The sequence below is a fragment of the Perca flavescens genome, chromosome 16 (assembly GCF_004354835.1).
Source record: "Perca flavescens isolate YP-PL-M2 chromosome 16, PFLA_1.0, whole genome shotgun sequence".
NCBI classification, from domain to species: domain Eukaryota; kingdom Metazoa; phylum Chordata; class Actinopteri; order Perciformes; family Percidae; genus Perca; species Perca flavescens.
Window position 1 is genome coordinate 6542356 of NC_041346.1, and position 131710 is coordinate 6674065.

Genomic DNA, 131710 nt, shown 5'->3' on the forward strand with positions numbered 1-131710 from the left:
TATGTAAAAGTTATATTTTTACATGTAGACTGTTGTTATTTTGTGTTTTAGAAATATGTTGTATCGGTTTTTTTGTTAAAATATGAAAAAGTAAAATTCAGTGTGTGTTGAAAAAAAAATGTGTCACATTGAAAATGTAGTGAGGTCAAAAGTTCAGAATCATTTTATTTTAAATTTTTCAACCTTGTGTTTATATCTGTAGGGGAAAATTTTTAAGGGTTTGTGGGAGGAATCAGAAATCATAAAAGATATATAATATTTGTTTAATCCTCCATGCCTCATGACATTACCATTTTTAAATGTATTTTTTATTTTTTTTGCAGAGAAATGTGTAAATAGTCATAAAACATTTTCTGTGGGGTTTCTGTAGGGTGAGGATTGCCAATGAGAGTCAATGATGAACTTGTTTGGATTTTTAGTGAGGTTGTATTTGTACGGTTACAGTAGCCAGGTGCCAACTTTTAGTTTGGGTCAGTGGTGCTCAGTACTGTATGTGGTTTTGGTTGCTGACCATCTCAAGTGTAAGTCAAACCATTGTCTTTGCTTGCAACAAGAATCACTTGTGTCAGAGCCAGAGTGAGGCCTTTTTTGCGGCATTTCATTTTGATTTACAAGGAGGGAAACAAGCTGGTAAAACTGGCAAAAAAAACAATACATGTTCTGTAAATTGCTATTCTTAGGGGAAGTTTGAATGTAAATTCATAAAAAAACAGGGTGTCATAATTCAAAAGTACACTACCTGATTTTGTTATGTACCTGAAAATTTAAAAATGCATAGCATATTTTTTAATTACATAAATGTGACATGATATGACAAAAACTTAACTTAACGAGTGTTCACAAATTCTATTCACTTTGGTTCTACCTGGTGGCTTTGGGCCCGGCTCTGACTCCAGTGCATTTATTCTCTTAAAGATGGGTTGTAAATGTTGATTAAAGGAAACACCCTCAGCACCTGATTCAAGATTAATATATGAGAATTTTGTAAAAGATTGGAATGTCACTAATATAAAAAAGCAGATCGTCAGCAAACAATCGTATCAGCTATTTTCCCAAAAAGATATCAGATAATGTGCTAGGCAGTTTCAGTCGTTTGTTTTTTAGTGTTTGCCGTTAAAATTGAGCTTTTTGTCAAAAGGAAAAAAGCTACTTTGAATCGGACCTATAGGTTAAACACTAGGATTGAATCTGTCAGTGTAAGTGCTAAATGTGTTTTTTACGTAATGTTATTTTTCAATGCTTCATTTCGTATTTTCTCTTAGTTGTATAATCAAGTCATCTCCCGAATTACAGTATCTTCATTTTTATGTTACCTCCTGATGTGTCTATTAGCCAAAATGTTAACTTCTTTTTGTTTCCCTTCTTGTTGTACATACAGTACACACCTCATTTCTCTTTTTCAGTGACTGTGCCATGAGCTTTGTAATCTGTTACTCTGTACCAGTTTTACTGCAATAATGAGTTGAATTCAAAATGGCCACTGCTGTCCTTTGTTTTCCCAGCAATGTTAGAAACAGAAAGCATTTCTCTCATTTCTCATGTACAATTTGGGTATACTCCAGACACGAGCGTGATCCTACATCAGCAGCACAACAAATCTGCAATTTGGTGCATTTACATAATACAAAATTAAATTATTTTTTTTTCGACACAAGATAACTTGAAAAGCTTTTAAAGATTTTATAAACGAATGACCAGTATGGAAGTTAACATGGCACTTGCTTTGCAGATTAGTACTATAATTCCAGTGAAAGAAAGAAATAACAAAATCAACAATCAAAGGAGCTGTTTTAATGTCTTTAAAGGTGCAGTAGGTAAGACTTATAGAACTAACTTTCTGTCATATTTGCTGAAACTGACCCTATGTTCAAGTAGAACTACATGAAACAGGTAATTTAAAAAACAATCTGGCACCTCTGGCACCACCTACAGCCTGTAGTGCAATTTCCAAAAATCCACTGCTCCCTGTTCAGATGCACCAATCAGGGCCAGGGGGGGTGTCTAACTGCGTGTCAGTCAGTGTTCATGCACACGCATTAATTCTCTCTTATGGGGGGAGGGGCTTAGGAGACTGTTTTGGGCTTCAGCAGAAAGGGGGAAGGGACTGAGAAGTTGTTGATATTCAATTTTTTTGTCAAAGTCCTGGATCTTCCCAATCCTACCTACAGCACCTTTAACCTCAACATAACAAAGATTAAATTATACAAATGTCCACTGCCAGAGCCAAAACCCTGCCAATATTTCAAATTTCTTGCCAAAAAAACTTAGCTTAGCTTAACTTGTTAAACTCACCAGTATTTTACTAAATAAGTTCAGTTAAGGAAAATCTCAAAGGAACCTCGGAACTGAGGACCATGAGAAGAAATAGATTAATAACGATGTTATCATTTTTGAGATAATCCTTTTTTTAGGGTCTTAATTAGCTCTGTTTTATGAAGTAATATTTCCAATGTATTAAATGATGTGCTCTTAGTGCTCAGTATACCACAGTCAATACTAGCAGCAGCAAAATCAATAAATATTTGACATTTTACTTTTCAGTAAATTCTGGATAATGTTCATGGTTTTTCAGTTGGTTTTCCTCTCCAGTCAGATTAGAAGATGTATATCAGTTTAATATCTGTGCATCCATTACAGAGGTATATGTCCAAGATTTGTGTAGCTTAGCTTAGGACAAAGACTGCAAGCAGGGAGAAACTGCTAGCCTAACTCCAAGAAAAGAGAAAAAATACACTTTCCAACAACTCCAAAGTTTTTGTATCTTTTGGCTAGCAAGCTATACACTGATCCATCCGAGAGTCAGCCGGGTTTTGTTTGAGTGCCAGTTGAGCTCAAACCTGGCAAATCAACACATATGCTAACTGCTGCTAAAACCACCGTGTCTCCTTTTATATTATTTCCACAGCTATTGCAATAATCATGTAAACCAGACAGATTTCCAGCAACACAAGCAAATCACTAGAAATATGTAGGGGCCGGGGGGAACTGGCCGTTTGAGATTAGCGGAGGATGGATGGCTACTGTACAGTTTTGTTGAAAAGTTACGCATTTTATTACATCTGACTTGGTGATATATGTCAATTTAAACGTTGTAGTTCCAATCTGCACAGCTCTATCCATCTTATCCGAGCTTATCGCCATTTTTGTGGCAATTTCTCTAGACAATAACATCTGTATTGTAAATCCCTCCTACAAATTGTTTCTCCAACTGGCTAAAACTGCCCTCAGTAACAACAACAGCAGACATGTTTGAATCGGTGAATAAACCCAACCATTCTCACTCCCAACTCGTAAAAATACCGACGCTTGGTCAGTGTCTCTCAGCATTAGATACCAACGCAAAAATCACCCTTTAGCGTCTGTATGGAACAAACCGAGCAGAGCATCAGCTCGACCGTGGCGCTGTTAAATGACAAAGTGGATGGGTCAAACAACACAGGACTTTCACCGAGGAGACCGGGGGTTCATGTCCCGTGCTGTTTCCCGTGTGTCATTGAAACGTACATTTTGTAACCCCACCCACGATCTTTTTCTAAACCTGTCCCGTTCTTGTGCCGCATGTCAGTTAAACGTACGTACTGACATAGTCTCGCATTGCCAGACCTTCCTTGGGTCTGGCTAGTCTACACAGCATTACTGGATGGGAGAAAAACGTGCTCTGGTTTATTGGCATTTCTTTAAACCAATCACAATCGTCTAAGCCCCGATAAAACAATGATGGCGCCACTGCAAAATGGCTTTGGGAAGGAACTTGTTTTGATGGAACATGTGTACGTTCAAAAGTTGTTTTAATCGTGCAACAGAAAACTCAGATTGGACAGATAGTCTAGCTAGCTGTCTGGATTTACCCTGCAGAGATCTGAGGAGCAGTTAAACATAGTCCTCACAAATCCACCGAGTTGGAAATTCCAACACAATGAAAGCGGAAGGTGACGGACGTCCGGCCTAAAAAGAGCGACAATTTCCGGCAGCACCTGAACAATCCCGTAAGTGGAACATGCCAAACGTCCCAAAGGAGGTAAAGGAGACTTTTTGCATCAGTAACAAACGCCAAAGGGAAGCTAACCAAGAATTGCTTTTTGTCACGTTGGGAATGAGAATGTGTTGATAAATCAGATGTTGGCATGGATCCAGAGGTCAGGAACAGGCCCTGAATTTCTAAAAGTAAAATAGTAATTTAAGCACAATTAGTAATACCAGGGAACAGTTTTTTGAAACGTTGATAAATCCCCATGGCATACAGTAAAATGGACTCAGTATGAACAACAAGCGCACATAGACAGTCGATCGAGGCGATGTCGACTCATCCACTTATTCAGTTCATCTTGTTCTCTCTGTAAGTATGATTTGAGATTTGCTTCATTTTTCAGTATGATAATCATTCTGTGAAGGTAAAAATATATGAACTGTGGCCTTTTTTCTTTCTTGTTATCCCTCGTGATGCAATTCAGTAAAGAGATGGAAAAGAAGAATAAAAATACACATAGCAGACTTATTACTCTGTTATCAGTGCCTCTGCTTTTTGTTAAAGCTTCCTTTGTCTAGTGCTCTTTTGCTATTGAGTAGACTTAGTGCACCCTATTTTAGAAGTGAAATTTAAAGTTTCATCAATCATAAATTAAAATATATTTGGCTTATTTTTTGCAGGGGCAATCCTTTTGTACCATGAATACCGAAATGAATAGGTAAAGAAAAAAAAAAGAAAAGAATTGTCAGATGACTGTTTGAAAACAGAATAACTACAATAATATGTTACACTTTGTAATTTTCTTTGGAAATGTATAAAAGTGAATGACAAAAAAACGAATTTGTTACTTTATTTTATTATATTTTTAGTTTGAACCACTTGTTACAGAAGGCGAGCCCGTGAGGTGTCCCGTGTGAAGGGTCGAAGGTCCCATCCCAGCCGGCAACAGATGACGATACAAAATATCAGAAAAAAAATATAGAAATAAAAAAAAAAACACAGCAATCACACTTTCCCTAGTGTGTGGCCGAGTGCCTCCAATCTTTATTTCATTGTATTTTTCTACACTTCCATTTTCTTCATTATTTCCTGGTCAATGTTGTGTTCTTTTACCTAGTTTTTTATGTTATATAATTATTATTGTCCTTATGGTTGCTGTTATTGTTGATGTTGTTATTATTATTACACTCTGTTTTTTATTCCAGATCAGTGGAGGTATTGGGGAAACGGGTTCTTTTTGATTTCTGTGCTGAGGGTTTTATTCTTCCTCGTACCAGCCCAACAGATTGCCCTTCATTGCCTGTTGGTTCTCATCTATTAGTGGTTCAATGAGGTTCATGTTCATGACCGTTCTGTAGCAATAAATGTGCCATTTTTATAATGCAGCGCTTTGAACGCCTCGTTCTTTTCATTCTTTACAGAGTGCAGGGAAATGACATGCACTGGTTGATGTTTGGGGAAACCTTAAATATTGCTCAGATCAACAAAAACAAAGGGAAAAAAATGTGACACAGTTAAAGGAATATTTTTTGGGAAATATGGTTATTTTACTATGGAAGTTTAAGTATGGAAGCATTCAAAGCTAACCGTCCTCGGGGAAAGTTCACTTTCTACATGAACTAGTTCAAAGTTCAGTTCACAAATTTTAAAATGAACTAGTTCAGTTCATAGTTCATACTTCAAAATTTTGAACTACATTCACAGTTCCAAAAATGAACTAGTTCATAGTTCTTTTTTTCCATATGTTGCTGCGAGCTATGATTTTTCTAAATGATTGCCACAGCCCATATAGAACCACAGACAGCCATTATTCTATCAGTTTTAACACTGAAACTATGCGTCAGATTTCATCTTCATATCCAATCAGTTCAATGTGCCGTTTCAGGTTTGCTGTGGATGTGACTGAAGTGTGGATTTTCTTTTTAAAAGCTGGCAGGCAAAGTTTGCACAGAAATGTCAGATTTTTCTCATCCTAACCGACCTTGTCATAAAACTCGTTTAAATGATCATACGACGCCTCCTCGCTGCTTCGTTGCCTCCACGCTGCTTTTTGTTCTGATGCCGCATGCGGCAGTGCAACACTGGTGGCTGGTTTTGCCAGATTGGGTGTTTTTTAAGGTCTGTTTATGGTGTGTTTTCGCCTGGAAGGCTCTATAGAAATCTGGCACCCTATTGAACTAAGTTAAACTGAGAAAGCGTGCCGTTCACAGACACCAGAATGAACCAGTTCACAGTAACGTTCATCAGGCAGTAATACGGTACGTGCAGTTCACGTTCGGCCAAAATATGTTTTCGTTCAATGAACGCGTTCAGGCACAACACTGGAAATACGAGCTTTGAGACGGCCTTCACCGAGGAGGGACAGAACAACTTCCGGTTCAGCCGAGGACCGAGGAGTTGAGGAGCATCAAATAAGGGCCATGGGATATACCCCATCGTTGTTCACTCGCTCCCCCAGCTCTCCGACAGTTGATATCACCAAGTTCACTTCAGTTTTTCAGACAATTTTAACGACACTTAAGATGGTGGCAGGGATTCCCCCGAGGGCAAGTGCATAGGGGAGATGAATGAGGGCATTTTGAACCACTATTGAAACGAAGCCTTTGCTTTCCTGGCACAGACACTCGGGACACCTCCAAACGCACCTGAGGCGCATCTCTTAATCAAGGCAGAGGATTGCGATTGGCACGAGGACACTCTCTACCACTCCTGATGCACCTCTCCTAATCAGGGGAGAGAGGTGAGATGGGAGCTACTAATATGTGTTCTGGGGTTGAGTGCATTGTTCTTATTGAAAAAGGCAGAATCAAAATTGTCAGGTAGAGAAGAAGGGAAACAGTAGAACACGTGTTAATTAGGTGTAAAAAGGTTGATGTAGAAAGGAAAGGATTGAAAGACAAAGTGGTAGAAATAGGGAGGGAATGTTGGAAATAGGAGAAAATCAAACTGAAATGAAAAGATCTAGCTAAAATGTTTACATGAAACAAGATAATGAACAGAATGAGTAGTTTTTTTTTAAAATCATTATTATTTTGCTCTCTCCATTATAATGTCAACTTAACAGGATCATGTTGTTGCATTCTCCAGATACAGTAGTTAGCGGCTGCATGCACCTAAAAAGTTGGTTTGTAGCCCGCCATTAAATAAAGAAGAGAGCAAAGGAGATTCAGATTCAGGGGAAGTGACCTAAGGTGGTGCAAGACTAGATGGTGGTCAGGAACTGCTGAGACACCCTTTGGGGGTGCAGGACGACGCGTGCAGTGAGACGTGCGAAGGACCGCGGAGCTGAACCCAGGATAAAGGAGCAGGCTGTGGGACAGCGAGGAGTAACCTACGCCTGGCCACCAGCACTGCACGGACGTACCTACCAGGTACCACCGATCCCCCTTCCCCGCATGACCAGGTAAAGACTCAGTCCCTTCTAAAAAAAAAACACTGTTTTAAAGCTTTTTTTTAAACCATCTAATACAGGGGTGTCAAACGCAACTTCACTGAGGGCCACACTGGAAAATGAGAATCACATTAAGCACCAAACAATTTTATTATAGTTTAGTTTAATATACAGTTTATTGACATTGTTTTATTTAATCGAAAAGTCAAATATGTTTGACTATATTGTTGCATGTCCCATATAGTCCTCTTACATTCAGTTTGTGTTTACATAAAGCCCCAAAAATGTCAGCAAAAACTTTCTTAGCTATCGTAGAGTTTAGCAAATCAAGCAAAACAAGGATAACATTTTTAAAAGCAGGCCACACAGCCTGAATATGCTAACTGACGAAGTTGAAGTTGGCAAATCTATCAAATTCTGCTTTGAGTGTCGCGGAATTATAGTTTGACGCACAACTAGGCGGGCCAAAATTTGTTGTGATCCCAAATTGATATGCGGGTCGGATTTGCAAGGGGCTGGATTTGGCCCGCGGGCCTTGAGTATTGACATATTTGGTCTAATAAAATAAACTGTACTTTTGTTGCTGCTTTTTTTTACCCATATGAAGACCATTTTAAAATCTAACCAAACATTTGTGGGATTTAAAGGCAAGGCAAGGCAGCTTTATTTGTATAGCACATTTCAGCAACAAGGCAATTCAAAGTGCTTTACATGAAACATGAAACATTAAAAACAGAAAACAATTAAAAACAATTTCAAAGCATTAAAACAATTAACAATTTAAGATCATTAAAAGACAAGAATAAAATGTACAGTGCAGTATAAGAATTTTAAAGAAAGAGCAGTTAAAAATAGGTTATTTAAAGAAAGGCAACATTAAAAAGATATGTCTTCAGCCTGGATTTAAAAGAACAGAGTTGCAGCGGACCTACAATTTTCTGGGAGTTTGTTCCAGATATGTGGAGCATAAAAACTGAACGCTGCTTCCCCCTGTTTAGTTCTGACTCTGGGGACAACAAGTAGACCGGTCCCAGACGACCTGAGAGGTCTGGGTGGGTCATAGTGTAGTAGCAGATCAGAAATGTATTTTGGCCCTAAACCGTTTAGTGATTTATAAACCAGTAAAAGTATTTTGAAATCAATTCTTTGAGGCACTGGAAGCCAGTGTAGAGACTTCAGTACTGGAGTGATGTGATCCACTTTCTTGGTTTTAGTGAGGACTCGAGCAGCAACGTTTTGAATCAGCTGCAACTGTCTGATTGATAAATGATGAAAGGATGAAAATGTCTACTTTGTGACATATGTACTTCATATTTGTGGTTGTGGTCGTGTATGATTAGCTAGCTACAGTGATTTAACTCTACTCCTCTATTTCATAACCCAGAAATAAGCAAGACCTTCCTCCACAGCGCTGCGGAGGAGGGCATTGACATGCTCTGGTTCATTGACATTTCTTTAAACCAATCACAATCTTCTTGGGTGGCACTAAACCCTGGACGCAGCATTGGGAAGGAACTTGTATACGTTCAAAAGTTGTTTTAGTCGTGCAACAGAAAACGATTGGACAGATAGTCTAGCTAGCTGTCTGGATTTACCCTGCAGAGATCTGAGGAGCGGTTAACCTAGTCCTCATAAAACGACCAGAGTTTAAAATGCCAACACAAAGAAAGAGGAAGGTGACGGACATCCGGCCAAAAGAGAGGGACATCTGGCGGAACCTTCAGCGGCACCGGAACAATCCCCTAAATCAGGGGTGTTCAACGTTTTTTAGGTTAAGGATTCATTCCCTGAAAAAGAGACGGAGCAGGGACCCCCAACTAATATTGCATAAAATTGTGTTGCAAATTAAACTGGGCCTACAATAACATGTAGGGCGGCCTTAAAGGTCCCATGACATGGTGCTCTTTGGATGCTTTAATATAGACCTTTGTGGTCCACTAATACTGTATCTGAAGTCTCTTTTATATAGACCTTAGTGGTCCCCTAATACTGTATCTGAAGTCTCTTTTATATAGACCTTAGTGGTCCCCTAATACTGTATCTGAAGTCTCTTTTATAGAGGCCTTAGTGGTCCCCTAATACTGTATCTGAAGTCTCTTTTATATAGACCTTAGTGGTCCCCTAATACTGTATCTGAAGTCTCTTTTATATAGACCTTAGTGGTCCCCTAATACTGTATCTGAAGTCTCTTTTATATAGACCTTAGTGGTCCCCTAATACTGTATCTGAAGTCTCTTTTATATAGACCTTAGTGGTCCCCTAATACTGTATCTGAAGTCTCTTTTTATATAGACCTTAGTGGTCCCCTACTGTATCTGAAGTCTCTTTTATATAGACCTTAGTGGTCCCCTACTGTATCTGAAGTCTCTTTTATATAGACCTTAGTGGTCCCCTACTGTATCTGAAGTCTCTTTTATATAGACCTTAGTGGTCCCCTAATAATGTATCTGAAGTCTCTTTCCCGAAATTCAGGCTTGGTGCAGAATAACAGCCGCTAGAGCCAGTCCCACAATGAGCTTTCCTTAGGATGTGCCATTACTGTGTCTGTAGCTATTGAGGAGGAGAGAGGGGGGGGCAAGTTGGAGGGTGGGGTGTGGCCTTGACCAACTGCCACTTTGCTCATTTGAAAGCCATGATGTCTCTCTCTCTCATGGGTGGGTGTCAGTACCCGATCCGTTCCACCGGCACAATCCGTTCTGCGCATGCACAAGATGTTCACGCATGCGCTGTGGTACAAGGATTTACGACACTACCCAATCTGTTCCCACACTAGCCTCCAGCTAACGTTAGTTTAGCTAATAGCTTATTCGGCGGACCGCTAGGTGATTATAGCGGTCTGCCGTTAGCCTCCACCAGGAAGCTAAGGTTAGTTTAGCTAACGGTTAATTTGGCTAACCACTAGCTGACTGTAGTGGTCTGCCATTAGCCTCCACAGTTAAGCTAACGTTAGTTTAGCTAACAGCTAATTCGGCTAACCACTAGCTGAGACAGCATGTAAACTTTAAAGGACCCTCAAAATAAAGGTTGAAAATAAACGTTAACATATATAACAACTGTTACATCAGTTCTACTTTACTTGTGCTCATTTAAAATACAATCATTCAATACTTGTCTTTATTGTTATTACTGTAAAGTCTTAATTTAGCTGTAGCCTGCTTTTCCCATTATGTTTGACTTAACTTTATTTTTAATCAAGCTGTCGGCTAGCGGTTAGCCGAATTAGCTGTTAGCTATCCCGGTGGATGCTAGCGTGGAACAGATCGGGCAGGTCGTAAAAGAGTATTATCATCTGTGCATATGTCATGGCATACGTGAACATCTTGCACATGTGCAGAACGGATCGTGCCGGTGGAACGGATCGGGTACTGACAGTGGGCCAAAACTTCTGGGCGGGCAAAGCAGAGAAAGGGGAGGTAACCTTGCTCCTTATGACCTCATAAGGAGAAGATTCCAGATCGGCCCATCTGAGCTTTCATTTTGTCAAAGGCAGAGCAGGATACCCAGGGCTCGGTTTACACCTATCACCATTTCTAGCCACTGGGGGACCATAGGCAGGCTGGGGGAACGCATATTAATGTTAAAAAACCTCAAGTGAAATTTTCATGCCATGGGACCTTTTAAGCCTTTACACGTATCTTTTTTTTTGGTGCATACAATACTAAGGTATTAAAATATATCCAATATACATATTCATATATTTATACATCATGTTTGTATGTTAAACATACATGTAGCACAGTGAATCCTTAAGTTTAACTGCGGATGGCTATGTCATCAATGTTGTGTGTATAAAATAAAATCACAAATAGGCCGATTTGTCTTTGCTATCAATATGTTGGTGGCCCCTCTGCAGTAACGCTGAGGACCCCCTAAGGGTCCCTGACCCCCTGTTGAAGATCCCTGCCGTAAATGAAACGTCGTCGATCTAGACTGGAACAACAGCAGAAGAGACTTTTGTTGAGTTGAAACATTCCTCCCCAACCAGGGCCGTACACGCCCTAGAAGGAAGCACTGCCTTAAGACAGTCATGCTCTGCTATTGTTAGCTGGCTTTACAGTGAAATAATCTACCCAGAGGTGGATTCACAGTATGTCAGACACCTGTGTATACACACCATTGTGTCTCTGGTAGCACCTGCTGAAACCACAAAAATGTGCCTATAGGTTTGCTTTAGCGGTGCTGGTAGGCATATTTTATCACTTTGGACAGGGCTAGGCGAGCTGTTTCCCCATGCTTTCAGTCTTTATGCTAAGCTAGGCTATACCATGTGCATACAAGATGACCGTTTCAGAGTACAAAGTTTAAAAAAACAACAATTCTGTCAGAACTTTGGGGCTACATAACGCATTGATCATCGGTGTAAATGCTTGTCTATATGTATCAACCCTGTGATGGACTGAAAACTTGCCCAGGGTGTATCACTGAATGCAATTCACCAAATGCATGCTGGGATGGATTGCAGGTCTTTTGTGACACTGAACGGGATAAGCATATTTCAAACTGTGCAAATTAATTAAGACCCTTACATCTGTTTCAATGGATGCATATTAGCTGGGGATTTACACAGATTTGAAATAACTGCAGTGAAAGTCTTCATCTTCTTCCATCCATCTTCTTTTTCATTATCAATCTCCTTCAATTTTGCAACATCTACATAGCACAGTTAAACCTGGACTTTATACAGCTTTTCTGTTGCTCTGGGGATTTCTGTTAACCTCAGAGTGAAACGAAGTCCTTGTTTCTCACCACCCTGCTGTAACATGCCTGGACAGGTTACACATCACATCATTTTTTTTGTTTGGAGGATCTGGTTCTTCAGTTGAAGGGATTGCCTCCTGATCTGATGATGCCTCTGCAGTAACCTGTGCCATTCAGTTTAGGATGACTTCATTTTGACTCATCAAGGTAGTTTCATCTCTCTCTCTGCCTGCAGGCTACAGGGAGTGACGTCAGTTTAACAATATTTATATGATCCATTTTTATGAGCTGAGGGGTATTGCACAAAACCAGGATAAGGGATTAAGCCGGGATATTCAGGTTATCCTGGATGAATTTAGCTTTGACTTGGTTGCACAAAAGCAGGTTGAATTAAACCCAGCCAAGTAACCATGGCGATTTATTCTTTGCAGCTAGCCTGGTCCAGAGCAGGCTAACAGGCAGGCTAAGATTAATCCTGGAGTCTGATGTGTTAAATCAGCTGACACTCTGATCCGAAATAAACGAGTTTTAACAGTTATTCCGTTGTCTTCTGAATGTGTTCTGCTTCATTTTATTAACATGCATTACTTGTCACTATTGCTGTCACGAGTTTGATTTAAATCCTACTACTGCAGTTGTTGAGATGGTAATGGTAAAAAGTGGGACGAGGAAATGGGCTTTTCCTCAGCTGCTGTCCCCGTGAAATGTGCCCCTGCCCATGCAACGCGGGGAGAGGCGGGGGGATCCTCCCACACCGTGCAGCGGACTCTAAAAGGGGACTTTTAGCGTGAATAACGACAACAATGGCACCTGATCAAGCGTCCTTTTTTACCAAATGGGAGTGAGAATGTGGTGGAATGTCACAAAGCTTCTTAATAATTTTATTTTGGGGCTGTCATTGTCATCTTGGGTGTGAGAAAAAAAAACATGAATAATAACAGGCTACATTGTTTTACAGATATGCTTACAGTGTGTATTGAAGTCACTTCTTTTTCTAGTTTTTGTCCAGTCAAGCTTGTTCTGTATGAACATTAATTGTAGAAGGATATTTAGAATTAGACATAGCTTATGGAGATCTGTGCATATGGTTGTGAAACATATTGTCGCATTATGAATAAGCTTTGAAATTAAAGCCTAGTCCTTATAAATTTCCCAGGAACAAGAATTATTTTTTATTTATTTATATAGTGCTTTACAGGCTACTCAAAGACACTTTACACTAAAACCAGCACATTTAGCACATAAAAACAGATACAGCAATAAAACCAACACATAAAACAAGCATATTAAAGCAATTAAAACGTGGAGTGACTAATAGGCCTAGATTTTTTTTTAAATCCATACGTATTCAGTCGGTCCGCTATTGTCTGTCGGGCTTTTTTTCCGTTTGATAACAGCCGTATTTCCCTTTTTGCATATTATATGTTTTACCTCCTCGTAAATTTCCATTAGAAGCTGCTGCTCAGCGGGTGAAACATATGCTGCACACGTCTTTTCCATTTCTGTATCAGTAAATCTGTGATCGATACCGTGGTCTATTTAAGAAATCCGTGAACGTGCACTTATCCCAGCTATGTACACCTGGCTTGACATAGCTTCACCTACTTATCCTGGCTCGGCAAACGTGCAACCGATTAAGCCGCGATGAGTGGATCACACTAAGTCAAGCTGCGCTTTTTTCATTTATCCTGGATTTCTTTATTCTACTTTTGTGCAATAGGCCCCTGGTGTCACTTCCACAAACCAGATGTCAGTCTTGCAGTTGCCATCACCTCCAAGTAAGACTTTTTTTTTTTTTTTTTTTTTTCTCCGCTGATGATCGAATGTCTAAGTCTACAGAAGACGATCAAATCCACTTAAAAACCCTTAAGTCCGGAACATGCAGGACACGTATGACGCATGTCGATAACCACACCTTTTTTGTTTCCTATGTAAACCAATGCACCACCAGCGGTTTGGCACATGATAACACTCAAATGTGTCGACACAAGCAGAAATTATTTTCAGATATACTCCCAGATCCTGACTGTTGTAACTTCATCCAATACAAATCTTAAAAAAAAAAACAGGTTATTACTCATAACACTTACTTGTGTTGAAATATTATTTTATTGTTTATTTTCTTGCTTCATCTTGTTTTAGTTTTTGTTATTTCTTTTCTTTTCTCGTTCTATATTGCTGCTGGGCACTGGAAGTTACCAACCGTAATTTGGATTTATGCCTACAATGACAAAGTGTCTTATCTTTGGATGAGGCCCTGGCTCCAGAAGTATTTTAATCTAGTTCTAGTATCTAGTATATTTTTAGCTGATAGTGGCAGAAGCTTTCTGTTTCATTGCTTTGGGATCTTATTGCAGCTTTTTGATATATTTCTATGCAGATGACTCGCAGATCTATCTAAGTTAGTGTCTTATCCATTAATCACATGTCCCCCACATGTTCTCGGTCCTCCTGCATTAAATCCCATAGAAATCTATATGTAATCTTTGACAGCAAGCTTAATTTTGACCATCATGCAAAGTCTCTTGTTCAATCTTGCTTCCTGCACCTTCGCAACATTTAAAAAATATTTATCATTTTCATCTGCCATGAAGATTACTGCAACTTGCTATATTCCTGTCTGAGTCTGTACAATCTATCCAAGCTTTTACTGGTCAAGAATGCCACAGGTTGCTATGAAGAAGAAGCCAGTCAGACATAAGAATCAGAGATGTTGCAAATTCAAAATCCTTAATCATTGCAGTTGGGAATAAACCATGTTCCTCAATTCATAAAAAATGTATCCAGAATCTTAAAGTGAACTGATTTAAAATTGATCAATGTTTTATGCGGTTCATCTGTTTTATTGATGATTTAACCAGAGTTCCATGTCCATCCTAGCCATGAGGATTTGTCAGTCACCTAATGAGTATGAGAAAATGAACAAGACTTTTACTTCTGGAACCAGGGATGCCTGAAATAACCCTTCCCACTTCACTACTCTCTTGTCTGGTGATCGCATATCTTCTTCTGTGATGCTGACGAGGAGAAATGTATCATTGAGGTATCACAATACCGGAAGTGAACTGAAGGTGCCAGGAACCTATTGTTTTTGAAAAGGTTATTTTTCACATTTTTGATGGACTTGGGATAATAGAAAATTCAAGAACCTGTTAGACCTGTTTTTTGACTACTTGGGTTTGATGTATTCATTTTCATTTTATAATCACGTGTTTAAGGGCTTTAGGATGCATAAAAACGTTCTCTCAAAACTTAGAACACATTTTGATGACTTTTTAATATACTCAAACTCACGTTTGCTCAAGTTGCTCCAATATTCACAAAATTTGGTACCCACATTACGCTCATTTTCATATTTCCAAGTTACTTTCATTAGATCTGCCCAACCATTCGACCATTATGCAGTTTTTTCTTCAACTCCTCCGAAGGGGTTTATCGGATTAGTTTCATATGATGCTACATTTTAGTTACCAAACCAACCAAGTTGGCAGCTTGCTAGCTATGATTGGTTAAGGTTACGTTAAAAGACATGGTTTAGGTTAGGTTAAATATATGTATTATAAATATAATCCTATATGATATGTAATATAAAACATATGTATTCACCTCAATGTTGCATTGTAGAATGGTTCAAATAACCGTCCGTGTGTTGGCGCTTGTGCAGTACACGAGTTACGTTTGGAAACCACATTCGGTACCTACAATCTAGCACCTATCCTTTTGCACGGAGCCTGCGAATGTTGAACAGCCATGTTTCACCAGTAGTCCAGAACAGCTCTAGAGAGGCCCTTGCACATTTTTGTTACCTGAAGGCCACCGTAGGTTCTACTACTGTACATGCTTGGAAAGGGAGGGGTGAGGTGAAGGGTACGGAGTATGTTGCAGCCCCAACCTCTCCACTAGATGCCACCTAATCCTGCACATACTTTGATTTTATAAGGATCCCCATTAGCTGATGCAGAACCTCAGCTACTCTTCCTGTGGTCCTTTCACTTGGTTTTGAGGGATTTCAAGTCCTTATTACTTGAGAGCTAGAAGTGTACATTTTTTACTAAGGCAGGGCACACCCCTTCTGTTTTTAAAGAGGAAAATCCCAATAAATCCCTAAGGGTGGAAGTCTGACCTCGTCTCACTTATAAACACTGATCAGAGCTCTGCTGCTTTTCATCTGACAGATGTTTTTTTTTTTTTTTTCCAGGAATGTTGGAACATTTTTTAAACCTGTTCAGTCAGAGATTAATTGTTTTACCCGGTTGGTTTACATAGTTTGCTGCCAAAAGTCATCAGGTGTGGCTGGTGGATAACTGTTGTCATCACAGATCATCTTTCCATCATTTTTTTGGTTGTCTTGATATTGTTTGGGCTAAATGTATGTTATCAGCCATATAAAACATTACATTTCCGGAATTACATCATTTTGACAATAACACAAGTGTGCTCTTTTGTAAAAAAATGCCCATTATTAAATTTCAAACTCAAAATGCTTAATAAAATCTTGATCTCGGGCGAATCAGAGAAAGCTCTTATTATGTTCAGTGGCAATGTTTTCAAATGATTTATTCCTACAATAACTGCACAGGACAACTGCATTACGGTTAAATGTTAGGAAAATAACTATTTAACGCTAAAACAAAAAGACACGACCCACATGAGGCTTCTGGTGATCTGGCGCAAGGACACTCCAGCAGCAGTTTACTAGCCTATGTGAGTAGTAAAGCTATATGGATGGCACTGTTAGTCATTTGGTCTGTCCACCACTGAAATATTTATCTATTAGATGGATTGCCATGAAATGTACTACAGACATTCTTGTCGCCTTCAGGATGAACTGTAATCACTTTGCTGATCTATTCAATTGTTTTATCTAGCACCATCATCAGGTCAACATTTTCACATGTCCAATACTTACCCATGACCAAACACCTACAAAATTAACAATATTCCCATCAGCCTCAACTGTACTTGTGTTTAGTGCTAACATGCCTAAACTGATATGATGATCTTGATAAAAATGATTATTGATTAGATGACCTGCTAAGTTGACGTTTAAAGTTAAGGGAAACCAGCTTTGCATTAAGTGTCCATGATATGTGCGATATGGCAGATTAGGCACACATGCATGTATGAGTTGCTTTGGAATCGGCACTGACAAATGACCTGGGTTATTGTCCCAGTTATATTTGTTATTTAGATGTAAGGACTACAGTTTAAGTTCTGTTTATAGAATGTTACTGTAAAGGGATAGTTCAGATTTTTTTAATCTTATGAGCTACTGATCCATTGTTCTGTCCTCTGCCTGGAATCATGTGAAGTTATGCCACCTATTGGACTTTTCTATGCAGGGCTACGTTCAGCCCCGACAAAACATATAAAAAAAGTTGGATTAAACTGAAATGGGCGTTGAACACTCTGTGTGCGCAAGCACTCTGGCTTTTTATTACTAAGTTAACCTACACGTCTCTGCTGATTGGGTATCACCTGTGACACAGCCAATAAACGAGAGACGCACCCACTGATTATAGGGCGTTTTTCCCTCTCCACTGTTGCACCAAATGCTTGCTCGTGGAAATGGTTGATTCTTTGTAAATTGAGAGAGAGTGTGGTATAGACAAACTCTATCTGTGAAGTAAAAGTGTCTAAAGTGTCTTGAGCTAACTCTTGTTATGATTTGATACTATAAATAAAATTTGAATTGAAATTGAATATCTCAAAGCCGTTGCACACCGTTCCGAGGAAACCGTAGCAAACCGGTGCACGCGGTTTTGAGATTGAACGTGCCCCAGGTGTGTTACACACAGGAAGCAGGAAACAGGAAGTAGGAAATAGAGTTTGAGGTTTATAAAGTTTTTTTTTTTTTTTTTTTTTTTTTTTTTTTTAGTTTTTAAAAGCCTCCCATCCTCATGCTTCTGTTTGCCAGCAATGCACCAGCACCAGAAGCAATCGCTTTCCAACCTCAGCTGTAATGCTTAAGAAAGCAATGGCTGTTTACAATTGTATAGAAGCCTGTGTTGAAGGGTGTTTGTGACAGGTGATGCCTAACACTATTGTTTTTGGGAATGTTTAGTTGAGCACATGCAGTTAAGCACTTGAATGTTGCTGTGTAGATAACACACAGTGTATCCGACGTGAAGGGACACTGAGCGGCTCAGCTAGTGTTACATGATCAACATGCTTAGGCTCAGAGCCTAAGCATGTTGTTTTTACATCATGCCATTTACATTTCAATGTACCAGAGAATTGGGTTATTGCTCTGCATGTATTTGTTCGTAGCCTCGATCATTGTAATGCTAGCAGATTAGCTCCATACATGATTGTGTAAAACGCTGTAATTTCCAGAGGCGTCAAAAGTATTCACATTCATTACTCAAGCAGAAGTGCAGATACTAGGGTTTGAAAAGACTTCTGTAGAAGTTGAAGTTTCAACTCAAGCTTTTTACTCAAGTCAAAGTGTAAAAGTACTGGTTTCAAAACTACTTAAAGTATAAAAGTAAAAGTAATGTAAGGGGGAAAAAATGCCATTAAGGACAAAAGCTTAGCCCGCCCCACAGGGGCCTAATAGTGCACTACCCCACCTCCACAAAAAACATTTTTCTAAAGGCCATAATGACTAATGTTAAATTAAAATCATACCTGCAAACTCAGAAGGGCTGAAAAAGGTGACACATCTCTGAGTCTGTGTTTTTCAGACAAAGGCAGCAACAGTCAGTGTTAGAATCCTCTCCAGTGAAATACAGACACACTTTTACACCGTTTAGCTGTCAGCATTTTAACCGTGTTTACTCCAGCTGCTAGGTAACAGTAGGCTAACGTTACCTGCTGTCGAGTGTAGTGTTGACTAGCTAACGGTAGGCTAACGTTACCTGCTGTCGAGTGTAGTGTTAACTAGCGTCCCGTGCGGCGATGTTTCAGATCCCTCTAACATCCGTTTTCGGAGCATCAGAGAGAAGCGCAGGCATTTAAGTGGCACCTAAATAAGGCACCGCGTTGTTGTCCGGTAGATAACGGTCGTTAAGGCACCTGTGCCGTATTAGCACCGGGTCTGTGCAGGTGCGATGGATCACGTACAAATCAATAGGGTGTCGGAATGGTATATGTTTATACTTCTCATCCAACCACAATCAAATTCACTCTATCCGGATGGCGCGATTTATCTGGATAGGTTTTCTTTTTTTTGTGTGTTTTTTAACGATGACAAGCCGGAATGAAAACAAGCCGAACTGAAATAGGAGTAACGAGGCTATTTTTAAAATGTAAGGAGTAGAAGTAAAAAGTCTGCTGTAAAATAATTACTCCAGTAAAGTATAGATACCCAAAATTTCTACTTAAGTAAGGTAACAAAGTATTTGTACTTCGTTACTTGACACCTCTGGTAATTTCTTTCACTTCTTTTCAATGAGATCAATGTGTTGCCAACATGAAAGACATTGAAGGTCAAGAGCTCAGACGCTAACTTCCTGATTCACATGTCATTATTGAATGGAGTTTGGCTGGCTCTCAATCTACGTACCATAGACCTTTTTCATGTTGACATGTCATAGTAGGAAAAGCACAGGCGTATTCGAAACCATTACTGATGGCTGCATTCCACTTAGGAGAGGCCCTGGTATTGTGCATGCTGACTCACTGAAATGGCTTACTGGGACCCTTGATGGAACTGAGCCATCGTTAAAGGTTATCAATTACAGCTGTGCTTTTCCTACTATGACAAGTCAAAATGTCTGCCGTGAAAAAGGTCCATTATCCATAAACCCGTAGGGAGGACATTTACATCCGTAATCATACCCCTTTCACACTGATGGCTCAACCAGGGTTATACCCAGGTCGACTGCCGATCTGAATGGGGTAACCCTCCTCAATCTACCGGATCCGGGTCGACTAGGGTCAATTTCTAGTGTGAATTGGCCACGACCAGGGTCACTAACAGACGGGGCGGGACACAGTACTAAGAGACTGGGGCGGGACAAATTATATGATTGGTGGGAAATGACAGTGGGGCACACCACCGCACACTTTGATTATAACAACACAGAACAAGCATGATGCAGAGCGCTATGCGGAGCGCTAGCTGAGTTTTTCAGGCAAAACTGCCTCCAAAATCCCAGCATGAGAACGTCAACATATGAAAATAAGTTTAGTTAAATTCTCTCTGCACCGCCGACACATACGCGTCTGCAGACTGGAGTTCAGTGCAGATGCTGCGTAGCGCGAATCTTTTTTTTTTTTTTTTTGTCTATTTTAAAATGAGTTGTGAAGACAACAGCAAAGCCCAACTTTACTTTTAATGGAATCAAACAATGACAAATGTTTTCTCTTTGTCCTAAAATAGTCAAGAATGGATACTAGAGTAACCTACTTTTTTGTCCAGCTGCTGCAATAAATATGCAGAGGAAGAGAAATCAGAACGTAATCACTGCGAAACAATCAAATAAGCTTTATTTCTCTCTCTCTCTCTCTCTCTCTCTCTCTCTCTCTCTCTCTCTCTCTCTCTCTCTCTCTCTCTCTCGCCACTGTACAATGACCATTTGAAGTAGCTACAAAACATTAGTTCTGCTGGTATGGACTGGAGTATGTGATGTTAGCTGTTCACTGACTATGACGTGAAAGCCCCAACCATTTCTATGCATTGTTCCCGGGTTGACCCTGGTCATCTCTGAATTGTTGTGATGATATCCCTTTAAGTGTACGCTATATTTAGAATATTTTCAGCGCTTCACTATGCCGTCAGACAGCCCTTTCCTACAGGGAACTCAAGCTGTTACCCATGCTTTCTTCAGAGCCACAAAACTCCTTTGACAAAAACTGTAACTTTACTTTGCAGAACACAGGACATACTGGTCTACCGCTGCCTCCATTGGTTAGTTTGCTTGTGTTATTGTGTAAAAACCAGAATATTACGTGCATGTAAATGGTCAGTGTCTTTACTGTGATACTGAGAGTTAGCTGTCAACTCACCTGCAGATAAGAATAAACCCAGAGCAAATCATCTCTCTGACCATGCTGGCTTACAGTCACACTTCCCTTTTATTTGCTTATGATAGTGTTTTTGTCCTCAAACACTGCTGAATGGAGTATGTTTTTAGTTAGTTTTAGGATTATGATTTTTTTCATCATTCCTGAAAAATGTCTTTTCATCCAAGCCACCTGGTTAAATAAAGACTGAGGACCGAAAATCCCTCCACAGAGAGGTCAGTTTCAGGTTAATTGCTCGGGGGGATGGCAATGTCAGCCTGTCGGTTGGTCCTCCACTTTAGTACAGAGTGAAATATCTCGATAATATTGGATGGATTGCAGAACTTTGTACAGACATCCCCATGGGGATACATCCCGCTGGCTTTGGTGATCCCCCTGACTTTTCCTCTAGCGCAACCATGAGGTTGACATTTGTGGTTCAGAGTGAAATATCTTGACAATTAGATGTCATGGACGGTCCTGCTCTATGGCCAGCGGGCTTTGGACTTTAAGTTTTATATAACTTTAGACCATACGAGTTTTCTGTGCTTGCGTGTGTCCCTCATGTGCCTCTGTAGTCCTGTCCTGCGCGTCATGTCAGTTAGTTTCCTGTTTTATTTTGTAATCTATGTTTCTCCTGTGTCATCTCGTGTTTTACTTCCTGACTTGTGTGTTTTCCCGCCTTTGTGATTGTCTGATGTGTCTCACCTGTTCATCAGCCCTCATGTAACCTGTCCCTCGTTACCTTGTGTATTTAGTATCTAGCTGGCTTCACTATTACCTACTGTATATAGTGTTTATTAAATAGTGATCTATAAAGGGAACGACCAAATGAGATTTCGGACATTCACTGAAAATATCGTTATCGTTTTGTTGTAGATGCGACGGTTATTTTTGAGACGGAATATCTCCCTGAAACAAATCAAGCACTCAGAAGAATAGTCAAAGGTTGTATATACGGTATGTTGCATGCTGTGTGACCGAAACGTTGTGAAATAAAATATTTGCGAGCGTAACGTAGAGTGTGTGGGACTTCTTCGACAAGTGTTCTTGTTTAACCTTTTACCTTTTCCGACGCACCTGCCCCAGAAAAGAGGTGTGCAAAAGCGCTTTTGAATCAACGTTTCCACTGTTTAGAAACAAAAGCCCGCTCCATTTTTCCTTTTCAGTTTTCCGTGGGTCCTTCTGCTGCTTCTTCTCCGCCATGAAAACACAAACGTGTTGCATTGTCGTATACTGGAGTAAAATGTGGTGTACATCGAATGTACAGTACACTCAAATTAGCAGTGCATTGTGGGAATTTTATAGTGGACTATATAGTGAATGAAATTAACTGCGGAGAATTCGAACACCAATACAAAATGGCGAACACACTAGGGAAGTCTTCAGTTTTGTAATCATCACGGTTGTGGGTTTCTGTTGTAATTTTATTATGTTGATTTATTTATGTATATTGTTTTACATCTCAAGTTACTGTCTTCTGTGTTTTTACCTTGTTGTGTATGTTTCATAATTAGTTTCCTGTTTTATTTTGTAGTCTTGCTGTTTCTCCCATGTCGTGTCTTGTTTAACTTCCTGTCTTGTGTTTTCCCACCTTTTCTGCCCCGCCCTGATGTCTTTCACCTGTTCCCCAGCCCTTGTGTCACCTGTCCCTTGTTTCACCATCGTTTACATGTATATTTAGTCTGTGTGCTTTCGTCAGTCTTTTGTCTGAGTTCCTTCCAGTGTAAGCTATATTTTCGAGTTCTTGGATTTCCCCGTTCCTTTCGTGTTCCTTGGTTTTTCTTTTGTTTGGACTTTACTAGTTTACATCGTTTGTAGGTTCTCTTTGTGTTATAATTAAATTATTGTTATTTTAAACTGCTGCTTCCTCCTCGCCTTCCTGCACTTGGGTCCAAGCCTCAACTCTGTCTGACACTAAGTGTTTTTGGGAATTTTGTGTTTGAAATTACTTTTTCCTTCCTGCTTGTCTTAGAACACGTTTTGTTGTAAGCCTTTTTATTTTAATAAACCTCACTGCCTCCATGACTCCACACTCTGCACTTTTGGGTCCAAGCCTGCTATTAACTAGACATGACATTAGATGGATTGCCTTGACAAAATATTACATATATTTATTTATGGAGTGTTCACACCAAACATTCCGTGCGGTGTGATTACATGCAAAGCCAATGCAAAGAGGCGAATTCGCAGCAGGTGACTCAAGCTCACGAAATTCACATAATTTGCTAAATTAACGTGACGCCGATTTGAAAAAGCCTATCAGCATTGACGTTATCACGCATAACATGGCCCTGGTCCAACCAAAAGCCATTCAGAAACAAGCACTTTTTACAGATTGGCTTCCTTTTGATCCTATAGCCGTTACATCACGGCACAATCTGGTTCTCAAGTAGCGTTGGAGTCTTTTAAATGCTAATCTTTACGGATTATTGTATAAACCCAGACAGGGTGGTGTTTGGTTTTCCGAGACTGGGACTTCCACAACAGGTACAAGTGGCAATTGCAGTTATTTCGGCTGTGGTTGATGACGGAAATAAACGCTGGTATCTAAACCGGCGCATCTTGGGTGCAATATTTTTAGAACCAAACAATCAATTGAGAAAATGGGACACCACTGCCTGTTGGCATCCTTTACACTCCCCAAATATCCAAATCTTCAGCAATTATCCCCAAAAGAAGAAAGATTTAAGACACCTGGATGAAATTCCCGCTTTCCTAAAATGTATGTGTTTATTTGCACACATAAAAAACCGCAACATGAAAGAAAATGTAAATGAAATGTTTCAATTATATAACAGTGTGTTCCTTCGGTTTGTGGAAGACTTAGGTGCTCTTCTTTGGCAGGAGGGTTTAAGGGTCCTCAACAAAAGTTTTTTTTAATTTAAAAAAATGCAATTTCCTAAAATTTTGGACCATTATTATTTTCATGTCTGTGTTTAAAACAGTGGAAAAGCTAGAGCAGATAATAAAAAACTTGCTAAAGAAGTCGACTGTGGACAACTGGGACATCTTTGGTGCTGCGCCAAAGCCTTAGGGAAAACCCTGCTTACCCCCACCTATATTTAAGTAACCTTTTTAATGCAGGACTTTTTCCTGTGGTTTTAGTACTTTCACTTAAGTAAAGGAATTGAATACTTCCTCTCCTACTGCCTGTTGGCATCCCTAACTCTCTCCGCAGAAACTTCACATCTTCAGGCATTATACCCACGGCTAGAGAATTAAAGACACTTGGATGAAATTCCCACTGTCTTAAAATGTATAAATACACCAGCACGTTTTGTACTTTGCACTTTAATTATTACAGTAAATTCTTAGAATGTTGTGTTGTCTGTGCTGCCATGTGTGTCCTTCTTTTGTGTCCTAGGACGCTTTGTTGATCTTATGTTTATGTTGATTTTATTTCATGTTGATTTTATAATGGTTTTTCTGTTACGTCTATGTTGTGAAGTAACAGTTTGTAGCACTATGTCCATGCACTTTATTGTCCCAGAGATCAATAAAGTTCTATTCTATTTATTTACACACATAGAAAACACAGCAACATGAAAGAAAATGTAAATGAAATGTTTCAATTCTATGATACACACACAAAGAAAAGACACTCACAAAACATGAGAAAACTAATTATACAAAAGCAAGTCAGACAGAAACATTTTTGAGAATAATGCTGACGTATACTGTAGTTTAGCCGCATACCTGAGGAAGAAACTCAGACGTCTTGTGTAAGCTATTTCAGGTGTGTGTGTGTGTGTGTGTGTGTGTAGTAAAGGTTGTATCACTGGGACGCTCCCATCTGCACTATGTTCCTTAGAGCTGCAGTCACACCCTGAAGTGACACAACACCTGCGGTGGAAGAAGTATTCAGATCCTTCACTTAAGTAAAAGTACTATTACCACACTTTAAATTCCTTCATGGAAAATGTTACTTAACCCTCTGAGGATGAAAGACGCAGCGGTACTTGTAGGTAGTTACATTTTTGGGTCGTTTAATTTATAATAAAACCTATTTTATAAACTACGTGTGTTTTGGGTGCAAGAGTCTTAATTTGTAAAGCAATTAGTAAATAAAGCTGTACAAAAAAATATATATTTCTCTCTGAAATGTAGCGGAGTAGAAAGGGGGCATGAACAGAAAAGACTCAAGTAATGTCCCTCAAATTTGTACTGAAGTACATTAGACTTGACAGGGGTGGAGTGGGACCAAAAAATTTACCGGGAAATTTCGTAGACCACCGGCCCTGCAGGTGGGGGGGGCTGGCTGGTAGCTTGTGCTAATTCCCATCTGTGCCTATCTGTGACATTAGGTGCTTAGCAAAGTTTATTTCACATGTAGTATCTTTACTCGTTGATGCCCGGAACATGTCGGTCATTTTGGAGCATTTCGCTGCCTCCCCCTCCATAATTTCTTTCCTTTTTTGAGTCTGACCTTCTCAGCGGCACCTTTTTTCTTTTTTGGCTTTCCATCATCAGACTCACACACTGTCTGTTTACCAATAGACTAGATAGAGGGGGAAAAAAAGAGGTGTTTGATGGCTTCACGTCATAGGCCGACCAGGGCTATGCCATTTGGGGAGGGGCCGCTCACTGATCCCCCTATATTTCTGAAAATCCTAGACATGGTTGTGACCTGCACTTCGTTAGTGCTTTCTGATTAGCCTGTGTTTGTATTGAAATAAGAGGCTGCTGCGGCTAGTCATACGGGTTGAGCAGAGGCTGCACACCAGGCCACCGGATGGTGTTGCTAAGAACTTGAAACGTATAACTACTATCAGACCGGCCCTCGCCGCCTCGAAACACTACCGGCCCACCGGGAACTTTCCCGACTCTCCCGATTGCCACTCCGCTACTGCTACTTGAGTAAATGTACTTAGTTACATTGCTCTGCTGGCTGAGATCATTAACCTGACTCCGCCAGATGGATCGCTTCGCATTTGCTCGGCATATCCATCTGGAAACTTTCCGTTGGAGAACTTTTGGGAAGGGGCGGAAATACTGGTTAGCTGATTGGATAAACCATCTGTCTATCACCTATGTTGGTGATAGACGGGCCAAATCAACCAATCAGATCCACGAAGCGTATGAAAATACAACCACAAGCCCGCCCCTGCTGCTGCAGGCAAAGCATAGCTCGTTAGCTCAGCATGCAAGCAACATGTCGGTAAAGGAGATTTGCCGTTTGTGTAACCAGAATTTAGGAATAAAAGGCACCATTTCAGGTTCCCGGACCATATTCCAAAAGAAGGACCCAAGAGAAAAAAAGCATTAGCGAGCAGCTAACAGAATTAGGGCTACCGCTGTCTGAAAATACTGGTTAGCTGATTGGATAAACCATCTGTCTATCACCACCTAACCCACCTCAAAACCAACGCTGATTGGCCCGGTGGTTTGGCTAACGGCTCCAAATTTTGCTCCAAACTGATCTGCGAGTGGAAAACTGGAGCTCGCGAGATCAGGACGGTCTCATGAGGCTATGAGATCATATCCGTGCAGGAGAAAAGAGATGTGTGAGGATGAAATGAACTCAACACGCAGCTTTCACTATTCTTTCCCCCCTCAGTAGCTTTAAGGTGTCCGACAGTATCATATAGATGAGTCATTGGCAATCGAGCTATTCTGTCATTTAGGTACCAACATGTGTTGATATTCGGCATCATGTTGTTCCAGCTCTTCATTGAAGCTGAGAAAGCTTATTCCGTTGCTCTTGCTCTCTTCATTGTGTCTTGTTGACAGTGCTGGAATGGAACATTCCATTCCATTCAAGTACAAGTACATTTGCTCAAGTACTGTACTTAAGTACAAATGTTGAGGTATTTGTACTTCACTTGAGTCTTTTTCTTTTCATGCCACTTTCTACTCCTACTCCGCTCAATTTCAGAGAGAAATATTGTGCTTTTTACTCCACTACATTCATCTGACAGCTTTAGTTACTTTGCAAAATAAGTTTTTTGCACACAAAACACACATAGTTTATAAAATACAATGTTTAATTATAAATTAAACTACCCAACATTATAACGGCTGCAATGATTAGACACAGAACTGTTTGGATCGTTTCTAGTTTCTAAAATGTGAGGATTTTTCTGCATTCAGTACTTTTTACTTTTAATACTTTTACATGATGATACTAACATACTTTTACTTAAGTAACAGTTTCAATGAGAGTATTTTTACAGCGTGGTATAGTACTTTTACTCAAGTAAAGGATGTGAATACTTCTTCCAACACTGCTTGTTTACTTCTGTTTGTAAATTGTAACCCGTACTCATGTGTCATGCTGTTTCCTGTTGGTCTGGTCTCAAAACATGTGGCCAAAGGACTACAGTTGAAAATTAGCCTGCTGGCTAACATTGGCAAATTACCAGAAATGTGCGGCCGCAGGTTTGACTCCGACCTGTGGCCCTTTGCTGCATGTCATTCCCCTTCTCTCTCTCCCCTTTCATTTCTTCATCTGTCCTGTGGAATTAAAGGCTTAAAATGCCAAAAAAAAAATAATTTAAAAATAGATGTAAATAAATGAAATGTGATGTTTACATTGAGTGAATTTTCAAACCCAAGACTCCATGTTTTTTATGGCCATCCTTTGAGACACAATTCAACAAAGTCCTTTCTGTATTTGAATCTTAATTCTTAATCTACAATTCAATACAGAGTTTGGTAAAACAAAGTACGGCTGCACGGCATGATTTTGTAATGACATAATGGGCAGGTCAGTGAAGTAAAAAGTATTTTTAATGACTACAAAGGGATGGCAGTTTAATTTCAAACCTGATGGGGGGGAGAAGACAAACTGATGATTACTGACAAACAGAAAATAAGATTTTGAATCCTCTGAATACAGAGATGTATAGTAACAAAGTAGAACTACTTCACTGCTGTACTTAAAGGTCCCATGACATGGTGCTCTTTGGATGCTTTTATATAGACCTCAGTGGTCCCCTAATACTGTATCTGAAGTCTCTTTTATATAGACCTTAGTGGTCCCCTAATACTGTATCTGAAGTCTCTTTTATATAGACCTTAGTGGTCCCCTAATACTGTATCTGAAGTCTCTTTTTTATATAGACCTTAGTGGTCCCCTAATACTGTAACTGAAGTCTCTTTTATATAGACCTTAGTGGTCCCTTAATAATGTATCTGAAGTCAAGGTGGAGGGTGGGGGTGTGTCAGCGCCTTTAAGGTGCTCTTGTACATCCCTGTCCTGTACTGCTGCTACAGCCGGAGGAATTGGGAGTGTCCTTTAGGCTAAACATTTGAAATAATATAAACAATATGATAACTTTTGACTGCTTTCTTTAATAACTACATAACACAATACTTGTATATTTACTTTCAATAATTAAGTGGTACATTTTAAAATAAACTAAGTACAAAAAATGTTGAATACTTTAGTACTTCTACTTAAGTGTGGTGCTTAAAGAGTACTTCAACTTCTTCTCAAGTCACTTTTTTGATAGAGCACTTGTACTTTAACTCAAGGCTGGGTCTCTAGTACTTTATACATGTTTGTCTGAATGTAGGGAATGTTTATCTAAATGGTTCCCAGTTTGGAGGAGTGACTGGAACCACTGACAGTAGCAGAGGGAGCGCTTTGCTCCACTTTATGTTATCACAAACACAAACTCAAGGACATGTTGGTCTCATAACAATGGTTTCGTGGATATCACACCTTGGACTTTTCACTGACTTTTATTGGAGGCAAACACCCACCCTGCAACAAGTACTAACTCAAGTACTGCACTTAAGTATAATGTAAAAGTACTTTTACTGAACTTCTAACACACCATTTTAGAGGGAAAGATTAGTTTTTAGTTACTTTAGATACATTTAAGTTATAGATCCATGAATTTTAATAAATTAACAATGATGCATATATATGGTACAGGCCAAAAGTTTGGACACACCTTCTCATTCAATGCGTTTTCTTTATTGTCATGACTATTTACATTGTAGATTCTCACTGAAGGCATCAAAACTATGAATGAACACTTATGGAATTATTGACTTAACAAAAAAGTGTGAAATAACTGAAAACATGTCTTATATTCTAGTTTCTTCAAAATAGCCACCCTTTGCTCTGATTACTGCTTTGCACACTCTTGGCATTCTCTTGATGAGTTTCAAGAGGTAGTCACCTGAAATGGTTTTCCAACAGTCTTGAAGGAGTTCCCAGAGATGCTTAGCACTTGTTGGCCCTTTTGCCTTCACTCTGCGGTCCAGCTCACCCCAAACCATCTCGATTGGGTTCAGATCCGGTGACTGTGGAGGCCAGGTCATCTGGCGCAGCACTCCATCACTCTCCTTCTTGGTCAAATAGCCCTTACACAGCCTGGAGGTGTGTTTGGGGTCATTGTCCTGTTGAAAAATAAATGATGGTCCAACTAAAGGCAAACCAGATGGGATGGCATGTCACTGCAGGATGCTGTGGTAGCCATGCTGGTTCAGTATGCCTTCAATTTTGAATAAATCCCCAACAGTGTCACCAGCAAAGCACCCCCACACCATCACAGCTCCTCCTCCATGCTTCACGGTTGGAAACCGGCATGTAGAATCCATCCGTTCACATTTTCTGCGTTAAACAAAGACACGGCGGTTGGAACCAAAGATCTCAAATTTGGACTCATCAGACCAAAGCACAGATTTCCACTGGTCTAATGTCCATTCCTTGTGTTTCTTGGCCCAAACAAATCTCTTCTGCTTGTTGCCTCTCCTTAGCAGCAGTTTCCTAGCAGCTATTTGACAATGAAGGCCTGATTTGCGCGGTCTCCTCTTAACAGTTGTTCTAGAGATGTATCTGCTGCTAGAACTCTGTGTGGCATTCATCTGGTCTCTAATCTGAGCTGCTGTTAACTTGTGATTTCTGAGGCTGGTGACTCGGATGAACTTATCCTCAGCAGCAGAGCTGACTCTTGGTCTTCCTTTCCTGGGGCGGTCCTCATGTGAGCCAGTTTCGTTGTAGCGCTTGATGGTTTTTGCGACTGCACTTGGGGACAGTTTTCGATGGCCACTTGTTTCTCTTTACTTGGCTGATTGGTTCTTGCCATAATATGAATTCTAACAGTTGTCCAATAGGGCTGTCGGCTGTGTATCAACCTGACTTCTGCACAACACAACTGATGGTGGGTTAGGGTGATGTCGACACCCCATTAATAAGGGAAAAAATTCCAATAATTAACCCTGACAAGGCACACCTGTGAAGTGAAAACCATTTCAGGTGACGACCTCATGAAGCTCATTGAGAGAACACCAAAGTTTTGCAGAGTTATCAAAAAACTAAAGGGTGGCTACTTTGAGGAATCTAAAATATAAGACATGTTTCCAGTTATTTCACTTTTTTGTTAAGTACATAATTCCACATGTGTTCATTCATAGTTTTGATGCCTTTAGTGAGACTCTACAATGTAAATAGTCATGAAAATAAAAAGGAAACTCATTGAATGAGGTGTGTCCAAACTTTTGGCCTGTACTGTATCAAAGTATCCTCACCTTTGTCAGCTGCAATGTTAAAAAAAGGGAAACAAAACCAAATCAAAGGAACTAACCTAAAGAAGAAAAAATGTTTAGCTTAAAGGACACTCCCAATTCCTCCGGCTGTAGCAGCAGTACAGGACAGGGATGTACAAAAGCACTGACACACCAACCCGATTATCGGACAGTCTGGCGAGGTCGGTGACTCGGGTCTGTTCGGTGTGTTCCGTGCCGTCGTCAGTCGGAGGAGCCGTCGGAGTTCATTTTGGCCAGTTTTGACTTGTTGAATCGGCCAGTGGGCAGTCGGACTCAATGACCAATCTGATTGGTGGAGTGCTAGCCCTTGACTAGCAAATCAGTGCACAAGAAAACCGGAGCTGACAACACCAGTAGATTCGTTCGAGTTATGAACTGCGCCTTGCCTGTAAAGTGGACGAGAGCAGGCGGCAGCAGCCGGGGGCGCTTACAAAAATTCGCTCTCAAGTCGGACAGTTTTCCAGCCATTTCCAGCAGCCTTCTGGCTGAACAGGAAGTGACACAAACACTGTGGTCCAATTCCGATTTAATAAAATGTTATCAGACCCATATATCAGCTCCGACACAGTCTCCTGTTGTTTTTATTATGACAGCGTAGCTCTACATGCGATCTGTTGCTGATTTTAATTAACAGCACACTGTAGGTGATGTGTAATCTGAACAGATTTGGTCTCTCTGACTTCTAAATGTCACTATCAGCCACACAACAGGTGTTCTGTACAGAATAAGCCTTTAAATCAGACAAATAGCAACTAATAATAATAAATACTCGATTCTGAACTACTCAGCGGTTAGATCAGCTGAGAGGCCGGCGTTTCCCAGCATGCACTGGGTCCGCCTGGGTCTTGCAGCCTGTGAAAACCAACTGCGCTGCCTGCGTCTCCAGAATTGCGGCCGCCTTGATCTCGTGAGGTTATCGTTGCCCACGTGTGCATGACGTCGGAGCAAGTCGGGATCAAGTCGGACACAAATCTAACCGGCATGCGTTGGGCGGCGATCGCCGGTGATAGACTCGGCGCAGACCTGGCTCATCTCGAACTAGCCTAATAACCTCTTCTGAAGAGTCCATCGTGTTTTTTTAATCCTCCTTGTCCTCCTTAGTTACTAGCAACTGGGTGGAGGAGGGGTGTGGGTGGTGCGCAATCACGGAGGGCTTGTAGGCAGCCTGGAAATCCAGACCCAAATCTGAAAGATTAAGGGTCTGGCTTTGAGTAATGAAAATGCCCCAACTTGAGGGGTGGCACCAAGCATGCATTTGAAAATCTCACTGTACGCAATCGGATAACACTACGACCAATGTTTACTGACTGATTCTGGACTTCAACGTCGCAGCGCTGTCCTCATCTGTTTAGCTCGCCTCTGGCCCGCCTATATCAGATACACCGATGTGATTGGTGCAGCTCGGCTCCAAGGGCATGGGTAATGAGCATCATTACTCAGTACCAGAGTGACTCGCTGAGCAAATTCAAATTGTGCTCTCGCGACCGCGAGGCAGTGATGGTGGGCGTTTTGACAAGATTACAGCAGCTACAGATGATGGATCATTTTTGCTCCTTTTTCAGAGCCTATTATTTATTGTTTTCAGGGTTACTCATTGTTGCTCATTATATATTTATTTCTTCTCTTCCTAAAGTGAGATTGCTTCTATAAGCCATTAGGGGCTTAATCTCTCCTGCACAATCTCTATTTTATATTACTTTATTTTCTTGTGTTACTGTTGTATTGATTTTATTGTGCAAAGACCATATTGAACAATACATAAAAATGTGTATATCCTGTTACATAGAAACAATACCATAACATAAAGCAATCCAAGACTAAACAAAAATTCACAATGAATATTGTATTATATTGGATCTTTAACTATCAATTAACTTTGATAAAGCTAGATTCAATAAATTGATTAAAAAAACCTATTGAGAAAAAAAAGAGCTGCAACAAGTAGACAAATCAGTCTGATTAGTTGATCAAAGGAAATTAATCAGCGACTATTGATTAAGTGTTTGCGTGTTATTTAGTGTGTTTCTTCACATGTGTTCGGATACATGTGGGTGAGACTGGATTTCAAAAGATCAGATAAGATAAGCTAGACTTTATTATCCCGGACACACACACATACAAGTATGCGTTTGTCAGTTTGTAAAAAAAAAATAAATAAAATAGTATTTTTCTTTCGAAACACCCACAGTTTCACAGAATTATGGTTGTACTGCTTCTGTCTCAATCCTTGCTGTAAAGCTCACAACAAGGCGTGTGCATTGGTTTGTACATGATAAAGTCCATAGTGTAACCAGCTGAATGGGTGTGTTCTCGCCTCCAGCACAGAGGAATGTGAGGCGTAGTTGTCAGGGTTGCCCAGCACAAAGCAGTTCGCCGTTCAGTCTGACACCTCTATAGCAACCGGCGGCTGTTTAACCAACAGTCAGTCCTCTCCACGGGACACTCCAAACATCAGATGTCAGTCTAGCGGCAGCCAACGGCTGCACAACACGTCACGACATAAGTGTTCATGGGAAATGTAGGATTGGTACAACAAGCAGGGTTGTCGGATAAAGATTACGTTTCCAAGCCAAACACACACACACGCACAACTGCCCATATTTCTTGGCGGAAAACCGACCAATCTGGCAACATTTCTGCAGCCTGCTGATTCAAACAGACTCACCGTTATTTTATTTATTTATTCATTACCAGCCAAATTGGCTAGTAACTTTACAATGTTACCCACCAAAGTTAATTTTTACATGCATTTGGCGGGTGTTAATTTAAAGCCCTGGGTGTACCGCAGTGTGTTCAGAGTGCTGGAAAATCAGTCTCCGGTCTGGTCTCTTGGAAAGACTTTCCCCCCTGTTATTAAAGTTTAGATTTACGTGTTTAGACATCACATCCGGTTTGTCTTTGACAAAAAAATTACCACATTGGTTGTTGGTTCCCCTGTTGTTTTTCCCAGACCGGAGCCACGGAGCCAAGATGATTGTGATTGGTTTGAAGAAATTCCAGTAAACCAGAGCCTGTTTTTCTCCCATCCCGGAATGCTGTGTGGACTAGCCAGACCCTCCTCTACTGTGCTGTGAAGGAAGGTCTGGCAATGAGAGACTATTATAAATTAAACTACCCAACAATATAACGGTCTACAAGTCCAGCTGAAATTATTAGCCAATTAAACATTTAGTAGATTGACAGAACAGTGAGAGCCAGTAACTACACTGGACCTGTTGTTCTAGACTGCGAGGACACCGATGTGTATGTCCAAGCAGCTTACGTCTCGCAGAAAGTCAGAGGTGAGCTGCTGATTAAACGCAAGCATGCGTTAATCAACTGCTCTGCCATGATCTCGGAAGAGGTTGCCGATATCATCATACCTCTCCGTGTGATCACTGGCAGTGACCACACCTCAGGGTTCTATGGGCATTGGAAGAAGAAGGTGTTGGAGAAGGTGAAGATAAATTCTGAGGCAAGAGAGCTCCTGGGGACGAGAGGGTGAGAGTCTGGAATTAAAACGTGAAGTCGGGATATGAAGGCATTTGTCCTCTCCATCATTTATGCTGAGAGCGCAGATGTGAGCTGCAGGCATGCCAAAGAGTTTCCAAATGGCACAAACTGAAGAATAAGCGTACAATCCGTCTCCCACCTGATGATGACTCTTTGAGTCTTCATATGGAAAGGACAAACTACCTTACATATTGCCAGCTCCATTACAACCTGCAAGAGCATCCTTCTCCCATTGGATGAGGCTGGGAACTGGTGAACGGAAAGTGTCGCCCGGTGGGTGACACCCTGCCCCCCTTTGCCCCAGCAGCTCACACCTCATGAGTGCTCAGATGACATTAGAAGTGATGATGAGAGGAGTCAGTGTGGAGATTCAACCGATTCAGATAGCAGAGAGTATTTTTAGTTAATTCAATAAATAAATCATAATAAATATCATAAAAAAATCATTTTTAATTTGTTTTAAATTGTTGGGAGAATTGTTTTAAAAAGCTTTAAACTGTTTACCATGTTGTAAGTCGCTGTGGTTAAAAATGAGTCAGCCAAATGTAATGTAGTGTAATTACAAAAATATTAATAAAAACAACTCCAAGCTAAAGAATCTCCTCTGTCTCCCTGCTTTCATTGGTTCCACCTCAGACATCTGATGACCTATGTGTATGTTGTAATTTTACTGTCCACAACTGAAGTATGAGCAGAGCTTTCATTTGAGCCTAATATTAAGGCTCTATAATGACTTTGAAAAGGTGACATTGAAAGCGTCAAACTCTCGCCAAAATGCAACCTAGTCTTTTTGTGAATGTACAAGTGTCAAACCTTCTTTTTAAAAGCATAATTAGGGTGGAAACGCCACTTTTAAGATTTATCATATTTTAGTTTTTCGGTCAAATGGCCTTCTGAATGGGAGTTCTAGGGGTACTACTATGATTGCATCAAAATCACTATTTTTAAAACCCTAAGAAGGCTCGACACAACATTAAACTTTGCTCTAAGTATCACTAGGGGCTCTACACATGAACTCAGCATTGAGAACATTGTTTGTGTACATAGAGTTTACTAAAAGGTTTTGAACAACTCACTGTAGCTGTTGTTTCCGGTCGCCGTCCATCTAGCCAGTCAAAAGTAGTCGAGGGAGGATAGTAAAGATGGAAAGCTCCTAAAGCTTAGTTCCATACATGGATAATTCATTGTTTTGTCATTAGTGAAAAACAATATTGACCTTGTAGTTGAAAAAGGAGCCTCATATAAACATGCCATTTCCTCCTACGGAGTCTGTTCATTCGCATTCGGAGATCGACTCTTTTTGACTGACAAAATGGCGGATAGTGTAAACAACTGCTAAAGTGAGTTGTTTAAAACCTTTCTTTTTAGTAAACTCTGTGTACACAATCAATGTTCTCAATGCTGAGTTCATGTGTAGAGCCCCTGGTGATACTTGGAGCAAAGTTTCATGTTGTGTCGAGCCTTCTTTGTGTTTTAAAAATAGCGATTTTGATGCGATTGTAGTAGTGCCTCTAGCACTCCCATTCAAAAGGCCATTTGACCAAAAAACGAAAATATGGTTAATCTTAAAAGTGGCGTTTCCGTCCTAATTATGCTTTTGAAGGAACATTTGACTCGGGTACATTCACAAAAAGACCCTAGGTTGCATTTTTGCGAGAGTTACGCTTTAAAGAGCCAAAAATTGGCGGCCATCTTGAATTTGAAGGTCAAATCCATAAATCTACATCATTTATGAATTTTTTGACTCAAATAGTCTCAGAAATCATGTATTATGCAGCACTCTGGGCAAAACCATTAAAAAGTTAATTTCCAGTCGGCTGACGGCAGCCATGTTGGACATAGGGCTCTCACAAAATTTCCCCACATTTTTGTGAGGGGCACCCCCGGCAAATTATTTTATTCAACCTTTATAGATGACAAATCCAGTGAAAAAACAAAACTTTTCTCTCCACGGGACTGCTATAGATGACCCAACTAATCTGTACCAGATACGTTTTCTGTCTCAGGAACATTGCATTGGCTTTGCTGACAGTATTCGGATCGACATATCTCTGTGAGCAGATATTCTCACGTATGAAAAGCGTACTCAGCCCCTCCCACAGTCGTTTGACAACTGACTGGGTTCTTTTCACTGTAAGTCACGTTTGCTGTTACAGGTCCTTTATGATCAGCAGATGGAACATTACACATTTAACAGTTAATTATATAGTCACTTAACGTAATATTTTCAATGCAGGACTTTTACTTGTACTTTTACAGTGGGGTATTAGTACTTTGACTTAAGTAAAGGATCAGAATACTTCTTCCACAACTTCCTGCTACTCAAAAATTCTACTTATTGTCTGAGCTTCACTGTGCTGAATGATGTAGGTGCAGAGTTTGACACTAGGAACGTGTTTTCTGCTCAGGGTGCAAAGTTTCTAATGCTCACCCTCAAGTAACCATTCCATTTAACTTTTGTGAAAAAAAACAGCTTTCAGCGTTCATGTTGAGAAGGATTGATATTTAATAAAAAAAAAAAAAAACATCAATGACATCAGAGAGGAGAACAGGAAACCAAAAGGCCATAAGGGAGGCGAACATTCCTGAGAAAGTTACAATAGTTGGTGAGACACTTGGGCACTACATCTCCAAAAATGGTGTGAGAGAGAGAGAGCGAGAGAGAGAGATATTCATTCACATGCTTTCTTAAAGCTTTCTCCGTGGACTTCGGCCAGAGAATTGCATTTTTCCTACCACACTGTTTCACTCCTCTTTTCTTTATTTTTTAAGATAATTTTTTGGGGCATTTTCGGCCTTTATTTTCGACAGGACAGATGAAGACATGAAAGGGGAGAGAGAGAACGACATGCAGCCAAGGGTCGCAGGTCAGAGTCGAACCCGGGCCCCCTGCGTCGAGGAGTAAACCTCTATATATGGGCGCCCGCTCCACCAACTGAGCTAGCCGGGCGCCCTTCCCTCCTCTTTTCCCTCCTGTACATCAGCTCCAACAGGCGGCCAGGTAACGCGCACACGCTCATTACGCAAGTCTCCGGTGTGTGGCAGGTGGAGCCCTGGACCCGCCCACAAGGCGAAGCTCTGTCAGTCTCTCAAAGTGCAGCCTGTCAGTCGGCAGCAGAGCACCGCGGAGGAACCATTGCTTAGGTAAGGGGCTCATGATATACCTGGATATGCTTGCTGGGTTTTTAACCTGAGTGCTGCGTCACTCTCACTGCTGTTGTTAGAAACCCGTAGTTCTGCTTTCACTCCACCGCTGGGAGTTCACGACAGTGCATCCTGTCTGGCTGTGGTGGAAAACTAACTTTAGGCTTCCTCGCTCTTTGTGTTTTTAGAGGGACAGCAACAGGTCGGCGGTTCAATCACAGAAAGTAGGCTACTGTTAACTCTGATGAAGTTATTGACTAACACAGGCATTCTGTTAATAACTAAAATACCATATAGTGATATTTGGATGGAATTTAATGGCCAAAATAAGTGCAAAACTGGGATCCAAGTAAACTTTATTTAAATATTTACCCCAATCAAAAGTTGAGTAAAGTCAGTGTTCACATACTACCGAGTGCTACCATTCCACATGGTGATATTATCAATAGGCTGTATAGGACATAAAGTCAGTGAGTGTGAACTAATGTGGCCAAAGGAATGTGGATTCCCCCTGTCCACATCTGAGTAGTGGTTCATAGTTACAATATAGGGGGACCTTAATGCTACAACATACAAACCTATATAAGTTTCCAACTTTGGGGCAACAGTTTGTGTTTAAAGCTTTCCTGTATAATAGCAATACTGGCAAAAAATCTAATAGGAATAGTATCATGTTTTTTTTGTTTGTGCCAATACTGTTTCAATACACGGATGCCAAGTACCAAACTTTTATTATATAAAACATGTAAAATGTAACTTTTTGGTACTGGAATAATACAACTTTTTAGATAAAACAGATGTTGAAAAAGGTTTCCTTTGGGGACAGTTTGAAGTTGGAAAAAAGGTAATACATTACATCATATAGCAGCATATCGCAAATGGAAAATTGCAATAATATTGTATTGTGACATAGGTATTGTGATATTATTGTATGGTCAGGCCTCTGTTAATTCACACCATCAGGCAGACCCATAAAGAAATGGTTTTCCCAGTTTGGTATTGAAGAACATGAGTGTCCTGCACAGAGCCCCCATCCAACATATTTAGGATGAACTGAACTGACTTCAGGATATCCAGAAGAGTAGAAACTGTCATATTAAGCATATTAATGTGAACGCTATCAGTTATGGCTGGAATGTTAGGTTGGCCACATACTTCTGGTTTCAGTCACTATAGGAACATCACAGGAACATTATGCTCATCCTATAGGAGAAAGAATGACCATAAAAAATAAAATTGCTTTCCATAATAAAGCACCATGACCATATATATATATATATATATATATATATATATATATATATATATATATATATATATATATATATATATATATATATATATATATATATATATATAATCAGTGATTCTTGAAACCTTGGCAAAAACATGTCCCACTAAGAAAAGTGCCAGTTCTGTTGGAAATTAATAACATTTTCATGACTAAAAAGAATCAAGGTTATAATCAAGGGCTCCTTTGCAGATATGTAAGGTTCTTTTATAGTTTAATTTTTATTAATTTAATGATTATTTGCTGGCCCATTGCCTACAAAATCTGTTGTCCTCGGATGGGAGATAATCATTTCAACTTGATTAAAAAAACAAAGTAATAATTAAATTGAATAATATCTTTACCACATGAAATAGTACATTGTAATATTTTTTAAAAACTACAAACAGTGAGTTTTTAACACTATTTACTATTATTTTGTGGTTGCTCAAAATGTGTCCCACATATTCGTCACCACCGTCAGATAATTATAAAAAGCAATAAAGTCAGGCAACTAAAAGGTCAACTACATTCCTGAGGACCCCATTTTCAAACCTTCAGCTCTACTGCATGCTTCAAGATCACTCAAGCTCCCTTAAATTTGCTATTTTCTCTTAAACTTGTTCATATTTTTGGACACTGCTACAGTCGCCACCATAACATGTCAACATCGTCTCTTTTGTATAAAAAATATTAGATTAGATTATGACATAAATGTATACTTTTTAAGAAGAGGTCTGAAGTAGCTAGCAATAGAGGGGAAACAAGATGGCTAATGTGAACAACTCATGCTCATTCTAGCCTCCGTTAAGGACTATTTGGAGGTTTTTGTCACCACCGTCAGACTGTACGTCGCAAAAAAACCTGACAATGGTGATGTCTGACGGTGGTGACAAAAACCTACTCTTTCATATGATATGTATGCTCAGGATTGTTATTTTTTGGACCCAATTGTTAAATGAATTTGTTAAGAAAGAAGCCATCTTGTGTGGTATACATTTTGGAATTGTGTATTGTTATGAGGCCACTGTCACCAGATTAGTGTCACCACCGTCAGTTCTAAAGTCACCACCGTCAGAGGGAGTTTTATTTTTTTTAAATGAATATGCTTACAATATGTTTCTTCAGTGCTGTTGAGTTATTAAAGTAAGTCTCTTTTAATACAAATGTTTGTTAAATAAAAAACATTACTTTAAGCCTAAATAGAAAAAAGTAAACGTAGATCTTAGATCTTTTAAAGGAGTACACGTGAAACAGTATTAAAAAATGAACAAAAGTGAATATTCAACATTGAACAGCATATCCGTGTACGACAAATGTCAGATAATGATTTAAAAACTCTAAATACATATTAGACCAAATAAATAATACATAAAATGCTTTTTATTGTGTCTGACGGTGTTGACAAAAACAAAGTAATAACTGGAAAAACGTCTATTTTATGAAAAAAATACAAAATGAGGAGGTTGCACCAGTACATTGCTGAACAGCCAACACTTTGGTCTATAATGATATACCTTCAGATTTTGTAATTTAACTAACTTTTTATTTTCAAAATTAAAACCTGTTTTATCCAAATTCCCAAGAATCAGTGAGGGGGGGGGGAAAGAATGTGCAATGGTTAATTGGCTTTTCTTTAAACCAATCACAATTGTTATGGGTGCCGCTGCAAAATAGCCTCAGGAAGGAACTTGTTTTGGTGGAACAGGTGTATGTTCAAAAGTTGTTTTAGTCGTGCAAGAGAAAACTCCAATTGGACAGAAGTTTCTTAAATAAGTGCAAGAAACAAACACTAAAAATAGACTAAGAAATCCTAGTTGAATAAGACCAAAACAATGATTGGTCGACTAATTTGCTGTCAATGAAACAATGTCACAATGATGAAATATGTTCTGAAATATGTTATATCTGTGCTCAGTCAAAGGGCGAGTCTGCCTGTACTCTGCACTGTGCTCCGATAAGAGCTGGGCAGGTGGCAGTAATGTAATTTAGAGTGGCTCCTATTCGGGCCATGGTGTCCGATATCAGATGATTTATTAACAATAATAACAATATCACTTCCTTTCCCAACTGCGTATGGACCTTTTAACCATGGCAGGATTACAGCCTTCATGGGTTTAAACAAACAGTAAGTCGGGTAGTTATTGGAATCCCGCATTGCTAGAACTTCCTCCACCGCGCTGTGGAGGAAGGTCTGGCTAGTCCACATAGCATTCTGGAATGGGAGAAAAACATGCTCTGGTTTATTGGCATTTCTACCAATCACAATCGTCGTGGGCTGCACGGAACAACTGTGCCTCTGCAAAATAGCCTCGGGAAGGAACTTGTATGGGTGGAACATGTGTACTTTCAAAGGTTGTTTAAGTCGTGCACAAAAAAAACTCAGATTGGACAGATAGTCTAGCTAGCTGTCTGGATTTACCCTGCAGAAATCTGATGAGCAGTTAACCATAGTCCTCAGAAATCCACCAGTTTAGAACGCCAACACAAAGAAGCGGAAGGTAACGGATATCCGGGTGAAATGAAAGACATCCGGCAGACTTTCCGGTGGAACCTGAACAATCCCAGAAGTGGAACGTTGTGGACATAGACTAATTGGACTGTTTTATACAATTGTTCTTGGGTTAAATAAAAACTATGTAGTGGTTTCCAGTCAGTCGGGTTAACTGTTGGTCTTATTGCTCCATTCAAATAATTTTTCATGAGAATTATCATCAAGTCTTTACAGAGCTTTTAGCCACCTTTAGCTTACAGTGCATTTAGAAGAAGAAAGTGGAACGCGTAGCAACTAAAGAACTAGATATTTTTCCTCCAGGAGCTGGTGGAGACCAAACCAGAGCTAAAGGGAGAGTCAGCATTAGACTTTGGTTCATCATGTCGACACAAACGTGACTCCAATGTGATAATAACGTTGCTCTGTGTCTTCTTGATGTGCAACTGTTTGCTAACACATTAGCCAAAGATGACTTTATAAGATAAGATATGTCAGATTGTTGCAGAGTTGTTCATCTCCAGCTAATTTTTTCTTAACAGCTAGCTTCCGGAACAGTGGCACTACCAATACTATCCGCCACTTCATATGATGACCTCAGGTAGACAAATTTGTAAATGTATCCAGGTTTTGCTTTAATTCTAACACTCTAAATATAGGCAGATATGTGGATAAGAAGTGTGGTGTTGTGTTAGCAGGGAGAACTGCGCCTCATGCTTCAAATGCTGTAAACGAAAGCAGTTACATAGAATAAGTTAATAGACTGCCCCTGTGCTGTGGTCCTCAAACATTGTTATGATGCTAATGTCTCACTGACAAGAGTCAGTCATGCATGTTTAAGTGTTTTCCCAGACTGAGGAATGCTGAAACCCTTACTTAATATCAGCTGCTAGCATCTCTGAATCACTGGCTCTTTCCTGTCTTTTTCTATGTATATTCCTCCTCTTTATCTTTCTCTCCATCTTCTTCTGCTCTAGTTGTCTTTATCTCCCTCTTTCTCTCTCACTTTTCTTTGTCTTTTCTTCACTGTCTCTTCTCTATTCTGTTGGGCTTTTTCCTCCTTTACTATCCTCTCTTTCACTTTTTTTTCCCACTCTCATAGTTTTTCTCTGTAATTCTCTAATCGGGAGGCATTGATGGGGACACATTTTTGTTGTTGTACTTTTAATTTATTTTTTGTTTTACTTCACTTTACTTTTTGGCCGTTATTCAGTGCCATAATTCATGAACAGAAGGAGACATTGTGACCATATTTCACATTTGGTCAAACACTGAATTGGTGACACTAATCTTGGGTGCCCACCTTGAAACTGTGGTGGTTGTGTAGATCTTCTGTGATGCTGAGTTGAAGATGTGTGTGAAGCATCCATGTTTCACCCAAAAAAAATATACACCTGACACTACTTACCTGTTTAGATTAGGTAGGACTGTGACAGTCATTGCGCCTGCACACACTGAGGAAGGCATTAGTCAAAAATAGCTGTACTTGTAATTATCTACTGCACAGTAAATGTGAAGTTCAGGAGACTAGGTTGTCTCTTTCTCACTTTTTTTTGAGTTTCTGTTTCTTTTCCTGCATTTGCTCATTTCTCTCCTTCACTTTCCCCCAATTCACTCTCGCCTACTTTCTGTTGATTTCTTCACACCACTTTGGTCATTCCATTTTTCCAATTTAAGTAATCTGTATCTGCAGGATTTGACTTTCTGAACAGCATTAGAACATTATACATGATGACAGTGGATCATGTAAAAACTGTTTTTATCGGTTTATCTTGAGCCAGATCTCTCACTCTCTCTCTTTCGCTCTCCATGTCTATAACGTGTTTTAATGGGACTGCATTCTTTCCCTTGACTCCAGTTCAGACAGTTAACCAACCAGACCAACAAGAATTCACAACCCTCTCTTTGTGTGTGGGTGTGTGTGTGTGGGTGTGTGTGTGTCTGTGTGTGCGAGTGTGAGAGAAAGGGAGAAGAGACTTTAATAAGCAATGAGATCATAGATTGTCATTGTTTTTAGAAAACCTGCGTCCATTCCTGCAGATACCTGTCTTTGTGTGTGTGTGTGTGTCTGTGTGTCTGTGTGTCTGTCTGTGCAAGTGTGAGAGAAAGGGAGAAGAGACTTTAATAAGCAATGAGATCATAGATTTTCATTGTTTTTAGAAAACCTGCATCCATTCCTGCAGATACCTGTCTTTGTGCATGTGTGTGTGTGTGTTTGTGCTTGTGTGTATCTGTGTGTGTGTGTACACCCATTCACCGAAACCTCCATTACTTTAGTACAGGGGTCTTCAACGTTTTTTTTTAAGCCAAGTATCCCCTTAACTGAAAGAAAGACGGAGCAGGGACCCCCTACTATATATAAAACTGGGTTCTACTGTTTTCATTTTAAAATACAGCACAGTGAATCCTCAGGATGAACTGCTATCTTAGTGACTACCTCACATAGGCCAGTAAAGCCTATCATGTGGGGATTCATATTTGCTAATAATATGTTGGATTCATTGAAAAAAATAAAATAAAAAAAGAATAATAATTTGGCGGCCCCCTTGCATTGACTCTGAGGACCTCCTAGGGATCCCGGATCCCCTGTTGAAGATCCCTGCCTTAGTATTTAGATATGTCATATTAAAATTATGAGGTCAGGCTTGGCTTCAACACACAAAAACACTCACTCACTCACTCACACACAAAACACAATATGATACTTCAAGGAGACACTGCTCGTTATTTAAAGCTGTACACATTTTTATGGTTTTCCTCTGCACACTGAATATTCTGAATCACAATAAATGTTGTATATGTTCAGTGGCATTGCCTATTTTTTGTAGGAATAGAGACGAGAACAAATACTGACGGTGAACATATTATATATACTATATATAGATATTTTCTATATGAATAGGCCTACTTTTTCTGATCTGTTGATATAAACAATTATCCAGAGAGCGGAGCAGTCGTTGGTTCAAGGCATCAAAATTGTGCACAGTTCAACTAAACTTTCTCACAGTGACACTTATGTTGAGGTGCTGCATGTTATCTGTCTGTCAGCTGTCAGGAGGAAGGAGAAAAGTATTTCTGTGTTTGCCTTCATAGCCTACTCTTCATACTTTTCTTGTCATGTTTGCAGATGTAATTACACATGCCATTGCGCCCGAGACATAGCCTACAGCAGATACCTGCACCTTTTTAAAACCATTAGATGGTTTTGGAGCTCAGTAATTAAACTTTTCCTGAGAAAGAATAGCCTAAACATTTTTGTAATTAATAGTTAGGCTATATGTTCTAAAATCCCTTTTATCTGAAAAATTTGTTATTTTTAAAGAAACTGAAGTCCTAAATTCGTAAAATCGTTGTGGGCATGGCACGTCTTGTTCACTTCCTCTGCCCATATTTTCTCGGTCTCAGTTTGAAGACATGAGGCAGGAACGAGAGCATGACTCAGTGAAGCAGTACGAGTATTTAGCTCCTGCCGCCCCAAAGTTTCACTGAACAAGCCGTCTATTGTGTGCTGCATTCATTTCCATTATAAAACAAATGTCAAAATTCTGGTATGAGGAACACCCCGAGGTGGCATCTGGTGCCCATCAATCATTAACGCAATGGAATCTATGTAGAGCAGGAGAAATAATTCCCATGATGCCCTAAAGTAGCGTCTCTGTGTGGTTCATTAGCCATTGAGCTCTGTGATACAACTCTGACATCAATCTACTGTTTTATTCTGTACAGCGACAATGGTCAAATTCAGTTTGAGATTTCTTTTCTGATTATCGGCTTTCTGGCAGTGATGAAATTTTGCTTTGCTAAAAATAACAAATTGTGTGATCAATCTGTGTAGAAATGTAATCAAAGATATTAAAGCAACAAGCTTATTGTGCACTGTGAGGACTAGCCTTAGTTTTACAAAGGCACTTTGACATCAATATTGCAATAAATCTAAAGCAATAAAGTGTATGCTAAAGAGTTAGCAGGGAGCTTGCTATCAGAGTGTATGCTAAAGAGTTAGCAGGGACCTTGATATCAAAGTGTAGGTATATGCTAAACAGTTAGCATGGAGCTTTCTATCAGAGTGTATGCTAAAGTGTTAGCATAAGGCGCTTGCTATCACAGTGCATGCTAAAGTGTTAGCATGGAGCTTGCTTTAAATCAGCACAGTTAATGCTAAATACTTGCTATCACCTTACATACTGTTGAGTGCTAAAGTGTTAGCATTAAACACTGGAGTGTATGCTCTGATAAGGTTAGTGTTTTTCTTTCATCTGAAAAAGTGGAGGATGACACTGTACAGTAAACTGTTAGCATTGTGTCAAGTATCACTCAACAACTTCCTTAATGATAAGGTGTTTGCATGAAAACTTCTATCATTCACTCATCACATTAGACTAAAGTGTTACCACGCAGCCTACCTAATATGACTTATCAAAAGAGTTATGGGTCACGATTAAGTCTTCTCACAATGAGGAAAAACGTGATACAAAACCATCCTAAAAACCAGTCTTGTACAACTAGCACTGTACATCTTGATTTTTGATTATCGGCCACATAAGAGAAGTGTAGAGGATGAGTGTTGACGGAGTGTGCCATAATGTTACAAACTGCAACTCAACAGTGAATCATGGGAAAGTAGGAAGGTGGATGGAGATGACCGGTATGTTAGGAATGAGGGTGTGAGCCTTGAATGGCAAATGCACACACAAAGTTGTTTGGAATGGTAACGTCACTGTTAGGAACATACATTTTTGTGTGTGTGTGTGTGTGTGTGTGTGGTGTGTGTGACCATTCCTGCGAATGACAGCTCCTTGTTAAACTGTGATGTGTTTGGTGGCCATATCATGTTGTGGAATTCAAATACAGTATCAGTTTTTAATACAGTCATGGAGGGAGGATGTTGGTATGTGGTAATCTGATAAACCGTCCCGCCCAGCAGAAACTCACCTTTCCCTGATAGTCCTCTTGCACACATTTTCATTGCTGTGATGTCATGTCTTTGACTTCCTAGAAGTAGTTGTACATATAGGCAAGACATTACTTTGTTTAATGGCCACTACATATTGTATGATAACAGCATTCTTACATGATGTGATGGGAAATGATGCAAGTAGAGACAGGTCATGAACTTGCATCATCCATTTGTCTTACTTAATTCAAATTGAATTGAGTCACCAAAGTTGTAAATCAGCAGACTTTGGACATGTCTCAGTGGGATATAGGACCAACGGTTTCACAATAGTTCTCTTATCATGATTGGCAGCGTTTGTCGATTGGCAGCTGCGGAGCTCCTGTCCATCTGTCTCCTGTGAGTGGCAGTTTCATAATTGGTGTGTCAAAATCAATAAATATATACTGTATTTAGCCAGTAACAGGTCGGCTCAATTAAACTGGTTTACTACAGCAGTAGGAACCACAAATAAACAAATTTTGCTTTGATTTAATTGCAATAAACGGATCAAAAGCATGCCGAAAAAACTAAATTGTCATGCTGATTTGTAAAAAGTCCGAATTCATGCTGTCAGGTCTGTCCGCAAGACCACAAGCAAAGAACTTTTAATGACACATTTGCTTTGTGTTAAGTGTGAACACACCAAAACGGAGAACCGCCCCCACTAGGTTTGATTGACATGTGATGTCAGGGCAGGATGGCATCAAATGTGGTAAACAAAATAAAAACAGAGGCAGATCTCACAGATTGCTACTCTAATAGGCCACACATTAGAGGTCCTCTCAGTTCCAAGTATCTAACACCTGAGTAGGGTTGTTTTGTGTTGCCATGGGGTTTTAGGTCCAAGTGACAAAGTGACTAGGTTTATGTGCATATAATATTCAGGTTTTTGTCCTTATTTCGAAAAAGATAATCTTCCGACTAAGCTGTTTACATGGCTAATGAAAGTGAATTTTTTCTAAGGACTTGTTGGACGGAGCGAACACAACATCCATCTTTTATTCCTTCAACCAGCTTCTTGAAAAGGTCAGCGTAGCGATGTGTGCGCATGTCCAACAACCTGTTGATATCCAAGTCTTTAATAATGTCTGGTCTGCAGCCCTGCAAACTGTTGGCTGGTTGGTTTGTGTACAGAAACCATAACAACGCTCAGAGCTGACCATAAGCCGTAAACAGGCAAGAGGTCGTAAACTGCATATTCCAAATGCGCTGTAGGCTATACATGTCCAAGGAATGCTTACAATACTGGAATATCCCACATGTCTTAATCGGTAAATGCTATATTTGGAAAAAGTCCTTATTTGGAATATCCAACCGGAATATGCGGTTTACATGACCTCGATCAAATTCGAAATACTGTCATATTCTGAATAATAGTGGAATATTGGTGTGCATGTAAATGTCCTAAATACGTCCACAGTAAGTGGATCTCTGGTGGATCTGATCAGACTCTGTCAGCTCTGCGTGCTACTATCATCACAGGAGAGGAATGTGTTTTCTGAAGAAGAAGAAGAGTGTGGACAAAAAAATAGAAAAATTAAGGCATCTTTAAAAATGGATTCCAAGGATTTAGATTAGCACAGAATGAACAGGTGGTAGGCATGATGTCTCAGGAGGGCCCTTCTGCTGCTGAGATGCAGCCTCTTCTGCGCAAATCACAGTGGAGTCAAAGTTAAAAAATAAAAAAACTTTCAATCCTGGTTTAACTGACAAATTAAAGCCCAGATAAGATCTTCCATGGCCTGAACGTGTTTCGAAACACTCCGCTGGCATGAACGTCAAAGAAATGACTAATTATCCCAAGGAAGCTGTCGTTGATTATGTATTTATTATGATTATGTGTTTATTGTACAATATTTCTAAACCAGAAGTGGGAGCATGCCTACGTGAAACAACTGCTGGTAAGCATTGAACAAAAGATTTAAGATACTTTTATATGACCACTTGTGATTTGGATGGAAGTATTCAGGGTAGGCCATACAACTGAAGGCGCTGAGACACTCGCACGTCCCAGAATACCCATGATTCACTTGGGCGCTACTCTTTCAAGGAAATAATCTGGTTAATGGTTTGTTCTCCCAACTCTTCCCCAATCACAACAGCCTACGGACACGTAGCTTTGTTTAGGAAGTGATGATGCATGGTGACGTGTGCTTGAATACTAAACCTTCTTGCTGAGAATTAGATTAGTATCACTATAGTATTAGAGAATACTACTCATGTCCGTATGCTTAAAGCTATAGTTCGTAGTTTCTGTCGCCCCCATGAGGAATTCTAAGTAATGACGGCAAAACTGTCGGCGTGTCCACATGATAGAAGCCTTCCGTGATTGCACGCGCCCCCACCCCTCCTCCGCGCAGTTGCTAGTAACCAAGGAGGACACGGAGGATTAAAGAAACCTGATGGACTCTCCAGAAGAGGTTTTATTATCAGCCCTCGAGCTTCTGCGCCGGAAAGTCACCGGACGCCACTTCTTCTGAACACAGCCATGCTGAGAAATCCAGAGAGAGTTGTGTGGAGCTGATAGTCTTAATTAGCTTTGTAGCAACTCATTTAACTAACTAAAGCTTTAAAATATTATTAAAAACAACATGTAGTAAGCAAGATATGCATAGGCCAAATCTACCAATTTAGTTATTTTTTATTAAAGGGACACGCTACCGGCTTATCACGGTCTCCCCTAGCGGTAGATAGGTGGGCCAACGCATTTTTTGTGCATGCATTGTTTTAGTCCGGTGCAACACCGGTATCGCCGCAGCTAGTTAGCTTAGCGTAATGAATGGAATCCTATGTTGCCAGTTAGCATATTGTGAGTAAAAGTGAGCCAACAAAAGACAACCTAATTTTATTTATTATTTCAGGATTGTAGCCCAAAGGCTAATTTCCATCTGTAGACCATTTATTCAACGCACTGAGACAAAAATTGCGTTGGCCCACCTATCTACAGCCAGGGTAGACCGTGATAAGCCCTATTTCAACAAACGGTGGCGTATTCCTTTAAGTTACGCACTAAAGCTTTAATATGAAGTTAGAGCCAGCACCTGTTGCTTAGCATGAAGACTCCTGTACAAAATTGAACAAATGCAAATGTAACCAAATGACACGTTGAATCGAACACATTTATCTTCGTTTCATTGTATCACATTTTGCCATTGCACTATCCATTTTTTGTTACATTCATTCCAGACTTAAACTGCACGCTGACGAGTTACCCCGCTGAACTCATCTAAATGCTTCCCAGTATGTTTCTTTAGTGAAAGCCTTTCAGCCCATTTCATCAGCCATTCCAAAGCTCACATCCCCCCACCTTAACATAATGTTCAGGGCAAACGGTTTACATTTTCGGGTCACGAGTGTGTTTTGGAGCCCATTTTCTACATTTCTCCTGCTAATGGATGCCTTAGAGTTCCAATTATTCATCTCAGTCATTTCAAAACTGCCACCAAGCTTTTCCTGAAATGCATCTTAGTGCATTTTTATATTTTATCACTCCTTGTTTTTCCCCCTCCAAGTTTTAATGAGTGTTGTTTTGCATTATGCAGTACCTCCAGGCTTCAATTTGGCATCTGGGGAAGTTGGCTTGACTCCAAGACTGTGGTCACCCAGTGCTTATTACTCATTAAGCCTCGTCGGAGAGCCCGAGTGGGTGCAGGCTGGGTGGATGCTGGGTGGGAGGGGAGCTGCAGTGTTCGGAGAGTAGATGTTGTTGTTGTTGTTGTTGTTTTTGTAGATGTTCTAGTTATGGAAGTGAACTAAGAGATAAGAAAGTGAAAGAGTTTGAAAGGCTTCATCATCTGCATATCTTTCCTACTTTCACTGTCTGTCTGTCTGCGGGCGCATACCTTCTTTTTGTATACACTAGGGCTGGAGAATTATTGACATTATAATGATTATGGTGTTGCTTCTACAGTTAAGTAAACCTTAAGATTTGACCTTTTGCTTTAGACTTTCTCCTTAATATCAGAGCACATTCATTAATAGGTCATATTAAGCGTTTGAACAAACAGCCAATGCTGTCTTTTTTTCTAGTGAGGACAATTGTGCACAGTAGCGATGCTGTGTGTGTGTGTGTGTGTGTGTGTGTGTGTGTGTGTGTGTGTGTGTGTGTGTGTGTGTGTGTGTGTGTGTGTGTGTGTGTGTGTGTGTGTGTGTGTGTGTGTGTGTGTGTGTGTGTGTGTGTGTGTGTGCTGTGTTGGGCCAAGCCTAAAATAACCGGAGGTAATACCTGTATGCAGTGAAAACATGCCATTAATCAGTCTAGTGTTTTTTTTTTTTTTTTTTTTGTTTTTTTTTTTTTTTTTCCAGAACACGTCTCATTATTATTTAAAAAAAAAAATGCACTTTATCGGTTATTTAGTAAATCTGCCATGTCTGTGATGTGTCAAGACCAAATTTCCCACAAAGTTTACCTTCCCTTATTTCGTACGCGGCATTAAAAGCTGAAAATCCTGAGAATGAAATTTTTGGAAACTTGGGCTGTGATCTGCATTTCGATGCCAAATTAGATTTTCCTTTCACTTCATCTTCCCTTACACTAGATGCACAGATTCTCCCCTCTTAGAATGACAAAGGGAAGGCAGTTCAATTCAACACATTTGCTGTGCGAGTGCTTTTCAAGAAACACAGAGGCTGCAGGAACCGGTTGTCTTGTTTCTAATTAAGACGGGAGGAGCAAATACAGGCGAGATCTTCAACGCATCATTGAGTACAGACAAACTAGTTCTACTGTTTTTATTTAAAGATGGCGCATTTCAAGTAGGCATGGGCCGGTATGAGATTCTGACGGTATGATAACCTTCAGTAAAAATTACCACGGTTTCACGGTATTGCAATTAGAGCTCTGAAATGTATTATTTTGAAATGTCTGTGTAAAAAAACAAGAAACTCTTTTCCTCCATTGAACACACTGTATTTTATTTTAAACTGCATATAGAATATTTGGTATATTTTTAAATGTGTACCATACCATTTTAAGTTCAAATAAATAAAACAATCATATATAATTTTTTGATGTGGATGCCCCTTTGCTGCCAGAACTACTGCTGCCCTAAAAATAAGAAAAATAAAGACAGACATGTTCATTTAACCAGAATCTGTAATGACAGTGAACTCTGGTCTAAAATTGTGTCCTTTTGGTAATATCGCACTGGATTTAACATTAATTTAAACAAAATATTACATGATCTAATTGCTTTTATGTAAAAAAAAATACACTACAATTACCCCTACTACGAATAATATAAATAATGCTACAATACATTTTTTTGTCAATGCACACACGCACATATTGGCCCTCATTTATCATTCTTGCGTAGAAACGGGCGTATATGTTGGCGTAAGATTATGCTTACACTCCTCTCACCGCCTGATTTATGAAGCTGTGCGTACCTTTTGAAATCCAGGTGTACGCAATACCTGCCCTTGATAAATGCCGCGGCTGAAAACGATCGGCATTAGAATAACACGCCCCAATATATTCTGGGTTTTGAGGCCTCGCCCCTACAATTCACGACATGGCGAGACGTAATCCGGCTGAGAAGCGGCACTTTTCAGAGGTGGAGATTGAAACCCTGATATCTCCGGTTCATTTGCATTAAAGTGTGTACTATTTGACAGATTCTACAGCCATTTAATACTACAAACGACAGCATGATCGGTCCGCGTACATTAAAGGCAATGATTCTTTGTTACCTTATTTGACAGAAATCTATGCATTTTCCTGTTATTTCTGACAATTTGATAAACAAAATGTACTGTATATTATGCTTGAGTAACTAAAACCTCCAATTAACAAGACTGGTTAAAAAATGATATTGTTTACGGAGGTGCTACAGTAAATTGAACACAATTTGTTGCACAAATATGTTTTTCATCTCAGTTTGAATATTTTGGGTGTAACATTTAGGAAAAGGGTAGTAGTTATAATACTTCTTACTCAGCCTGGTGAAAATGATATTTTTGCAAAAGAAGGACGTGTTGGCTTGACCCTTAAAAGTCCTTAATTGTGTTACCAGCTAGAGGCAGAGATCCATTCACAAATAAGCACTCCCAATATTCCGTTTATTTTTATTGAAGAAAAATGCAAGAAGAAAGTTTGTGATTACTCACCCTAGTTATTCATGTTTTATTGTGGTGCTAGACAACATATTTTTAAAACACTCTTTCTAAACCACATTTAGTCATTGTTTTAGTTCCCTGCAGTAGATTCACATAATTATTTTTTTTTTTTTTACAATGTTAGCGAAGTAAGAGCCTTCGTTAAAAGTTGTAACCATCAGGATGAAACATTCCTGGCCAGTTAATGAGCCTGCAGGGCGTCTCCTCTTCAATCCCAATTTAAAGCTGCTGCTGGATCAAAGTGCACCAGCACACAAGGTGACATACCACAGTTGTTAGTCATGAGCAAGGCATGCTGGGTAAAGGAGTTCCCTCAGGAATTTCACAACACACAGATTTGTTTGCTGAGTTATGAGTTGTGGGGTTATCATGACAGTGCAGGTCCACAGACTTCTGGCCTGTGATAAGATAGACAGATGATAAGGATGGAACATGTCTAGTCTGATGCATTCTGGTGTATTTTGAAAGTACTTTTGGAAAAAGAATTAAATTTCCGTGGTATTTTGGATTTTTCTTCTTTGGATTTACTGTTTTAAAAAAAAAAATGTTTTGGGGTTGTCCATACGTTCATTCACCCCATTCATGTGAATGCAATATCTAAGGACCCCCTGGAGGGAATTTCCTCAAATTGGGCACAAACGTCTGATTTGAGTTCAAAGGTCAACTTTACTGTGACCTCACAAAATGCATTTTTGGCCATAACTAAAGATAATTCCTCCAGTTCCAAGCTATGACATTTGTCACAATTGACACACATGTCTAAAAGGATACAGTTATTACATTTTTTTTAATTCAAAAGGTCAAAGGTTAACTTCACTCTGCCATCATAATGTTCTGCAAAAACACTTTTCTGGCCATTATTAAATGCTATATCTCAGGAACATAGGGAGACAATGACCATATTTCACATTCAGATACTACACGGGTGACACTAATCTTGGGTGCCCACCTTGAAACTGTGGTGATTAAGATCTTCTGTGCTACTGGGTTGAAGATGTGTGTGAAGCATCCATGTTTTGCCAGATAATACACTTAATACCTTTTTTATTAAATTGCTTCAAGTCTTCACTACATATATTAAATGAGTCTGAACAGACAGACAATGTAAACTGCATCTTGACTGCAGCTGGCGGAGGCGTTCAACCGCAAGGGGGTAATTCTACTTTTCTGGGAGTTGACTGCCCTATATGAATGAATTTCTATAAAATAGTATACATGAATTTAGCATAGAAAAGTGAAGTGTGATTTTTCATTTTTTAAAGAGGAAAAAAATGAACGATAAAGATGATTTTTTTTTTTTTTTTTAAGTCTGAACATCACATAGGAAGGATATACAGTGTAAAGACATACTATGTAAATAACAAGAGGTGATCGAGTGATTCATAACTTGATGGAGGAGATGCAACCTCACTTGACTGCATATTATTATTTGTTCAAACAGGGAGAGTCTGCAGTGTCTGATCTGAAAAGAATGGGACGCTCCTCTGAGCTGCTGCCTGTGTGTTTCAGGGACGAAAAATAAACTCTTTTACTATAGTTTTATTTTTACCGAAGTAGTTTTTGCACTGCGCTGCAGATTAAGTTGTATTTGTCCTGAAATTTTGGTTTTACAGCACATTTATTAGCTTGCAGCTGTTTTCAGCCAACAAGCCCTGGCTCTACGCTACCTGCTGATCAACAAACAGCAGACAAAGATGATGAAGAAAGTGGAACATTTAGCAGCGAAAGAGGGAGCCGTGCCGTTGGTCCGACGCCCCATTATTCCGAAGCCCCAATAGTTTGAAAAACTTCCCATTGGACCAAAAGCCCATAGTCCAATCTGTTTTCCCTAAAAAAAAAAGAAGCCCACTTTACATTATTTAACTAAGTTCACAGAAGCTGTTAACCAAAAAGTATTTCTTTAGCAGTCATACAAAGTCATACGTTCTGATTTATAAGTTATCTGTTAAATTGAGCAGTATGTCAAAAGAGTCTGGTCTAGATGTGCATGTATCATTGGGGAGAGTGGAAATGAGAGAAATAATTAAAGAGGGCTTAATAAAAGAATGGCAGAGAGGGTGCAAAAAGGAAGTCAAGGGTAGACACTACTTCTCTATACAACCTAAAGTTAAGAAGAGATGTTTCTATACTTCTCTGTCCCGTTAATCTGTGTAGATTGAGATTGGGGCACTGTTGGTTAAATTACTCTTTGTTCACATGTTTCTGGCTTGTGTAAATGTGGGAGTCTTGAGACCGTAAGGCAGGTTTTCCTAGAATGTAAAAAGGATAGGGCGGAAAGGAAAGTATTCTTTGTTAGACTGGCAGGACTTGGAGTTCAGACTTTATTCTTCAATTCCTGCTTGACACAGGACTGTATGTAAGAATTTAGTTCATATTTGACCTGTGGAGCACAGTTATAAGTTTAGCAGTCTCTACACTGCCGGAATTCTACGAGAAGAAGAAGAATAGTCTGGCATATAGTAAGGTCAGTGAACTCCAACTCCAGAGTGTGTATTTTCAAAGTAACGGGCCTTCGGAGCAGTGAGCTTTTGTATCCAGGATAACAGACCGTTGGCCTGTGGGCTTTCGGTCCAATAGGACATTTTTTTTAATTATTGGGGTTTCCCGAATAATGGGCCTTCGGACCAATGGGCAGACCCCTAAAGAGACGGATGTTTTTCCAAGAGGTGGTAAGACCTAAACAGAGCTAAAAGAAAAGTAAACATTGGACTACATCATGTGGCCACAAACATGACTCTACTGTCAATGGGATGATAATGCTCTGTGTCTGCTGGATGTGTATGTATGCAGCTGCTTGCTAACAAGTTAGCTAGAACAACCTTTTTGGACTGTAATATTTCAAACATGTCTGGGATGTTCAGCTTTTGCTTTTCCAAAAAAAGTGATTAATGCAACTTTAACTAGTTTTCAAAAAAAGGTAAATTTCACCTCCACTACTTGATACTTAGTCTACAGTACTTCAACTTGAATACTATAGTACAATTCACAGAGCGGTCATTAAGTATGCACCACACTTCAGTCCATAGAAAGTTGTTATTTCTACAACTACAGGCCAGATTTCCATCAAATCTGCTGTGAATAATCACGCTCCCCCCAAGGAGGAATCCCAATACGTTTTGGTGACCGGACCTTTACTGCTCCACCATGATGACATAATCATTTAGACAATGGATATCAAAATGTAATGTGCCTCTTGTCCTGAAATTATCTGATTTCATTCCTGCTCCCCAGAGGATGAACCATTTAGATCTTAACGTCATCATCAGGACAAACTACATTTTGTTCGTTTGTTCTGTCCAACATTTTCCGTAGAAATGTTTAGACAGTTGCAGCATTTGGCAGGGTTTAAGACTTTTAATCTTGTTACATAAGTGTGTGTGTGTGTGTGTGTGTGTGTGTGTGTGATACAGAAACAGGGCATGAAAAGAACAAAGTCAACAAAAAGGGAGAGAGAGCTGCAGACATGCAGGGAGGCCCTGCCTTTCTCATACCAGCTTATCAAGGTGTGTCTGACTTGGCAACCTGCCACAGTCATCAGGCCCCACCCAGACACACCCTTGGGTGAGAATTAGGACTCCTGCTACTTGGGTGGGGGTGTGAAGACTGGAACTCTGATCAAACCCAGCCTCAGGATTAGTCACGGTTTATTATTCCTCGGTGCTGACTTGACTGGACTAGTTTGTTTATGTTGTTTCATATTTAGTGTCTGGACAGTAATAGCAAAATATGATCTTTTTTTGAAGCTTTAATATGGTATGTATTTTTAATGCAGTCTGGAATTGAGACGCATCTTGTTCCACATATTTACATTAGTTCATCCTGTTTTAGGTTTGGTGTCGTTTGGCTCGGTTTAATGAGCATATGACATCATCTGGCTACTTTTAGCGACTTTTGTAGCTAGTGCTAGCTACTTTCATTGGAAAAAAAGTGACACACTGATACAAATGTGCGAATTTGGGTGGAAAAGGGGTCTCATTTAAGAAGTCTTGGACTCCTCCCTTCTTTCACAGCTTATGTTTTTGTCTCTGTCTCTCTCTCTCTCTCTCTCTCAAACACACACACACACACACACACACACACACACACAAATAAGTAAACCAATCAGTCAACCAGAAACCCTGACAAACTCTGGTCGGATATTAACTAGCAAACTCCCACACTGTCTCTATCTGCTTGCCCATTCTGGTCAGTGGGGAGGTTGTAGTTAGGGTCATCTCTATGTACACAGCAGTGCAGCACACACACACACACACACACACACACACACGCACACGCAGGAACCCCCTGGGGTCTGAGCTCAGTCAGAAAATTTGTTTCGAGTCCATATGTCATCATGAACACATCTCTCTCTCCAAGTCCTGCAGTGAGTATTTTAGAAACCTTTTACAGCTCCGAAGCTATTAAATAGCATCAGAACAGTGAGATAGTTTCATTTTTAAAAGTTTCTGCTGAAACAATGGGCGAGCTAACAGATGGACAGTTAGCTAAAGGTGGTTCCTTTTTAAAGTCTTAGTTTTGAAGAACATTGCTCAACTTGGTCTATTTAAGGCTTTATTATTGAAGAATTTACCAAATGTAATCCTTTGAAATCATTTAAGTAACCATATCTAGAGTTGGTTACAGCCTAAGTACTGGGTGACTTAGCAAAACAATTTGTTGTTTAAAAAAACGTCTTACTTGCAACACACCTGCATTTGACATGAATCAGTTGACGTCTGCACATGCAAATGTAGCTAGCCATAGTTAGCTTACTTAACCTATTTTTTTTAAGGCGTTAGTATTGGGATATTTGAAGCATTTTCTTGTTTTAAAGCCTGAGCATTGGGAATCCTAGCTATACTTGATATTGTTTAAGCATTAGTTAAAAAAAACAAAACTGGCTAAAGTCTTTTTAAATAGTTGTTGTATGAACAGTTAGCTATGTTCTTTTAAAACCTTAGACACGTTTCTACAATTAGCCTTTTTGATAACGAAGTATTCGGATGTTTAGCTTGTTTTCGTAATTTGGAAGCAATAGTGAAGTTAGTCTTCTTTAAGCCTAGGTATTGGAATAATATGCTTTACAAAATTACTAGTGTTAGTGAAAAGTAAGTAAGTTAACAGTAAGCCTAGCTATGTTTTTTTTTAAGCCTTAGATAATTAGATAGTAGACGCCTGGCACACACCGCATGTGTCAGCTACAAGAAAGTCAGAAAAAACTACAGCTCCCATGCAAATTTACAAGCATGGTTGGCAACACATCCATACATTTTGGATGGAAAAGGAGTCTCATTTAATAACTCTTGGCCCTTTTTATAAAGCATTTTTTTGTCTTGTCTAAAGTTAACGCAGCCGCTTTTGTCGAGCCCACAAAAGTTCAGGGCTTATGGGAAATGGTGTTCATTAAGGATGCTTTTTTAACTGGGATTACCAACGTTTAGAGAATGCTGAATTAGTGCTACAGATACCAGCATTTGTGCAGGAATTTCATTTCAAACCTTGGATGATGTTATTCTGACAGTACAACCCTGTCTCCCAGAAACTACGTTATAGAGTACGAATTTGTTTTCCCAATGTAATTAGCAAAACAAATGATCAGTATAGAAACATAATTTAAAGGAGACAGGGTTGGACAGTAAGAAAGGAGAGAATTATGCCATCCCACATTCATCAGGTTCTATTTTACTTTATACTGACATTTGATTTTGTTGAATCCAGAATGTGTATGACTTTTTTGTCTTACCTCCATCATCATTTTAACAACAAGATCTTTTTCAGAGGGATTAAAACACAATGGACTTGTTTTGATTGCATTTAATCAGACAACACAGACTCCCTGTGTCACGAACACGCAGCCCACTCATGTTGTGATTGTACCTACTCATATGGCGAGTTAGGAAATTAATTGCCTGCTGTCCATCTGTAGTTTTTATATATGTATGAAGATTGATTTCCACCTTTTGAGAAAAAAAACATGCATACGAGCCACCCGGATAAGCCGCTGCAGCACAGTCTTACAGTGGCTCTCTGTGGGGGGTTTCAAACAGTGGTGGTGGGAAAGCTTCTGTTAAGTAGGCAGACTTGTTTTTGTTGTTGCCAACATTATTAAACATTTCTGATGTTGTACTTTAGAGCAATTTGACATTAAACTGCTGAAACTACTTAAAAATATAAACTTTTATAGAAGTTCTCCACTTTTGCTTTGACATAACGTAACATTTACAGTAGGTGTTCTAGTTTTACTTTTCTTTTTGTGCTTTTTTTGGGTACAAAGTCAGCCCAGTCATTGGAGATATCAGACCCCATTCGATGGCACGCACGCTGCTTCAGTTTTGAACAGTAACTTCCACAGAGCGAAGTAGTGGTTACAATTTACTTGAAGGTATCTACATAAGAGTGACATGACACTGTCATGAACGTGTCGCAAACATTTAAACGTTTATGCCATAACCCTTCTTTTAGTAAGTGCCATTCGTTTTTTGTCATGACGGGTTAGGGTTCATGTGTTTAGGGTTAGTTAGTCATGACAGTGTCATGTGTTCATGGCAATGTCATGTCACTTTTATGTCGATACCTTCAAGTAAAGTGTTACAGCTAGTCCATCACAGTTGACACTAGTAGCAGAGAGTCATGTTTTTACGTGACCCCCTCAGCTCACACGCTGACAGATAGAAATGGAATACCTCTAAAGAACATGTCAGCTCACGAGCTGCACTCCCACTAGTCAGGACAGTAGTTAAGTTTAAGCTAGGTACAATTGTGAAGGTTTGGGTATCTTTCTATGTTGGCTTTATTATCTTTTTTTATTAACAGTTACTGATAAAGTAAAAGTCAAAGTAAAAAAAAACAATGGCAAAAGATAAAATGTAGGGATGGACCAATACTGTTTTTTTAAGACCAATTCCAATTGTTAATAGTTAATGAAACCGATAACCAATATTCGGAACCAATATGCATATATAGTGAAAATGAAAATCATTAAGTCAAAATTAAAATTTTGAAATGTTACAAACTCCAACTTATCAACTCCAAACTTTGTTTAAAATGAAATTTTCAACATAATACCCAGTAAAAGATAGTCACATAGTGTTGTGGGCGGGACAAAAAGTCAAACTCAGTGGTTAGTGGAACCGAAGCAGAGGGACAGAGCTGTATAATCCCACCACCTAGTCCTGGGTCTTCCCCGAGGCCTCCTCCCAGCTGGACGTGCCTGGAACACCTCCCTAGGGAGGCGTCCAGGGGGCATCCTTACCAGATGCCCGAACCACCTCAACTGGCTCCTTTCGACGCGAAGGAGCAGCGGCTCTACTCCGAGCTCCTTCACGGATGACTGAGCTTCTCACCCTATCTCTAAGGGAGACGCCAGCCACCCTCCTGAGGAAACCCATTTCGGCCGCTTGTACCCTGGATCTTGTTCTTTCGGTCATGACCCAGCCTTCATGACCATAGGTGAGGGTAAGAAGGAAAACTGACCGGTAGATCGAGAGCTTTCCCTTCTGGCTCAGCTCTCTTTTCGTCACAACGGTGCAATAGATTGAATGTAATACCGCACCCGCTGCACCGATTCTCCGACCAATCTCCCGCTCCATTGTCCCCTCACTCGCGAACAAAACCCCAAGGTACTTGAACTCCTTCACTTGGGGTAAGGACTCATTCCCTACCTGGAGTAGGCACTCCATCGGTTTCCTGCTGAGAACCATGACCTCAGATTTAGAGGTGCTGATCCTCATCCCAACCGCTTCACACTCGGTTGCGAACCGATTCAGTGAGTGCTGAAGGTCGCAGGCCGATGATGCCATCAGGAACACATCATCTGCAAAGAGCAGCAATGAGATCCCCAGCCCACCGAACCGCAACCCCTCCCCACCCCGACTACGCCTCGATATCCTGTCCATAAATATTACAAACAGGATTGGTGACAAAGCGCAGCCCTGGCGGAGGCCAACCCTCACCTGAAACGAGTCCGACTTACTGCCGAGAACCCGGACACAGCTCTCACTTTAGTCGTACATAGATTGGATGGCCCTGAGAAGAGACCTCACCCCATACTCCCGCAGCACCTCCCACAGTATCTCCCGGGGGGCCCGGTGATACGCCTATTCCAGATCCACAAAACACATGTAGACCGGTTGGGCATACTCCCAGGCTCCCTCCAGGGTCCTTGCGAGAGTGAAGAACTGGTCCGTTGTTCCACAACCAGGACAGAATCCGCATTGTTCCTCCTCAACCCGAGGTTCGACTATTGGCCGAACCTTCCTTTCCAGCACCTTGCAGTAGACTTTACCAGGGAGGCTGAGAAGTGTGATACCCCTGTAATTGGCACACACCCTCTGGTTTAGAAAAAAAAACCCTGGTCTGCCACTCCTTTGGCACTATCCCAGACTTCCACGCAATGTTGAAGAGGCGTGTCAACCAGGACAGCCCCTCCACACCCAGAGCCTTGAGCATTTCTGGACGGATCTCATCAATCCCAGGGGCTTTGCTACTGTGGAATTGTTTGACTACATCAGTGACTTCCACCTGGGAAATTGACAATGATCCCCCATCATCCTCCAGCTCTGCCTATAACATAGAGGGCGTATTAGTCGGATTCAGGAGTTCCTCAAAGTGCTCCTTCCACTGCCCTATTACCTCCTCAGTTGAGGTCAACAGTGTCCCATCCTTACTGTACACAGCTTGGATGGTTCCCCGCTTCCCCCTCCTGAGACGGCGAACAGTTTTCCAGAAGCACCTTGGTGCTGACCGAAAGTCCTTTTCCATGTCTTCTCCAAACTTCTCCCACAGTCCATCTTGATTTTTTTAATCCTCCGTGTCCTCCTTGGCTACTAGCAACTGCATGGGGGAGTTGGGCGCATGCACGATCACGTAAGACTTGTATCATGTGCACGCACCGACAGTTTTGCTTTCATTACTTAGAATTCCTCATGGGGGAGACAGAAACTACCCACTATAGCTTTAAAAGATGTTTTTACTACTATCAGCAGCCAATAGGATCAGACTCCCAGGGGTGTTTTGTTGCTGCCAAAGCTGTTGGTTGTGAAACCCAATCAGATTGATGTTGATGTACGAGGGTTACTGTGATGAAAGTTGATGAAATACTCTGTCCGTCTCTCTTTTCTTTCAAAGTGTCCAGAGCTCCAGAGAAACAGAGAGGACTTCCCTGCTTCGCTAGACAAACTACAGCAGCTGATAAAAGACAAAGTACAAGTCCTACAATCCCCATTCACTGAGGAGCAACAGGTAAATAATGAGAAATCATTACAAACTGAAGGGTATATTATCCCTTATGCAAAGTTACTTTGTACTTGCCAACTACTTCGAGTACAACACGAAAAGTTAACCATCATGTTGCTACTGTGTATTATAATCCAATTTTAATGTTGATTAATAACTACAAACCAGTGAAGTGTAGTACAATGACAAGGTGTATTGTGGTAAAAATGCAAAAAGTTTTTCAAGAATTTTCCATATAATTAAATTTAAAGTGATGAAAACATAAATTGGGCTTGATGCTGTTTTAAGCACCCAACGTCTCCTTCCAGGCAGGGCTGCAACTGTTGACTTCAAGGCACTTAGCGCTAACCCTAACCCTAACCATAACCCTAACCATAACCCTAACCATAACCATTGCCTAATCCTAGTGCCTTCCAGTCAGCGCTGCCTGGAAGGAGATGTTGGGGGCTTAACACTAGAACGGCCATGACGGTAATTTTGACCGTTTTGAAAATTCTATGTGTAATAACTGCTGAATAAAAAAATGCAATCCTGCTGGTACCTGACTTTTCCTAAAAGAGTCTGCATTTTCATTTAAAATAGTTTTAATATACATTACACAAACGGCAAAGAAAATACAATTACTTTTACCTATTTTGGCCATACACGGTCATATTGACCGCTCTGATTTTTGCGGTATTGTTTTTCCATCTTGGTTGCTTAGTAATAATCATAGTCTCTGTCAGAAAAACGTAAGACTAGTGGTCTCGAGTAACAAGTGTGGGCATCACCGATGGGCCAAAGGCAAAGCCAGAGTCGGTAACGTAGGCTACTACGGCGTGGATGGACTCTGTTCTGAATCAGAAGGCATGCGCCGGGCTCTCGCTCTGTGAAAGGCACGTAGATGGCCGGTGGCCGTCTATGTGTTCGTATGACATTATACATGCTCGAACTGGCTGGAATCATTGTTCACATCCTCTCCAAGGAGTGCACCAGCAGTAAAATTGCCCAGAGGAAATTCATGCAGCAACTGGCAGAGGCAGAGTTTATGGAGGAAAAAAGGGCAGCGGTGCCAATCCGAGCAGTGCTGCGCACCGCAGCAGACCCCAAAACGGAGGCAGTGCCAGGTTAGGTTAGGTTATAAATGTTCAAATAACACACTTTGGCTGTTATGAGTTAAGTTGAATGAATTTCCACAGCATATCTTTCGGGATATGAATGTATGAAATAATTACGGTTTACTAGGCTACGGTATGAATTATTAAAACATGAATTACTACTCAAATGTATAATTAAACTCGTTAAAATATACATTTCGGTGTTATTAAATTTTTCTAAAGATATCCTAACAATAGATGCATTAATATTGCAATTTACGTATTCATCTTGAGAGATTATGGAGTTTGGAATCTGGCGCTCACGGCAATTCTATTAGTTATGGAATTCCAGCACTTTAAGTGTTAAAACACCGATGAACATAAATTGTGTGTCGTGGGGGGAAGAGATCCTTATCCATGTCATTGTAGTAGATTCATAAAACACTTTACTCTTTAATAGAGCCCGACCGATATATTAGGCATTTTCCAATCTATCGGTATCGGCATTTATAATGGCCAATAGAATTAATATTTACAAAATAAAATAAAAACAGACGAAACACCCTTCAACCATGTTCTAAGTGTTGGGCGTTGCATAGTTTGTCCACCAGAGGGCGCTCTAACAACGTTGATATATTTTAAGTTTGTATTTTTATAAATTTTATTTATCAGAACTTTAATATATTTTGATGTTCCTCTGTTCTGTTGTGACAATAAAACAAACAAGTTTATTTTTAAACAGCAATATCATATTATTTTAGTGAGGACTCATAAATAACTACAAATTACTAATGTTAGGGAAATCTGTTTATGTTTTGTTCCGCGTTTCTGGATTTAAAAAATATATATATCGGCCGATATATCGGAATATCGGATTTTTGATATCTGCCTTAAAAATCCTTTATCACTCGAGCTCTACTCTTTAATGAATTACATTTCAACAAATGTAAAGCAGCTTATCCTGAATGTGAAACATGACGCCTCCAGTAAAAACAGTTGGACGATTGTCACCAGCGAAGCAGAGCTATCGAGTGTCATTCTGTCTTTGCTGACGCTGAAACTCGTCTGTGTTTTTTTTAACCTGATGTCTTCAAAAACATGGATCTTTGCTAGAGGTTTCAGGGCTAATTGCTCAACACTGCCTTAACTGCATTCCTCCTAACTGTCCACACAGCGATTTGTTATATCAGCACTCCCTTTGTGTTTCGTTTGATTTGGTGATGTTTTTCACTGTCTGTCTGTCTTCCTCCCCCTCCTTTCCCCTCATTGTTGATCACTCCCGATGCTATGCTCAGAAAGACAGCTCAAATCCAACGGGTTCCCCCCCGCTCTATTAAATCAATGTCATTTTTCAAAAAGCCTTTTGTGGGTTTAAATGAAACTTCCCTCACGTGACTCCTCTAAAACAACGTCAGATACAGTATTAGGGGACCACTGAGGCCTATATAAAAGAGACTTCAGATACAGTATTAGGGGACCACTAAGGTCTATATAAAAGAGACTTCAGATACAGTATTAGGGGACCACTAAGGCCTATATAAAAGAGACTTCAGATACAGTATTAGGGGACCACTAAGGTCTATATAAAAGAGACTTCAGATACAGTATTAGGGGACCACTAAGGCCTATATAAAAGAGACTTCAGATACAGTATTAGGGGACCACTAAGGTCTATATAAAAGAGACTTCAGATACAGTATTAGGGGACCACTAAGGTCTATATAAAAGAGACTTCAGATACAGTATTAGGGGACCACTAAGGCCTATATAAAAGAGACTTCAGATACAGTATTAGGGGACCACTAAGGTCTATATAAAAGAGACTTCAGATACAGTATTAGGGGACCACTAAGGTCTATATAAAAGAGACTTCAGATACAGTATTAGGGGACCACTAAGGTCTATATAAAAGAGACTTCAGATACAGTATTAGGGGACCACTAAGGTCTATATAAAAGAGACTTCAGATACAGTATTAGGGGAACAGTAAGGTCTATATAAAAGAGACTTCAGATACAGTATTAGGGGACCACTAAGGTCTATATAAAAGCATCCAAAGAGCCCCATGTCATGGGACCTTTAACCCAAACCACAATCTTTTCCTCAACCTAACAAAGTAGTGTTTTGTGAATTAAAGTTCTTTATGCTTTTTGGCTTTTTCCATTTCCTTTATTGTGTTATATATCTTTTTTGTTCATCTTAACGGTTTACAAAGTGAAAAATCCCAAAGTCCACCCCAAAGGGTCTTACCATCTCCAACAGAAAACACTGTTCACAAACTGCTCCAAACAGCTCTATGTAGTCCAGCCTTTACTTCAGAGACAAACGTGGTCACTTTGTAACACACGTTATAATGCTCGCCTAGCTGCTAGCGTGGCACGCAGTCCTACTCTGCTTCTGACTGGCTAGTAGTCCTTACCTAGGTACTGAGCATGTGCAACTCACAACAAAGATGGAACAGAAGTGCGATGCCTCACTCTGTAGCTAAAACAGAGAGCTCAACACACAGGGTGAAAAGAGGAGCTGCAGTACAACTTAAATATGGTGTTTTTTTGAAAATTAAACCACGTAAACCTATTCTGATATAACCTCTAAATACAATTCTGAACCTTAAAATGAGCATAATATGAGCACTTGTCAACCACGTGTTGAATGGTGCGTTCTTTTTGTCTTGTAATCGCGACTAGCAGCTTGAGTGTGACGTCACATCCATGTTGGAAAACGAATAACCGCAGGTTTTTGCGTTCTTTTTGTGACACAGTACTACGAGTCGGAGAAAAGATGGATTTTTGTAACATTTTTAGTAACATTTAGGATTCTGTTCACCCAGTTATTGACATATTACACAAATATATTTCACAGTTTGATACATGAAAATTACGTTTTGATTAACGTTAACGTTAGGCTACTGCTCTGCTTTCTGCTCAAGACTCTGCTTAAAGCCATAGTTGTCATATAGCAACCGAGTGTCTCTAGCCAATTTCAGCTGCACAAGCTACAAATAACTAATTAGGCGGTATTTAACTCCTAATAAGACTGTAGCGACATGCCTATAGGTAGCAGTATACAGTGCTACGTGTACGACTTCTTCATTTGGTTACAACAAAGACAAAAGTGCTTAAAATTGTAGAAAACCACAATGTTTACTACGTGTGATGCACGACGTAGCCATCTTTGAAAGTGACGAGTCGTATATACGACCTCGGTGGCGTTCTTTTTGCAACTTCCGGTTCGTAACTCCGGAAAACAACTCGTAAATCGACTTCGGTGGACAAAAAGAATGCACTTGAAGACTATAGGACTACCCTGCGCGTTGAAAACTGACACTGAAGGGTTACCCGCTGTGTTAAAAAGGGGTCCTGGTGTGAAAAGTTGGGAGTGAGAGTGTGTTGGTGGTAGAGAGAGCACTGGCATTAAGAAGGTTACCTTTTTATAGACCGCATCCAAGTGAAGAAAAGTAACAAAAGTACGTTCATATTAACGTCTGACTTTTAAAGAAAAAATCCGCACATCCAAACACTTCTTCTGTGCAGGTGCATAGGACATAAACATTGACTTGAGGAAGCAGAAAACCCCACACACTGCTCTTGCTGCAGCGTCACCATTTATTAAAGAAAACTAACGTTTCGGTCCCTCTGGACCTTCGTCAAGATTATCAAGTCCTTATTACTCATGATTAAAAGCCTAAGTGCAGCGAAACATTTGCATAATATCGGCCTATATTAGCTCATTGTATTGTATCATAATTGAAATGTCTGGAAAGACACATTTTATAATTACGCTCGTAAGCTCCAATGTGAACGGTGAGGACTGAATCAGGCTTCTGTGTGAAGAGAGTGTGAGTATGTCTCTCAGACTGAGTCACACAGAGAGACAGACAGACCGATAAAGGGGAGGATGAGGGTGATCGTAGTGTTCTGCCAGAATGACTCAGTTGTTCTGTTGTCTTTCAGCCCACAGCCGCTCACTGACGATCTCTGTCACCTCGACGAGTTCAGACTCACAACGTGCTTAGGCGCTACCCACACCAACTTTATCTTTACCCGTCATATCCTTGAGTCTGACGGTCTCCTTTCACCTCGTCTGTCTGTCTGTCTGTCTGTCTGTCTGTCTGTCTGTCTGTCTGCTTGCCTGCCTGCCTGTTAGTAATAAATCACTCTCTTAAGTTTTACTCCACATGTTGTTATGACTGACACAGCCGACTACCGAGAGCTGAAGCATGAGTTTATTTTAAAATGTATTTACTTAATCATGATTGGTCAATCGCAGCATTCTACGTTCAGTTTTGTTTTCTGTATAACAGACCGTTTCTATGACGAACAGATCTTTGCGAAGTATAACGGGGTCCTGCATGGCCCTGTCGGGGTTCTAGTTGGCAATAATGACCGGCTCGCTCTACGTTATCCCTCACATATATTCTCATATCAAATGCTCTCCCCTGACTAAATGTTATGTGATGAGGTATGGAGCGTTTGTCTTATCTCGTGTTTTTATTGTCAGCACACTGTATTCTTTTTCTCTCCAGTATGTAAGGGCCTACCCTTTCACCCTGGTAACTAAATGGATGCTAACATGCCAATTCACTGTATGTTAGCATGATAATCAGGCCAGGTAGTTGTAGTAGCAAAAAGTACAAACGTGCCACAACCTGAGGGACAGTGAATGACCGACAGACACACACACACACACACACACACACACAATATACTGTATATATCATTAATATAAATCAATCGTTATATTGTGTTAATGTTCATATTATTGTTTATTTTGTTCTGTCCGAATATTTGGACAAATTTCATTTTGGCAACATTGTTATTGAAACTTTCATTCCAATAAAGCCCCTTTTGAATTGAAGTGAAATAGTTAAAGCTATAGTGCGTAGTTTCTGTCTCCCCCATGAGGAATTCTAAGTAATGACAACAATTCTGTCGGTGCATCCACATGATACAAGCCTTATGTGATCACACGCCACCCCCCACCCCTCCTCCTCGCAGTTGCTAGTAGCCAAGGAGGACACGGAGGAATAAAAAAAACATGATGGACTCTTCAGAAGAGGTGTTTTATCTTTACTTGAATTTCTGCGCCCGAAAGTCGCCTGACAACACCAAATTCTAAACCCAGCCATGCTGAGATATACAGAGAAAGTTGTGTGGAGCTGATTGTCTTAATTAGCTTTGTAGCAACTCAATTGGCAACGGCTTGAATGTAAGGTATGGGATTAGACCCGCCCACGCGAGATATTTGTGTCAGAATCGCAAGCAAAAACTCAGGGAGCGCAAAGGAGAAAGCTGGGAGCATGACTGCAAATGTGATGGAGAGAGCAAAAGACTGATCATTGAGAAAGAAGCAGAGGGAACTGTTAACAAAAGGACATAATATCTAATAATATCTAACTACACAAATGTTTTGTTTGCAAGTTTTAAGTTTTACCTTTTGAGGTGACAATTTTTTTTGCTTTAGTGTTTTTTGTTTGATACTTGAGAAGTTTTGCTTGGAATTAAAGTCACAAAACTAATCCCATAGTAACGGACGTTCATTATTATGAAAAAGGTACGCACTAAAGCTTTAACAGACTGACAGCATGTAAACCTACAGTCATTGATCAGTGATGAAATGTTTGCTTTCCAGTTAGCCATTGCTTTGTGGACCTCCAGCATGGCTGCCAGAGGGTGAGGGTGTGTTACATAGCTTCTATAAGCGCTCTGTCTTGTCTTGTGATCAGGGTTCGGTGTGTGAGGAGAACACAGGGAGAGGAGGACTGTGGACGTTTGCCCTTTTGAGTAAGAAGCTGACCTTTCACCTCCAGCAGCTGCAGAGACAGACCGAGCAGGAGCTCAGCAACATACACACACAGTGAGTCAATGGCATGCTACGCAGTGTTGGGCTTCCAAAATGTAATACATTATAGATTACTGGTTACTGTCGTTTGAGAGTAATTAGTTCTATTACAATATTACTGTCTCTGAATTGTAATGCTTTACACTACTTTTGCGTTCCTTTTGAATTTCTTTCACCAAAATAACGGCGGAAGTATGACTTGGCAGGTAGCTTGTGAATTTCACCACGGCATCAACAAACATCTTTATTCACTTTTATATATCATAGATTATGCATAATATTTTGTATTATTAATCACAATCTGCAAAGTAACCAAAGCTATAAAATAAATAGTGAAGTAAAACGTGCAATAGCCTACGTGACTCTGAATTGTGGTGGAGTAGGAGTATAAAGTAGGAGAAAATGAAAATACTCCAATTAAAGTATTGTACAATTGTACTGAAGTTGCCTACGGTATAGTTACTTTCCAATGCTGATAAAACGTAGGCCTAATGCTAATATTTACATGCAGCGAGCTTGAACATTAATTACCGACAAAAAAAACAAAACACCATTAAATGTCGGGTTAAAATGCGTTGTATCTCGCGAAACTGAGATTGTAACGGGTATAATTGACTGAAATTGTATTAGTAATGTGTTATATGACTGCATTACAGCAAAAGGGAATACATTACTGTAATTGCGTTACTTTTGTAACGCGTTAGTCCCAACACTGATGCTATTTGTATGGTACATGAAGATGCTGTATACAGTAGTCCAGGGGTCTTCAAAGTTTGTTAAGCCAAGGACCCCTTAACTGAAAGAGAGATGGAGCAGGGACCCCCTACTACATATATTTTATAGAATTAAGTTGCACATTAAACTGGGCCTTCAATAACTTGTAGGGTGGCCTAAAGCCTTTAAACATACGTTTTTTGCATAGAATCCTAAGCTATTCAAATAGCCTTAATAATTGTTGGCAGGATTTTATAAATCATGTTTTAATGTTAAACATACATGTGGCACACATCTGTGGATGGCCTTAGTGACTACCTTGACTATAGGCCAGTAAGCAGTGGGGATTTATATTTGCTAATAATATTTAATTCATGGATCCAATAATTGGATTCATTTAGACTTTTTAAAAACAATTTAACAATAACTTAGAGGTCCCTGCAGTAGCTAAATAATAGGGAACACAGAGTAGGGCTGGGTATTGCCATTCATTTCCCGATTTGACGTCCGATTCGAAAGGTCCCGATTCGATTACATTTCCGATTCAATGTTGATTTGGGATATTTCAGTTACAATACCAGTTTTGTGATTCTGCAGTTGTACAAGGTTCCCTAAAACCTGCATTATTATTGAAAGTATCTGATTACATAAAGAACTGACCCCGAAGCATTTACATTAATTAACTTTTTATTTAGGCCTAACATAAACACAGTACAGCAGTCAACATAATACAACAATAAAGTGCCGTATTGAGTGACATTTTATTGAGATATCTTGAGGTGAAAGGTCAAGGAACCTCTTTAAAAATGGCCATGCCAGTTTTTCCCTCTCCAAAATGTACGTTTTTATTTTATTTTTTTATCCCCCTTCCCAACAAGCTAGCATGACACAGTTGGTATCAATGGATTCCTAAGGTGTCCTAGTTTCATATGATACAGACAGAGATCAATTCTGGATTTTATGAATCGATATTGGCTCATTCAAATAAAATAATCGATTCAAATAGGAAAATGTTTTTTTTGTTAAACCCAGCCCTAACAGAGCCTTGATGTCTTTGCATAAGTCTGTTCTCTAGACAGAGGGTATTTGCAGTGTATACACTTCAGCAGGGAGGTTTGCTGAGGGTTGAACCGGATTTGTGTTTGAAGAGCAGTTCTCTTGGTTAGCACTGGGGCTCAGTGGTTAGCACTGCTGCCTTACACAGCCAGTCTTGTATAAAGTACTTGAAAGCAATACTTGAGTAAAAGTACAAGAATCTTACCAGAAAATGGTAACTTTGAAGTTAAAGTCACCCTTTTTAGAATATGGCTTTACTAAAAGTCTTAAGGTATCTGATATACACTGTACTTAAAGTACTTCTGAAAAGTAATTTTCTGATAATAAATGTACTTATTAGAAGTTTAAAACAAACTTGATCATGAACTTTATTGTGGCTTCCTGCAGCAGGTACTTCCATGACGCTATCAGTTATTACTTCACCGACTGGAATGGAGCGTGCGTTAACGTGCAATCTATGAGCAATGATTCGTCAGACCTGCTTTTTTTGGCAGTCTAACAAATTGTGTCTGATTTTATTTTTGTAGTAACGAGTAACTCTTACGGGGAATTGTAGTGGAGTAATAGTAGGGGTGGGCGATGTGGAGAAAATCCAAATCACGATACTTGACCAAATACATTGGTGACAGCTACTTGGTACTTTCACAGAACCTTTTTTTACAATGAGATTTCATAATCATCAATAATGTGGTAAACCGTTTCAACTGAAATGATTGAGAAACGATACATCATTTCCGGCTATATACTGACTATGTTTACATGCATGCACAAAAATAATGTGATGTTAACACACAAATCTGAAATTCTTCAAATGATATTCCCTCAAAATGTTTCACAACAGATTTTCTGAGAAAATTGAGTTAGTATGTGCTTGTTATTATCAATTTAGGCAATGTAATTGTATATCACGATATCTCGATGTATGATTCCATCACGATACAATAGCTTATCATATTGAATTATTGCCCAGCCCTAAGTAAAAGTTTCCAGATATATAAATAGTACGGATATTCAATTTAATTACATTTCTTTATCGTATCAAATCATAACAAGAGTTATCTCAAGACACTTTACAGATAGAGTAGGTCTATACCACACTCTATAATTTACAAAACATGAAAATAAAAAATAAAAAGTAACAATACAACACAACACAAAAAAGAAATTATATTACATTTTCTAAAAGTTGACAACAGTCTTTTAAAACTCTTGAATGGAGAATTTAAAAAGTAAATAATTCAAAACCATAAAATATGATCCTAAAGAAGCTCTCCTGAGGTTGCTCATAAAATGTAACTGTCAACATGCATGTTTCGGGTCATCGGAATTTGTGTATGATTCTCAAAATATTTATTCTGTAAACAGGAGGTATGGTCAGGGTATATTGACTGTAATACTAATATATGCAAATAAAAGCCCATATACAAATCCGGTTGTTTTTATTGAAACATACCGTATTCGCATATTCTTAAAGAATATAGAAATGTTGCATTTTGGCAAAATCCTCACTTCTTCTTTCTGAAATTGGACTCTCCTCTTTCTATGAATCAGGACCATGTTATGTAGCTTAGAACATGTGAGTAGGAGGCAGCTCAAACACGGATGTGGGAGTTTCACTGTATCTCATAACAACAGCAGGTTCTGCTCCGCTGGAGAAAACAACATGATTGTGTGTGTGTGTGTGTGTGTGTGTGTGTGTGTGTGTGTGTGTGTGTGTGTGTGTGTGTGTGTGTGTGTGTGTGTGTGTGTGTGTGTGTGTGTGTGTGTGTGTGTGTGTGTGTGTGTGTGTGTGTGTGTGTGTGTGTGTGTGGTCTCGTAAGTCTATCTTGGTGAGGACCCAGTTGAGCCTTTGCGCTTGGATTGATTTGTTCTGTATATGTATGTGTTTATATGTACTTTTTTTTTTTCCAAAAGTCAAGAATGAATGTCCATGTTAAGGGGAGACGCTACAGACTAAAACATAATTTTTCAATTTTGAGTTTTTGGGCTATTTTGCTTCTGTAACGTCTTCTTTCGGACTATTGGAGAAATACATATTTAGGTGTTTATTTTACTCCACTTTGCCTATTTAAATTTCTCCTAAATTCAGTAAAAGTTAGCATTACATAATGCCTCATATGTATATTTAAAGAAAGAGAAAAGATTGTCTTAATGTAAGTTTCATGGGGACATCTATTAGTTACAATTTTCTCTGTTAACCTGCAGTGTCTCCAGTTAAAATCTTTTTTCTTTTAATATTTTACCTTTATTTCCTTGTTTTTGTCTAATTTAAAATCTGTAGCACTCTAAGTGAAATGGTTTAGGAACCTTCTTCTCTCTAAAGTAATGCAGGACTGTAACTACACAGCACTACACGCTCCAACGTCAACATCCCTTTAGGCCTTTGACAATTTTAATTAGACTGTTCAGTAGGTTCATTACAATGTATCAATCTCATAATAATAATAATAATAATAATAATAATAATAATAATAATAATAATATACTTTATTAATCCCACAAGGGGAAATTACAATGTTTTTCACTCTGTTGTTATTACACACATTACACACAGGCCTGAATTACACACACATGCTCAGTACCTATACATGCACTAATGGAGAGATGTCAGAGTGAGGGGAGCTGCCCATGGAAAGGCGCACAGAGCAGTTGGGGGTTCGGTGCCTTGCTCAAGAGCACCTTGGCAGTGCCCAGGAGCTGAATATCCAGCTACCAGTCCACCTCGAACCAGCAACCATTGTTGAATCGTCCAACAGCACCTGATTGTCTATCCACGACTAAAGGCCAAAGGGAAACACAGAAAACACCAGAAAAAGTGCCGGAGGGGTTAACTTACTTTGGGCCACAATGATCCAAAAAGAAAACCCTAAATCCGGGAATCGAAAACAACCCATTGTCTGCAATTGTATTTTAGACATCAGGCCGCCTAAAAAAACAAACCGTAACAGTGCCTACAAAGTTGGACGGTTTGAAGTCCTGGTTAAAGCTTTTTCTATGAAATATGAGAAAGTGAAAGTTCCTGGTGATTTTCTTCCTGATTTGGTTACAGCGTGCATTGTGTTGACGGTAAACGTTGGGGTAGGTGGCTGCTGCCTCACCCCGTCGCTTCTCCTCTCTGTGCTCCTGCCATGACGAGCAGTTTGGCAGAACAACACTTCAACTGGTCTCAGTTCTGCCAGACGAGACAAGCTATAACACATCTCCGAATTCAAGGTGTGCCAGCAGAGAGAGAGAGAGAGACACACACACACAAACATGCCCACATTGTTCTGGTTAATTTCCAGATCTCCTAATTTCCCAGCAACGTTGGTTTTCATTGCCAAGACTGGTCGGCTCCTGTCATAGCTTGGATCAAAAGCTTATTAAGAGGAGATTAATGGTTTCTTATGAATATTGTTACATGTCTCTCCCCCCGGTTGCCCTGCCCAACATGGTATCTACTTCTCACATCCACTTGGCTTACTGGAAGAAGACGTCACCCTGCTTTCATTTTACTGGGGTTTTTCCTTGGCTTTAAGAGAGGCTTATGTAGTAATGTCAGCGCCAAGACAGGGTTGGGCTTTCTGAAGCAGGAAAAGAGGATAGAGCTACGACTCTGCAACACTTAGCAACAGAGATTGAGTGGACCTCAAAAAGCTGCAGGTATCAAGCCGCTTTCACACCAACAACTTGTAAGAACAGTTTCTGCTTTAGCTGTGTTTTCTTTGTCAAGGTGATAACGATGCCTTCAAAACTCGGAACAGAACAGTCTCGGGCCTCAGACAAGACCCGTGTTTGTTAGAAGTGAGAACATAATCCCAGCCAAGCACCAACCTTCATGTCTTTGCGGTGAAGCTAAAGCAGTTTTTAACGGTCTTATGGACCAAAGTGTTCTCGCACCGAGCGAGGCAGAGTGTAGAGCGAAGCCCATTCTGTAAAGCATCACCATGCTCCGAGTCAGCAGACTTGAATACTACAGACTGCATTAGACTGGAAACAGTCGGAGCGGCCTCTAGCTCACCCGGTAAGAGCGTTCGCCCCACGTTGGCTGAGTCCTGCCGCGGCGCAGGGTTCGAGTCCGACCTGCTGCCTATTGCTGCGTGTCATTCCCCATCTCTCTCCCCCTATCATATCTATCCGCTGTCCAATAAAGAGAAAAGCCCCAAAAAATAATAAAAAATGTTCCTTTCTTTTTTTATACTCTTGATTTAATAGTTATAATCCATTACAATGTTTGCCGAGAAATCAAACAAAATCGTAAATAAAAGGTAGATTTGGCCTATGCATATCTTGCTTACTTGTTTTTAATATTTAATATTTTAAAGCTTTAGTCCGTAACTTTTTGATATTAATGAACGTCCATTAATGTAATGTAAGCCATTGCCAAATGAGTTGCTACAAAGCTAATTAAGACTATCGGCTCCACACAACTCTCTCTGGATTTCTCAGTGTGACTGTGTTTAGAAGATTGTGGTGTCCGGTGACTTTCCCGCGCAGAATCTCGAGTGACGATAACTACCTCTTCTGAAGTGTCCATCATATTTTTTTAAATCCTCCGTGTCCTCCTTGGCTACCAGCAACTGCTCGGAGGAGGGGTGGGGGTGGTGCGCTATCACGGAAGGCTTGTATCATGTGGACGCGCCGACAGTGTGGTTGTCATTACTTCGAATTCCTCATGGGGGGGCGACAGAAACTATAAAATATCGTGTTTGTCTTGATGGACAGCCGTCTCAACCTGTCTCGGACTTACCTGTGTTGTCATCCTACCTCAGCATCACCCGTGCTCTGCGGACGTTTGTTTTCTGCCTTCTATAGAAAAATTGGCCTTAAAAGGAGATGGTGGGTGAAATCTGAAAGGACTAAACTATTCAGGACTAAAATAGAGCAAAAAATGTCAAGTTCAGATAAAATGATGAAAACAGGAAGGAGACTTTTATTTATTTTTGTCAGTCAACCGGCTCCGTGTGAGTTTCAGTGTAACTGAGCAGCATGAACTGAAGACAAACTGTCGACATACCAAAATGGCATACTTAACCATTTCAACTCCCTTCTTCCTGTCATGTTTGTCATCAAACCTTCTCAGAAATCTTTTTTATGAACACACTTTGAGTAGTTCTTACTGGAAGCATCCAGAGCAAAAGAGAGGCCCAGCCTGCACCGATGAAGTGCTTCCAGCCTGTGAAGTTGGGACACACCCAAGTACAAAACTTTCAGATATTCTCACATAAAAGGACTTTTTTTCACGTTTGTTATTAGAAGAGGCATTCATAAAGGATCAATTCCATATTATCAAGAAAAAACACGTTCCCTCTAGTAATGTCTATCTATTCAGTGTTGGTTAAAATGTCCAGCTGTTGAGAAATCTGTCAAAACATGAAGAATTATGTCAGTTTTTTTGTGTTAGTCCCCCTAACACTTCTGCTAGTCCCTTACACTTGCATGTTATGTCACACTCAAAACCGCCCATTGTCTCTGCTACAGTTTTCACAGGGACTATTTTTCTTTCAGTACAAAGTAGTTCCAATGTTCTGTGGATTATTATAGTAACAACTACACTGTTTCTGGAAAGAGAGTTTGGGGGCTAAATATGATTTATTTTTTATTGATTACTCTACTTAATTTATTAATTGCTTTATTGAGTTGTTTTCAAGATTTCGAAAATGTGTCACAATTTCCTCGAGCCAAAGATGTCGTGTTCAGGTTACATGTTTTGTCCAGCCAACAGTCAAAGATATTGAATTTACATTAACAGAAGAATATTTCAAAAACCAGCAATTAAACACCGTGGAAAACCCGTGACCGGACACTTTTTTTTGGCATTTTGTCTTAAAAAAAATGAAATTGTTGCAGATTGACTAATCGATTAATCAACTAATCATTTTAGTTGTTCGTGTTACATTTTCATTTTTTAAATGTCAACTTTCAGTACTGCGAGCTGCTCAAATAAATGATTTGCAGCGTTATTGTAGAGTGGAGCAGCAGTGTCTCCTAAAAACTACACAAAATTGCATTCTCAATAAAAAACTTATTTTTCGAGTGACTGGCGTGTGTTGTGAAATGGTTGCTGTTTTAAACACGTGGTTAACATTGTGAATTGAAAAAAAAAGCTAAAATAATATCGACGTAAGTTAAGTATTTTACGTACACAATTCAATTTTCAATTTTATTTATAGTATCAAATTGTAACAAGAGTTATCTCGAGACACTTTACAGGTAGATGGGTTTAGACCAGGGATCTTCAACAGGGGGTCCGGGGCCCCCAGGGGGTCCTCAGAGTCAATGCAAGTGGTCCTCCAAATTATTGTTCATTTTTAAAAGTAAAAAAAAAAAAAAAGTAAAAGTCTTAACATGAATCCAACAAAATATTGTCAAATATAAATCCCCACTGATGATAGGCTTATTGGTATATAGGAGGTAGTCACTAAGGCCATTCACAGATCCAGTTCATCCTAAGGATTCACTGTGGCACATGTATGTGTAACATTATAACATGATTTATAAAATCATGCCAACAATTATTAGGCTATTTTAATGGCTTAGTTTTCTATGCAAAAAGGTATGTATAAAGGCTTTAGACCACCCTAAACGTTATTGTAAGCCCAGTTTAATATGCAACTTCATTTTATACAATATCTGTAGTAGGGGGTCACTGCTCCGTCCCTCTTTCAGTTAAGGGAGCCTTGGCTTAAAAAACGTTGAAGACCCCTGGTCTAGACCCTGGTCTCTATAATTAACAGAGACCCAACAATTCCCCCAAGAGCAAGCATGTAATGCTTGGATATCTGCATTTATAGATACCATTACGACTTTTTGTGTGAACTGCCCCCTTAGTTTTAAGCACAAAAGCAAAATAAAAAAACTAATAAAAAAAAATGGATTCTATAAATTTCCATTTTGATCATTATTGACAACAGTGCCGACCTTCCGACTCACATGCTGTGACCTGCTTCAGTTAAAAACAGCAAGCCATTCTTTATTACTTGCAGCAGTGCATGGTGGACCGAAAGCTAACACACAAGACTCAACGGCACTCTGTAGAGGAATAGATGAAGGGTGATTGGGTTGTTTTCGGTGCCATTTTCCCATAGATAGACCGAAACACAGTCTTTGGTCCGGTTACGCAAGGCGAGTTGTGCGTGTTGCCAAGACTAACAGGCAGACTGGCAGTTTGGAAAACACCCAGCTGAACTCTGCCAACCCTCCCGTCTTCATCTTCTTCTTCCCTAAGGGATAATCTGTTCATTCTTGTTCATATCTTCAAAATCGGCTGATATCTACCATGAAATCGATCAACAATGTGGAAAAGCTCAAACAGATGAAAAATGTTTTTTTTCCCCCTTCATTTATAGTCACAAATTGTTTCTTTTTTCACTTTCTCTTGTTAGTTTTTTCTTTTGTTTTTCTTCTTTTTTTAAGCCCTTGTCTTTCACTTTCTCTTTCTGTATAATTTGTTTGTGTCCTTTCTGGTTTCAAGGCACACAGCACGGTTGTGCAATAGAAGAAAACTAAACTTGATTTCTCTTTTCTTCACCCCCTTCTATCTGCCTTTCCTTCCGCTCACCCTGTCAAATCATTTCTGCTCCATCCTTGCATTCCTCTTCCTCCTTTTTTTCTCCTTTCACTTTCTCATTTTCCTCCCTTTCCCTCTGCTGTTTATTATCTTCTATTTCGCACCCCTTCTGCTCCTCTTTGTACTGGATATCTTTCCACATCAAAACAGTCTTTTTATCCGTTAGGCTGCAACTGCTACAACATTTTTCTTTTTTCCTTTTAGTCTGTAAAATGTCAGTCTGACCAACCGTCTGATTGAGGTATTTAGCAGGGGTGGGAGTAAGTCACACATGTTCAAGTCACAAGCGAGTCTCAAGTCAAGCAAGTCAAGTTGAGTTCCTGCTATAAGTCAAGCAAGTCGCAAGTCTAGTCATACAAAAGTCACACAGCTGTGTTACTAGTAAGTTAACGTGCTCGCATAATTGAATTGAATCGGTTATTTGGCCCTGAATCCGTCCCCTGGTTGTCTTTAACAGATACGTCTTTTCAATAGAATGCACAATCGATTTGAAAACAAGTCTAAAGTAAGTTAAAATGAAAGTTTAACCAGTCGATTATTTGGCTAAAAAGAGACATTGATGTACCTTTCTTTGTGAGTTGTGGAGTGACTGATGAAGCTAGCTGTTGTGGTCGTTGGTGTCCGTGATTTTAGTGCTGCAGACCTTGCACAGCGCTGTTCTCTTCATAGTATGGTCATCGACTACATAGTCTTTCATTGCCAGACCTTCCTCCACGGTGCTGCAGAGGAGGGTCTGGCTAGTCCGCACAGCATTCCGAGATCGGAGAAAAATGTTGCTTTGGTTTATTGGCATTTCTTTAAACCAATCCCAATCGTCATGGGCTGCACTTAGCGCTGGACGGAGCCACTGTGCCTCTGCAAAAAAGCCTCGGGAAGGAACTTGTTTTACATACAATAGTTTTAGCCGAGCAACCGAGAACTCAGATTGGACAGATAGTCTAGCTAGCTGTCTGGATTTACCCTGCAGAGGTCTGAGGAGCAGTTAACCGTAGTCCTCCTAAATCCACCAGAGTTACATTACAACCCAACGAAAGCGGAAGGTGAGGGACATCCCGGTGGAATGAGGGCGGCACCTGAACAATCCCGGAAATTAAACTTTGTTCGATATAGACTATTGTCCACATAATCCTGGAATCCAAATTGAATCCCATTCATGACGGCAGCCTGCTGCGTTGGCCTCTGCTGGTTGCCAGGTCGGCGAGCATTGCACGGAAAATCACCCAATCATGTGACGGAAAACAAAATGAAACTTCTCAACATCTTCCAAAAAAGTCCTTTTTGAGTCATCTGTCTTGTCTCAAGTCTTGAACACCAAGTCAAAGTCAAGTTGAGTCATTTATCAATGTTGGCCAAGTCAAGTCCTCTAATTTGCGACTCGAGTCAAGTATACCTCTGGTATTATAGTTCCCAATAATGATGATGAATAAAACCGAGAAAAGCAGCACATCCTCACATTGCAGAAGCTGAAACCGGAGAATATAACTTCTATTTGCACTTACAAACCGAAAACTTTATTTATAATTGCAGATTTGCATGTAGAAAATGTTCACACAAACAATATGAAGTAGAAGTAGAGACATTTGTGTACATTTACATACAGGTCTAAAGCATCACCTTTGTTCATCATAGAAACTCTGTGGAGTGGATTTTATTCCTCAAATTGCATTCTTTTTGTGCTGTACATATACACAGTGTAAACACCCTGTGTGACCTCGAAAATGTATATGTGATGGGCTGCAAGTTGTGAGATAGATTATTGTGAAAAAAAATAAACGCCCACACATTTTTCACCTACAATTATGGAGTGAAATGTGTTTGTCACATACATTTAAGCAATTATGGAGCCCTACTTGCGTCTTTCTGTATATAAGCACCTAATCACAACATACCGACAGCTGGCTGTGTGTGTGTGTGTGTGTGTGTGTGTGTGTGTGTGTGTGTGTGTGTGCGTGCGTGCTTGTTTAACTATATTCGTGGGGTCCAAAAAACGGGGGTCCAGTACACTTGTGGGGTCCCGACAGCTTTGTAGGGCCAAAATGCTGGACCCCACAAGTTTAAAGGGCTGTTTGAGGGTTAAGACTTGGTTTTAGCATTAGGGTTAGAATTAGGTTATGGTTAGGGTTAGGGTTATGGTTTTAGGGTTAGAATTAGGTTATGGTTAGGGTAAGGGTAATGGTTAAGGTTAGGCATTTAGTTGATGGGTAAGGGGCTAGGGAATGCATTATGTCAATGACGGGTCCCCACATAGATAGCGCCACAAACTCTGTGTGTGTGTTTGTGTGTGTGTGTGTGTGTGTGCGTGCGTGTATCTTAGTCCAGTGAGTAAATGAAACTGCAGTGTCATACCGATGGATGATGTTCCCCTCTCCTCACACGCAGTGTTTTAACAAAGTCGTTTAATTGGTTCCGATCAATTTTGATTGACAGGTGGCAAAGTTTCTCATTTGCATGGAGCTTCAGAGTCTTGAAATCTCCTCAAGATTCCCCTTGAGGTGTTAATTTCTGCTCAACATTGAACTGAAACGCAGCAGAAACATATCCACTAGATTTCCGGTTCACATACAGGTTGTCATGGTAATACTGTTACTGTTCATGGGAATCGCGGAAAAGCATCTTTATTTCTACCATAATATTATTGTTGTTGGTGTTTTTAAACAATAACTTACAGAAAACTATAAAATAATTCAAATGGAATGTTTAGAGAAAGAAAAATGAATCTAAAATTATCAAAATTTTAAGATTATTTTTGGGGGGCCTTTTCTGCCTTATCTGATAGTGACAGTGGATAGACAGGTAAGGTGGGAGAAAGATGGGGGATGACACGCAGCTCGGACTCAAACACGGGCCGCTGCAAAGGCCTACATGGGACGCACATGCTTACTGGGTGAGCTAGAGATTTCCCCCAAATTATACAATTTTTAACATTTATTTTGTATAAGGGATATTGGAATCATAGGCATAGATTTTGGGGGAGAACAGGCAATATCTGTCCCCCTCAATATTTAGTTTTACATTCAATCCCAGTAATGATGTTTGCACATAAATCAGACGATACACAGGCAATTTAGTGATATTCCTGCAGTTGTGTTCTTGACCGGTTTTGAAATAAAATCCAGAGTCCTCTTCATCCAAGACCGAGGCAAGACCTAATTAAAATGTGGTCGATTCCGAGACAAGACCTTCAAAAAGCCATTAGGCCATTAGAAAGAATGCAGGTTTAAGACCCCTTACATTGGCTTCACTTTTTTCAGGCCTGGAAGTTGCCGCTTTATGTGTCATGTGATGGTATTTTGAAAATGACTAATGATGCTCATGACCGAAAGAACGAGATCCAGGGTACAAGCGGCCAAAATGGGTTTCCTCAGGAGGGTGGCTGGCGTCTCCCTTAGAGATAGGGTGAGAAGCTCAGTCATCCGTGAGGAGCTCGGAGTAGAGCCGCTGCTCCTTTGCGTCGAAAGGAGCCAGCTGAGGTGGTTCGGGCATCTGGTAAGGATGCCCCCTGGGCGCCTCCCTAGGGAGGTGTTCCAGGCACGTCCAGCTGGGAGGAGGCCTCGGGGAAGACCCAGGACTAGGTGGAGGGATTATATCTCCAACCTGGCCTGGGAACGCCTCGGGATCCCCCAGTCGGAGCTGGTTAATGTTGCTCGGGAAAGGGAAGTTTGGGGTCCCCTGCTGGAGCTGCTCCCCCCGCGACCCGACACCGGATAAGCGGATGAAGATGGATGGATGGATGGACTAATGATGCTTTCAAGATGTTTTACATTCTTACAACTCTACACTGACACCAGGGTTGGGCGCTAAGTCAATATTGTTGAGCGGATTTGAGCAAAATCATATCACCATCATACTGTATGTACTGATCTCGTCTAATCTACAAACGTCTGTTGTCCAAACGAATGATTCTAAGCTGTCGTTAAAAATAATGTAGTTTGACGTGTTGATTTCAGGAATCATTCGTGTTATTAGCATGATTGAAAGGTCCCTCATTCATTGTAAAATACTCATAAACATGCAACGTGAAAAAAAACCCTTAGTTTGTTGTTCTTCATCGGCGTTTCAGATTATGTTTGTTGCAGCAGGACATGTGAGTGTGACAGTAAATCCGAGATCATCGTCTTTTAGACACAGGTTGCGTCTGTCCTCGTAGCGCGCACCCAGTGGAGCCTCCTTGAAAAGCTCATTAACAGAGTGTTAATATATTTCCCAGAGGGCCTTTGTGTTGTGGTAGCGTCGTTTGAGTCCTTCCTACTCATCTGTCTTTATCTTCATGTTCATATCGGTTCTTCAGTGAGTTCATCAAAGGCTTCCCCCTCAGACGAGCCTCCTCTTCTTCCTCACAAACAAAACACTTGTGTGCCTCTCATCCCCCTGCTGCTGGGCCTCTCTGTTACAGAGGGTTAGTGCCTCCCAGTGGACACACACTCAACTACACTCTGATGTCTCACTGCACTGCACGGATTTACTTGGGCCTTCATTTCTGGCTGCATTCTTCATATCAGTGGTTCTCAATAGGTTCTTTCAATAATGTTCCCCCTTTTTAGCAGTTGTTTTAAGCCCCGAACCAGCTCAAATAATATTTGGTAGAAAAAAAAAGTCTCTATGAAGAGGAACAATACAGCGCTGTCAGCGATAGATCTACTAAACAACAGCCTTGTACCTGGAAAACATTTAAATGATGATGGAAAAAGGCGATAAAACCCTTGGAAAAAGACGGTAGGAAGAAGGAGGAAAGACAAGAATAGGTCGAAAATAGTAATAAAAACTTCGAAAAAAAACATGGTAGAAAGTAGGAAGGCAACATTAGGGCGACGAAAGTGACAAAAAAATCAACTTCAAGCGACAAACTTCGAAAAAAGTTACAAAAACTGTGAAAGAAATCTGAAAAAAACTTGAAAAAGGAGACAAAAACTGTAGAAAAAAGTAAGGAAGAAAGGCAAGAATAGGTCAAAACAAACGACAAAACCTTCAAAAATAGGTGACAAACTTCAAAAATAGCGACAACTTTGAAAAACAGCGACAAACTTGGAGAAAAAATGACCGTAGAAGTTTCTGAAACGTACCCCCGTTTGAGAAACACTGCTTTATATAGTAATACAATAATATAATAATAACTTCATTTGTATAGCACCTTTTAAAACCAATAGTTTGTAAAGATTTTTTTATGAGAATAAGAATAACGGCCAGACCACAACCAGAGGAGTAAATAGCCAGAATTGTAGAGTCCCAATGTGCAGAACAAATTTTTGGTCAATCCTCCTGGTCAGAAGACTTATGGAACTGAAATTTCCAAACGGAACCAAATACAGAAAGTGAACCAAAAACAGTTATTTACTAGCCTGCAATTTCAACCTTGCATGCACATTTGCTGTACACTGCTCCGTAGTGTTGAGAAATAAAGCAGTCTATTAGTCCTTGGTGCGTTTTATGGATATTTATTCCACACCTACCTCGTTTGGTCCGATTAAAACGAAGCCTGGAGCTTTCCAGTCAAACAAATGTATTTATTGTATAAAAAAAAATCTAAATTTAGATTAGACGTTGTTGAGTTCCGGTTAAAATTAAATTGGTAAGGAAGTCAGAGATGTGTTAAAGTGCTCATTTTATGCTTTTTGGCTTTTTTGATTTCCTTTTATTGTGTTATGTATCTTTTTTGTGCATGTTATAGGTTTACAAAGTGAAAAAGCCCAAAGTCCCCCCCAAAGGGACTTACCATCTCCAACAGAAAACACTGTTCATAAACTGCTCCAAACAGCTCTATTGTAGTCCAGCCTTTGGCACGCCCTCATACTCTGCTTCTGACTGGCTAGTAGTCCTTACCTAGCTACTGAGCATGTGCGACTCCCAACAAAGATGGAACAGAAGTGAGATGTCTCACTCTGTAGCTAAAACAGAGAGCTCAACACACAGGGTGAAAAGAGAAGCTGCAGCAATGTGCAGTACTACAAAAACATGGTGTTTTTTGAAAATTAAACCATGTAAACCTATTCTGATATAAACTCTAAATACAATTATGAACCTTAAAAAATGAGCATAATATGAGCACTTTAATATATTTAATATTTTGTTTAAAAAATAAGTTTTTTTAAATAAATAATTAGAAGAAGTGGCCTTTTTTTTTTAGTCCTTGCCCCCAATATGTCTGTGCATGTGCCTGAAAATATTCTTTATTTATAGAGAACTTTTAGAAAAATAAAAATAAAACGCCCTAAGGCTGCCACCGGGCTCATATGGGGTCAACATGTCTGTCATATACCCTGAGGAGCTTTTAAAGTCATCAGTAAAACCTAAAACAAACAGACAGGGAGCCAGTGAAGTGAAGCTAGCACAGCAGTGATGTTATGTCTTAAGATCAACTCACTTGCATGCCTTTTGGACATTTTACATATCTGATTTTGGACTTAAAAAATTCTATTTGTAATTGCCATTGTTTATCAAATAGTTTTATTTTTCTTCCATTTCGGAAAGTTTTAGTGTCTTTCTATGTTCTTCTGATGGTGTTGCTTTCTTTTCTGTGTTCTTTTGTCTTTGTAGCTGAGTCTTTGTAACTCGATGTCACTGTAAATCAGTCCTTCCAGAAAAAGGAGTTTTTTTGTGATTGTTGCGGGCATAAGCTTGATTATGCAGCATGTTTTCTTAAAAAATGCGATGGAATATGCGGGATATTTATGCAATTTTATGCGATGAAATTGCGTGAACTTGCAAACATTGCGGTTTGATGAAAAAGAGGAAAAAAAAGTGATTCCCCCAACACCCTGCTTTTTGATGATGTTCACGTCGCGTGATTACGTCACTTCATAACGTTCCCATGGCAACAGTGGCTGCCTTTGTGTGAAGTAAACGCAACATTTTTCAACTTTCTGCTAAGATATATGTGACTTTTTTGCAACGAAAATGATTATGAAATCATGCAAGCCCCGCATATTTTGTGCAGAAGCCCCGCATATTTTGCGCAGAAATTGTCAATTTATGCGGAGAAAGAGCGCCGTATTTGAAAAAAATGCGGCCCCCGCATAAATATGCGGACTTTGGCTGATTATTCATTGAATTATGCGATCGCATAATCATGTTTTTCTGGAGGGACTGGTAAATGAGGGCTGCCCTTTGGTGATCTCTCAAGTGTAAATAAAGGTTTAATGAATGTTAAAAGCCAGTGGTCAGCCTGGCTGCTGAGTTCTGGACCAGCTCGAGGCGAGAGAGGGATCTGTGCTTGATGCCAGTTAAAAAAGAGAGTTGCAGTAATCTTAGTCTATATCCTCGACATTCCGCTTCCGGGATTGCTCAGTTGCCGACGGATATCCTGCCGGATTTCTCTCATTTAGGCCGGATATCCGTTGCCTTGGTCTTTCTTTGTTTTGCCGTTCTAAAATGTAGCACTAACTAACCTCCGGTGGATTTCTAAGGACTATGGTTAACTGCTCCTCAGATCTCTGCAGGGTAAATCCAGACAGCTAGCTAGACTATCTGTCCAATCGGAGTTTCAAAACTGACAGCGTGAATTCTAAGTGAAGCAGTGAATTTTGTAAACTAAATGTTTTTCTTTTTGTGTTTGACAGACTGCTGCAGATTGAAGGCCGCCAGAAGCTGTTGACAACCGAGCTTTTTCATCTTCAGGAGAAGAAGAAACGGACAGAACGAGAGCTGCAGAGAAACTCCAGCCTTCAGACGTCTGCTGTAAGTAACAACAACCGGAAACAGATATCGTTTCCCCCAATCTATTGTAAGTCTGGTGGCCCACTCAGATTAGCTGATCATTGTAACAATATCATTGCCTTGTGAATCAATCAATTGATAAGAAGCCTAGGACAGCGTATTAGGGCTATTGTAAGAAAAACGGAGCAGGGGAAGGGGGCTAATATTCCATGATTTAAATTGGAAATTTACAGGGAAAAAATTGGATATTGTCTTAGATTATTTGATTAGGTCATCAATACACTACACTAAACTAATCGGGGGGTGTCTGTGGTGATCCTGAAGCAAAAAAACTTTTTGTCTGAGTTTTTTTTCTCGTAAATTTACCACCTTAGTCTTAGAGAATATCCATTTGTGACATTAATCTCAGAGAATTTCCGAGTTTTTTTTTTGCAAGTATTTTTAATCTAAATGTGGGAGTTTTTTCTACTAAATTTACAACTTTAATGTCAGTTTTCTTTCTCGTAAATGTAATGACTTTAACCTCAGAAACCTCAGGGTTTTTTTTTATCAGAATATTACCCCACTCCCCTGGTCCATAGCTTTCAACAGCATCTCATAGTCTTTATTTGTTTTTAAGGGAAACCAATGAGGTTGCTGTAGTTCCTATTAAGCCTATCAGTAAAATCTCCTGTCCATTATCACCCTCCCCAGTTTCAGCTGTGTGTTTGTCGGGAGCTTCAGGCCTCCGTCAACGAGCGTTTACTCCAATCGGAGAGGTTGTTGTTCCAAGAGGAGGCACTGAGCGCGCTCCGTAACCTGCTGAGCCAAGACCTGCAGAGGTACCAGGAAGAGACGCAGAGACTGACCTGCTTCACACGGAAAATACTCAAACAATCCCACAGGTACCCAAACTCGTCATCCTGTTTACACAAATCTGATGTCTAGAATCGATTTAGTTCACCTTTGATTTACTTCACATTATTCAAAAAGCTATTATAATGGCTAAGCCTAAAACTCAAAGCCACTGAGGGGCTGCTAGACAGGCTTATAACTCGGGTTGGGTACCGGAACCTGGTTCCACTATGGAACCGGTTCCTACACAACCATTAGGATTTGGACCGGATTAGAACGCAAATTTCCGTTCTTCATTTCGGTTCGACTTGATGTGTCGGCTGAAATATTTTCCCTCTGTCGCTCCGAAACGGACGTAAAAATATCCCCCTTTCTCTGTAGTCTAACGTTAGCTAGCTAGCGTAAATGTAGGCTACTTTTAAAATGCCATAATCTCCCTCTGGGCTCACCAAAACGGACGTTAAAGCATATTAACTATTCACTGCACGTGATCGCTAGTCAACATATTACATCTTTGATGTCATTTTTCAGTTTTTCAAGAATCAGTTTAGGAATCGGAATCGTTTTAAAAGTACCGGTTCGGAATCGTAAAAATCCAAACGATACACGACCCTGCTTATAACAAACAATCCAAGGCTAATGACTTTGCTGACGCATTTGCTGTACACCGCTCAGTAGTGTTGAGAAATAACACAGTCTAATAGTCCTCGTTGCATTTTATGGATATTTATTGCTCACTAAGGTTGCTTTCACACCTACCTCCTCTGGTCCGTTGAAAACGAACCCCGGAGCGTTAGGTCGGATGGTCCAGTTCGGTTGGGGCGGTGTGAAAGCTCATCCGAACTCTGGTGGGGAACTAACAAACGAACTCTGGGGGGTCTCAGTTCATCTTCCAAGTCGGTACACTTCAGGTGAGAACGCGATCCGACCCAAATACATGAAGTTAACCAAGTACAGAGCATTTACTAGCCTGCAATTTCAATCTTGCACACAATTCACGGACTTCTAGATTTAAGGGATGATAACTTTCCGATCCACATCGCTGGTCGTCTGTGTGACATCATCATCTCTGTCTCTCTGTCTCACTCTCGTGTCTGTCAGCTGCTCACATTGTTCGCCTCCTTCTAAAATATTAGTGTCGGCGAGTTTCGGATATTCTGTCCAATGAACAAGCGACCGTCTCAATCGCGTGACGTGTGTTTACAGTGTTTGGTGCGTTTGACAAAGTGCAGTGTGAAAGCAAACCGAAACAAATGAAAAATGCAACAATGTCCAGCGAACTATAGGTGTGAAAGCGCCCTAAATGGTCTTTAAAATAAGCATGCGAGAATCCATCCGTGTCCATCAAGCTCAATAAACTTCTCACCGTTTCACACACCTTATAGGAACACGGCAACTTATTGGGACTTTGTCTTATTCACCATATCCCCCAGAGTTAGATAAGTCCATACACACCCTTCTCATCTCCGTGTGTGTTGTAACTCTGTCTGACGCCCCCACTGCTAGCCTAGCTTAGCACAGATCCGGTTCCGGTTCCAACTAGCCTACTGCTCCCAATCAGTGACAAAATGACGCCAACATTTTCCTATTTACACATTGTGATTTGTATAGTCACAGCGTGTACATATAACAAGGTCACATGAGACACAGCCATCTTCTAACCGTGTACATACTGGGAACTATATTCTCAGAAAGGCGAAGCACTGCTCATCTAGCAGTAGGCCGGTTGCCTCCAGGATCTATGCTAAGCTAGGCTAGCGGTGGGTGCGTCAGAGAGTTACGACTTGCACGGAGATGAGAAGGGTGTGTATGGACTTATCTAACTCTGGGGGATACGGTGAATAAGTCCCAATAAGTCGTTGTGTTCCTTTAACATGAGCTACCGTAGCATTGCGGTGCGGTCAAAAACTATTTGTGCTCCTCCGACTAACAACACACCTGTTACCTGACAAAAAACTGGTTTCCAGCAGGTTCCTGTTCTGCAGCAGCATAGAACATTGAACACAATTTCGGCACATGGGGACAAAAACATTTATACAGGACAATATCATATACTAGACCGATACAAACACATAAGACATTAAATACGGACAAACGAGACTAAAACAATACATGAACAATCAATGTGTGCAAGTGTGACTGTCAAGAAGAAACAGTTTGTATGACTTTTTTTTTAAATATGTGATGGAGGATAGTGTTTGAATGTGATGGGGAATACCATTCCAAATTTTGATGTAAATATAAAAAAAGGATTTCTGACCATAGTTGTTTTTGTATGGGGGAACTGGAATGAGTGCCTGTGAGACTGACCTAGTGAAACGTACTGGTCTCCTATTGTGTCCCACACACACACACACACACACACACACACACACACACACACAACATGAAAATGGCTCTTACACCTGTTGTTTTAAATTTGACTGTGTCAGACAAATACTGTGGTTGACTTTCCCATCTGAAGGTATTCAAACATTTAACTGTGTGTTTCTCCTCCAGGTCCGACCCAGAGGAAACGTCCAGCAGCAGACAGAGTGACTGCAGCATGCAGGGAAAGAACGAGCCAGAGCAAGAAAACAACATGGTACAGTTGAACTGAACTCACAGCATCGGCATGCTCTCTCTGATCTGCCGTCTCATCTCGCTTCAGGTTGTTCTACGAGTTGCATTCTGCTTCCTCGTTCTCAGCACGGTCAAACCTCTAACAAACGATGCCTGACGGTATTTATTGTTTGTATGCCGGTGAGTTTTTGGCCCTAACAAACCAAACTAGCAACAACCCTAGGTATCATTCTGTAGGTTATAGGGTTCAGCTAAAGCTCCAAACACTCTAGATCTGGACATGTTTAATCCAACGGCTATGATTGGTCCCGCTCTGGATTCGAGGGCCTCGTGCCGTGTTTGCCTGATAAAGGTCTTTGTGCGAGACCTTTTCCTTAATTTCTCTCACCGCAGATGTTGACTTATCGTCCTCCTTTTCCTGGGAATGTAATCCCTACCTGGACCAAGTTCAGGTTTTTTTTTAAACACCAAATGTTATTTGTTTGTTTTTATGGCTAAAATAACTGTATCAATCAAACAAAATAAGGTACTGAAATAATTTGAAGTAACACGTGGGCCCACAAATTACATAATACTTATTTCTACAAAATTGTCTGAAACAAAATCCCGATTTCCTCATTTGCATTATAGGACCGGTGTCTAGTCACTGTGAAAACACATTTCGAAAGCATTTTAATGAGCATTAGAGGCAGAATTAAGAACATTTTAATAATTTAAGACCTAGTTTTTATCATTTAAACCAGTAGTTCCTAACCTTTTTGGGTTGTAACCCTTTACAAAGAAGCAAATATCTGCCGGCAATCTCTCCTCACATTTTTATTAGAATAATTAATAAGAAGAACGTTTTACAGAAACGGGTTGGCTCAGTGGGTAGAGCAGGCGCACATATACTGAGAGGTTTATGCCTCGACGCAGAGGTCCAGGGTTTGAGTCCGACCTGTGACGATTTCCTGCATGTCTTCCCCCTCTCTCTACCCTTTCTCCCCGAGCTGTCCTATCGATTAAAGGTGGAAAAGCCCAAAAATAATTAAAAAAATATATATTTAGTAGACGAGAAATAACCAACAAAGCAAAACTTAAATGCTAAAACTTTTATATTGAGGTAGAACAGTGTCCCTTTCTCTTTGTCTACGTGTGTGTGTGTGTGTGTGTGTGTGTGTGTGTGTGTGTGTGTGTGTGTGTGTGTGTGTGTGTGTGTGTTTGGCATTGGTCCAGCTGTTGTCAGTCTTTCTCAGACAGTCGGAGTGGAGACAGAGGAAACATCTGCCTGCTCATCTGGCTCTGTCTGTCACACACACAGATGCAGACCTACACACACACACACACACAGCCTAATTCCCCTAAAAAACAACAATAACATAAAATCCCATAATAGACTGACATAGTTGTGACAGGAAATGATGAGGGAAGAAACCTTGTTTGGAGTCTTATTATAACAGGAAACCTGTCAAAGTGTCAGCACAGTTTAACTTGTGAAGCTTAAACACAAACAGCCGACAGACCGGCTGCCAACATGCTGCATCCCCGGCACAGAAATACAACATGAATCAGGCTCATCCTTTTCACTTTCTACAGATTTTTATTTAGAAATACCTGGTTTTGCAGTAGGAATTGAAAACTGCACCATGGACCATTTCACTGACCTTTGAGTCGATTTCGGAAGGTGCGGGTCATAGTTTGCTTGTTCACATTTAACAGCTGAATTCATAAAGTATCGGTTTAAATGGATAACAATGGACAATTCAATTTTATTGATAGTATCAAATCATAACAAGAGTTATCTCAGGACTCTTTACAGATAGAGTAGGTCTAGACCACACTATAATTTACAAAGACCCAACAATTCCAGTAATTCCCCCAAGAGCAAGCATTTTACCGCGAGTGGCGAGGAAAAACTCCCTTTTAGGAAGAAACCTGGGACAGACCCAGGCTCTTGGTAGGCGGTGTCTGATGGTGCCGGTTGGGGGTGTGATGTGGCAAAAAAAAAATTCAATTCAAAATCAACACGTGTAAAAACCTCTCAACCTACTCCTCAGTTAATTAAGAAGGATCCAGAAATGCCACAAGCTGGGCTGACTTTAGGTCTGCTGACTGCAAGAGTGTTACTACACTCTTGCAGTCAGCAGACCTTCATCAGGTAAGACATTGCTTGACAGTCTTGTTAAATTATTAGTCTGGATTCATTTACCGAATTATTGCCGGAACATACGGCAAAATGTGGCTTGTGGCCATTTATAACCCTAGCTAATTTTCGAAACCGTTCCCTAATTCACTCACTCACTATTCCCTATATAGGACAACGCGGACAACCCTCCTGTTGTCCGCGGGTGAAATTTGACCCATTTTCAAAAAGTTTCCATACCAGAAGTTTGGGTTTCTTTAAACCAAATTGTCAAAAAAAATAAAGTGGGTGGTTCCATGCAACGCTTTTCACAAATAAAATAAATGACCAGTTCCCTACTTTCATTGAATGTGGGTGTTTTATTCAATTTTATAGCATTTTAAATCTTTTTTTATAAAAGAACGTTGAAAAAAAAGTGACAAAAATGTCAGAAAAAGCTTTAAAAGCGAGGGGGAAAATAAACAAAGAAACCGTCAAATAAAGCGCAAAAATAAAATCAACAAAAACATGACACAAAAGCGTCGTAAAAGCTTCAAAAATGTCGGGGAAAAATAACAAAAAACTTGGAAAAAAGTGACAACCGTCAAAAACCTCGGAAATAGTGACAAAAAAAACTTGGAAAAAACTGACAAATGTGGAAAAAGATGGCCAAAACGTTGAATTTTTAAAAAACAAATTTGACCCAGAAAAACTCAAAGTTGCATGGTCGTCAGGAAGACAACACAAGGGTTAAATAGTAGGGGTGGGAATCACCAGAGGCCTCACGATACAATATCATCACGATACTTATGTCCCGATACGATATTATTGCGATTTTAAAGATATTGCAATATTCTGCAATATATTGCAATATTTTACCTTTTTTACAACTTCAGATTTTTCCTAATTTCAAATGATGTCCCGAAAGGACAATTTTGTCAACATCTGTTGTATCTAAAAATATACATTTCTCTGTTTGTTCATCACACTTCAGTTTTATTGGTGCAAAATGTGATTGTCAAGCAGACAAACTGACCAACACATATATCATAAAAGATCAATACTTGGCGTCTGTGTATCGATACAGTATTGCCACGAAAAATATCGCGATACTATGCTGTATCGATTTTTTCCCCCACCCCTATTAAATAGTGAACTTTATAGGGAACGACCAAGCGCTGAAAATATCGTCGCGTCAGTAAATGCGTCTGTTATTTGTGTGACGGAGGCGGGCGCGCCCATGCATCATGTAAACAAACCGAAAACCAAAATACTTCTAATACGTCCCTGAAACAAAGCGAGCACTCAGAAGAATAGTAAAAGGTTGTATACTGTATATGTTGCATTTCTCTTTAGAAATAAAAGCCTGCTTCGAGTTTGCGGGAAAACTGCGTTGCATTGTGGTTAGGGCTGGGCGATATATCGATATTATATCGATATCGTGATATGAGACTAGATATCATCTTAGATATTGGATATCGTAATATCGTGATATGACATAAGTGTCTTTTCCTGGTTTTAAAGGCTGTATTACAGTGAAGTGATGTACTGTTCTGAACTTACCAGACTGTTCTAGCTGTTTTATTATTAATGATTATTTATCTAAAATCTAAGTGTGAAGATATTTTGCGAGAGCACCAACTTTCAACTCTAGAATATATCGCCGCAATATCGATATCGAGGTATTTGGTCAAGAATATCATGATATCGGATTTTCTCTATATCGCCCAGCCCTATATTAGAAAATATGGGACCTAGAAATAAGTGCTGAAAATGTGTAGAAGAAAAATTTAACAATTTAAAACGTTGGAAAAAACTAAAACAAACCTTATGGAGCTTTGATTTCATAAAAGGTACTCCTGTTGTTATACTGTATTTATGTTCACATTTTATTGTTATTTGAACAGCTGAGCATTGAACAAGGTGAAGAAACCTGTTTATTATTTATTCATTTGATTTTGCAACTGTTCACTGAAATAGCCGGTTTCTATGAAACTACATGTGACATGTCATATTTGGCTTTGACTGAACTGCTCTCACTCACAAAAAATATCGGGATATATATCGTATATCGATATTCAGCCAAAATATATCGGGATATGACTTTTGGTCCATATCGCCCAGCCCTAATTGTGGTATAGGCGGGTAAAATGTAGGCTACATCGTATTTACACTCAAATTAGCTGTGCATTGGGGGTATTTTTAGAGTGGACTATATAGTGAATGAAATTATCCGCGTAGAATTTTAAACCCACATCAAAATGGCGAACAAACTACTGCATATAGTGCACTATTTCCGTGATAGGGAACGCTTTCCAACACAGCTCCTGAAAAAAGGGGCGAGGGAGACTCAGACCCTCGACACCTTCCATCTCGCTCTTCGTCCTGTTAATCTAGACCAGTCACTCTGCCCCTAAGAGAGCCTCGGTAACCTTTTCATCAGATTATTTGGGGTTAATCTGTCCGAAAACGAGCCAGGATTTGTATAATCACACATCATGTTGATTAGATAAAAAAAATCTAATAGATTTAGATCAGATTTAATAAAGAGTTTTTTTGTAGGTTGCGTGATCCGTCCTGGATTGGCGACTTTTGTAGCGCACACGGCCACTGCGCAGTCTGCTGCCTGTGAGCTCTGTATGTCCTGTGTTCTCGCTCAGAAATGTGACACCGTCAGCGTATTTCTATTCACTTTTCTGAATGCATTTAATAAACTGAAGCATCTCAAACAACTCCAAAAGCGCCCATAGGTAAGAGATTACGGCCTCAGCAGCACAACGCACCGTTTAACTGCATCGTTCTTGAGAAAAATAATAATTAGTAATAAGAGCTGAAGTAATTATAAATGTGTAAATTAGACCAGGCGTCGTCTGTTTATGGATTTTTGAGAGGGGCAGCTGGATGAGCTAACTGTCAACATTCCTTCAATCTGCACTCCGAGACAGAAAAACACACAGTAATTATCAAAAACACATAAAACCAAGAAGTCTGTTCCATAAAGGTTGGACACAGGTGCAATTAGTAATCGGATGAGGACATCTGGGGTGTAGAAAAGCCTCTGCAGCTTTATGCTCATGGGGGAAATGTTTGGGGAAAATATGTTTTTGTATGGATCAGTCTAGGATGAGAGTTATAATATTGTAATTTTGTTCCGTTGTATACACGAGTTTAACATGTGTAGCACAGATTCAGGATTTTGTTCTTAAGTGCATAAAAAGGTCAACATGCTACCTTTGTGTATTTCTCCACAGTGTAATGTACTGGTTAGTATTCATGATATAAAATAATTTGTTTATATACTTTTACACATATTGGAACACGTATTTAAGAACAGATGTAAGAGATATATGATCCATGTATTTCTGTGTATAGCTTTTAATATTTTCTTTTATACTTCAGACCAAATCTTAACAGTTTGCAGTGTTGCTCTACCGACAACGCACAGTAATGTGGGGACCCTGAGTAAGCTGCTTTTAGTTTTCCATATTTAACATATCACTTATAGACATATTTGACAGGCTTACTCAGTGATTATACATCTGAGCTCATTTTTGTTATTCCCATGGGAAATAAAGACACTTCCCGGATTAGTTGGTCCAGATTTCAGCCCGATTTCTAACAAAATTGTCTGCTTTGCAAAGTCTAAAATCAGGCCGGCCTTAATGCGAGGACAGAGCGCTGGTTGGTTATTAATATCTGTTATTTATTATACAGCCATAGAGAGAGGAGGAGTGAGGGTGGGACACCAATAACAACACAGGAACATATTGCCAAGCAGATTGCCTCGGGCCAAACGGAGCTTGACGTGTTGCTCTCTGTGAGAGACGTACGTGTCCAACACAAGACTGCTGCCACTAATTGGTTATTTATTTCATTTTTATTTTTTTTTACTACGCCGGTGTTTCCCTTCTCTCTGCTGCATTGACAGTTTAAGTGCATCTGTGTGTCACACCGACAACTTGGACAACAGTTATTTAAGTGTTTGATGTTAAGGTGATGCATGTGTCTCGCAGCTCTGAGTGTGAGTTTAGACTGAAAGAGGTTTTTGTGTGAGGAGAAAGTGAAGAAGTGAGAAGAGTTGTGTGCTCTAAGAAGCACTGAGGGTAAAAGTCATGTTTGTGAGACTCTTGAATTTCAGTTTGAATTCAAGAAAGTGAGAGTTGGTAGTCTCTCTCTCACACACACACACACACACACACACAGCCACAACATGTACTGTAGGCTAAATTGTGGCTAGGATGTTAATATGTTGTTGATATTAATAACAACATATTAACTTCGTCTTCTTTTTACATTTTCCAAGACATTTTTTGCAAAATATATTTACACCTACAATGACCTCGAAAACAACCAAGAGGAAGTACAAAACAACCCTAGAAACATCCAAAGCAGCTAAAACCCCAATTAAAATAAATATTAACATTCTAAAGAAGAGAAAAACTAATCTAAAGAAGCTGAACAAAAAGCAAAAAAAGAAAACAAACGCTAACAACCATGAGAAGGTAAAACTCTGCCAGAAAAGAAAAAGAAAAAAAAATACCTGAAGAGGATAAAAAACTATTATGAGAAGCCATAAAACAAAATTGAAATCTATTAATGTAGAAAAACGGCCCGAAAGAACTTGAAAAGAAACAAGAGAGCTGAAAAATAACCAGAAGCTAAAGAATGCCAATGTAAAGCTTGAACACAACCTAGAAGCTATTTTACAAAAGCTAATTCACATAAGCTAGTAACATTATACAAAAGCTAGTACACAGAAGCCAATTCAAGAAGCTAAGAGGGTACACAGTAGCTAACTCGCAAAAGCTAATTCACAGAAGCTAATTCACGGTAGCTAGTAACGTTACCCAGAAGCTATACACAGAAGCTAATTCACAAAAGCTAATCACAGAAGCTAGTACGGAGAAACTTATTCACAGAAGCTAGTAACATTAACCAGAAGCTAGTACGCAGAAGCTAATTCACAGAAGCTTGTAACATTACACAGAAGCAGGTAAACAGAAGCTAAACAGAAGCAACATGTTTCTCAGTTTCTCTCTTAAGACCTTGTGTCAGCAGAAAATACCCTACCAATCCTTTTGGACGGGGATTTTGGTGTCTTCGTAATCCTCAGAGCTGTTAGGTGGCCACTAGTCTTGCTCAGCAGATTTAGATCTACAGAGCTGGGATAAAGCCTGACATTGGGCGCCCCTACCGCTATCTCCCCTATCTGTTTAGCATGGGCACCGTCGGTGCAGCTCGGGCCGTTGTGATTGGTTACCCTATCCCAGAATAGGTGAGCAGTGTAGCCTGATCTGTCATCGCTGTGGAGATACTGTTGGTCTGGCGATGCGAGACCAGGTGGCCAGAAACATAGAAATAATGAAATGTTTGAAAGTCTTCAAGCTTAAAATGGAGGAGACAGGTTTGGTCCCGACAGATGATCAAATTTATTGTTCCCATCTTGATGACTTTCTATTGTTCGGTGTGCAGATGGCCAAGAGTTGATTTTTTTTTTTTTTGATCTCTGGGTAAACCAGCCTGTCTATCAAAGAAATCCTTGTAAACTCTCACAAACATGTCCAACACTTTCAACACCAAATTCCATTTTTCTAGGTATAATATCTAGGAAATGGATCCACGGCAATGTAGCCTACCGTTACGGCCACTCTACTCGTTTAACAATGTCTTCTTTGGCTCTGAAAGAGCTTCACCAAGTCTGAGAAAGTGACCCTGATGATGTCATAGTGATGTCATCAGGGTTATCAGCTTGGGCTCGGACAACACAAACTTTTATGGAAGGGTGGCGTATCAGACTGGAGATGTGGAAGTTTACCAGACAGGGAGGATCTAACAAAAAACTATGTTGAGCTGCATTATGGGAAATGTAGGATACAGGGGTTTTGTAGCTTGAGATAACCCTGCTGAAATCGAGTTATCTCAGCCTCTGCTGCTTCAATTTCAAAGTCTTGATTCTGTAAATAGGATCTTCAACACTTCATGTTCACTTTTCATCACTAAATCTGAGCAGCACATCATCATATCGGATAAAAACAGAAACCCTCCTGAGCCAACGGGCTCACCGCCTCTCCGGAACTTTTTATTCTAGGGAAAAACCCTGAGCGCTTCTGCACCAAACATCAGTGAGGCATTCACTGTGTTTCCCAAGATGCATTGTTGTTATATATCTGGGTCAGATGGTGTACAGCTCTACGCCGTATGTCTGTACTGTAGTGAGGCCACAGGGAATGGAGGACCTGTGTGCTGTGTGTGTGGACTGGAATATGAGAATATGTTTCTCCTAAGAAATGAGAAAACGTTTCTGTCCCATGGAAGTTTAGGAGGTTAGGTTAGGAGAACAAAGAAAAGAAACTAAATGACAGAAGTCAAATTACTTCAACGCAGACCGTTACGGATCTAACTCTCGAGGGCATATGCTGTATGGGGAGTGTTTTTATTTTGAAAGGCCTCTGGTATTTTCTTTCCCTCGTATCCATATATAAATGAGTCATTGTAGCGTATAGAGTACCCCACACAGTGATGCATTCATATCAGAATATAAACTGTTGTGAAAAGAATTATTTTCAATATGTTTAATCCTTTATGAAATCAGAATCAGCCTTTACAAATCTCCTGTGATCCTGTCTGTCTGAATTTTGAGCAAGTCACCCCAATACAATGTACTGTCCCTACGGACAGAAATACAAGAACACACACATTTCATCACCAACGAGTGTGTCCCTGTCTCTTCATTCCATGAGGCTCGGAGAGTCCAAATTGAGCGCGCTCGGCTCACAGGGCAAAAATAATAACATTAAGAATCATCAGCTCAGAGCTAATCCCACCACGGCCGGTAAACATTTTAATACCGTGGTGATTAGCAGCGATCCTAAACCCAAGCCCTCTCAGTCCTCCCAGGACCGGGCTCCTCTCCCGACCCAGCCTTGGCTCACCCTCCCTGGGGGAGGCGGCCAGGCGAGACCCTGGATTAAGGCCACTCAGTGCTTTAGACCCTTGAGACCCGAAAGTTAAACCCCTGGACGCTCGCCATTTCATTTCTCTAAGTGGCATAGGCCTCCTTGTTATGATGTTAATTAAAGTTGGATTTAATCAAGTGGCTTTTTGGCAAATAAATTAGAAATGCAACCATTTTCTGTTCTTTTCCTCTTTGTTGGTAGTGTGTGAGTTGACTTTTTGTCTATCTGTTTATATATTAATCTGTCCTTTTTATTTCTGTGAGAAAGTGGGATGTTGTGCTTCGGGGGGAGGGTGGGGATTTTTTAGATGAGGGAGCAGATGTTGCCGTTCCTCAACGGGGATTTATGTCAGGATAGGAACACACACACACACACACACACACACACACACACACACACACTGGGCTTCATGTCATTATGTATGCATTTCATCAGTCAACAACATCTACACTGTTAAGACAGGAGACAGAGATGGAGAGAAACACGCTATTCACATTTCTGTTGCTGCTTTCAAGGAATCATTTCAAGTTTAAATTTAAGTGAAGGAATGATGTCTGTGATTGTAACTGCTGGAAATGTATTCAGCAATCGTGTAAACTAACTGCTTCCTAGGTTCAAAGGAAGACTATGTAATGTCTGAAAGAGGAAGCAGCACAATCTTCTCTTTTGGCACTACAGCCTCACTTGGTCTGGTATGGCAGTAGCTAATAGTGGCTAAAGTTAGATAATGACATTACTAAGGCAGTTTGCCGACGGCTGACTCCTCTCTACTTGTGCACCATCTTACACTATATTTAAGCATGTTGCAGATACAAATTTAAATGGTTTAATTACCAAAGTAAAACGGAAAGTAAACACCTTACACCCTTATTGACACATTTCACTCAGTCTCAATGAAGAAAACTTCACTGATTTAGCATTGCACCCTATAGCATTGCTGGACTCATGATGAACAGTAAAAAATCCAAATCTGGTGCCACCAATATTTTCGGTCAGAGATTTTGGTGTGTTATGCTAGTAGCAGCTAATGTAGCCTCAAGCAGCAATGAGGAGCAGGCTACAACAATCTGCTAACTTCTTTCTAACTCCAAATCCACAGATATTTTTCATTTTTAAACTTGTAAACTTTAGCCCCCAAATGTCGCTGATTCAAGTGAAATCAATTCAGGCAATTTTGCACAGCTCCCTCTGGAGCCACAAAAGGCTTCATACAACTTGTTTCACATTTGCAGTAGTACTCCCCGACACCTGTAAACAAACTTTGATGTGTAAAATCACTGGAGTTCCCATTTAAAGCAACCAACTCAAGAGATTCTTGGGAAATCACAGAAAATGCAATGTTCCATTATGCTGTATCTACCGCTTGTGGCCACAGTCACTGCTGCCCTGCTCATTGATTTATAACATTGCCCACGATGATCTAATGCACCCAGTAATATTAAAGATATAGCTACCATGGTCTAAACTGCATAGTAAATGTATATTGTCTGTCATATCACCCACCACTATCTGCTACATGTGCTGCTCAGACCCCTGGCTAACAGTGTTTTGGGGATATGTTATTGTGTTCACCTCTTTCAGCATGCACCCAAGTACCCTTCCTACCAATCACCACTTAGTCCTCGCCAGACCACCAATGAAGAAGAGGCAGAGCAGGCCGGGAGAGCCAGTCCTAGGAAAGCAGCTGCAGGCCTGCCCCGCAGTTCAAACCTGCACCGAGCCGGGAGTGTCAAAAACCTGATCAGTAAATTCTCTGGTCCGGATCACGTCTCTTCTTCCGGTTCCTCACAGAGCCTCTCTTCTGGAACAGGACAAGTCCCAAAGTCTGCTTCTGTAGAGGCTCTCGAGTCTCCAAAGTCCAAGTCGAGTCCGTCCACACCGAGCGGCGTCGGACGAGACGAGAGTCCCGTTCCCAGCATCACTGTGACTCCTCCGTTAATGGGAACCAGTCAGAACGCGGCTCAATCAGCTCAGAGAAGCATCAATACTAGTCAGATCTCTGCCAGGATCGATTGTCCAGTAGGAGGCAGTTTTGAGAAGACTAATTCAGAACAGAGGAGAAAAACGCAAATCACAGACTCTGGTAGAGACTCAGTAGCTGACTCCGGCATGGGATCGGTAAGCAAAAACTCGGAACCAACAGTTCCGATGTCCTTGCATGAAAGAAAAAGCTCTGCATCTTCTCTGCGTGAAGATGGCCCCACAGCATGGCACTGCAGTTTTTTTTTTTTTAAAGGCATCTCCTTGCATGATTAATGCGCCGTTCCCAATCCGCATGGTGGCTCGAAAGCATGACAAACCACGGCACGATTCCAAAGCACATCCTCTTCAATCGTTCTAATCAAAATGGCCTCAAATCTCCTGGCCTCGCTTACAGATTAAACTCTCTCTTCTCGTTGATTCTTTCCCTGCAACTGAGCTTCACTTGTGGCCATGGTTGTCTTTGGCCTAAAATAATAACAACAACCTTCTCTATCGCTCTACAACTGCGTTGATTTTTTTTACTGCATGATTGCAGTAATTGTGACAAATTACAGTGATTGGATGTGAAACTTTTTGTGCATTTTTGCATTCTGTTTGCTTGAGTTTCTGTCTGATAATTTGCTTTGTGAGAAACAGGAGTATGCGCCATGTATTGTGGCCTATTATCTAAAGTATGTGCAAGGGTTGGACAAAGTCACTGTTTTGCAAGTCACAAGAAAGCCATAGCAAAGGCTATGAAGTCCGTAGTCAGTGACCGACATGTTCCAAGCCAAGCCCAAGGCCCAAATTTTGTGTTTCAAGTCATAAATAAGTGCATTATCTGTCTGTCTGCAATGCCAAACACAACTTTCCCTCCTGCTCACACAATGTGATTGCTGTTAAATTGATTCAAACTATATTTGTTCTCAGAAAATGAATTGATTCTCTGCACACTTTTAACATTTGGGCTTGGGGAGAATATCAAGTCATTTTAAGTCAAAAGGCTAAAGTCCAACTGAAGTCACGAGTCCTTGGGGTTAAAGTCAGTTTGAAAGTACTTTAGGTTTTTTTTTATCATTGTAGTAGATTTATGACTCGAGTCTGTATAAAAGACTATTTCTTATACAATAGATTCACCATCAGTGGTAAACCCACTGCGAGCACCCTGCCCAGCATCAAACAGCAGACAGAAAAAGCTGGTGAAAAGGTGGAACATTTACCAAATAAATAGTCAGATCACAAAGAAATCATTTTTGTGCATTTTTTGAGTGTTTTCACCCCTCCAGAAGATGTATTTTTAACGTTCATCCAGGTTTATTTCATCCGTCCTTCCCCACTTTCTTCCCGTCTCCTCCAGGAGTCTGAATTTGATTCGAACAAGCAGTCCGACAGCCCGTCAGAGGAGGAGCCCACCACACCCCGAGCTGTGCCGACCAGCCAGAACCCCAAGTATCAGCTGTACCTCAGCAATGAGCACAGGACCAACGGGTTGAGTGGCAGGGATGCAGATGGTCCGGGAGGCGGCGGGACGGTGGGGGAGAACGGCCCCAGGCTGACATGGGAGACCAACCGGCTGGGCATGAACCACTTTAAAGGGTCCCTGGAGTCCCTGGCCTCGCGGGACTGGGACACGACGCCTGACAGGGTGGGTGACGCGGACCATGGACTGACTGTGTGTGTGTGTGTGTGAGTGTGAGATTCCGATCAGGGAGATTAGAGGCAGCTCTTATAATAATCCGATATCTGTGATTCTAGAAACCCAAAACCAGTTATTTAACAGTGCCATCTCCTGAACAAAGCATTGTGGTTTTTCATTATTTTTATTGAAACCTAAAAGCAAAATTTTCTTAAAGCAAGTGAAAAGATCTTCTGGCAAAATGCAATTTAAGTTGTCATTCTCTTTCATTCTGGTGCAGCAGTCGTATTCTGGCTCGTTTGAAATGCTGATACTCACTGCTAGAAAAGTTGATTTCTCACTGCACTGGCAGAGTTCTTAAAAAAAGAAGACCTTTAGGACTTAATAATCAACCAAAGTTACTTGGTAAAGGGGCAGTTTGGTCTGGTTATTTTAAACTTTGTTAATACCCAAGTTTCTCACTGGTTTTTAGATCTCAAAATCCTCTAGACCCCCAAAAAGTAGTGTTATTATTTAAACTCCTTTCCTGAATCTAATTAAATCTTTATTTTTTTTTATAAAACTTCTCAATGCGATATGATTAACATACAGTAATACAGGAAATGCGAGAAAAAAAAATCAAAATCTATAATGCATTAGTTTATCTAGCATGAATCTTTCCAACTACTGCAATTATCTAAACAGACTCACTCACATACAAATCTTTATAATGCCATAATTCAGCTGAAGTGATACTTCCACAGCATTAGTATATACAACCTTTCCTTTCCAGTTATTGAACAGCGCCATCTCCTGGACGAAACCCACATCCTGTAATATTGTAGACCAACAATAAAAGAGATTTGGTTGAGAAAGTCTTAATTATATTATACAATGATACAGTTACCCTGCAGTCAATCAAATATACTACACCTTATTTGACATGTTTAAATTACAATAATTCATACAAGTATTCATTGTTCAATATATGCACCTGCTACAAGTAAATAAACTCATCTGTAATTTACCACTAAAATCATTTGTAAAATAATTTAAATTTTTTAACAGTTAGGGAACTTACTGAATGCATGTGAAATATATAATATTAGCGGAGTTGTTGCCCTTGTTTTCATAAATATAGCCGTTTACAGCGTTGTCTCTGCTTCTGTTTTATTAACTTTTTTCATGCAACATGCGACAATCGTTGCTGGATCTGCACTTGTGAATTTGCCTTCAGGCCGCACTTTGATTGTTGCCTTTTGTCTTTTCTGTCTACGGGCCCTATTGTAACGATCTTAGCGCACGGCGTGAAGCGCATGGCGCAGGTGCGTTTGGGGCGTGTCCAAACCCACTTTTGCTAGTTTTGACTGCGCAAAAAAAAAGCCAGGCGCGTTCTGACCTTGGCGCATTTCTATTATGATGGCGGATTCGCACCGTAATATTTTTATTTGTAATCTTTTGCATGTTTGTGTGCTACTGCGCTTCCCTGTGTGTGTGTGTGTGTGTGTGTGTGTGTGTGTGTGTGTGTGTGTGTGTGTGTGTGTGTGTGTGTGTAACAAGCATAGTGTGCGCACGCTGTGCATAAGCCTAGGCACATTTTACTAATTTGCTGTTAAAATAACAATGACATGCTGCACTATTGACTTTAGACCAGGTTTTTGTTGGTCAAAGGCGCAATCACTTCCTGCTGGCTCAAGATAGCAATACAGCAAGAATTCACCTGAACACACCTCCCTGTAAGACAGCAGGTGCATTTGCTATTTAAACGACGCGGGCGCTGGACGGGAAATTGACAACTGCGTCGGTCTTAAACTAGCAAAGACACTTTCGTCGGGCTTTGCGCTGCGCCGCACCAGGTGCAAGATAGGGCCCTTAGTATATGTCTTGTCTCTATCTCTCTTCCTATTGATTGGAGGTATAAAACCACTGTTGTGTTGTTTGATTTCTTTACAGTGGGGTGTTGTTGACAGCCCTCCCAGGGTGTTCAACAGTCCATACGCCACGGCCACCTCCATGGATTACAACCCCATGTACCGAATGTCTGAGTTCAAGGTTTGTAGTGGAAATACTTTCTTATTTCTGTATCTTACTTTCTTATTTCTATATCTTACAGAGGTTATTTTGTTTGTTTTAGTTCTTTAGGTTTTAGAAATGCTCCTATTGTCAAAAATCTACGAAACCCTTCAAATGCTTGAACTGAATTTTGAACTGAAGCCAATATTTTGTCCAAAAATCGAAATTAAAAAGCATGCAATTGCATCTGAGTGTTAAATCCAGCAAGGGTTACAATCAGTGAAAAAGCTAAGGAGAATTAAAAAATATTGCATTTATCCACACACATTCGCAGTGGCCCAAAAGGTTAGAGACTTGAGCTTGTGACCAGGAGGTCGTCGGTTCAATCCCTAGACCGACCGGATAAAGTCTGGGTGGGAAAAGTGAAAGAGCAGCGCTTTTTCCCCTCCCTCATCACCACCACTGACCTTGAGCAAGGCCCTTAACCTCCAACCGCTCCAGTGGAGCTGCTCAGTGGCCAGCAGGTCTGTCAGACTGTGGTTGTACAGCAGATCAGACTGGGCTGGTATGAATGTGTGCAACTGTATGAATGTGATCAAGGAACCTTCCCTGAATAAATAAAGCTTAAAAAAAGAAAAAAAATTGTGAGCTTCCAGGGCTGATCCCAGTCTCCGGAGGACTGTAACCAGGTACTCACCCTCCTCTGTGTCCTCCCTCTACCTCCACATAACATCTTCAGGGTCAGGGTGGACTGTCTCCTTCCACCTCAGAGATGAACATGTACAGCTACAACAGTCGCAGCACCAGTCCAGTGGGCATGGGCATGGGCACATCCACCCTCATCAGCTCCCGCCCCCGATTCTCCGCCTACGACACTCTGGTGAAGAGGAGGGCCGAGGTCAACAACCCCGTACGTTATCTCACACGCACACTCTTTCATCAGGTCAACACTTTATAATGTTTTTTTGCCCAATGATTAAATGTCTATTTTTTTTGCTTCAGGTTGTACCGACCCACTACAGCATGCGCTCTGCCACTCTGGGGGCGCCCAATAAAAAAGACTACATAGAGGAGTTGACCAAACAGCTGGATGCCTGCCAAAAGGTAGGCCTCACCTGATTCATTTTGGGGTTCATACATTACATTACATTTAATTTAGCTTATCCAGAGTGCATTCAAAGTGCATATGTGCATTCATCCATGAAGGTACAAACAGAACAGCAAGAATCACAAAGAAAAAGTACAGTAGCTTAAAGGAACACGCCGACTTATTGGGACTTTGTCTGATTCACCGTATCCCCCAGAGTTAGATAAGTCCATACACACCCTTCTCATCTCTGTGCGTGTTGTAACTCGCTTAGCACAGATCCTGGAGGTAACCGGCTCCATCTAGCCTACTGCTCCCATCTAGCTACTTGGGCGGAGGGATTTGCTCGCGGCACCTGAGAAACCCCGTAGTGAGGAGCAGAGAGTAGCAGTGCTTCGCCTTTCTGAGAATATAGTTCCCAGTGTGTATACGGTTAGAAGATGGCTGTGTCTCATGTGACGTTGTTATATGTACACCCTGTGACTATACAAATCACATCATGTAAATAGGAACATGTTGGCATTATTTTTTCACTTATTGGGAGCAGTAGGCTAGTTGGAGCCGGTTACCTCCAGGATCTGTGCTAAGCTAGGCTAGTGGTGGGTGCGTCGGCGTGTTCCTAAAATAAAAATAAAAAAAAGTGCAATTTTGATTTATTTATCCATCATCCTCTCAACTAAGGTACAGTCAGAGGAGATGTGTTTTCAGTCTGGGGCGGAAGAGGTGTAGACTTTCAGCCGTCCTGATGTCAATGGGGAGCTCCTTCCACCATTTGGGAGCCAGGGCAGATACGCATGTAATTCTGCTGTAAGAATAAAGTGTGTTACCACATGTAAGACAATATTTTGATGGTGCGTGTGTGTGTTCTCTTCAGCGTAACCAGTTCCTGGAGGCAGAGAGTGTGGAGATGGAGAAGGAGAGGAACCAGATAAGGTCAGTCATGATGCTGTTTTTCTTTGCTTGCTTTCTTTTTCATTTGGTTCTTTTTTTGCTGTTTTGTTTTCCTGCTTTCCTTCAAATTTGGTCTCGTTTTTTGTCTTTTTAAAGAGTACCTGAGAAACTTTTGTTTTGAGGCTTTGTCGCGTCCTTGCAGTAATGTAAGATGGACTCAAGGTTTGGTCGGTACAATGTGACATCACTGGTGTGTGTGTGTGTGTGTGTGTGTGTGTGTGTGTGTGTGTGTGTGGTTGTGTGACAGATTGGAAACCTTTTAACCAGAATATGTTGGTACAATGATGCCTTTCAGCTTAAATACTGCTTAAACACATGGTCTAAAATTCTTCAAATGCAAGTTTTTAACTTAACACTGAGCTGAAGGTCATTGTTTGACTGGCCTTTTCTAATTGGAATTTAAAGACTGTCTTGTAACCACACCCCCCAAGTGATGTCACAGTGTACTGACCACACCCTCAGTTCACCTCTACTTCACTGCAGCCTAGTGAGAACAGGATTCACAGTAGGTTTTAAAGGGGACATATCATGCAAAACAAACCGCACTTTTTCATTGATTGTGTACATATATTTGGGTATGTAGAGTACTTACCAATCCACAAACAATCCATTCATTCAACAAGCCACTTAGATTTGACTTCCCTTCCTATATTCTGCGATATATTGCAATGTGTCACCTATTTTCCAACTTCTCTGTCTGTTCATCTCACTTCAATTGTATTGCTGCAAAATGGGGATTGTCAAGCAGACAGACTGACCAACACATACACTACCGGTCAAAAGTTTGGGGTCACTTAGAAATTTCCATTCCACTCCATTCCAGACACAATACCTGCTGAGATCAGTTGTATTGTTTTTTGTAACCAGGGCAGCAGTTTTCAGATTACATTATGTGCTTACATAATTGCAAAAGGGTTCTCGACTGTTGTAGACAGAAGTGGCTGAAGAAACACTTGAAATTCATGCTTTTTGGTCTAAACGTCATACCCAAATTAAAAGTGGTACAGCTCCCATATACTTTGACACTCAGGGGTGTGCCTGATATCATTGGAAAGGTGATTGATGTGGGTTTGTTTGTGTATTTGAGAAGTGTTGTATTTTGTAGTTTTTTGGCTTTTTTATTTGCACTTTTCAAATAGAAATAAAAAAAAAACACAGACATATTTGTAGAAAAGAATTCATATAAAATCCATTTTTGAGTCTTTTAGCTTCTGAATTTTTTTCTGTAGTAAGCTGAGACGTGGCTAATGCTGTGTTGTCTGTCACCTGTCAGATGTGTTTACAGCAGTGTATTTTAATAATTTTACAGATTTATAACTTAGACAGAAATAAAAAATCTCCATTCTAGCCTCTGTAACTCTGTGTCAGTAAGGCCTAGAATCGCCCTGACACTTGTAACAAAAACTTGAGAATGTTTCCTTTCCAATAATATCAGGCACACCCCTGAGTGTCAAAGTATATGGGAGCTGTACCACTTTTAATTTGAGTATGACGTTTAGACCAAAAAACATGAATTTCAAGCATTTCTTCAGCCACTTCTTTCTACAACAGTTGAGAACCCTTTAGCAATTATGTAAACACATAATGTAATCTGAAAACTGCTGTTCTGATTAAAAAAACAATACAACTGATCTCAGCTGGTATTCTGTCTGGAATGGAGTGGAATGGAAATTTCTAAGTGACCCCAAACTTTTGACCGGTAGTGTATATCATAAAAGATCGATACTTGGCATCCGTGTATCTATACAGTATTGCCACGAAAATATCGCGATACTATGCTGTATCGATTTTTTCCCCCCCCACACCTAATCTCCACCCACGGCTAGAGAACTGCCTTCGTAAAGGTGCGCCATATTTTTCTCGCAAGCCAGACTGGCCTTTATGGGGGGGGGGCTTAAAGAAACAGGCACTAAAACAGAGCATTTCAGACAGAGGGTGAATACAAGTGTATTCAGACAGACAGTATGAGAAAATAATGGTGTTTTTTAACATAAAAAAAAAAAAGTTACAGCAGTAACTCTGAGGACCCCCCTGTTGAAGATCTCTGTTGTGTAGAAACCCAAAATACAAGAATGGACCTGAAAATGAGCATAATGTGTCCTTTAAGTCATCCTTAAACTCCTGTCGTTCCTTGGATTCACTCCTCTCTGTCATCTAATGCTTTGGCTGCATTGAACGTGTAACATATGCGGATCGATCGCGGAGCGGAATGTGGACTTTTAACTGGCTACACCTGCTGCGCGCACACACACGGCGCAGAAGTGTGTGAGTCACAGGCGAGACCGAGAGGTTTTTGCTTTAGGATTGTTGTTGTTTCTTCAGTTTGTGGAGCCGGCACAGTGCTGTGGAAGTTCAGTCTACTGTCGGCTATCGGTAGTTTAATTTAAAAGAATTAGAGACACTTTATGATCCATTTCTGCGTAAATAAATATAAATAGAAGACTGTTCTATTTTTATGCTTGCAAAGCAGATCTCTACAAAGCAAACGCACCACTACGTGCTGCTCTCATGCCTGGTGTGGCCAGTTTCATTGATTATAGGGGAAGCTGGTGTTGGAACATCCGCTCTCTGCATACGTTACGCGTGCAATGTCAGCCGCCCATCAGTGTAAAAGTTAGAGTTTGACACATCCCAGTCTGATAACTGTCTCTGTGTGAAGGTTTGAGATGACATCCCAGTCTGATAACTGTCTCTGTGTGAAGGTTTGAGATGCGGGGCCTGCTGGTGAACAACGAGGACCTGCTGAGGACCAACACTCAGCTGACCAACGAGATGAAAAGGATGCGAGAGCAGATGATAGAGATGGAGAGAGAGAACCAATCCATGGGCGAGAGATACCGAGAGATGGAGGTGCGAGCAGATGCGTGGATGGGTGGATTCACGGATAGAGTGATACTCTCGTTATCCATGTGTTTGCGTGACTGACTCTTTTCTCGTGCAGATTGAGGTGAAGCAGGCCCGGGACATGATGGTGGAGGCCAACACTCAGGAGTACGCCTTCAATTACCTTCAGCAGTCCCTCAACAACAAGATCCAGGACACCGAGGTAAACAGCAGCTTCTAAAATCTTCTTCTTCTAAATCTAACTTCCTGTCAGTTGATGTCATTTACATAGCCAACACTGCAACATGTAATCAGCTTGGGGCCATTTAGAATGTTTATGTTTACAACTGTGACATGGTCTATAGAGCTCCAGGCGTCACGTGACTTGACTGTTTACGCCGCCATTTTGGCAGGAAAGTAAGTGGCAAAAACGAACGTCGCCAGCACAGATTTCAAGCCGTCTGAGTTCACTGCGCACTTTAATTCAAAAGACATAGACAGCTATGACCTTGATGGAATAAACATTACTGATCCCAATAGCCAGTGGCAGGCCTTCAGTACTATCCTACAGCAGTTTAACTACTTTTGAATGACCTCGCCATGACACTAGGACATTATCTTGTGGAATAAAGTGATTTAACACAACGCTCAACACCTAGAGAGTTTCAATACACTATTGCTGAGACATGAACACACGGTGACTGAAGCCATCACTTTCATAACCTGACTCCGCCAGATGGATCGCTTCGCATTTGCTCGGCATATCCATCTAGGAACTTTCCGTTGTAGAACTTTTGGGAAGGGGCGAAAATACTGGTTAGCTGATTGGATAAACCATCGGTCTATCACCACCTATAGTTGGTGATAAACGGGCCAAATCAAACTCTTGCCACTCTTACCAGTCGGGTAAAGAGCAAAAGCATTTTTTCCTCCGAGAAAAGCCTCCAGTGTTGTTTTTTTGCTCTTCTTTCAATGAAGGAATACTTTCTAATTTGGATAAAACTTGCGCGATAGCCACGCTCATCTCATCCGTGGAAGCTGCCGCGTTGTTTAGACTGAACGGTCGTTTCTCGTTGCGTCGCGCCTAAACCCGCCTCAAAACCAACGCTGATTGGTCGGTCGTTTGGCGAACGGCTCCAAATTTTCTGTATCACTAGCCAGACTGATCTGCGAGTGGAAAACTGGAGCTCGCGAGATCAGGACGGTCTCACGAGGCTACCACTTTCATGCAGTTTGACAGGATGCTGCAACTTTAGTCCAAATTAATGTAATTACCAAAGAAACAACAACAAACTTGCTTGATCACAAAGCAATCAAAACCACAAGTAACACTTACACAGTATACACAGTAAGTCACTCACGTTATATGAGGAAGCTGAACTCTGTGTGTGTGTGTGTGTGTGTGTGTGTGTGTGTGTGTGTGTGTGTGTGTGTGTGTGTGTGTGTGTGTGTGTGTGTGTGTGTGTGTGTGTGTGTGTGTGTGTGTGTGTGTGTGTGCTGTTCAGGCGAACCTGGAGAAGCAGACGCAGCACGCCAAGACGCTGTCGGAGAAGTTGTGGCTGGTAGAGAGACAGCTGGAGGAGATGGAGGTGGACAGAGACACCAGAGACAAGAGGTCATCTGACCTCAACAGCTCCATCCAAAGACTGGAGACAGAGGTACAGAGACAGAGATGCTCTCACTAGATCTTTTACAGGGAACTTTCCTAAGTCTGTTTAAACCTAAGTCCATATTCAGAAAAAGGCTCAGAGAGAGGAGACTTGCTGTGCTTGGACTGAAAAATCTCTGTTACTCTTTTGATTAATTGGAAAAAAACTTATTGGACATTTACCAAATCAACACACTGTCTATTCTTCTCATTATCCGTACCATTTTAATAAAAAATCATTCTTGTATCAGAGGCATTACAAGAAATTCATGTTTCATTACCAGGGTTCTCGCAGGGTCTTGGAAAATAAAAAAATCTTACAAAAAACATACTGATTTTCCATTATATGGCAGTAAAATTGGCATTAAACTTAATCCTAGGTGGCCTTTAAAACCAGGAAAGGACAACACATACTTGTCATACTGCAATATTAAGATATCCCAAATTTAAGACGATATCTACGCGCATATATTGATATCAATATATAGCCAGCCCTAAGCTGATGTTCTTTTCTTTTTTGCAGTGATTTGTTTAGTTATATACCAATAACCCTTAAACAATTAGCAGTAGGATAGTGTCAGCATTTTTGTTTGTAAAATTAGAACTCCAAATACAAATATTCATGGTGGTTATCAGCTTCCATACTTAAGTCGGGTCTGGTCACCAAAAAGAGGTTAATGAAAGTCCTAAATATCACAACACTCCCATAAGGGATGCTAATATGACACTTATTTGGAGCTGCCCTGGTAAAGCCAGGTAAGCCCAGATGTGTGTTATGTACCTACAGATGTATATATGTGTGTGTGTGTGTTTGCAGCTGGCGGAGGCCCAGCAGGTGTCCACGCAGGCTACAGCCGAGCTGAGCCTGCAGCAGAAGCTGCGGGAGGACGGGCAGCTGCGGGTGGAGGAGCTGGAGGAGTCTCTGCTGGAGAAGGAGCAGGAGCTGCAGAGACTGCAGCTGCTCGTCAGCAGGCTGCAGGGAGAGGTACGCTCGCTGATCCAGCACCAGTCATTTCACACCAACATGCTATATGGAATATATTTGGATGCAGGCCTTTTTAACCGTCTGATGGTTAAAAAGGGCTGAATCCAAATATATTCGACTGTTTGGATATTGGTCGGGTAGGCATTCGATTTTCTATTTTGAGATTCAAATAGTCTCGCGTTGCCAGACCTTCCTCCACAACGCTGCAGAGGAAGGTCTGGCTAGTGCACAACACGTTCCAGGATTGTGGGCATCTCTTTAAACCAATCGCAATCGTTTTGGGGCGGCGCTAAGCGCCCGCAGGTACGCTGGCTTTGCAAAATAGCCTTCGGGAAGGAACTTGTCTTGGTGGAACTTGTTCAAAGGTTGTTTTAGTCGTGCAACAGGAAACTAAACTCCGATTGGACAGATAGTCTAGCTAGCTGTCTGGATTTACCCTGCAGAGATCTGAGGAGCAGTTAACCATAGTCCTCAGATATCCACCAGAGGTTAGTTAGTGCTACATTGGGGGGGGTGGGTGGGGGGGCTTAAATAACCCAACAGGACGTCACACAAATGGTATATAAGTGACACTCCCACCGCCCGCATGTGCCCTGAGACCTGATCAGTCTCTTCCCCCCGAGAACAGTTTTTGACGTGTGTGTGTGTGTGTGTGTGTGTGTGTGCGCGTGTGTGTGTGTGCGTGCAGGTCTCTGGTAAGCTGATTGATAAGGAGCAGACGCTGGAGGAGGAGATCCAGCTGAGAGAGAGGATCCAGCTGCAGTGTAAGCAGGCGGAGAGGATGGTAGATGACCTCCGCATGGAGCTGCACAGCACCAACCAGGCCAAAGATGACCTGGCCAAACAAGTCAAACAGGCTCAGGTAATAATAATAATAATAATAATAAAGCGTGATTTATGCAAAATATTGCGAAGGCCAAATTACCAAACTTGAGGCTTCAGAACGGCAGCCCACAAATGGGTGACGTCACTGCTGCTACGTCCATTATTTTTAGTCTATCTAAGTCTATTTATATACTTGATACATTCATAGTTTGGGCTCTTAGATATAAAATACATTTGAAACATGTAGGTTGAAATATCCAACCTATCACATGCCTGTATGAAGAATAAAGAATATCAGACTTTTTCTTTAAATAAATTCAACTGTAATCTAAATCTGAGCTACTGTTTGAGCAGCATCAACACAAAAGTATATATTAGTATATCAACCTGTATGGGATTTTTAGACTGTTAACTAAGCTGACAGTGACAAAAAAATAATCTAGAAGATGAAAAATTATTTTTGATTTGGGAATTCATTAATAAAAACACACCTTATTTTATGTCCTGAATTTTTCTTCCTGGAAGTAAACTCTTTTGTATTTCCAGCTGCAGATTAAACAGTATCCACAGTGTGTTTGCATACATGATGACCTAATGATTCAAACAGAGATGTCCATTTGAATTAATCAGTCATGCAAACCATCAGAGTTTGGGGTTAATGAGGTATTAATCATGCAAATCCTGTTTAGCAATCAGCGTGCTAATTCCATAATCCCAAATATTCATCATGCCGCTATTTCTGAAGATACTTAATCTGTGCCATTTCTAAATAACCTGAATGCGTTCTGCTGATGACAGACGGTTGACCTCAGATCAGTAGCCGCCTGACCAAAAAGTTTAGTCTACTTGTTTGGACGATGATTTTTTTAAAGTTTTAAACTCTTCTTCTTCTTCTTCTTCTTCTTGCAGGAGAAGATGATCGACCTGGAGAGTGATCTGGAGGAGCTGCATGAGAGCGAGCAGAGATGGGCCGCTAAACACAAGAGAAGTATCGAACAGGTAAACGCACACTGGAAACAGGAAGAAGTGAACTAACTGAAATAAAAAATCTGTCATGTCGACATCCAAGAGTGACTTTATTTGGAGAGTTATTAAGACGTGTGTGTGCTGCGTTTCTGTCAGACCGAGCAGCTTCAGCTGAAGCTGATTCAGGAGAAAGATCTCAACGACCAGCTGGAAACTGAGAAGGCCACCATGGAGAGACAGGTAAGAGTGTGTGTGTGTGTGTGTGTGTGTGTGTGTGTGTGTGTGGGGGCTTGTTTAACTATATTTGTGGGGTCCAAAAACTGGGAGTCCAGTATACTTGTGGGGGCAAAATGCTGGACCCCACAACTTTAAAGGGCTGTTTGAGGGTTAAGACTTGGTTTTAGGATTAGGTTAGGGTTAGGCATTTAGTTGTGATTGTTAAGATTAGGGTAAGGGACTAGGGAATGCATTATGTCAATGATGGGTTTGTGTGTGTGTGTTTGTATGAGAGTGTGTGTGTGTTCAGTTCTTTAAGCCTACATTTAACACAGTTAGGCCCTCTTTCTCAACACCTCTCTCCATTTCTCTGATATGATACACTGAGATACTAATACTAATTTAAGTTTCTTTTGTTTTTTTCAATCAGAAATTTTTTTACAAACCAGATTCTTTTTAAATGACCACAACATAACAATTATTTTTACCAGGATTCTTAAATTATATTATTTTATTATTATCATCATTATTATTATTATTATTACTATTATTATTATTGTAAAATCTACTTGTCAGTGCCCTCTGGTGGACAAACTGTGTATAGGAGACACTGCTTCTAAGCGTATACCTTTGACATTTCTGTACTATGTACACAGTGCTTGTAATACGCTAATCTTTAATAAATCTCTCTCTCTTCCTCTCTCTCTCTCTCTCTCTCTTTCTTTCTCCCCCCCCCGATGTGTAGCTGCGTGAGCTGCGTCTGGAGGTGGAGGAGCTTCACAGCTCCAGAGTTCAGGAGGACGTCATCTCCCGGGCGGAGAGCAGAGTCAAAGAGCTGGAGAACACTCTGAGGACAGAGGAGAGGTCCGTCACGTTCACCTTTTTAAACACACCTCCGTTCTACCACTGTCTGCAGGTGAAATGCGACGTATCAGACATAGGCACGAACGGGGACGACACGTTACAAAAAAGCGCCACCGGCTTGTACCGCGATATTGTGGGAGGCGGGTCACTGTGTGGTCTCTGCGTTTCACTCCCTTTTTACTCAGGAACCCGCTTAAACACAGTGTAGGACACACACTCTACACACTTCTGTTGTGAACTGCTTTTCACTTTCTGATGTATCAGGAAATGTTCCCATGCTGTGCATTGGCACAGCATGGGAACATTTCCTGTGCATACACGTTAAACCATGGTAACCAAGTGATATGTTGCATAAATATAGCATATGCATTGGATTTATTGTAGTTTAGCTTTTGAATTCATGTTAAAATCACATATCTACTAGACATATATAAATCAATATATCAAGACATTCAACAACTACCGGCTGACATATGTACTGTACACTGTTATTACCTAATCAAGGCAGACCTATATGAGTAATTGGACTTGTAAACTGCCTTATATTTGCCATGGGTCGTTAAACAGACAGATGATCAAAACCATTGCTGTGTTTTTTGTAGATTTTAGCTTCATTACTTCAAATCGTGCATAGTTTTTATATTTTATCAGCCATTGTTTAAAGGCAAGACTTTAGGTATTTGGACTATAGCTTTGCTGCTGTTTCCTGCTGTTTTTTCACCTAGCATTTGGCGCGTGGTCGGGTGTTAATTTCAGGCCTTGGTTTCCATTTCATTCTGTACAAAATGAAAATGAATTTGCATATACTATTGAAACGTGAGTTCGGCACTCCAACTCCCTCAGCAAACACGACATTTACCGGAGTTATAAATTGCAACATCACCTCAAGCACGTTTTAAGTCTGTTCATGGATTTTAATTTCAAAATGGACAGAATGGCTGCTTTATCAGGTGAAAATGTGCAGACACACAGGTATGTGCTAATGTGTTTGTGTTGTGTGCAGGAACAAGTCTGTTCTGACAAACACCATCAGTAAACTAGAGAGGAGGATCAACGAGCTGAGCGATCAGATGGAAGAGGAACACCGGATAGCTACAGAGCAGAAAGACCTGGTACGCACGCAGACACACACACACACACACACGTTTGTTTCACTATTGTTGTGGGGACCATCATTGACATAATGCATTCCCTAGCCCCCTTACCCTAACCTTAACCATCACAACTTGTAGAACTCATGGTAAAACTGTAACTTTGTCCAGTTTATTTTTCCGAGGCAAATAGAACGTTCAGCTACATGCGGGGTCTGACCATGCAGTATTTGTTACTATCACCTAGCAACCATCTCTACTAGGGCTTGTGACGATAACCGCATCGCTGCAATACCGGCGGTGACCTTACACTACCGTTTATTAAACATTTTTTTATTTATTCTTTTACTTTTTGCTCGCGGAAGTTACAGGAGAACAGATAGTGTGATATGAAATATAATGAATCATTGTGTAGTTATCCTCATCGACTGTCTTCTATCCTAGCCGTTCAAAAAGCAGGCGCTCACTGTTGAGCTCTATTACCACCCAGCTCCCATCGAATGCACTGGTGCCACCGAACAGCAGCAACCAATAGTCGAGGGCATGTTTGAAGCGTTTTGTTGATGCATGTGTTTTTGTGTCTCCGATGTCACTGTTAATAACATGTCCGCCCAGTCCTGTCTGTCCAAACTAAGCGTAGCTCTGTGATTGGTCCTCCAGATGACCCAGAGGATGCGCTCTCTGAAGCGCCAGCTGAACGAGGCGGAGGAGGAGACGAGCAGGAGGGAGGCGCAGTACCGCCACACCCAGAGAGAGCTGGCCGAGGAGAGGGAGACCAACAGCCGGCTGCAGAGGCAGCTGCTCGACCAACACCTGCAGACAAAGTATTAATATTAAGTATATCATTTTCGGCATTTCATACTACTCGCTACGGTAGTCGTGCTGTGAACGCGACATATGCTTCCCATTTAAATACATTAGTTTACATTTTCGTGCTGGCCACCACGAAAAAAAATTTAAAAATGTCTTTGTGAACACGAATCAATAGATTAAATAACTTTCACGAACTGCCGTGAGACTGGGTTACACACACACACACACACACACACACACAATGGACAAGTCGGAAATCAGAAGGGGAATTTAATACTCAACCCCCACAGTTGTAAAAGTAGAAATACTTGAATGATGGCTTTGTAGTGGATAGATTTTCTCTCAATGACTCATCATTTGGCATCAGTATGGTTGCTATGGTTACGAGTAGTTAACGTCACCTGCCAACCGAAGCGATTGTTGTTTTAGATTATTTTTTGGGGCTTTTTTTTTGGCCTTTATCTGATAGAACCGCTGAAGACAGGAAAGGGAGGAGAAAGATGACATTTTTCTGTAGCCACGGTGCAGATTAGTTGCCACTACGTTAAAAGGCACAAATACATGTACAGTATGTCACAGTTACATTATTTTCGTGGCACAAAATAACCCAGCATGTCTCTCTGTCACGTCTCTCTAACAGGCGTAAGGAGACTCTGACGATCCGTCAGACTCTGGACAACCTGAAGTTGGACCTGAGCATCGACGACGAAGATGACGATCATCTCACAAACAATGTCTCCAAAGTGTAAACCCTCATACACCACGCCTTCTTTACACTGACAGTGCAGTTAGGGTGTGTGGTGACAGGTGGGACTTTCTCTAAACCTGGCACACCCACTTTACTACAGTCAGAGACAGGAGGCATCTGCAGGTTGAACAAGACTACATCCATTCTTCCAGAAAAGAAGCATAAATGCTCAGTGTTGGGGAAGGTTACCTTTCCTAAATGTAATAGGTTTAAAGATGACTAGTTAACCTGAATTTGTGGACACAGAATTCCCACCGAATTACACATTTTTAAAAAGATAAAATACAGCTCAGAATGTTAACACATCTGCACCTCCTGCAGAAAAACAGTCTGCTAAAGTCTGCAGATTTTCATTCTGGATCACCGCTGAAAACTGTAAAAATAAAAAAAGAAGCAGATTCCGTTTGGGTCTGGTAATAGGTACCGTTCCTATTTTAATTAATTTAATAAAGTAATGTAACATATGACAATTGATTACTTTTTGATTACTTGTCTAAACAAATGTTTGAAGGCAAGGCAGACTTATGGCAGTTTTTACAAATAGCTTTCTCACTCATTGTCTCTGATGCCATCTCAATGGAAAGAACGATGCTGCTCATGCTGAGATTACAGGAGAGCCATCGATCCATCTTGTCAGTGGACAGTAACCGTAAACTTTATTCCTCCGTATTGTTTTTTTTAAAATGTCACACTGATCATGTGTGATGTAAATTAGAGGCAGTGTCGCAAAGCGGTCGACTGCAACGCTGAAAAACGACTAATAATGTTTAAATGTACATACAAGCTTATTTAACATTGAAAATAACTATATCTATGCTCCTCACTATTAGGCTTTGGGGTCACTCGCAGACAGTATGAGAAACGGATTTGAATTTTAAACTAAAAACATGATATTTTACCAAATCTATGAGGTATACTGATCTACAGTATATTCTCTATATATTCTCTATAATTAGGAATTACAAATCCCAAAGAGCAGTGTAGAGAGAAGCTCCTGGTGGACTCAGGCCCATTGTCGTTGCACCTTCCAACACTGAAGTCAAATGCCTCTTTTGACATGTTGAGCGTCACCGCTCTTCTTTTCTATTACATAGAATATTACATGCAATCACATTCGGCTCGTTTGCCAAAGAAAGTTAATGTACAGAAGTTTGGTGCAGACAGATGCTGACAGACCTAAAAGAAAAATGTACTAGTGACTTAAATTCATAAAGGTGCATTGTAATTTTTTTTTTTTTTGTGTTCTTGTAGTTGCTGTTAAAATGAGGTTTAAACAGCCTGATGTAAATTTTGGAGTGTGAATTTCCAATTGCACAAAAAGCGCTATGGCCTTAAAGTCTGAACGGATACTTTTAACTGCAACACACTTCATTTTAGAAAAGAAAGTCAGACACTCAAAGAATCGCTGGTTCTTGGTAAATTTGACAAACTTCTCTGATTTGGCAGAGTTTGTTTTTATTTGCTGGAGCTTTGGTTTTAGTGCTTTTTATAAGGATTTTCCATGTTAGAGGCTGTTTGGTTTAGCGTGTGTGTAACGCATTCATCTGCACTATATGAACATATTTCACGCTGGTTGTTGACATATCACACGGTAATGACACATAACTGCAGAGGAGGGATCTTTGGATGTGACTGTAGCTGTCACTGACAAAAAAAACAATTAAGAGTTGAGAAAAGTAAGATTATTTATATTTTTGTGTTTGTTATTTTTCTGATTGAATTTTCTGTATTTTTCCAATTACTTGTGGGGCAAAAAACTATTTTAGAGAATGAAATGTATGATTTTAGAGTTTAGTTTCCGGTATTTAGCAGGCTTGCTGCTGTATTGAGGAACTTACTGTGCCTCTCACATACAGTATCTGTCCATGAGTTAAGATTTAAGGGATAAGATTTTAACTGTCGGTAAAGAAGACCAAAAAGAAAATCTCACTTCACAAATGGCGTTAATATGCATCTTTGTTAATTGTGTTTTATCGAAATTAACACAAATATTAAAGAATGTTTGTTTACTTAAATAGTTTTTGAATGTTTAAAAGTGCAACCGCTAAGACGTTTTAGCTCTCAGAAGTAGAGAAAGAGGCAAAATAATAATAGATCGTGTTAGAAACACAGTTTATATGCTATGTGGTTTTCTGTACCATCCTCTGTTAAATGTTCTTTTTGAGGGAAAAAACAGATGGAATATTAACATGGCTGGGTTGTTAAATTTTAATAATCAGTAAAAAAGAATTAGAAATTATTCTCAAATATTTTAATAATCAGTAAAAATAATATTATATAATTAATTTGAAGGAAAATTCTCCCTTCTGATTGAGTTGGGAGTAAATGGAACCCAGCCCTGTTCTAACAGTCCTCTGCATGTTCCCTGCTTGAAGAAGGTCTGTCAAATGCATTCAGATACAATTTGACTTCTCTGTTATGTTTACATTTGTTGGTGTATTTTGCTTTCTTTTTGGAAACCACATGACATTTTCATATGTTAGCTGTTGGGAATTTGTACTACAGTGTCACAAGTGGTTTTTTGAGTTCATCTTTCTCATAACAAAAAGTGACGGTGTCTACAGATATGTAAAAAGAAATAGATTTCATTGACTTATTTTTATAACTTCAAATTCTACCGGTTCTGCTGTTCTCTCTGTATTTATTTTTCACATTCTCTCTTTTGGTGAGAAGTTTCTTAGTACAAAATGCAAATAAATTCTTCTCCACTGTGAATTCCGGATGTCGCTCGTGTTTTTTTTAAGGAAAAATCTGTTATACAAACATCAATATCTGGCACAGCTGATAATGACAAAGTGATAAATGAGTCATAGTATATTATGTCCAAAATAGTCATAGTATATTATGTCGAAAAAAGGGATAAAAAGTCATAGCATAGCAATTCGAAAACAGTCATAGTATAGTATGTGGAAAAAGTGATAAAATAGTTGTAGTATAGTATGTCAAAAACAGTCATAGTATATTAAGTCGAAAACAGTCATAGTATAGTATCTTGACAACAGTCATAGTATAGTATGTGGAAAAAGTGATAAAAGAGTCATAGTATGTCGAAAAAAGTTATATTAAGTCATAGTATTGTAAGTCGAAAACTGTCATAGTATAGTATCTTGACAACAGTCATAGTATAGTATGTCGAAAAAGTGATAAACGAGTCATGGTATAGTATGTCGAAAAAAGGCATAGTATAGTATGTGGAAATAGTGATAAAAGAATCATATCATAGTATGTCGAAAAAGGTGATAAATGAGTTATAGTATATTGACAAAAAGTATAAAATGTTCATAGCATAGTAAAAGTCAAAAAAGTCATTCATAGTATAGTATGTTGAAGAAAGTGAAAAATGAGTCACTGTATAGTATGTTGAAAACAGTCATATGTTGAAAAAAGTGATAAAATAGTCATAGTATGATAAGTTGAAAACAGTCATAATATAGTATGTTGAACACCCTATTAGTATAGTATGTGGAAATAGTGATAAAAGAGTCATAGTATAGTATGTCGAAAAAGTGATAAATGAGTCATAGTATAGTATGTCGAAAACAGTCATAGTATAGTATGTTGAAAACAGTCATAGTATAGTATGTCGAAAAAGTGATAAAAGAGTCATAGTATGTCGAAAAAAGTTATATTAAGTCATAGTATAGTATGTCGAAAACAGTCATTGTATAGTATGTCAAAAAAACTTATAAAAAGTTATAGCATAGTAAGTCAAAAATAGTCATAGTATAGTATGTTGAAAACAGTCATAGTATAGTATGTGGAAAAAGTGATAAAAGAGTCATATTATAGTATGTCGAAAAAAGTGATAAAATAGTTGTAGTATAGTATGTCGAAAACAGTCATAGTATATTAAGTCGAAAACATTCATAGTATAGTATGTCCAAAAAAGTGATATTATAGTCATAGTATAGTATGTCGACGAAAGTCATAGTATAGTATGTGGAAAAAGTGATAAAAGAGTCATAGTATAGTATGTCGAAAAAAGTTATAATAAGTCATAGTATTGTATGTCAAAAACAGTCATAGTATAGTATGTGGAAAAAGTGATAAAAGAAAACAGTCATAGTATAGTATGTGGAAAAAGTGATAAAAGAGTCATAGTATAAAAAAAAGTTATATTAAGTCATAGTATTGTAAAGTGATAAAAAAGTCATAGTATAGTATGTCAAAAAAACAGTAGATAAATGAGTCAAAATAGTCATAGTATAGTATGTTGAAAACAGTCATAGTATAGTATGTGGAAATAGTGATAAATGAGTCATAGTATAGTATGTTGAAAAAAGTGATAAAAGAGTCATAGTATAGTAAAAGTGAAAAAAGAGTCATAGTATAGTATGTTGAAAAAAGTGAAAAATGAGTATAGTATGTTGAAAAAAGTGATAAAAAAAGTCATAGTATAGTATGTGGAAAAGTGATAAAAGTCATAGTATAGTATGTCGAAAAAGTAATAAATGAGTCATAGTATAGTATGTCATAAAACAGTATAGTATAGTAAAAACAAAAAAAAAGTATAGTCATTGTATAGTAGTATGTTGAAAACAGTCATAGTATAGTATGTCAAAAAAGTGTATAAAAAAATGAAACAGTCATAGTATAGTATGTCGAAAAACAGTCATAGTATAGTATGTTGAAAAAAGTGATAAAAGAATCATATTATAGTCATAGTATAGTATGTTGAAAAAGTGTCATATGTTGAAAAAGTCATAGTATAGTATGTATAGTATGTGGAAAAAGTGATAAAAGAGTCATAGTATAGTATGTCGAAAAAGTGATAAAAGAGTCATAGTATAGTATGTCGAAAAAGTGATAAAATCTTGACAAAAGTCATAGTATAGTATCTGGAAAAAAGTGATAAAAGAGTCATAGTATAGTATGTCGAAAGAAGTGCTAAACGAGAAATAGTATAGTATGTCGAAAAAGTGATAAAAGAGTCATAGTATAGTATGTCCAAAACAGTGATAAATGAGTCATAGTATAGTAAAAAAGTCATAGTATAAAAACAAAAGTCATAGTATAGTATGTGGAAAAAGTGATATGAGTCATAGTATAGTAAGTCAAAAACAGTCATAGTATAGTAAGTGGAAAAGTGATATGAGTCATAGTATAGTAAGTCGAAAAAAGTCATAGTATAGTATGTTGAAAAGTGATAAAAAAGTCATAGTATAGTATGTCGAAAAAGTCATATAGTATGTCATAGTATAGTAAGTATGTTGAAAAGTCATAGTATAGTATGTTGAAAAAGTGATAAATGAGTCATAGTATAGTATGTTGAAAACAGTCATAGTATAGTATGTGGAAAAAGTGATGAAAGAGTCATATGTTTGTCGAAAAAGTGATAAAATAGTCATAGTATAGTATGTCGAAAACAGTCATAGTATAGTATCTTGACAACAGTCATAGTATAGTATGTTGAAAAAGTGATAAAAGAGTCATAGTATAGTATGTTGAAAAAGTTATAAAAAGTCATGGTATTGTATAAACAAAAGTATAGTAAAAGTGATAAAAGTGAAAACAGTCATAGTATAGTATGTTGATAGTAAAAGTATAGTATAGTATGTTGAAAAAAAAATAAAAAACAGTAGTATAGTATGTCGAAAAAGTGATAGTGAGTATAGTATAACAGTGATAGTAGTCATAGTATAGTAAGTGAAAAAGTATAGTAAAAAAAGTCATAGTATAGTATGTGGAAAAAGTGATAAAATAGTCATAGTATAGTAAGTCGAAAAAGTCATCAGTATAGTATGTTGAAAAAGTGATAAATGAGTATCATAGTATAGTATGTCGAAAACAGTCATAGTATAGTATAGTATAGTATGTTTAAACAGTCATAAATAGTTGAAAAATAGTATGATAAAATAGTCATAGTATAGTATGTTGAAAAAAGTGATAAAAAGTCATAGTATAGTATGTGGAAAAAGTGATGAAAGTATGTCATAAAAAGTATAGTATGTAAAAAAGTGATGAAAAGTAGTCATAGTATAGTAAAAAGTCGAAAAAAAGTCATAGTATAGTATGTGGAAAAAGTGATAGTATAGTAATCAAAACAGTATAGTATGTATGTGAAAAAGTGATAAAAGTAGTATAGTATGTCGAAAAAACAGTCATAGTATAGTATGTTGAAAAAGTGATAAAAAGAAGTGTCATAGTATAGTATGTCGAAAACAGTCATAGTATAGTATGTGGAAAAGTGAGTCATAGTATAGTATGAAAAAGTGATAAAATAGTATAAAAGTATGTCGAAAACAGTCATAGTATAGTATGTTGAAAAAAGTGATAAATGAGTCATAGTATAGTATGTCGAAAACAGTCATAGTATAGTATGTGGAAAAAGTGATATGAGTCATAGTATAGTAACTCAAAAACAGTCATAGTATAGTAAGTCGAAAACAGTCATAGTATAGTAAGTGGAAAAAGTGATATGAGTCATAGTATAGTAAGTCGAAAACAGATAGTATAGTATGTTGAAAAAAGTGATAAATGAGTCATAGTATAGTATGTTGAAAACAGAAAAAAAGTGATAAATAGTATAGTAACTCAAAACAGTATAGTATAGTATGTCGAAAACAGTCATAGTAAGTGTAAGTGATATGAGTCATAGTATAGTAAGTATGTCATAGTAAAAAATATGTGATAAATGAGTCATAGTATAGTATGTTGAAAACAGTCATTGTATAGTATGTTGAAAACAGTCATATGTTTAAAAGAAGTCATAAAATAGTCATAGTATAGTATGTCGAAAACAGTCATAGTATAGTATCTTGACAACAGTCATAGTATAGTATGTCGAAAGAAGTGCTAAACGAGAAATAGTATAGTATGTCGAAAAAAGTTATAAGTCATGGTATTGTATATCCAAAACAGTGATAAATGAGTCATAGTATAATATGTTGAAAAAAGTCATAGTATAGTATGTTGAAAACAGTCATAGTATAGTAAGTGGAAAAAGTGATATGAGTCATAGTATAGTAAGTCGAAAACAGTCATAGTATAGTAAGTGGAAAAAGTGATATGAGTCATAGTATAGTAAGTCGAAAACAGTCAGAGTATAGTATGTTGAAAAAAGTGATAAATAAGTCATAGTATAGTATGTCGAAAACAGTCATTGTATAGTATGTTGCAAACAGTCATATGTTGAAAAGAAGTGATAAAATAGTCATAGTATAGTATGTCGAAAACAGTCATAGTATAGTATGTGGAAATAGTGATGAAAAACAGTCATAGTATAGTATGTCGAAAAAAGTGATGAAATAGTCATAGTATAGTATGTCGAAAACAGTCATAGTATAGTATGTGGAAATAGTGATGAAAGAATCATAGTATAGTATGTCGAAAAAAGTGGTAAAATAGTCAGAGTATAGTATGTCGAAAGAAGTGCTAAACAGGTCATAGTATAGTATGTCGAAAAAAGTGATAAATGAGTCATAGTATAGTAAGTCGAAAACAGTCATAGTATAGTATGTTGAAAAAAGTGATAAATGAGTCATAGTATAGTATGTCGAAAAAAGTCATAGTATAGTATGTGGAAATAGTGATAAAAGAATCATATCATAGTATGTCGAAAAGGTGATAAATGAGTTATAGTATATTATGTCGAAAAAAGGGATAAAAAGTCATAGCATAGTAACTCGAAAACATTCATAGTATAGTATGTTGAAAAAAGTGAAAAATGAGTCACTGTATAGTATGTTGAAAACAGTCATATGTTGAAAAAAGTGATAAAATAGTCATAGTATGATAAGTTGAAAACAGTCATAATATAGTATGTTGAACACCCTCATAGTATAGTATGTGGAAATAGTGATAAAAGAGTCATAATATAGTATGTCGAATAAAGTGATAAATGTGTCATAGTATAGTATGTCAAAAACAGTCATAGTATAGTATGTTGAAAACAGTCATAGTATAGTAAGTGGAAAAAGTGATAAGAGTCATAGTATAGTAAGTCGAAAACAGTCATAGTATAGTATGTTGAAAAAAGTGATAAATGAGTCATAGTATAGTATGTCGAAAACAGTCATTGTATAGTATGATGAAAACAGTCATATGTTGAAAAGAAGTGATAAAATAGTCATAGTATAGTAAGTAAAAAAGTGATGAATGAGTCGTAGTATAGTATGTCGAAAACAGTCATAGTATAGTATGTGGAAATAGCGATGAAAGAATCATAGTATAGTATGTCGAAAAAAGTGATAAAATAGTCATAGTATAGTATGTCGAAAAAATCATAGTATAGTATGTTGAAAACAGTCATAGTATAGTATGTCGAAAAAACTTATAAAAAGTCATAGCATAGTAAGTCGAAAACAGTCATAGTATAGTATAGTATGTTGAAAACAGTCATAGTATAGTATGTGGAAAAAGTGATAATAAGTCATGTTATTGTAAGTCGAAAACAGTCATAGTATAGTATGTCCAAAACAGTCATAGTATAGTATGTGGAAATAGTGATAAATGAGTCATAGTATAGTATGTTGAAAAAAGGGATAAAAAGTCATAGCATAGTAACTCGAAAATAGTCATAGTATAGTATGTTGAAAAAAGTGAAAAGTGAGTCATTGTATAGTATGTTGAAAATAGTCATATGTTGAAAAAAGTGATAAAATAGTCATAGTATAGTATGTGGAAATAGTGATAAAAGAGTCATAGTATAGTATGTCGACAAAAGTAATAAATGAGTCATAGTATAGTATGTCGAAAACAGATATATTATAGTATGTCGAAAAAACGTATAAAAAGTCATAGCATAGTAAGTCGAAAACGGTCATAGTATATAGTATGTTGAAAACAGTCATAGTATAGTATGTCAAAAATATTCATAGTATAGTATCTTGACAACAGTCATAGTATAGTATCTGGAAAAAAGTGCTAAACGAGTCATAGTATAGTATGTCGAAAAAAGTTATAAGTCATGGTATTGTATGTCCAAAACAGTGATAAATGAGTCATAGTATAATATGTTGAAAAAGTCATATATAGTATAGTAAAAGTGAAAATAGTCATAGTAGTATAATAAAAAGTGATATGAGTCATAGTATAGTAAGTCGAAAACAGTCATAGTATAGTAAGTGGAAAAAGTGATATGAGTCATAGTATAGTAAGTCGAAAACAGTCATAGTATAGTATGTTGAAAAAAGTGATAAATAAGTCATAGTATAGTATGTCGAAAACAGTCATTGTATAGTATGTTGCAAACAGTCATATGTTGAAAAGAAGTGATAAAATAGTCATAGTATAGTATGTCGAAAACAGTCATAGTATAGTATGTGGAAATAGCGATGAAAGAGTCATAGTATAGTATGTCGAAAAAAGTGATGAAATAGTCAGAGTATAGTATGTCGAAAGAAGTGCTAAACGAGTCATAGTATAGTATGTCGAAAAAATTCATAGTATAGTATGTGGAAAAAGTGATAAAAGAGTCATAGTATAGTATGTTGAAAAAAGTTATAATAAGTCATGGTATTGTAAGTCGAAAACAGTCATAGTATAGTATGTCCAAAACAGTGATAAATGAGTCATAGTATAATATGTTGAAAAAGTCATAGTATAGTATGTTGAAAACAGTCATAGTATAGTAAGTGGAAAAAGTGATATGAGTCATAGTATAGTAAGTCGAAAACAGTCATAGTATAGTAAGTGGAAAAAGTGATATGAGTCATAGTATAATAAGTCGAAAACAGTCATAGTATAGTATGTTGAAAAAAGTGATAAATAGTCATAGTATAGTATGTCGAAAACAGTCATAGTATAGTATGTTGAAAACAGTCATATGTTGAAAAGAAGTGATAAAATAGTCATAGTATAGTATGTCGAAAACAGTGATAAATGAGTCATAGTATAGTATGTCGAAAACAGTCATAGTATAGTATGTGGAAATAGCCATGAAAGAGTCATAGTATAGTATGTCGAAAAAAGTGATAAAATAGTCATAGTATAGTATGTCGAAAAAAGTGATAAACGAGTCATAGTATAGTATGTCGAAAAAAGTGATAAATGAGTCATAGTATAGTATGTCAAAAAAAGTGATAAATGAGTCATAGTATAGTATGTCAAAAAAAGTGATAAATGAGTCATAGTATAATATGTCGAAAACAGTCATAGTATAGTATGTGGAAATAGTGATGAAAGAATAGTCATAGTATAGTATGTCGAAAAAAGTGATAAAATAGTCAGAGTATAGTATGTCGAAAGAAGTGCTAAACAAGTCATAGTATAGTATGTCGAAAAAAGTCATAGTATAGTATGTGGAAAAAGTGATAAAAGAGTCATAGTATAGTATGTTGAAAAAAGTTATAATAAGTCATGGTATTGTAAGTCGAAAACAGTCATAGTTTAGTATGTCCAAAACAGTGATGAATGAGTCATAGTATAGTATGTCGAAAACAGTCATAGTATAGTATGTGGAAATAGTGATAAAAGAATGATATTATAGTATGTCGAAAAAGTGATAAAATAGTCATAGTATAGTATGTCGAAAAAAGGGATAAAAAGTCATAGCATAGCAATTCGAAAACAGTCACAGTATAGTATGTTGAAAAAAGTCATATGTTGAAAAGAAGTGATAAAATAGTCATAGTATAGTATGTCGAAAACAGTCATAGTATAGTATCTTGAAAACAGTCATAGTATAGTATGTCGAAAAAAGTGATAAATGAGTCATAGTATAGTATGTCGAAAACAGTCATAGTATAGTATGTGGAAATAGTGATAAAAGAATCATAGTATAGTATGTCGAAAAAGTGATAAATGAGTCATACTATAGTATGTTGAATAGTATAGTATGTCGAAAAAGTGATAAATGAGTCATACTATAGTATGTTGAAAACAGTCATAGTATAGTATGTGGAAAAAGTGATGAAATAGTCATAGTATAGTATGTTGAAAAAAGTGATAAATGAGTCATAGTATAGTATGTCGAAAACAGTCATTGTATAGTATCTTGACAACAGTCGTAGTATAGTATGTCGAAAAAATTGATAAATAGTATGTCGAAAAAGTGATGAAAGAATCATTGTATAGTATGTGGAAAAAAGTGATAAAAGAGTCATAGTATAGTATGTCGAAAAAATATATAATAAGTCATGGTATTGTATGTCCAAAACAGTGATAAATGAGTCATAGTATAATATGTTGAAAAAAGTCATAGTATAGTATGTTGAAAACAGTCATAGTATAGTAAGTGGAAAAAGTGATAAGAGTCATAGTATAGTAAGTCGAAAACAGTCATAGTATAGTATGTTGAAAAAGTGATAAATGAGTCATAGTATAGTATGTCGAAAACAGTCATTGTATAGTATGTTGAAAACAGTCATATGTTGAAAAAAGTGATAAAATAGTCATAGTATAGTATGTCGAAAAACAGTCATAGTATAGTATCTTGACAACAGTCATAGTATAGTATGTCGAAAAAAGTGATAAATGAGTCATAGTATAGTATGTCAAAAACAGTCATAGTATAGTATGTGGAAATAGTGATGAAAGAATCATAGTATAGTATGTCGAAAAAGTGATAAAATAGTATAGTATTATAGTAAATGAGTCGAAAAAGTGATAAATGAGTCATAGTATAGTATGTCGAAAAAAGTGATAAATGAGTCATAGTATAGTATGTCAAAAAGAGTCATAGTATAGTATGTTGAAAAAGTGATAAATGAGTCATAGTATAGTATGTCGAAAAAAGTCATAGTATAGTATGTGAAAATAGTAATAAAAGAATCATAGTATAGTATGTCGAAAAAAGTGATAAAGTGATAGTATAGTATGTCGACAAAAGTAATAAATGAGTCATAGTATAGTATGTCTAAAGATGTGCTAAACGAGTCATAGTATATTATGTCAAACAGTCATAGTATAGTATGTGGAAATAGTGATGAAAGAATCATAGTATAGTATGTGGAAATAGTGATGAAAGAATCATAGTATAGTATGTCGAAAAAACTTATAAAAAGTCATAGCATAGTAAGTCGAAAATAGTCATATTATAGTATGTTGAAAACAGTCATAGTATAGTATGTGGAAAAAGTGATAAAAGAGTCGTAGTATAGTATGTCGAAAAAAGTTATATTAAGTCATGGTATTGTATGTCCAAAACAGTGATAAATGAGTCAAAGTACAATATGTTGAAAAAAGTGATAAATGAGTCATAGTATAGTATGTCGAAAACAGTCATAGTATAGTATGTCGAAAAAAGTGATATGTCGAAAAGAGTCATAGTATAGTATGTGAAAATAGTAATAAAAGAATCATAGTATAGTATGTCGAAAAAAGTGATATTATAGTCATAGTATAGTATGTTGACAAAAGTAATAAATGAGTCATAGTATAGTATGTCTAAAGATGTGCTAAACGAGTCATAGTACAATATGTCGAAAACAGTCATAGTATAGTATGTTTAAAACAGTCATAGTATAGTATGTGGAAAAAGTGAAAAAAGAATCATATTATAGTATGTCGAAAAAAGCAATAATAGTCATAGTATAGTATGTCGAATGAAGTGCTAAACGAGTCATAGTGTAGTATGTCAAAAACAGTTATTGTATAGTATGTTGAAAACAGTCATAGTATAGTATGTCAAAAAAACTTATAAAAAGTCATAGCATAGTAAGTCGAAAATAGTCATAGTATAGTATGTTGAAAACAGTCATAGTATAGTATGTGGAAAAAGTGATAAAAGAGTCATAGTATAGTATGTCGAAAAAAGTTATAATAAGTTATAGTATTGTAAGTCGAAAACAGTCATTGTATAGTATGTTGAAAACAGTCATAGTATAGTATGTGGAAATAGTGATAAAAGAATCATATTATAGTATGTCGAAAAAAGTGATAAAATAGTCATAGTATAGTATGTCGAAAAAAGGGATAAAAAGTCATAGCATAGTAAGTCGAAAACAGTCATAGTATAGTATTTTGAAAACAGCCATAGTATAGTATGTGGAAAAAGTGATAAAATAGTCATAGTATAGTATGTCCAAAACAGTGATAAATGAGTCATAGTATAATATGTTGAAAACAGTCATAGTATAGTATGTTGAAAACAGTCATAGTATAGTATGTGGAAATAGTGATAAAAGAGTCATAGTATAGTAAGTCGAAAACAGTCATAGTATAGTATGTTGAAAAAAGTGATAAATGAGTCATAGTATAGTATGTCGAAAACAGTCATTGTATAGTATGTTGAAAACAGTCATATGTTGAAAAGAAGTGATAAAATAGTCATAGTATAGTATGTCGAAAATATTCATAGTATAGTATCTTGACAACAGTCATAGTATAGTATGTGGAAAAAAGTGATAAATGAGTCATAGTATAGTATGTGGAAATAGTGATGAAAGAATCATAGTATAGTATGTGGAAAAAAGTGATAAAAGAGTCAAAGTATAGTATGTCGAAAGAAGTGCTAAACGAGTCATAGTATATTATTTCGAAAAAAGTCATAGTATAGTATGTGGAAAAAGTGATAAAAGAGTCGTAGTATAGTATGTCGAAAAAAGTTATAAGTCATGGTATTGTATGTCCAAAACAGTGATAAATGAGTCATAGTACAATATGTTGAAAAAAGTCATAGTATAATATGTTGAAAAAAGTGATAAGTGGAAAAAGTGATATGAGTCATAGTATAGTAAGTCGAAAACAGTCATTGTATAGTATGTTGAAAACAGTCATATGTTGAAAAGAAGTGATAAAATAGTCATAGTATAGTATGTCGAAAACAGTCATAGTATAGTATCTTGACAACAGTCATAGTATAGTATGTTGAAAAAAAATAAAATAGTCAAAAAAAGTCATAATTATAGTATAGAAATGACAACAAAACAAAATAGTATAGTATGTCAAAAAGTGATAAATGAGTCATAGTATAGTATGTCAAAAACAGTAAAACAGTATAGTATGTGGAAATATTGATTAAAACAATCATAGTATAGTATGTCAAAAAGTGATAAAATAGTCATAGTATAGTATGTCGAAAAAGTGAAAAATAGTGCTAAACGAAAAAAAAATACTATAAAACTTAGTATAGTATGTCGAAAAAAAAATAAAAAATAGTGATAGTATAGTAATGTAAGTCTAAAACAGTCATAGTATAGTATGTTTCTTCAAGTGATAAATGAGTCATAACAATAGTATGTCGAAAAAGTCATCATTAGTATAGTATGTTGAAAACAGTCATAGTTGAAAAAAAGTGATAAAAAGTCATAGTCATAGTAGTATGTCAAAAACAGTCATAGTATAGTATCTTGAAAAGTGAAAAACAGTCATAGTATAGTATGTCCAAAAAAGTGATAAATAGTCATAGTATAGTATAGTATGTCAAAAAATAAAACATAGTCATAGTATAGTATGTTGAAAAAGTCAAAGTATAGTATAGTAAATAGTGATAAAACAGTCATAGTATAGTATGTCGAAAAAGTGATAAATGAGTCATAGTATAGTATGTGGAAAAAGTGATAAAAGTCATAGTATAGTATGTCGAAAAAGTGATAAACATTCATAGTATAGTATGTTGAAAAAAAAGTGATAAAAGAGTCATAGTATAGTATAGTGTTGAAAAAAGTCATAGTATAGTATGTGGAAAAATTGATAAAAGAGTCATAGTATAGTATGTAAAAAGTGATAAAAGAGTCATAGTATAGTATGTTGATAAATGAGTCATAGTATAGTATGTCAAAAACAGTCATAGTATAGTATGTATCTCCCTTTCAAACAGTCATAGTATAGTATGGGGAAAAAGTGATAAAAAGTCATAGTATAGTATGTTGAAAACGTCATAGTATGTTGAAAAAAGTGAATAAAACTAGTCATAGTATAGTATGTAAAAAAGTGATGAATGAGTCATAGTATAGTCAGTTGTTAAACAGACTAGTATAGTATGTGACCTGCCTCCTCATAGTATAACCTCCAAAATAAAATAGTCTAGTTCTTCTCCCGGTGTCGGCTTGGGTTTAAAATCATTTATAGTATGTTGAAAAAAGTTTCTGGTTTCCATTGGGGGTTGTGTTTGGTTTTCCTAAACCATGACATTTGCAAAATAGTCAACAATGGAGTACTGTCCAAAAACAGTGTTAAATAGTATAGTGGTTATCTTGTTAAAAAATGTTTGCATATCTGCAACGAAGTCTCTCCTAATTGAAATAGTATAGTATGTGGAAATACTGATGAAAGAATCATAGTATAGTTTGTCGAAAAAAGTGATAAAAAGTCACAGTATAGTATGTTGAAAACAGTGATGAATGAGTCATAATATAGTATGTCGAAAAAAGTCCTAGTATAGTAAGTCGAAAACAGTCATAGTATAGTATGTGGAAATAGTGATATCAGAATCATAGTATAATATGTCAAAAAAAGTAATAAAACGTAATAGTATAGTATGTCGAAAACAGTCATAGTGTAGTATTTCGAAAGAAGTGATAAAATAGTCATAGTATAGTATGTCGAAAAAAGTGATAAAATAGTCATATATAGTATGTCAAAAAAAGTTATAAAAAGTCATAGTATAGTATGTGGAAATAGTGATAGTATAGTATGTGGAAATAGTGATAATAGAATCATCGTATAGTATGTCGAAAAAGGTCATAGTATAGTATGTTGAAAGAGTCAT

At 39.0% G+C, this 131710-nt stretch overlaps 1 protein-coding gene across 1 annotated transcript; it reads left to right on the plus strand.

Annotated features, from left to right (window-relative positions):
* Positions 1-6387: 6387 nt before the first annotated feature.
* Positions 6388-118000, plus strand: LOC114571289 (rac guanine nucleotide exchange factor JJ). Its single transcript, XM_028602173.1, has 23 exons — positions 6388-6513; positions 7263-7370; positions 61065-61178; positions 67974-68104; positions 84962-85079; positions 85752-85942; positions 88392-88476; positions 100831-101118; positions 103042-103140; positions 103841-104011; positions 104104-104205; positions 105063-105121; positions 107842-107989; positions 108081-108185; positions 109468-109620; positions 110428-110595; positions 111284-111457; positions 112330-112419; positions 112543-112626; positions 113348-113466; positions 114470-114578; positions 115218-115381; positions 116011-118000. The coding sequence occupies exons 1-23, from the start codon at positions 6388-6390 to the stop codon at positions 116117-116119; spliced, it is 3015 nt and encodes a 1004-aa protein (XP_028457974.1). The 3' UTR covers positions 116120-118000.
* Positions 118001-131710: the final 13710 nt, after the last annotated feature.

What these genes read in the sequence shown, in the direction of transcription:
- LOC114571289 (XM_028602173.1), top strand. Translation starts at nt 6,388, where the DNA reads ATGGGATATACCCCATCGTTGTTCACTCGCTCCCCCAGCTCTCCGACA. An exon ending in AAGGAGAGGAACCAGATAAG is followed by an intron (nt 105,122 to 107,841) that starts GTCAGTCATGAT and finishes CTCTGTGTGAAG; the next exon opens with GTTTGAGATGCGGGGCCTGC. An exon ending in GACCAACACCTGCAGACAAA is followed by an intron (nt 115,382 to 116,010) that starts GTATTAATATTA and finishes TCTCTCTAACAG; the next exon opens with GCGTAAGGAGACTCTGACGA.